Raw genomic sequence first — 140,662 nt, forward strand, 5'->3', positions numbered from 1 at the left:
ATACGATAATGACAATTGAGGGTATCGGTATTAATATCAAAGAGACAAGAGTCGATACGAAAATGTGTAGAATTAAGAAACGAAAATTCACGTATCGGTATGTTATTCTTATTTTTTTTCTATTAATATCTTGTCTTGGATAACTCTTGTTAAAAAAAAAAATTACGTCTTGCGAAACTATGTCTACATTTTGTACACTATCATAAGTTGAATTATGCTAGTATGACCTTTCTTGAATAGCAATAATAGGAAGCGCAAAAAAGCATAGGCGAACACGATAGAAGAAACGTTCTTTCATTTCACTCCCGAAAGAATAACGTTATGCCTTTAAATCGAGAAAATCGTATAAACATAGAACGATATACAACGTGTATATCACAAATCTTGTGGTTTATATATTCATTCCTTGTCTTTTAATGCGTTAATAAATCGTTTGAATTATACTTTGTCCGTAATGATTTCAAATTTAATGTTGAATCATGTATACCAATATTGATCGAATTGAAATTTTGTATGCTAAAATGTAAAAATTAGATGCACGGTAGTTTAGTAGATTATTAATAAATTTAATCACTGGAAAATATTGTTTTTCATTCTCTCTCTCTCTTTCTCTCTCTTTCTTGCTCTCACTCTCTCTCTCTCTCTCTCCCGCTCTCTCACTCTCTCGATTGTTTTTATAGGAATGATCTTATTTTTCATACGATCGCCTGCATAAAAAATTGCTGTTGACTACTTTAAGAAATGTTTGCTCCACATGTTGCCTTTCGAGAGTCGAGTTAGAAAAGTCCTTTCTTCTTGTTCTTCTTATCCTTACCATCGACGGCCCTGAAAACAATGAAAAAACTTGTAGAAAGAAATAATTACAGTACAATTACTAAATAGCAGCATAACTTACAGTATTAAAGAATTACAAGTTGCAATTATTTACTGCCCTAGGTTGTATCCTATTTTAATAAAAGGTATTGACGATTTCCTATATACTATTACCATTTGGGTTACTCCAAATATGAAAATATCTAAATTAAATATAAGTTTGTCATCAAATTCAATTGATATTTGCTTTGGAGGTAAATTTAAAAATCGATGCAAATATCGTATGATGTTACGGAGAGTTTAACTTTTCACGAATTTTCTTGTTTAACAAAACGTTATAATTTCGAGAAAACATGGAGTAATGTACATTTTCATCCGTACTTGTGTAAATACAGCGATGTAAAATGTAATCATGCCAAAATCATGCTTCCAAAAATATAGACTTTCATGGCCATGACCATTAAGCCGCATGCTGTTTACAAAAGTGTTATAATTTTACTCTTTGTTATCTGAATGTTAATATGATGCTTATTATACTTTAAAAATATTTCAACATTTTTTAAAAAAAATACAATTCTTATATTTAAGATAGTTATTTGCTATGGTAAAACCTATCGGTTAATAACGATTAACGAGTCATTAAAGTGTTGTAACGTATTTTTAAAACCGAGATAAGTTTACATGACGATTCTTACACAGAACTGCAATAAACCAAAAGTCCCAAGTATAAACATACAAAATTATTGATTTTTCCAGCAATTTATAAAATTAAACGTAATAACATATGATACAGAAAGCATAACATTGAAAGGTGTCAGTGAAAAATGACGTTCGCATTGCGTTTTGTATATTCATAATCACAGTTATAGTAAACGATCAACGCGTTTCTCCGGCCTCTTCCATGTCATTTATATTTACTCACAGAAAGGCTAAAAATAAGGACGACGAAAATGGTTAGTAAATGTTTTAGTAAATCAGTACGTTTATTTGCGAAACAAATTTAATGATGAAATTAACAATGTATAATAATTGTTCGTAAGTAATGACTATTGGTCGTGTGTGGCATTACCCTTTATCAAGCTGTCTCTCGATTGAATTCAAATTTCTCAGAATAATCGTATCAGGAAAGAAATATTAATTTATGTGTAACGGGAATGTCGAGACATGCAAACTGGAATGTACAAATGAAATCATAAAGTAGACAGCTTGTTCAGAGTTTACAATAGCTTTTCATACTCTATAAAATGTAGGCGTTATTGAGTATATACAGACAATAATGTTTGAGTGTTGCGCACGTTGCAATGTATATAAAACTGTGCCATTCATAGGAATATAACGATCTTTTTTCATCTCTTACATGAAAGTTTATCAAACTGTGCCAAAAATATGCCCTTCTAAATATATCTACAGGGCTAACACAAAAATTGGTATTAAGATTCTTTTCAATACAAACCTTTCCTTCAAACTCTTTGATCTAAAATTTAATTTTTTTCGCAACATAAAATCTACTCCTCTTATTCTTTATTAGTATTATAATTAAATGTCATTAACTATCAAATATTAGTCAATGTGGTGTAAAACTTGTCATCCGTATTAAATTCTTTGACAATTAGAAAAGCATCGGTGTTGATAATTGTAAATATCAATTCGTCAGTTCGATCGATGAGTGAACTAACAACGGTGGTTCTCTTATCACCGTTTATACGTTCGTACTTTTGCGTTTAAGAAAAAAAAAGAAAAAAAAAAAAAAAGCCTGCTACATATATCGAAACTAAAAATGTCTGATATATTTTGTAGTGATCGTAACTAGCATACGTTAGCTTTTATGGTAACGTATATGCAATTGTTGAACAAAACTAATCGTGAAATGCGAATCGTAAGAGTATACAAACATGTGTGATGTGTAGTCAGTTTTTAGAATCACGCGTACGCATATTGACATATACAACCACAGTGATGTAAGTCGCGCATGAAATGTATAAAATGTGAGATCGACGTTATTTGGATTAAAAGAATTAGTCCTTAAACACAGCGTCGTTAATTTTTTTTTTTATAACTAGATGCTCGGGATGTTGTATGACAAGCTGTATCTGTGTAGGGCTGTCTTGAGGTGATTTGAAACTGGTGTGACGGCGTAGGAGACTTCCTATCCCTCGGGAACCCTTCAATGTACCCCCGCCACCGCCAGATCCCTCGGAGGACATTGATCCCGTCCTAAATTAGGGACACCCCGATATGGTATACACACAACAAACAAACAAGCGCAAGCATGACAATAACATTCGTCCGTAAAGCATTCTTAAATATGTATACTATCTATGTACTTGTTACATCGCATGAGACATTCAGAGCTAACTTTTAAAGAAGCGTTACAAAGAGGAAAATAATGTAATTTTCCATGTCTGTTTTTTTTTTCGGTTTTGCTTTACACAAACATGTTGTATATATCAATATATCAATATATATGTATATAGATAATATATACAGGGTGTTCGGCCACCCCTGGGAAAAATTTTAATGGGGGATTCTAGAGGCCAAAATAACACGAAAATCAAGAATATCAGTTTCTTGACTGAGGCTTCGTTAAAAAGTTATTAACAATTAAATTAAAAAATTTCGAATCAATCTGAAAAAATTATTTTCGGTTGCGGGGGTCAATTACAATAATTTTTTATGAATAGACCTACCCCCGAAATTCTACCCACTTTCTAGAAAAAAATTCAGTACGGGCGGAACTTTAAACGTTAATAACTTTTTAACGAAATTTCCATCAACAAATTAGTATTCTTGATTTTCGTCTTATTTTGCCCTCTAGAATCCCCCATTAAAATTTTTCCCAGGGGTGGCCGAACACCCTGTATATTGAACAGACGTAACATACAACCTAGAACATATAGAAATTGCACTTTTTCCAAGTATTCAAAAACGATATTTGAAAAAATGTAACACCAATGATTTTTTTTCTATGTAACATTTAAGAGTGATGAGAAAATACATTCGTTGTAGGAAAAAAAGAAATGTAGAAAAGCAAAAGCACTTTGTAATATAACGTTTTTGTGCAGACTTAAATGGCATTAGTATATTATAACGAAAATTGATTAATTAGCTCATTTCCTCAAAATGAAGCAACATTCATTGTACGAGAATATTCACTGAATTGACTTGAATTCAATCAAGTTTAAAAAGACGGTCACAATGTACATTCTTATTAATAATTATTAGTGATTTCCTGCTATTAAACTAGACTATGCTATAGGCTAGCTTCTGCGGAATTTTCATTCGTTTCTAAAAAGCTTTTGAATATTTTAAATTTGTCAGAAAATACGAATAGATTGTAACCAATATTATTGAGATTAGTAGCAGTAAATTATAATAAAGTACTCTTCGTAAAATATTTAATAATATATTCTTTATAAAATACCTTTCAATTCGCGCAAAAAGTGATTTATTTTTGCTTTTAATATTCTTCACGCGGAAAGATACGCGTAACACGATGATTATAAAAATATAAACAATCGAAAGCAGATCTGTTACAGTCAAACGATACTTACTCTTTTGAATTCGCCTCCAGACTGCGTCTACGTAATTCTTCGATACTCTGGCCAGTTTGTTGTTCCCATGTTAATTTCTCAGCCTCGAACGCGCGTCTTTTCTCTTCCAGTTCGCGCACTTGTTGCTCCAAAGAGCGTCGCATCTGTTCGTGTCTTCTTTGCAACTGTGAACAGATTTTTCTCTCGTTAAAGCAACTTTTATGTTGGTTATAATTGCAGAAATTTGCTTATTAAATGAATGTTTACACTTACGTCTGCTTCCGAATCCTTTAGTTTTTGTTTCTTCTCCCGAACTTTCATTTCAAACACTTGCTCCATGTCTATTTCCATCTTTTTCATTTTATTCTCGTGTTCTCTCTTCTCCTCTTCCAACTGAGCCAGGGGATTCCTAAAAAATACGTGAAAATTGTATAAGTGCAAAGTATAAGTAGATACAGAAACAAATGCTGTATATAAACGTTTTTTTTATCTTGCTAACCGTATAGTTTGTAATTTTTTTTTGTTAATATACTATCTACATATATAGTTAACTGCAAAATGAAAATGTAAATTCTGTTTAGACGCAGGACTTGGAATCACGTGACAAGAAAACAAAGTACTAGAGTTGTATCATTCGGGCCAACATCAGAGATAAGTATTCGTTAAAAAATACTAAAATGAACTAAAAAGCAAGCAAATTCGTACGGTATACCTAATAATACTAAATATAGCATATTTTTCTGTTAAAATAAAAAGTACAAATGACATAAAAATTATTTTATACTGCAAACTACTCACAAAAACTAAATGTTTAATTAGAGGGTTCACTACCGATTAAAATGTATTCATCTATCCATCCTAATAACAAATTTTTATGACGAATATTGACAGTTCTTCCTTGAGAAGTTGATACACGGTAATTTCATCTGTTTTTTTTTTGTATATTAACAAATTTGGATAATATGGAGTGAACCCCCATGACTAAATAAATGCATCAAAAACTAATGAGCAGTAAATAGAAACTTGACAAGGCTTGTGCACACAAAACTATATTACACGACCCTGGGCTTATTAGAAGACTTACCACACTGTCATGAAACTGTTCATCACTCCTGGGGGGCACAAACTAACCAATAAGAAATCAGCATTAAAATTCAAGTAGAGGATGTACTATTAAAAAATGTATTTTCAGGATCACTTTCCGTCTCTAGCTTAAACTATAATACGTCGTAACGAGATTTTCTAACATTATTTGACTTTAAAATATGATTTACAAAGGTAATCTTCATCCTTCGATAGTTTGCATGCACAAGCTTTTTTTTTTTACATTCTCGTGGTAAAAACAAAACCAGAATGCTACTAGCTTTTATAATTATTTGCGTTTAAAAAAAAGAAAAAAAAAAGAAAGAAAAGGAAGTCGATAGAATTAACTTATTACAGGATTTTTATTGTTTACGTGTTCATTGTATCTTTTTTTTTCTGTACTTATCGATTACCTAAATGCACATTTTAAATTCTACTTTGAATTCGTTAAATCCTTATTTATTTTTTAATAGTTTCATATTGTAATTACACCGTACAGTGGCCCACGAAAATGTTCGTACACGGTTTCAAACCGGTTAGAATCGAAAATTATAAAATCTAAATAGAAATGCACAAGTTACTAAATTGCTTAGAACTTTTTATAATCGAAGCAGCGACGATTACAAGCTGCAATTTAAGCAAATGGTTATCCGACGAAATATTAATAGTCTTTAAATTGGTATTGCTATTAAGTGTACGAGGAGTTTTGTGTTGAATGTTGTCTTATTCGTTTTTATTTGCTCGTATGCTGCTTACAAGATTAAGAATTGTATTTAAATTATATGTAATTACATTTCGAAAAAATTAATTCTCGTGTACAAACGCGTTTGCGGGCCACTGTATACGGTGGTTTTGTGTCTGGTGAACAACGCGAATAAATTATAGATTCACAACGGTAGTTACACTTACCTATTCAAGACTTTTGTTGGCTTTCCATCCACTCCGACACCCGCTAACGTGCGACATCGGAAATTCTCATAATGCACGTTATTTGTCACGTCTTTCAAATCTTGCAAGTGCGTTCTGATCACCATGTTTCGAAGGGCAATGAAATCGCAATGTTCCAAATTCTCCACTGTTGAAAGAAAAAGAAAAACAAATGACACGCTATTTAAAAATTTTGAAAGTTTTAAACAGAATTACACTTTTAGCGTGTCTGAATTCGTATAATTACGCACCTTCCGCGATTCCCCAAGGGTACTTTCTACCACGAACTTTCCTACCGTCGTGTTCGACAACAGTATTTGCGCCCACTACCGCAAACGGCACTCTGTCTCTAAGAACTTTATGCAGTTTACTTTCCTCCTCTTCCTCTACTTCCGGGAACTCGTAGATTTTTATTTTGTGTTGCGCTATCTCGTTCAATATCTATACAATTCAAAATGAAAATGGTGACACTTTTGATATTAAAGGGTTGGGAAAATCCTATGAAATTAAACGGTGCATGTTCCGTAAATAGAGATGTTGCTATCGCCGCGTAAACGCGTACCTGTTTTTTGAAGTGAGCACATTCGTCTGGTGTCATGGTGTCTGCTTTCGCAATTACAGGTATGATATTAACTTTATCGTGAAGACGTTGCATGAATTCAACGTCCAGCGGTTTTAGTCCATGGCCAGAGGGTGCAACAAAGTAAAGACAACAATGTACTCGACTGTCTGGTATCTGCCTTCTCACTACACGAGATTCGGCATTTAGGAACTCCTCGTATTTTGATTCGATATACTCAATTACTGGTACCCAACTAAAATGAGAATATACATTTTATCGAATATACGTTTTTGCTCTTGATCACGAGTGAATAGACGTATAAATAAATAATTACCAATTGCTGTTGTCGACCGCATCGCCAAAACCAGGCGTATCAACGACAGTCAAGGTAAGATTTACACCGTTCTCCTTTAACAACACTTTGCTAGTTTCTACGGCTACAGTTTTCTTAACCCTAAGGCTAGGTCCAGGGTACTCTGCACTGTATATATCAGCGAGAAACATTGAATTGATCAATGTCGATTTGCCTAGTCCCGATTCCCCTAAACAAACATATCAAAGAGACGAAAATTAAAATAGCGATGCACACACAATAACAGTTACAGAAGACGTGAATTGGTTTTTATCCAGAAATTATTTCAAAGATATATTTTTAAGTAACAAAGAGTACTTTGACCTTTTGGTCATGTACTTTGAACTGGTCAAAGTACCGCGTCTTCTCTTTCAAGGATAAACGTTTCAATTGCTCTATTTACGGAGAAATGGCTATTTATACCGGTACTAATATTAGCGACACTCGGGCTGTATTCTGAAATTTCAAACTTTCGTCTCGACGAACGTTTTTCGCGATGACTCTCACGCCACAGAGCTTACAGACTAACACGGAAACTTTGAAATAAAACAAATACGATGTGAGATACGTTAAGAACAATAAAAAGAGAAGAAAATCTTGAATTTATCTGCGAGATATTCGTAATATTTAGTAATTATAAACTGAACGATAAGGTTCATTTAAGATGGTCGCTGAAAGTACAATTGAGAACCCCTACTGCACCATGGCGGTTTTAATCCAGTCGGGTGGAAAAAATTTACAGCACGTGTTAAGCAGATGCAAGTTTATATTAAGCAATATCCCCTCTAAAATTCAAGTAGCAATCGGAGAGAAACGGATCTCTTTGTTTTTTGAAATGAAAAAGTCTGCGAGAATAAAAGAAATGCAGAGTGCATGTCCATTCGCACAATTAACGCGTTTTCCATATCTGTAAATGTCCTCGACATTTATTAAAATTACAATTATTCCTGCTTAAAGTCTCGTTATTTATTTAGAATTGTGCGAGTATTAGGGTTCTTCTATCGTAAACAATACTGCTGGTAGGAATAGAAAACGAAATGGATTCGTCGTTTCGTAAAAGAAGCGGACTAACCGACAACCATGAGAGTGAAATCGAAACCCTTCTTCACGGCTTTTCTGTAAACTTGGTTGGGTAGGTTCGCGAACCCGACGTATCCGTCGAGTTCTTTGGGTTTGGTCGGCGGCGTTGGCCACGGATAATGCAGCACAGTGGCCTCTTTGTTGGTGTCGTTGGTCCTGCTGGACTCTCGTTTATTGCTATCTTCCGACGCATCGTTTTGGTTCAAGATCACCGTAGACGGAGGTAATCGTGACTTGGAGGTAGGCGCCGAAGACGTGACGCTAGTGTAGGCGGTCGAGGAAGCTGGTGGCGCTGTGTTCGGCGAGGCGAGGGTCGTGGTTGTCGTAGTCGTCGTCGTCGTCGATGGCGTCGTGCTCACCGACGACGGTGCCTGTGACGGCGGCTGAGGTGGCGGTACCGACGGCACAGACGGCGACGATATTATTCCAGGGTTGTCGCCTTTGAAGAACAGCTCACGCTTCGCCTGTATCTGAAAATAAACAGAGACGCACATATGTCCTATTAATAGCGGTTTTAAGCTATTTCCTGATGTTTCTTTTATTTGTACAATTAAGTGGTAATAATTGGGGACGCGGTCTATCGATACGGACGAGGCCTAATCTCGCCATGGTTTACTCTTTGTTCTCGTATTATGTCACTGACTTGGACGAGACAGAAATATTCATCCGTGCCAATAACCGTGGCTGACACGCAGTCTGTACTCCGGATATGTAAATTACCTACTCGATCCCCTGCGTTTCGATTCCGGTTTTATTTCATACCGAATAAAGAGAGCCGTTCGTTTGCGCCCAAGCCTGTACAATTGTTCTAGACCGCTGTGTAACTTTAAACTAGTTTCACAGCGATCATTGATCCAACCGCGGGGAATTTGATCGACCGATTAGTAACACGAGGGGGAGGGGAGGGGTAGGAGGGGATTTATCTGAAAAGTTTATTCTATATTTTTTTTAATTTTCGCTGCTTCGTGTACGTGACTTCACCGTTTCTCAAAAGCTTTATCTCTACATTTATAATTCCTGATAACACTGTTCCTAGTATCTGATATTTAAGGCGATACCGACCTGCTATATCAATTAATGAAATTTATATGGGTTTGGATACAGTTAAAAAGAGTTCTCGATCGAAAAGCAGTTAGGGAATTTTTATCGAGTCGAAACTGTTAGGAAAATTACTGGCAGCAAGCCGCCACAGTGTTCGCGTGAAACGTGCAGCCATCAAAGTGTTCGGTGTAACGGTATCGCCCGAAAAGATCAACAAACGTGCAGAAAAACACAAACAGGGAAAAGATACTCGGTTGTTCGGCTGCGATCGATACGCTTTGCATATAGCATACAACCTGCTATGGTTAGGTTCGAGTACTGCAGTGTCTTAATGAACTTCCGGTCGGAAGTGGCCACTGTTTAAAGTACCAAGTACAGGTTAGAATCGCATGCTCGATAAATCGAGGTATGCACATAACTTGCGCGAAACGCAACGTTAGGTACGAGAAAATTAATTTTATAAAGAGTAGGAAATTGGATTGCAACTCGACGAGATTGACAAAAGACTGAAAATAACGCGTTCGCAAAAGCATGTCGCGTGAAGCGCGCGCGGCCGAACCTTCAGCGAGATCTCGTTGCATTATGGGACGTGAAAGAGAGCCAGGCGGCGGCGGTCTGATCTTGCAGCTACGCGAGAGCGAAACAAAAGCAGCGAACAATTTTGCTACGCCGTTGTTTAATGCCGAAGCGTAGAGAAAGAACGCGCCCAGAGAATCGTAATATGTTGCGCGTGCGTTCCGTTACCATTCGATCCGAACACTGCTCGGAATATAAACTGTATAGCTGGTTCAGGCTCGTTAAGGCGCGGCGGAACGTGCGTAAGGTCAAGGCGGAAACGAATAACGTGCCAGATTTTCTATATGCTCGCTTCGCGGCTTTCTTCGATGCTCGATGCTCAAGAAGCGATTAAATCACGGCTATTCGTAAATAAATCGAAATTAAAAAAATTTAATGGGAGATTCTGGAGGCCAAAATAAAACGAAAATCAAGAATACCAATTTCTTGATGGAGGCTTCGTTAAGAAGTTATTAACGTTTAAAGTTTCCGTTCGTACTGAATTTTTTTCTCGAAAATGCGTAGGAATTCGGGGGTATGTTTAATGACAAAAAATGATCGTAATTGACCCCCGCAACTAAATATAATTTTTTGAGAATGATTCGAAATTTTTTAGTTTAATTTTTTAATAACTTTTTAACGAGGCCTTCATCAACAAATTGATATTCTTGATTTTCGTCTTATTTTGGCCTCTAGAATCCCCCATTAAAATTTTTCCCAGGTGTGGTCGAACACCCTGTATAGAGGGTCTATCTGATCAGCGAGACGATCTCGAGACGATCCTTTGCGGAATCCACACAAGTTTCAAATATCCGTTCACGTCCATTTTTAGCGGTCGTTGTGGTTGCATCGTATTTTTTTCATCTCGTAATTTGTAATACAGATCACATATACACGGAGGCGACTGTGATGCACATAACACCGAGGGGAAATACAATTGGTGCTTCTATCTTATAGTAAAATATTCGTCGTGTAAGGCTGTACTTTCTAATTTGATTTTAAATTCGATCCTAAAATTTTTGCCGCTTATTTTAGAAACGTTGTACCTTGAATTTACGAGAAAAAGTAATTTCCCTATCGCAATTCCATTCGAACGTAGTTTCGTGGACCGATATCGTAGACACGATAGAACTATAAACACCATCTCGGTAAAGTGCAGGTGGTTTCCGTGACCGTGGAACACCTGTCCTCTTTCTTCTCTTCAGGCACTGATAATGCACAGATAAGGACACGAACGCGCGATTCTCTTCACGACAGATGTTTACCGTGTTAAGACAGATGTTAACTAAGCTTTCTCGAATTAAAGTAAATGATAGGCCAGCGTGTACAGTTTCGTGGCATATTTACAAACATCGATCGTTATTAATAACAGCTACTTAAGTAAAATTGGATTTGATAACTGATAGGTCGCGCGCTCACTAGGTCAGACGTTGGACCGACTCGTTATTTTTATAAATTGATTTTATTCAATATTCGAGATCATTTTTGCCCAACGCTGCTACCCATGTTCTATTAAACGGTACACGGACACAGTAACTACACGTTTACGCTTCTAGGGGAGTCTCGAAAGAAAATATTTTCAGTATCCTGTTGATTTCCAAACGGAAATTCCGACGTTATTCTCTTGTGCTATATTTGTAAAGTTGTGATCGTCTGCTAGGAATGGGTGGATGATTTGTTGATAAGAACGGTTTCTGTGTCAAGTACAGTTTCCAGGCGCAGCGAAGATATACATATAAACGATTGGTGTTGAACAGAACCCTTGACAACAACTTGTCGAAGGAAATTTCGATCGATCTTCGACGCGCCAAAGAATAAACAAGTTACGAGAAACAGAAAACAGAAAAATTCAAATAGATAGACAAATTTTTCGACGAAATTAAAGAATCTGAAATCGTTTTGGAAGCATTATTCGACCGTCTTCGAAACTGTTGACGATACTAAATAACCAAAGACTCGATAAATTCTGAAATAAAGTTCGGAATAAACTTTAATAGAGCGATAGACGCTTTGAGCGGTTGTCGTTTTACTCTATCAAGCATGTGTTTTTTCGTGGCTTGTTAGCAAAGCTGGGCTTGGCTTTAAAATAGATCAAAGCTACCTTTTTTGTTCGGAACAGCAACGTCTCGTATACTTATCATCTTATTTACTTATTATTATTATTTTCCCGACCATATAATACATACATTAGAAATTAATGTTCTCGGTACTCTATCATCCAGTATGGTATCTTCTTTTTAAATAAAATGCCATAGAACAAGTGCACAGACAAAAATGTGGCGCTGCTTCGTTGAGGTTAGGAACTCGTGAGAATCGTAGTACAGAAAAGGAAAGGAGAGGGCGCGTTTCGTCGGGGCCTGCTAGTGGACTCATCAGAAAAGTCTTTCTAGCAGAGTCCTGTCTTAAACGACTGGGATATTGGGAAGTCGGTCGAGCGCTTGTGAGAGCGCGATCCCTCTGGTGGCGAGCATAGGAAGCGACGCCACAAAAAATAAAAAAATATTAATGGTAGTTAGAAAAGCGAGATGTTGACAAGCGTGTACGTTTCGCTCGAGTGTCTAATCTGCATTATCTGGACACGTAATTTGCGTTACAGCGTCACGCTTTTGCATACCAATGATGGCAATGGAATCGTAAAACCGATTACAAGACCTGGATTTTTTCATACTGGCACTGGTCGACCGCGTTCTACATCGAGCTTTTTGTCGGAGTGTCTTCTTCCGTACTTGTGAACGCGTGGCATGCTTTTCAAAATACAATACCGCAACCGTACAAGAGAAATATTTCTCCCTTTTCGAGCCGACTGCGCCGCATCGTCCGTACTTACATTACAAGTCTGTGAAAACGGACAGATTCGCGTTTCAATGTATTTCCCACCATCTGAATTACTCCACGCGGCCTTGGATCATAAACTGTTAAATTATAGAAACGATAAACAAGGATTTATCGCTACCGAGCACGAGAAAACATAAAACAGTGCACTATTGCAATATTTATTACTTTTTACTTGAAAAAGAAATATTCAATACTATACCGATAGTATATCTCTAGCACTGTTATGTAAATAAATTTTTATTTTGTAAATTTCAAAACTAGGGATCGTTTTAAAAAACTGCCCTCACTTCCTGAGGCTTCCTTTATAAAATGTGTAATTTCTAGCGTGGCCGTATCGTGTTTAACGTATCAAGTAGCTATTAAAGGTCGCCGAGCAACCAGTTTCAGGTAACTCATCCATGTGTTCACGGATGTTACGCTGCCGTCCTTAGTTAAAATGTCCTATCTCGCATTTTGTCATTCTTCAAGATTTCAAAACTTAAGAAACAAACTAACCATTTAAAATTTATTACGCTGTCTTGTTTTTCCAAGTACAATACATACTATCGAATCTCGTGAACGTGAAGATGTGGCGATTTTAATATACGAAACTTCATTACGACGAGGAGAAAAAGAAAAAAAAAAGTTGACATTTTGAACATCGAACCTACTCGTAACCTATTTCGCGTAAAATTTGTTCGTTAAAGGCAGCATCTTCCAACATGGCATCCACGTGTCCTCGACCCGTACGAATCTCCTTAATTAATGCTCTGTCGTAAGGGCGGGAACGGCTTCGTGAAATTCAACCGTCGAGAGGTTGCGTCTCGCACGTGCCATCACAACGTTCTAGCTGATTTCGTTCAATTAACGTTGATTACCTAGGAGCTCACCATTCCAAACGAGCCACGGTGGGCAAGATTAAGCATCGAGGCACTTTGAAATCAAATTGTTAATCCCTGATATCAACCAGCAGCAGTTCACCGATACCGACTCGAAACGATACGCACGCAAGCAAGCATTCTTCATTTTCAATCTACCTAAAAAATTAAATTAAAAAATTTCAAATCATTCTGAAAAAATTATTTTTGGTTGCGAGGCTCAATTATAAGCATTTTTGGTGAATAGGCATACCCCCGAAATCCTACTCACTTTCGAGAAAAAAATTCGGAAAGGTGTGAAATTTTTCGGCGAAAAAAAAATTTTTAATTAATTCTGAAAAAATTATTTTCGGTTGCGGGGGTCAATTATAATCATTTTTGGTGAATAGACATAACCCCGAAATCCTGTGCATTTTCGAGAAAAAAATTCAATCCTGTTGAAACTTTAAATGTTAATAACTTTTTAACGAAGCCTCCATCAACAAATTGATATTCTTGATTTTCGTCTTATTTTGGTCTCTAGAATCCTTCATTAAAATTTTTCCCGAGGTTGATCGAACACCCTGTATATTTGAGATAACCTAAAAAGCATTCGGCATCTATTCCTCGACTATTTTTCTCACTCTTTATTTTGTTTAAATTAAATTCAGTCGCTATTTGTATAAAATGTTACGCGAAGGGTTGAAAATGTCCACGGAAGGAACAAGGAACACGGACGTTGTTTGGGATAAAAAAAAATGGGGTGAAAAACTGGGACGCGCCCTGCTTTTCTGAAAGGGTACTTTGTATGTCGGACGTGTGTGCAGATGGTGGGTTTCCCCTTCGTGTTCCACGGAATCTGACTAGGGTCGTTTCGATATACATTTATACCATGGCAGAGGTACAATCTTGTGTTTGTTAATAACCAAACAAACTTGGAAAAGTACCTTAAAAAATATGTCAAATTATAGGTTAAAATGGAACCTTCTATATATTCGAAATTACCCACAAAAGACACTAACCCAGACCTAACTTAACCTAACCTAACCTAGAATCCACAAAAGTTTTGTAACATTATCAGTAATAAAATAAATAGATTAAAAGATACTACAACCAATATGAGAGCTGATGTAAGAACTTAAATAGTTAAATATAGCCCAAAATTTAGTCACTTTATAATAATTATTCAAAATAAAAATGTTTGGTAATTCTTTAGAAAACCTAAACCTATATTATAACAATTTCCAAGGGGCCGATTTCAAAACAAGATTCTACTAGCAATCAAATTATTGTTACAATTTTTTCTGCATCTGCGTTAAACATTTGTTGGACAATGAACGTCAAGCGTTCGATTCGTTTGAACTCTGCCCGAATTGTATCTCTTTCTTGGTTCTGAGTCACGAATTACAGTATATTTTCTTATTGTATATGACGCACGAGGGTGGGACCCTCGACTAAGCCGCCCCCGTGGTTACACGAGCCTAGGCCCTCTTTCAAAATACATGTACGAGGGGTGACCATGTGCGCTTCCACAGTGATTCTCAAATTTTCAGATATCTCGACTAACCAGAGTCGGTAAAACAAATCCACTACGTACACGAACATTTTGTGTGGTTCGATTATTCGAATAATTCACGAGTTTAAATTACTAGACAGCTGTAATTGCATACGTCGTTACTCGTAATTAATGTTACCAATAAGTTCCACGGAATTTGGTCGTTAAAGGGAGGGTTAAAAATAACGCGTTGATGGGACGTGGCATAAAGAATTGAAAGCACATGCTTGACGCAAAAGAGCATTAAAGAGGAATTAAAAGCAAAGTCCCTCTCGCGAAAGCCCATGAAAATGGAGATAAGAACGCTGCCACGCCGCCATATGTATCACCCTCGCAATGTTATTACTCCACGCGCCCTCGTGCGCATCCTAATAGCAAATCTCTCTTTATTCCCCATCGTACTCTTTTCTGCACCAATAGCATACTACACCAGATCAAATAGAGCGAACTAGATCCTTGAACAAAACTTTACCAATTCGAGTATTAATCTTTCAAGATATAAGAATTTCAGAAAACGTACAATTCACTTTTTATATTTATCTATTTACTGGGCATATATACTTTAATGGAAGATTCTAGAGAGAGAGGCTTCGTTAAAAAGTTATTAACGTTTAAAGTTCCACTCGTTCTGAATTTTTTTTCTCGAAAATGCGTAGGATTTCGAGGGTATGTCTATTCACCAAAAATGGTTGTAATTGACCCCTTCAACTAAAAATAATTTTTTTAGGACGATTTGAAATTTTTGAATTTATTTGTTAATAACTTTTTAATGAAGCTTCAGTCAAGAAATTGATATTCTTGATTTTCGTCTTATTTTGGCCTCTAGTATCTTCCATTAAAATTTTTCCCTGGGGTGGCCGAACATCCTGTATACTGTGTGCATCGTCGAGATTCGACTTGGCTGTACTCTGCGAGTCAACCAGTTTTCTCACAGTCGCACAGAAAAGAGAATAAATGGAACGATCACGTGGTCCTTTAAGCGGAGTCTCCGTGTGGGAAGAGACGAGCGACCTCCACTGTGTCAGAGGTATAAAATTTGATTCTTTGAGAAACGAGATTGAGTTACGCAGTCATCAGGTACGTGACAGACCTCCATCCGCCATCTGGAAGTTGTAACGACATCCATGGGAAACCGTGATCTCGCACGACTAAATCTACGCGTCAAACAGGCAGTTAAAACGATTGAAAATCACAATTGATAAGCCAATTGTGTCTACTTCGTGTGTCCCCCGTTGTCCCGACGTGTTAACGAAATTTTATCCCATGAACCTTAATTTACGCATTTTACGTTTCGAAAATGGGGATTATTATAATAATCTCAAGGTGCTTAGAATTTTGTCTACCGGCGTAGGCAAATATACCGGTATTCCTGAATTTCAAGTATCTGTAAGGATATACAATAATTTTTGGTATTTTATATTTCGATAAAAGTCCCTCGTGAAAAGAAAAGATGTAGCTCGGGCTTACCGACGTGGTGTCGCCGTTCGCCTTTTCCCCGTCTAGTATCCTCTGCCTGAGGGCAAGCCTGTCGAGACTCGCCAGCCTGTAACTACCACCGACTTCGCGATCTCTGTTCAATCGTTCGGCCGTGCCGCTGCCGTTGGAACCGGCGTTGAAGCTGGACGTGTATTTTGGCAACGTTGGTGGAGGCACTTGACGCGGTTTATCACGATTCAGCATCGAATTGCTGCTGCACAAAAACGACGAATTGTTCGACGCAGATCGCGTAGACGACGACATGCTGATCGAAGTCTTTATGCCATTGCTCTGAGCGCCGGCGGCAGAACCGTTTTGATTTTCGGTCGACATTTCTACGAGAGTTTCACGCGATTTACTGGTCAACGCGATCCTCTCTGTCTTTCTCCTTGGTCCGTCTATACCGACGATGCAGCTTTTATATTGGTCTTTTTCTATCGCCAGACAAACCGACAATGGAGGTTTAAGTCATATTTTCAGACCTTTTTCTCTTTTATCTGAGAATACATAAGGGGGATCGTGAATTAATACGATCAAGTTCGGGCAAAAAAAAAAAAAAAGAAGAAAAAGAGAAACGGGCGTGCCTACCACAAAAGGTGTATACTTTCGTAACGGGCGAAAATATGTCGTGCTTCTTTTGCTTCTCTGACTTGATATTGGTTTCTGCGATCCAAGAGACTGTTGCTTAACGCGTTCGAGCCGTGGATTCAAAAGGAATGGTTACGAAGCATGTATCAGTAAACGACACAAAATTTTCAGTATTTCTACAAATAAACTTTTTCCCAATTTCGTCAGAGAATTCAAACAGTTGATTAAACGAATAAAGATCTCTTGGACAAAATGATCGTGAATAGGAAAGGCAGTACGAAAATGATGGATTTCGAATGGAAGTTTTAAAATGCGTTCAACGACGATATTTCAATTCGTAGACCAAACCATGATTTACCCACGGGAACGCCTTCGTTACACAGAATCAGCAGAAACCATATCTCACGGTCATAGACATTACTGATAATATTACCAACGCACATTATGAACGTGCAGACGCATATAGATCTACGACCAACGTCGGGGGTTAATTACTTGGAAGAAAACAACGAGTACTCACTGTACGCGCTTTACACGCCAGATCTGTCAGGCTCGAAGGAAAAATTCGTGTACGCGTGTTACAACAGCACTCTCGTGCAACAAAGATACGTACACAACGCGACGCGACGCGAGGCGAGGCGAGGCAAGGCAAACAGAGAGGATGCGAAAAATAGCATAAACGGAATAAAGAGAGAAATTGTGCATCGGTAGCGCTGCGTGGGCTCATGAACGCCGGTGCTGCTGGTGATTCACGCTGTCGGCGAACCGGCCGAACGTGGCCACGTTCACTCTCACTTTTCTGTGCATTGTTTCATCGTCGACAAACTCTTTCCGTGCACGAAAACTTAAACGACGTTATTCTTCGTTCCGCCGATCGCGAGGCAAAACAAAAACAACGAAGGGGGGGAAAAAGTTAAACGACCTTTGCCAACACACACACACTCTCACACACGCACTGTACACACCCGTCGCGCGCGTACACGCACACAACTCGGCCAACGAAAGTTGACAGCCAACGGCGACCGACACACACGACGCGCCCGACTCGAATACACTGCGATGCCTAACGAACGACCACGCCTGACGCAGCCACCGCCGGTAGTGGGGGTAAATCCACTACATCGCCGCTTGTGCACCTCGGATAACCAACGTGGCTGCCTTTCTTCTCTGCGCATGTATTCCACGGTATAACGACGACCAATCGCGACCAACCGCACGAACATCCTGCCAGATGAGCGAATATATTGTTCTCGGTACGCGTTTTCGTTTAGCGTTTCGACGAATTGCGTTATTACGAATCGCTTTTCTCCGCTCGAAACCGAAAATCCATCTTATGCCAACCGTATCTAAGCAATAGCAACATTTATGTTCTCAACATTCGAACCAGACGTATCGATTCCTTTTACCAAAGATTTGGCGAAAATGTTTATTTAACACCTCGAGTACGACGCAACTTTCAATCTCTAACGATACGATAAAGCTTGTCACAAATTTTAATGATTTTTAAAGGAGTTACGTCACAGAAACCATGTTGAACAAGTGGTAGATATGACATCTGTACGGTCTTTAGATGATTATGGATTGGTACAAATGTAGTACGAATGTCGTATTTGAAGGGTTTTAGAAATTATTATTCCAGCATCGCCGTAGTATTGTCAAATATAGTATATTTGAGCAGTAATTATAGTAAAAATAAGCGTATAGAAGCGTTGGTCTCATTTATCGGCAGTTTTCGCGAATGTTACCACAGACGAGGTATACGAGCAAACGTTGCATCGAATGGATTTTTTCGGCCCATTTCTCTAGGGCTCTAGAGCCCCATTACCACATTCGTGTCACTCGCAACGTTACCAACCGGCTATAGAAACAAACACAGGAAGAAATGACAGAAATTCTTTTGTTCTTTAACGGAATAAAAACTGTATGGTTCACAGTTTGAACAATTCATAACAATATATGGCATACGAATAATGAAAGGGATCGATGCTTTCTTTTTTAAATATATGTATATACCTGTGCGAATAATTTTTCAACTCACTGTATGCAGCTTAATAGTTCGATGCTCTTATTAGTTCGTAGTCCAATTAAGGTCACAATGATACTTGAAGCATTCTGCCGCGTACTTCCTAGTGTCGTGTTAGAATACCAAGCATGACAGCCGGGTTAAGTCGACGCCGCGATCATTGACACCGTAAAAAAATGAAGTTGCGCGAGAAGATGCGTAGATCACTGTTGTTACATTGCAACCGTGATATAAGCTCTTTGAGAGAACAATCATATTTCGAGATAACGAAACGTTACCAGACTCTGTTTTCTCATTTTATTTTAAATCAATGAATCCGCCGGGACATAACATTAACCTACTTCCATCGTTCACCATTTTATTCTTCGACCTAATATTCGTTCGTGTAACGTAACACGAACACAGATAAGGGCGCCGAAAGACCGTTGATCGTTACTACATCGAACTTTGCATACGTTGTATCCGAATACCGATATGTCGATAAAGAATCGGTACCGTCACGATAATTAAATAAACGTGCAGTCGGTGCACATAAGCGTTCATCCACCTACCACCCTCGACGTACGTATACAAACTATATACAGGGTGTTCGGCCAACCCTAGGAAAAATTTTAATGGGGGATTCTAGAGGACAAAATAGGACGAAAATCAAGAATACCAATTTGTTGATGGAGGCTTCGTTAAGAAGTTATTATCGTTTAAAATTCCGGCAGTACTGAATTTTTTTCTCGAAAGTGGGTAGAATTTCGAGGGTATGTCTGTTGACCAAAAATGATCGCAATTGACCCCTGCATCAGAAAATAATTTTTCCAGAACGATTTGAAATATTTGAATTTAATTGTTAATAACTCTTTAACGAAGCCTCCATTAAGAAATTAGTATTCTTGATTTTCCTCTTATTTTGGCCTCTAGAACCCCCCATTAAAATTTTTCCCAAGGTTGGCCGAACACTCTGTATGTATAGGGTGCGTTCGACTAGATATCGGTTTGAAAAATTTGTTATTAGTGCCAATGAGAGTATAAAAAACGAAGGTGATGTTGAATTTCTTAAAGAGAGCTAGAAATTGGCTTTTTAGACCAAAATGCTCCGGATAAGAGGTTACAAACACACTAGAAAAATAATTCGAGTAACATAACTACCTGTTGAGAAGAATCGGCCTGTCGGCTATTGTATCTGGCAAGAATTGCCGGGTTCAGACGTTGTCTCGGCGCCGTCGGTGCAAACATTTTAACGATCCAAATGACCGAGCCCGTTTCTTTTATTAATTTCCAGTTTCACCAGGATCGTCTTTCTCTCTCTCGACGATGAAAACAGTCGATCAGGTTTCACAGATCTTCCAACGTCCGTAACATTTTTGGCAATCGTGTCGGTAACGATAACGCGATGATCTAATCGGAAATTGCGGCGCAAATACAGGTACGAACGCCTCCAAGTATACCTTCGTTCGATCGGAATTGTAGGTTCAACAGCCAAACACCCGTATGGCCCCGTAATCAAATTCTGACTGCTCCTCCGCTATTACTTTCTTCTGCTTAAACACTCGCGTACAGCTACATCTCACCGTTCTTTATCGCGCTAAAGATGCGATAATCCCTCGTTATCGCAATTACGTTACAAGAATCGTCACATCGATAAAACGAAAAAGAAATACACCTTGCATCTTTTACGCGTTACTCAGTGATTTCGATTACGCATCGATGCCGAATGAATCATACGTGCCATCGAATGTAACTGTTAAATGTGAGTCGCGTATGTAAACAGGAACAAAATGTCACGCTCAAGAGTCGAAAACTGGTAGTGATTCCGACAGGGACCGGATGTACCAGAAACCGCGTTTCAAATTCAAACCAACATCGAGTAAACAACACCTGTCCGTTCTACGTAAAAGTATGACATAAACTACGATGGGGGAGAAAAATAATAAAAAGTTAATTAGATAAATTAATAGAATAGGCGGTTAATTTTGCCCCTGACTGTAGGGGAACGATGAAAACGAATTCGGTTCGAAATCGGTTGCGCGATCCGAATACTCGTAGCCTCGACGGAACGTACTATAGATCCGTGATTTTAGTATGGCGAACACGATGCGCGTTTCCATGCGTGTTGCTCGACAATCGGAATGCGACTAGCCTTATCAGAAACTTACCGCTGCCGTGATGCCCGAAGTGACCGTTGTGGATGTGACGTTGTCATCGATGCCGCGATCATCGTCGTCATTGTAGAAGCGTTTATCGTGAAGAATGCGGTCGTCCAACATCCGCACGAAACCGGAAACAGAATGAGGAAAAGGAGGAAGGAGGAGCACGATAAAGGGAACAAGGATAAGAGAAATAGGAACGGTGATGCACGGAAGAAAGGAATAAAAAGACCAATTTAAGTTAGTCCATCGTCAACATTAAGTTCCTGTTAATAAGTGCCTACTTAAATATTATTTCTTTCACGCGCCATTGCCTAACCCGTACGGTTGCGCAGTAACCATGTGCTTTTAAGATTTAAACCGAAGTTAATTGCCAAAATCCGCACCAACTTTTTTACGAACCGATCATATAATCGATCCCAGAGGCGAACAACTGATTATTTTAAGCAGCGTGAAAGTACATCGTGTGCAGTCTTGCAATGCCCTCGTTCGCAAACCGATCGATAATGCTCAGGTGGCAAAAAAAGGAACAATATTTCGTCAATTTGCCTCGAAAGAGGACACGTCGCTACTGGCACCGAGTTAACTCGATTATTATTATTATTATTACGGTGAGATGATGATCTCGATCAATTGCGGCGCAGGTACGGTATTCATATACAGGGTGTTCCGACAACCCTGGGAAAAATTTTAATAGGGGATTCTAGAGGCCAAAATAAGACGAAAATCAAGAATACCAATTTGTTAATGGAGGCTTCGTTAAAAAGTTATTAACAATTAAATTAACAAATTTCAAATCGTTCTGGAAAAATTATTTTCGGTTGCGGGGGTCAATTACAATCATTTTTGGTGGATATACATACTCCCGAAATCCTGCGCATTTTCGAGAAAAAAATTCAGTACGACCGGAATTTTAAACGTTAATAACTTTTTAACGAAGCCCCAATCAACAAATTGGTATCCTTGATTTTCATTTTATTTTGGCCTCTAGAATCCCCCATTAAAATTTTTCCCAGGGGTGAATGAAAAAATTAACTTGTATTTTCAATCTTTCAGTTCCTCGTTCCATTCGACTGTAATGTAACGATCCAATTAAATAGTTGGTTTGAAACGCTACTGTGAATGACCAATAATGACCCACCTAATCGCACTTTGTCCATTTCAACGGGAAACAAACTTCTTTAAAGTGTATTCGTCATATTAACATTTCGCCTAGGATAATTACAATAACGTTAACATCCTCATTATATCCAAACGACCGCAAGGTTCGTTTGCATAAAACATTTACAAGAAACATGTTTTTCTTTCATACGAACACGAGTAACCGTATTTCCGTTTATTCCTTATTACTATCGAATCGATTACGATTTCCCTTACAAATTAAGGATCGATTATGTAGACTCGACCCGAGAGAATAACTAATCACCGAGTAATTAACGAAATCAGAAGCAGGCGCTTACGTGTATTCTGCGAGATAAACAGCACGGTAGAAGTTTCCATTTCGATCATCGAAAACGATCCCCCTATATCGCCGCTATCGAACTTTTTCTTCGGGCGTGCTGAAATCACGGGGAACACCGCGCGAAGACCCGTTGCGAACCGAAAATAGATACCGCAAAAAGCAGAGGAGCGCGAAAATTCCGTGGTCGGATATCTCAAGTATCGTTGGATTCCCCCTGCATTTGTCGGGACATCGGTTGAACGACAAAAACGTATTTAAAAGATTCTAGCGTCAGAAAATTTACGATCGTGAATACCGATGGAACAACAAAAAATTCCAATTCTAATTCACCGAATAATCGGGAAAACTCGATACGTTCCAGGGATACATATTCCTAATATATTCGCAGCGCTACAAAAGTAGGGGAAAACTTGAGATTTTATTACGAACGAAGCAACGATTGTGACGTTAGGTCTGGTGCATTCGCGTAGAAGGAGAAGAAGAAGAACAAGCTGGAAATCTCACGGACTGTATCGATACGAAACGATTAGGTGGGTGAAGGATCAGCGGCTGGGCCCGGTGCATCTGTTTTCGGTATGCACTTTATCTTTCGGCGAACCCTTTGTCCGCCTCGGACTGTAAACGCGACGCGAACGCAGGGGATTCGTTTCCACCGGCGGCAACTGTGCACATGACCATTTCGCGACGAACAAACGATGGGCAAGACCGATGGAGTATGGTGATTTTTACAGCGCGGAGATCGGTTAAACCGCGATGGCCCCTTAAAACACAATCCACACGAGTAGAGCCGCGTAGAAACTGAACGGCGAGAGGTAGATCGCGAGGAAAGAGTGCGTTCGACGGATCGATCCGACTGCTCTTGGCGTGTTTACAAGTCGAATACAGAAAGTGTACTAAAATCTTGATGAGGCTCTCGCGGTTCACAATCAGGCTTCTCGAGCCTCTCCGCGTGTTTCACGTGCCGACCAAGTGCCCGACTGTTCCGAGCGCAAGACAATTATAATGTTAAATGTACGGCTTGCTGCCTCCCTCTTTCTTTTTTCCCTTCTTTCTATTTTACGGCCAGAGCACCGTGCACCGCGTCTTCTAAGGTACAGTCAATAGCTCTTGTCCACTGCTATCGATACGATAAACCACTTAAAATTCCTTCCAATTTGTATACACGAAACTATACAAACGTTTACATTTGTAACATTCGACCAACGAAATATGTATGTTAAACTGGACTATTTTATATATGCAGGGTGTTCGGGCAACCCTGGGAAAAATTTTAATAGGGGATTCTAGAGGCCAAAATAAGACGATAATCAAGAATATCAATTTGTTGATGGAAGCTTCGTTAAAAAATTATTAACGTTTAAAGTTCCGCTCGTACTGAATTTTTTTTCTCGAAAATGCGCAAGATTTCGGGGGTATGCCTAATGACCAAAAATGATTGTAATTGACCCCCGCAACTAAAAATAATTTTTCCAAGACGATTCGAAAGTCTTTTTTTTCACCCAAAACTTTCAGCACTTACACGAATTTTTTTCTCGAAACTGAGTAGGATTTCGGGGGTATGTGTAATGACCAAAAATGATTGTAATTGACTCCCGCAACCGAAAATAATTTTTTCAGAATGATTCGAAATTTTTTAGCTTCGAGATCAGACGAATGTACAATAAATCATATTTAGAGTGCATCACGAATAAACAAAACTAATTAAAACCGTTCTCAAATCTGTTTATCGTCATCGTACAACAATAGAAAAAGTAGCTGCAACTTTCTTCCGCTACTAAACGAACGAGTGCGGGTTTTGAAAAGAAAAGAACAAGAGGGTCAGTCAAGATGTCATATGTACTATTACCACGGTACTTCACAGTCCGGTATACATGCATATATATGTGACAGATATGATTTCACCGACCTGTGTAAAATAATAGTTTAATATTACACGTATCAAAGAAAACAAGATACCGCATAACGCAACTAGCAAAATGTGAAACAGAAGGAATCTACCAATATACTACGACACTATATTGTTAATATTTATCGTTAGGATATTCACTCTAACAATTTCTAAATAACTAAATAAATAAATGGGAAGACTACAGAGATCGTCTCTCGGAAAAGGTTTCTTTTCATTTCCCTCTTGTTTAACTTGAACTAACAATCTACATCGCGCTATTTAGATTAATTGTCTGCGGCCGAATATATGGCTGTGATAAATGAGAGCAAGTTACTTCCAAGTATACGTATATATTGCAAAACTTGTTCAAATTCACAGTATTTTACGGTGAAAATAAAAACAATATCATAAGAAACCTTGTAATCTTCACGAGAAACGAATATTTCTAAATTTCTGGTTTTCGACGAACAATACATTTAAGTTATCTCCGATTATACATGAGCAAACGTGATGTTTCCAATCGAAATTTAACCGATGGTATAATATTCTTGTCAAGTACTCGTGACAACTGGAAATCATTTATTATCATCTATGTTTCATGTGTCATCGAAATATTACGGCTACATAAACGTCGTACAATGTTGCGTGAAATTATATATCATAGACAGGCTTCGCAAGAAAAGAAACCGACACGACATATAAGAGAAAAATAATTCTAAAAAAAAAATATGATACTGACTGACGGTTAATAACGTAAATCTGAATTTCAAGGGCGTATTAGTCCTGCGGTAAAGCGAAGAAAAAAACCAGTAACACGGTTCAAGTGGCTAAATTAAACCAGTTGAGACCATTTCGCGAAATAGTTGGTAGGTTAGGTCGGCTGCCGTATTGACCGGGCAGTCACGGCGCTGTGTATTGACGCAAAAATTTGGCGCCCTCAAAATGGTCGTCCTCACGACTCATCGAAATTTCCATGTTTACTGCGTATCGAAATAAACTTTCCATTACTTACCACTTCTCTGCATCGTTCCGGCGAATCGTTACTACGACTCATTAAACATAACTCTGCCGATTGAACAACGTGAGATAAGTTTTAGCGGACAACCACCGACGTATCCATCGACGCGACACCAATAGCCTATCACGCACCCGTGCACTCGTACCTTAACTCAGTCGGACAGTCTGTCTGGCATGTGTTTTCAAACGATCTCCAAGAGACTCGAATGGAAATCGAGACATGCGTGCGCAGAAATATGGTTATGAAAACCGTTCACCGACGTTTCACGGCGCAATGACATTCCATGAACAACGGATCGTCAGAGCAACCGCCTTTACACGAAATTTCTTTGTTACAGAAATTCGAATCCCCGATTCAAACTTGGCGATCGGATGCACGACGAATTATTTATCGTTTAAATATCGTAATCTCACGGTTTCAACCAATATTTCAATTAACGCAATTTTCGTATCGTTGAATCGAAATAAGTATAATAATAGACACGAACATTGTCTCTGAAACTTTAGTACTACGTATTATTGATTGTCAATGGAACATTCGAAATAGACCATATCGACTTTGCATATTGTTCGCTGAACGTTCTATGTTTATTTGAATGATATGTACTAGTAATTAAGAATTGTATTTTGAAAACCAGAATGCGCGCTTTAAACGTGAGGACCACCTTAAAGGATAGGAATAATTGGCTATGTTCAGTTAGGAATACTATACTACAGACATTGAACATCGTGTTCTATAAGAATCTAAAACACTATACTAATAAACAACGTGATAATTCCACTATTAATTTTTAGTTTTCGATTGCTTTTATACAACAATGGATAAAAAATTGCGATAGAAATTACCAAGATTTCTATTGTAAATGCTACCCACATAACGTTTGTGTTACTTATCCTTGTATGCTTGCTAACCTTGTACTCCCAAGTATGGAAGAATAGTAATGCAGCAATATTGTATACGTGACATTATTTATAAAATGGAATTCATGTAAAATAATTTTTATTTCGCCTTAACTGTTAATGTTTCTGAAGAGATAAAATCTATACACATTCAATGCATAAAAATATATTGAAATTGATCAATGTACAGGTTTCTAATAGGTATTCCAATGGTTTCTAAAGGAAATAAACCATCTCTAACTGGATACTTTATTTTATCCAGCTTTTTTAACAGAGATTCATCGATATACAGAATGTATACGAGATAAACCTTTTTATCAGTTACAATATGGTTCTTATCGCAACCAATAAAAGTGACTTCAGAGATAAAGAGGATTTAATGGGAAAAGAAACTCATTATGACCTATGAGAACATGGGATTAATAGATAATTTACACAATTAAATAATATAGTTCATGAATTGACTAAACTTACAATAGAATTATTCTGAAGATTAGTGTTAGACATTTTATTATATAATTTTAAATACTGTGCTTTTATATGGAAGATATTACCATAAATATCTTGATTGATCAAATAAATTTTACTTGTTTCCTGATGGAAATTGACAAGCTTTTATACGTTGCAAAATATTTCAATGCTAGTAATAGGCAAGTGGCCATAGAAATAAAAATTCAGTAAATTTAAATCTGATTAATGATTGGGACTCTATAACTTATCCATCTAATAGAAAGTTCATCCAAGAACTCTCAGATTACTCGATTAAAATATGATGGAACGTTGGATGCTAATAATTTGGTAGAATCAGTTCTTCTACCAAAGTTTGCAATTAAGAATTACCAGAGTATAAAAATGGCTGTAACTTGGGAACAAAATTAAATAAGGGGTCATATTTGTATAAACTATTACATTGCTTTTATTTTCTCTGTCATTCTGTTTAAAATAAAAATTTGCCTGACTCTAGAAAGTGCTGCATATTGTGGAACACCCCGTATATTTAACCAAAATTCCAAAGAAATTTGTATTTGTGAATAAAATTTCGAAATATTTCTCGAATAAGGTGCATTAAATCAACTTTCTTTAATTCTACAACGATTCTAACTACTAAAATAACGAAGCGTGACGAAGAAAGAGGTTGGAGAAGCATGTACAGTGAGGGTCGTTTCCATTCTATGCATAGGGGTGGGAAAATAAAACAAGCGCCACCGAGGAGACCACCGACAAATCATTGGCCAGTGTCTCGAGGGGCTGTGAAGATGTTGCTGCGTCCCACAAAGTGCGGAGAATTTCGAGGGTAGTAGTACATTCGACAAACAGGCCTCGCATATTTCGTGTAACCTACATATTAACGAACGTACAACGAAAACACGTCAAGATTTGTTGCGACCATCGTTCTTAAGAAAAAGAAAATACAAACGTCGAACAAAAAGTTAGGGTCAAAGTTATCAGTGGACTATTTATAAATCAATATTTGTAAATCGTGAACGTACGAAGATACGGTTCATACTAACCGCAATGAACATAAAACCTACCCCTCGCCCTCGATATAAATACGTGTTACACGCATCGATGTGACTTTACTCCCGTAACTGACGGTAATGCGATCGTAATCATATGCAACGTATTATTCGATCATTACGTTCAGAATGAGAATGGATTGTTTCGATGTTGTGATTAATCAATTTTAATCTTTGACAAGTTCCTGGCCAATTACCTGTACCGATAAACATTAAATGAATTTTCTAAAATGACAGTAACATGCCAGAACGTCGCGGAACAGAAAAACAGTTCGAAGACACATCGCGTGAATGCACAATGCATCGATAGTAAATAATATGGCGCGGTTTCATCTGCAGTCCGTGACGTCAGAGTCACGAAATGAAGGGGATGTCAGTGATTCGATTTAAGACCCGAACGGGATGCGTGAAATCCTAACGCAACGTGAGTAAAGTTTCTGTTGAAAGATCAGTGAAAGAAAGTGTACGTTACCCGTTGTTACAGCAAACAAAATTGCAGCCTACGTTAAGGAATTACGTTTAGCGGTAATTAATACGTTGAGTAGTTGAGAAATATTTATGACGTTATCGAATGTTTCATAAAGTTTATCGCGTGACGAGTAAATGTTATTCTATTCTAACGATTGAAGGACGAGAGTCATTATTAACCCCATGATTATATAAACACCGCACCAGCATCGATCGTCGAATCGTCCTTTCTAAAATTCGGTTTTATTACAACGGTAGAGACGAACATCCTTGATCGGTATAAAATAGTAAAAACAAGTTTATCGAACTAGAACGAAGAAAGACAAGGATGAGTGTACGATAAATAGAAAAAAGGAAAATGTAGCAGAATTATTATTGCGTCGATGCAAAGCAACTGACGTAACGGTACAAGTTGAAGATGAGCCAAGAAACCTACCCTCGTGAAAAGGGAGATCGCTAAAGGGACAAGAAGAGAAATATACCGAGTCAGCAAATGAGGAGGTTCCCGATTACGAGATAGATATCGAAGGCAAAAAACAGCAGGTTGATGTTAAGTGGGGAGATATTTAAATGGGTCAAACGTATCTTTGCGATGACAGTATCCGTTGTTCGACTTCATGTTCGACGTCTCCGTGAAGAGATCCTCCAACGAATTCGTCGCGAGTATCGTTAAAGCCACAGTAGACGCCGTTGTTCCCGTAAACACCATCGTTCTTTTGCAATGTCGTTGTTCATACGACGGATACGAAACTTGTAGAGTTTCGATTAATCACGGGAGAGTAACGTCGTGGGAAAAGGAGAGGAAATTTCTGAAACATAGTATTTTAAAAAATGACTATATCGTTGCCCCGACGGACGTCCCATATTTAATTCGGTTACATTTCTTCGCCGTTTGTTCAGTTGTAAACTCGAATAATACTGCACGATTCGACTGGCAATGTGATTACGTTAAATTTGGAAATTATCGAAGAAAATAAGAATATTTATTTAAAAGGTACAAGAAAATATTTTCATGGTTTACCAACCTCGTAAGATAACGGAAGCAACAACCACCACGGGGACCACTTGGCTGTACAATATTACCACTCAAGGTAAACTGAACATTATTATTTTATACGTTCTTTTCTCGAAGATTGATTTTCATCTAATATTGTTTTAGTATATAATTAATTTATTGCGGGTATTTTTGCTAGTTCGTCAAAAACTACGAATATATGTGTGTACAAACTTTTTACGCGAAACGAGTAATCTGCGATTCGTACAATATTGAAATAACTTATGACGCGATAGGGTTACCTTCTGCTTTCACTTTGCCTTTCTTCTGGACGGAGAATGACATTCATTCTATTAACATAAGAGAGAGCGTTTGCCCAAAATTACGTTCACTTTCCTGTGAAGATAAAAGTAAGTTTAAAGTTTATAGCTATGTAACTTTTTTAAATACAGGTTGTTCGGCCAACTCTGGGGAAAATTTTAATGGGGGATTCTAGAGGCCAAAATAAGACGAAAATCAAGGATACCAATTTATTGATGGAGGCTTCGTTAAAAAGTTATTAACGTTTAAAGTTTCGCTCGTACTGAATTTTTTTTCTCGAAAATGCGCAAGATTTCGGGGTTATGTCTATTCACCAAAAATGGTTGTAATTGACCCCTGCAACCGAAAATAATTTTTTTAGAACGATTTAAAAAATTTTTTTTTCGCCGAAAAATTTCACACCTTCTCGAATTTTTTTCTAGAAAGTGGGTAGGATTTCGAGGGTATGTGTAATGACCAAAAATGATTGTAATTGACCCCTGCAACCGAAAATAATTTTTCCAGAACGATTTAAAATTTTTGAATTTAATTGTTAATAACTTTTTAACGAAGCCTCCATCAACAAATTAGTATTCTTGATTTTCCTCTTATTTTGGCCTCTGGAATCCCCCATTAAACTATTTCCCAGGGTTGGCGGAACACCCTGTATAATCTCTTGTAATCACACGTTGGTTGCAAGACCAAATTCGTTGAACTTTTTACGAGATCAACATTTTACCCAATATGCTTGACGTAGCGACCGTGTTAAAACGCACGTTAATTCGTCACAAAAGTAAATATTCCAGCGTGACAAATAACGTAGATATTATTACAATTCAATTAATAACGTTGAGATGAAACTTATAAAAATTAATCGTACAAGACTGGACAATTGCCAGCAATATAGCGTCGCTATGAACCCCGCACTGCGGATTGCAATAAATTTATCGCATAAAGAGAACGTTTACGTGCAATAAACGAATAAACAAGTGTAAATTACTCATGGAGGAAAAGAGTACTCTCCGATCGACTGTATAAAAACTAAAATTAAATGTTGGATCGTTTACACTGCCGATTCATAAACTGAATGTAATATTAGATTCAGTTTTATGCATGAAGATATGCTTCAGAAAAAAGAAAAGGTACCATTACAAGAAGCAGTTATAATAGGTGTAAGCGCAATAGAGAAAACGTGTAACGTTTCAGGAGAGATGAGTAGCAGCGGAGGGTTAGGATTCGGCGTCGGCGTTGGTGTCGGTGTCGCCGGTGGTCCAACCCTCGCAGCCGCTCAACAGGGTCAAGGGGTAGCTGCTCTGTTGGTGATGCTCGCTGTCCTCTGCTTCATCTTCGCGTATTGTTGCTGGGGCGCGCCGTTCTGCAGGTCCCTATGCAGACGACATTGCTGTTGTCGGCTAGAGGATCCCGAGCCAGACTCGCGATTCGGTAACAGCGATCAGGCGATGGTAGCAACACCGACGATTATCCTGTTGCCACACGGTAGGATGCTCGTTGTGGATGGTACAATCTTCACGCAGTTCCAACCCGATCCGACTGGTGAGATCGCAAAACTGGATAACTAGCTTTTCAGTGCTTTCATTAGCCAAATGATCGTCGATAGACGCGCGATAGACCAAGTCTGGGTTTCGGGCTTCCTAGCGTGCGCTGTTTAAGACTTTTCACAATGTATGTAGAAACGTAGTGTAGCGTTCGATCGCGACTTTAAACGCGCTGGAAAAAGATGAAAGAAACGTTAAAATTGATGGAATGCTCGGTAATTTTCGTTTAAACTGTGGAAAGTCTACTTAGCTTCGCACGAAGAGAGCACGCGAACAGTCGTAGTCGGATCGAATCGAGTTGGCTGCCTCAGGTGTGTGTTGCATCGTTTGGCCAGGTTTGGATCTGGTGGAACTCGGCGATAGCGTCCTACGCGCGCAGAGGAATCCGCGGAGCATAAATCGCCATCAGCTTCAGAACAGCCAGGGTAGTATACTCGAGATGGACGCAGAAACGCCTAGCAAGGATAGTCTGGGATCCGTGGGGTGTTTCCCACCGCCGACGTACGAAAGTATTTACGGGAAGGAAGAGTCGGACATGCCGCCATCGTATTCGGATATCTTACTGCACAGGTAAACTTATTTTAAAAGTTACATCATTTTGTTTCCGTTTACTGGTGTTTTTGTTATCTTCTAGATTCGCCAATCTGCCCCACGAGATAGACATACACAGTTATTGTCACGACGGTAAAGAGGAGATCGAGATGCAAAGCCTGGATGGTTGTCCGCACATACTAGGGAATCCGATGAACGCGTTGGCGTACCCTTACGCAACAACGGTGGCGAACTTCTCGAGCCAGAGTTTTCCACGGAGGAACGTTTCAAGGAATCCGTCGATCATCAGCAATCCACTCGACAGTTACTACGTAGACAACGAATTAGAATTGTATCGAATGAGCCAGGATCTGATACCGCGAGTGTTCAGCAACGCAAATTTCGAAGCCCTTAGAACTTATCAAGACGGGGCTTTGTTCCACGTAGCGAATGAAAACGAGAGCCAACGGCAGGGCGAACCGCTGTCTGTCAATGGGAATCATTGTACGTTCGACAACTCTGTTCGAAACAACGAAAGAATACATATGAACAGTACCGAGGAAATATCTAGAGACGTAGTTACGGGAAACGAGCTGATGAACATAAGAAATCTTGCTCGAAGCATGTCGAGGATCAGCCAAGAGAGCAGGAACAATACAGAGAATTCGCAGAGAGATAGTCACGAGAACGAAGCTGTTTACGTTCGATTATCTCGTTCTGAAGACCGTAACAACGACCAGTCCCTGCTGAATAGGTGCTCTATCGCGAACGAAATTAACAGGTCAAGAACGCAAGAGGATCAGTCCAGTCTTAGAAATGTACATTTTGAGAATGCTCAAACAACCGACGAATCTAATCGCAACAACGAATCTAATCCAACGGAATATTACCTTAGAAATCGAAACAATGACGATGCTGTTAGTAGATCGCAAAGATTAGAAACTGAGTCTAATTATTCTGACGAAGAGACCAGGAATTTTGGAGCACTTGCGGATATCCGTGAGAGTCGTGTATAACGACAAGTCTAAGGATCTATAAACTACACCAGAGAAATTCTCTTACCATGTGTATGTTGCTAATCGTGCCACATGGTAAAATGTATATTTAAGATAGAAGTATATGTATATTGTCTCTATGTGGCTCTCAGTACTATGGTGCTTACTTTTACTAATCTTTTTAATTATAAATATCGATTGTAGATACAAAAGTAAAGACTAGGCTTTTAATTTTTGTTTAACGATGAAATAAAAATGTAGAAAAATTGAAAATGAATTTAATAAATTGAAAAATTTTTAAAATACTCGTCGGTTTTACGTTACACGAAAATAAAAACATTATATGATAATTATAATGTTTGAAAAAGCCCACCAGAATGTGTACAAACGATTGAACTAATCTAGTTAGCTGTTATCCAAGACAAGCAGGAAGAATCATCAAATATTATATGATTCAAGTTTTAAAAATAATTTTATATGTGACAAGTGTACAATCAATTTAATTATGGCACAATAATTGAGAGGAAACAATGAGATAAATTAGTTCAGTCCGTCCAAGGGTTAATCTATGTGCTAAGTTCGATAAATTTTAAGAGAAGTAACCATCATAAATCAAGTTAAATATTTTGTACACGTTATTAGTAATCCAAGCTAGAAACTATTTATTCTACATTTGCTTTTTATATTATTTTACTGCAAAATGCAATAAACTCTATGTCTGACATATAAGCTTTCTTCAAAATTCTCATTATTTTTATTTATACATGCCCATAAAATCATTAACGCGTTAATTGCCATTGTAAAAAAAATGATAAACAGAAAGTATATATAAATAAGCTGTGTATAGAATAACTGTTGGTTACGTTGTCCTATGTACAGATCACGTATATGGAAGTATGCCCCTAAATTAAATTTAAATTCATTACTCTAAAACAACTGTAACTTAAATACACAAACAAGTATGTCGTATCGTTTCACAACAAAATGTTATGGCACTATTCTTAAACCATGTTCATGTGGCATAAATAAAATACTAATAATGATTAATTTTAAATAAAATCGTGTATGCGTATAAACGTATAATAAATTATGCATTGTACACATTATTATTACCGTTGTTGCGTAGTTCAAAAATATTTCAAATATAAATTATTGATAAAATAAAATATTTAATAAGAATGTACTATTTCGTTCTTCCGTGTTTACACACCATACAAATATTCTAAAAGAGCAAGAACAAATTTCAACAAATCTCAATACAAAGGTAAAGATTGGATTAAAGTACCAAGTACATAAAATGTATTAAAAATGATTTTTAATTACTTTTACTGACACACTCAGTAATAATAACTTTGCGCCATCGCGAGTTCAGATATAATGGTAGCATATTTTCAAATCAATTTTGTACATACAATTTGTTGACGCGTGCACAAACATTCTATATTTTTATAGAACTTAATTATCGCTATCCATATCTTCTGGCGCAGAAGAATCTTCGTTTTCGCTTCTACGATCCCAATCTTTCAACTTTGTTCCCATAACAAAATCATCCCTCAACACGCTCCATACTCCCGTTTCCTTTCAATAAAATCGTTTTTTCTTTATTACCGTTACTTTTTGCAAACTAGAATAACGTTTATTTAAAATCTAATATATTTACCTTTTCCTTATCTTTATCGTTTTCTTGGGATTCGTTTTTAACATTGTTATCTACCCTAATACTTTTACTCCCACCCATAAGAATATCCAAAAATGAATTCTTATCGATATTTTTAAGTACTTGTTCGCGTTTTCTTTCCAATGGACCAGCTTCTGATAATTTTTCACTAATATCCCCTTGTTGTTGTCTTACCGCATTAAACAATTGTACCACGCCTCTGTAAAGAATTCAACTGCTGTTAATCGTTTCGAACAAACAAGTAAAATAATATACTTACTTCGTAGCAATTTTTTGTAATATTCTTTCACGATCTCTGTCTGTTATTCTCGGTTTTATTCTGATACCTAAATTAGTTTTTTTTCTTTCTGTCAATTGTGTAAGCGGTTTTTGTACTTGGTTTTTAATTTCGTCTGACTGTTCTCCTTTAACTTCCGTTTTTATCGTTTCAATTTCAAACGATACATCTTCGCTTTTTTCTTTCTTCGCGTCGCATAACTTTTTTGCTTTGGATAAAACTATCATTTTTTTACGCTTGGGCTTTTTTGTCCACAGAATTTTTTGCATAGCATCTGCCCAGCCTGGATTTCCTTCGGTTTTTTCATCGTTAAATTCATCTTCTTCAAATTCTATTTCTTTAAATCCTTTATCCGCGCTTTCCAATTCCTGTGCTTCGGATTCCATAGTGTCCTCATCACTATCTTGTTCGTTATCATCGCTGTCTTCCCTGATTTCTACTACAATAATATTTTATTGTCAAAACCTCGGTACGTACATTGCATAAAATCAAATAAAACAAATACTCTTTTGTAGAATTTCTTCTAATAACGACTCTTCGGAGATCAAAATATTAAAAAGGTTAAGTAAACAAGGTAAACTTTTCTTACAGAAACATTTATAATACCAAAATAGATTTTTTATTCTAACCTTGGGGTTTCTTCGGCGATTTTCCAATTTTTGCAGTAATGTCTAATGCAATCATGATTATAATTAAAATATGAAAAATATAAATTCTATCAAAGTACACGCACTTTCCGTCTCTTGCTTTCACGTGCTACCTATTTTGATTACGATAATTACCAAAATATACTAATACGTATTTTAATTGCATGAAATACTGACCAAAGATATTCAATCGTATAACAAAATTTTAATAAAGCAACTATTAATGAAATAATTTCTTTAGAAAGCTATTAATTATGAAAAATAACGGGAAATCGTATGCATAATGTGAACTACTCTTTATTAACCATAAATGGTTAGTTTGTTACGATATTACCTTAAAATAAAGTTTATATTTTTGAAAATAATCAACTTTTTATCAAACAATAACTAGATTACAATGCAATATAATAATATAGATATATTTAATGGTAAACAATGGAAGGTGTAAAATAGACAATGAATAAGTATTTTTTTTTTATAAATATTTGCTTCTTTGTATACAATAATTAGAACACCATTTATATACCATGAAAAATATATACATAGGTTGTATAAAATAATGCATAAATGCAGCTTGGAAATAATGTGTACCGTATAAAAAATATACTACTCTAATATAAAATATCCCAGCCAAGTGAACAGTGTGTTTACGTTTAACGATGATAATTAATCAGACGCGTGTAATTTATAACTTCGAATGCAAGCAGAAAAATAAACGTATTAAAAAAATTTATCGAGTCAATGTACTACATTTATATGCAACTTTTTAATAATAGTAATATTGTATAGTACATTATAACAATAATAATGGAGTAAATTATACTATGTATTTTCAACTTTTATTGGTATTGTTCTTCCACGTTCGTTGAAACCCATATCCTGTTCGAAAATTATACTATTCCAAGTTTTCTAATACCAATGAAAAACAGAAAAAATGAACACTTCATGCATGAATAGAAAATTAATGAATTTTGTTTCTCCTCGTACAGCTACGAACTTGATGTGTATTCTTTTGAAAGTTCTAAAACGTGTAGAATAACATCGTCCACAGTCTTCGTTGTTAAGAGAGCTTTTACTGCATCGTCTTCTATAACAACAGTAAACAAAAGTTGAATATTCTTTCTTAATCGTTCGGTAAAATGTAAGTCAGTTTTTGGCGTTAACGGTGTATGACCACATCTTCTGATTACTGCTTCTAAAATATCTTGAATGGGAGCATCAGGCCAACCAAACAGCTAGAGAATATAAGCTAAATTAAAAACACCATTTCATAATATATTATTATTATACTTTATAATAATTTATACCTGAAGGGTTTCATCATCAATTAAGATTTTTAAAAGATCCGAAATAGCTGTTAGTAATTCGTCGGTGGACAGTCTACTGGATTCTCCATTTTTTGTTTTCTCAGCAGCAATTGTAGCGATATAATACATTTGCGTCTGCAAATGTTTTCTTTCCACTTCGTTCATGACATCTTCCAATAATTCACGGTGTTTTGCTTTGATGTGCCTCATTAAACAATCTTGTCGTATGAACACTCTATTGCATTCGACGCACGATTGCGGTGGTTCTCGTCTATGAGTATTCAAATGAGCTTGCAAAGAAGACTTCGTAGAGAAAGCTTTCTCACATTTGTCGCATTTAAATGCTAGAATAAAGAAAATATTTTCAATCAGCGTAACTATTTTCCTTTTATAACTCGTACAATTACTAAAATCATAATATAAAAATTAGAATGTTTATATTGTACGTTTAATTCCTGTATGGAGTAACGAATGTTTGACAAGATCTTCTCTTCTTATGAACCTCTTTTCGCAAGCTTTGCACGTGAATGGAGTTGCTCCTTCGTGGACAAATTTTTTATGGACATTCAAACGAGCTTTCCGATTAAATGCTTTACCGCACACGTCGCAATAAAAGCCATTTTCACCGGTATGGTGAAATATGTGCGCTCTTAATTGAGCTGCCTGGATAAACGATTTGCCACAATACTGGCAAGTGTGTGGCTTTTCACCAGTATGGGTTCTCTGATGACGATTTAAAGTTTCTCTCGCAGCAAACTTCTTTTGGCACTAAAATAATTAAGAATTCGTATGCCATCGTTAAACTAGTAAAATTCTTGCCCAATACAGGACATTCCAGAACTTTTAAAAATATGGTTGTTTTACACGATATTAAATGGTCTTCCAATTAAAAATTTAATGGGTTCAGGAGACCATACATGACCATTTTGTTGCTTTTAATCGATGTTATTGTTAGTAAACATCGCATAAGGGCTAGATATACAAAGGCGAACATTTTCATTAATAATTCACAACTCGAAAACTACGGACTATTGGACATATGTTCATATAACGTTTTTTACTTCTTTTAGTGTGTTGATTCAACCCCCTATGTATTTATATGTATCGTAATAACCATAAAAGAAAACATTTTATTTATAACGGCAGAAACTTACACTACTTTCCCTGTCCATAACGCTTGCTTGTAATAAAATTATACAAAATAATTATTATAAAATTCTATTTAACAAATCGATTTATTTATTAATTTATTCAAATTATATCTCTGATGGAAGAAATTAACTATTTAAAAATCGATACTTACATATTTGCATCCAAATGGCTTTTCTCCCGTATGCACGCGCCTATGCTTCTTTAACGCGAGAGATGATAAAAATGTCTTTGGACATAAGTCACATTGAACCGGCCTTTCTCCCGTGTGTATACGTTCGTGAATTAACAATTGTTGGCTAGTAAGGAATTCCTTAGGGCAATATTTACACGGCTTCTTTTGTCTATCAACGTTTCCCGAATGCGTACGTAAATGTTCACGTAAATTGTCCTTACGCGTAAAAACTTTCTCACAAACCTATGAAGATACGTGTTTAATTAATAGAAACTTAATTTATCATGTTATATGTCGTCTAGATAATCCGTTTAATACAGAAATACTCACTTGACAGTTAAATGTATTAAGAATGTTGCCATGACAACCAGACTGCATTATGTGACGATTCAAATGATAGCTTCGGGAAAAATAAGTATCACAGGGTTCACACCTTAAATTTATTAAATTATACTGTATCATTGATCGTTTTTTCACAACGTTTTCATATGATAAATAAGCGAGATAAATGATACTTTTGTAACATAATTAAATACACTTACTTGTAAATTTTTTGATCAGCATGAGTGGTATAACGATGTTTATTCAGTGATTTCTTATCATTAAATGTTTCTCCACATTCTTTACAAAAACAAGAATGACACTGCCAATGAATTACAACAATGTGTCTTTCTAAAGATGACTTTTTCTTGAACGAAAGTTCACAATTTGAACACTTATATTTACCGCCACTGTGTGCAGTACTTAAATGTTCATTGCAACAATGGCATCGGGTATCAGACACAGGCAAAATTATTGGTTTGTAATCATGATCTTTCTGATGACTCGAACTAGAATCTATGGTTATTATTTTCTGTTTAGGACAACAACAGTAGCTAAATGCATTTAAGAAACAAATTATACATAGGTTTTAACATATACCTTCAGTATTAGGATCAACAGTGGAATCTGAATTGTCATCTTTTTCATCTTCATCCATTTGATAATTCTCTAGATGATTCAGTTGTAAAAGACTAATAGAGTTATCGTCTCTACACACATCTAAATGTTCCCTTAACATCTATTAAAATAATCAATAGTTCCATCAAAAATACATTACCAAATACATTGATTTGTTTTGAATATTTAAAACAACATATAAAATAATATGAAATAAACTAGTTAAAGCCTTACATCTTGAGATTGAAAGACACGATGGCATGTTACACACTCATAATCTGTTACAATTTGTATAATTTGATCACCTTGAGCAATAACTGTAAAAACATAATATATTAAAATCAATTTTGCAAAATCATTTTTCTTTGCATATTATTTAATAAAAAGATATGCCCATTACGTATACCTTTCATATCACTGGATTCTGGTTCAGTGGACATTATAATAGCATCTTGAACATTATGTGGATCTGTAATAATCATATATCAATAAAAGCTATTACCAAAGATGCGTGTACATTGTAACTATGTACGGAAATTACCAAATAAATTTTCTAACGTTGTACTTGTCATTAACACTGTGTCCTCGACTTTCACAATGTCTATAACAAAAATGATACACATTATATGCTGCATAATGACCGATATACAAAGTATAATATTTTCAACAGGAAAGAAACACGTGTACCCATTATTTCCTCCATCGATTCAGTTCCTTGTGATCGAGGACGACGAAAGTTTGTTTTTAGATATTTTGAAAATTACATACACTCGTGGTGATCGTCGTTCACGACCAAGATGTACGTACATACGTAAATTGTAGTATTCTAGTAACGTTTCTATCTGCACTTCGATAATTACGTTTCCAAGAAAAGAAGAATTATTATTTTCAAAGAGGGCAAGAGTGAAGCCAAAGTTTCGGCTAATCCTATGATAATATTACACTACGGATCGAAGCTTCTTTCAATCATTTCTATCTGCCCCTGGAGCAGTGTTACCAGACGGCAGACCGGTACCCAAAGGAAACTGCCCCTCTACATACGCACCTTAATGCACAGACGCACGTACGTGAGCTCCGCGCTTCGGGTAGCTTCGGATAACTTCGGAAATTTAAAGAAGATGGCGACTGTGAGCCTTTTCTTCTCGCCCTCGGAACAGCTGAAACTTGATTTGCGTCAACCGGCTCACGATTACGAGTTTAATAGTTCACATTCGCCTTCTTTCTCAAATCCTCGAAGCTGTCCGAAGAATCGGGGCTCGCGTGCATTAGTGTGTGTAAGTAGAGGGGCTGTTTCCTCTGGTCACCGGTCTACCGTCTGGTAACACTGAACGCACAATAAAATGGCCTACGTCAAGGGGCACGCCTTCTATATTTCCACCAAAGGATAAATATTTTTTAATTTAAAAACACTCCAATGTGCGAACATTATTTCGTTCTATTCGAATAAACTTTTATCGTTAGTTTTATTAATAAATTAGAAAAAATAATATTTGAATGCAAATATATATAATTACATTTTGTTTACAATATATACAAAAGTTTAAGAAGGTATTTGCATTGGTATTATTTACATAAAATGTAATTTATTCTTAGTATCGCATTATACATTAAAAGAACTGTATTTCACATTATACAAAAGTTTTAATAATAACATATTACAGATAAATGTTAACTTATATTACTATGTCAATGGACTTTAGGCTTTGCAGATTTTATTTTCTTTAATTTCTTAAGACCATTGATGTTCGATTTCAATAGATTCCAATACGCTTGCTGAAATTTATTTACATCCTTGGAATGAATCTGAAATACCAAATATATACGATTTATGCTTCATTCTTCTTTGATTGTGCAAAGAACAAAGTACGAATTCGTAGAATGATACGTACAATGGTAGAAATTTTTTTGGACCTTAAAGAAGCCCTTACTAAACAGAGAAATTCGTTTGGTGTTGGTAAGGGAGGCTTGCCTTCTCTAGGTGTCGGTTTATTGTGTCCATTAACTAAAAAGGTCAATCATAATATTTTGATAGTATTTTCAATTTTAATAATCACACGAATACTTACATCTTTTGATAGTGAGCACTACAGAACCAGAAATACGAGATTTATCAAAAAGACGTGTCAGCTCCACTAGAAACTAAAACTACAATTCATATAAAACTCTCAAAACAATAAGCATTCTAGATATTAAAAATTACCAAATCGTTTTCCAGCAGAACCATTTTGCTAAATCCAACATATGCCTTTGCAGTCTGTCAAGTATTGTTTGTTACTTTATAGGTTGAGAAGCGCATTCGTACAGTCACGCCGTGTGTTCGATAGTGTTCGATACACCACTATAGCTAACCTCAAATATTTAGTTCCAACAAATGACAAGCGTGACTATGTGACGCATTAGTATAATGGCGAGTCTATATGTGGACGACGAAACGCATGCATTCTCTATGCTCAAAGTTATAAACATTTCATTAAAATTCTATCGCACTCTAAACTTCTATCGATAACGTTGAAAATTGTTTAAATAGCATGTATTTTACAATGAATTTATAATATATAGTTTCTTTTTCGAAAAATTATATAGCATTAAGAGATCCTGTTAAAAAATAAGATGAATACCTAGCGCGCTTTGCAAATTGTAGAAACTTTTGCGGGTATTGACCGATATAAAACTTACATACTTGCGAAAGAAATTATTTCATAATGCCAATGAAACACTAATTGAAAATACAAAATTACGATGAACAGCACGATCATGCGTGTAAAAATTTGTGAAAATAATGAGTGCATTTATGAAAATAACAATAGTGTAGAGCTGAGTGAAAATAATTTGACCGACGTGATTTCTTGTTTGAAAGACATGCAAATTAAAATTAACGATTTTATAACGAGCCTCGTACAAAAACAAGATGGTTCGCTCAACGACGAAAGTAAATAACGGAAAAAAAAAAATAAAGAAAAATGTTAAAGATAATTGCACGAATTGTACGATCGAAAACTTGTGGGAACTAATCAATTTTTATCAATTTTAGATCGGCTAACGTCGGAGAGCGATTCGGATTTTGAAGGAGAGATCGAAGTTAACCCTAAGAAATGCAAATTAATCGATTAATTGTGTGGAATAATATTTTATCACTATAGAACGTTTGTATACTGTTTTGAAATAAAGTATTCACACGTATCATCGTTATATGATATGATGTATTTGTCATTTCATCTTTGTCGTTGAGTATTGTCTCTCAGAATGTTTTGTCATGATTGAAAGCAATAAATCGAAAATCAGCGAAAGAAAGTTACATCGCCAATAAAGTAAAACGCGACAGGTAAAGATGAATTTCTTGTATTGTATAAATTATATATTTAGATTAATGTGTTATATTTATTGGATTATTTATTAATTATCGGCACACTATCGTATATCTATAACATTTTAACAGTATTTTATGATTTATTAACTATCTTATTGCCTCTTAAGTTTCATATTGAAATTTTAAAAAGTTGTTTTTAACTTCTAATTTTCATTATGTTTGTAAATTATTATTTTTATAACTTTTTGCCGTGTTAATTGGGAATGTCATTTTTCTTTTTAAAGATAAAACATGTCTACTGTGCTATCGAACGAAGCCCAACTGCGTTATGTGATAGAATGGTTTCAAGAATGGTCAGAAATGCAAAGGAATGACTTCTTGAGCGTACTTTTGGAACAGTGCGAGCCCTCGGGTCTTGTTAATGGACTAGTATCCAGAATGGAGAATTTGGGGCACGCAGAAGGATCTGACAGGCCTCCAAGTCTGTTTCAATGTCGAGTAAAGCTCTTTCAAGAGTGGAGCCATAATTGGTCTCAACAAGAAAAGGATTCTTTGCTTTTGTCGATTAAAAATACTGATCCTGCATTTGCAGAAAAATATGAAGAGAAACTGTCAGCTTAAGTGAGTTAAAAAAAAATATCACAAATAAACATCTTAGAATAATTAATATTTCATAGTGTTGTGGAAAATGTAAACTTCTTTTATTTATTTAATTAGAAGTAAAAGAAAATTACATTTTAAATGAAAAGGCAAATGATCAAAGTATAATAGATTTTGTTACTTTTATTTATATATTTAATATTATTGAATTTGGAAGTAGAATAATGTAAAAGATAATTTATACTATTGAAACACTTTATAACAATTTTAACAATAATGTAGAATTTGTAACATGTATACATACATTTCAACACTGTTCAATAATATTCATTTTTTATAGCATTCGTTTCATTCTTACATTTTTCTAAGTAAGGAAAGAGGTATTAGTACTATGTTTGGATTTAAGTATAATAATTACAAATGATTAATAAAGATGTATTATTTTACTTATGAAAATAGACATATTTTATGAAGTGTTTAAATGTTATTTATTATTATACATATATTCGTAATTTGAATAAACTTTTCCAAATGCTGCAATTATTGCACTTTTTAATCTTATAACTATGTTATGCATACTTCATTTAATTTTGCAATTGTACTATTTAATTAAGGTACAAATTAGTTCTAAATTATAATATTTAATTAGACAAATAGTTATGGAATGCAATAAGAAAGTCAACGTTTTTAGTTTATACTTAGAGTCATTTTAAGAGCTTGTATAAAATTTCTAAAATTACAGTTTTCCCGACTACAGTTTTAAAATTATAGTACAAATATTTCGTAATAGTAATGAATAAAAACGGAGGAACTTATTGCCTCTTACGTACTTCTATAATACATCTTAAAATTATGACTTTGGTTCTTGTTGAAGCCATTTTATACATATTGCTTTAATAGCATTTTGACCGAGCCTATCAGATTCTTTTAAAATTTTTCTTATATCTTGTGCTCGTGAATGCTTAACAGCTAATAGGTATGCAGCTTTCAGATGCTTGCATTCGATATATGCATTTATCTAGAAATAAAAAGAATAAGAAAATATATCGAAAAAATTAACGAATTAGTATGTATAGTATAATTTTACTTTGAGTTCTATGTCAGTTATTAATCTGACAAGGTTCTGGACATCATTTTTTAAACTTGATTCTGGCTTACTGTGCAAATTATTCAATAACAATTTCACACAATGGGTCAAAACGTAATCCGATATGATATACGAATTTGGAATACCAGATGTATGACAACATTTAATTAATTGCTCTATTGCAGAAACGTTGTTCCCAAGTGTCAAGATATGACCAGTTAAAGAATACACTTTTTGCTGCGGTAGATTATAATCTGAAATAATACAAATTATTTACATGATCTACAAGGTAGTTAAATTACGTTTAAATCACTGAAAAAGACCTTGCATTATTCTAAACGCTATTCCGAATCCTTCTTCAACATTACGTCCACAGAGTATGGCTAGAACAGTTAAATCAATTTTCTGCTGTTGATTGCCAAATAAAGTTGGCAATTCTATCGCGTGACCATTATCACAATCCTTGCCTGGAAATAAATTAAAAAACTGAATGGGAGACCTTCCTTCTTTTTCACAAGTTGCTAAATACTTTGCAATTTCCATTTGTCTGCAGATCGTATTAATGTGTTTATCTATTTCCGAAGGTTCCATTTCCATTGTTAAAATTCCTTGATTGCTATGCATAGAACTTGTGCTCTTTTTTCTTCTTCGATTTAACGTTTCGACTTGCAGTTCAGATTCCAAGTGCTTCTGGGCGTCGAGTAAGAAATTTTTTCTGATACAGAAATCTGTATAATTGCTTACTTCGTTGCAGTAAAAACGAATACATGTCATTGCAGCTCGAATAGAGTCTTTCATAAATAACTGCAACTGATACAGAATGTTCAAGTATTGTCTCCTTTCTAGACTGTGGCACACGCATATCAAATACTTCTTCCAAATTAGCAAATTTTGATCCCTGTTTTTCATAGCTTCGTGAAGTTTTCCAGTAGTTCCGTTTTTCAAACAATATAAATAGATCGCATTGAAGAATAAATCGGGTTCTAAATCATTTTCTAAAGTGAAAGTGAGGCATTCGTTAAATTGTTCATGTTTCAGAAAGAATTCTAAAATTGAATTGTAACTTCCATAAGTTAATAAATAATAAAGACTTTCGTAGTAGTAAACGTCCTGCATGACCGAAGATGCATTTTTAACAATGAATTGCCTTTGATTCGTCATTTTCAGGTTTCCAAAATTACTTAATACATCTTGTAAAGCCATAGACTTATATTGATGAAAATGTTGTACATGTTGTTTGTATGTACTCAAGTTATTTAACATTTGTAAAATCTCTGAAAGCAATGGTGGATCTTTTAACGGGCGACTTTTTGAAAATTCTCCTCTTCTTATGCATAGTTCGTCCATTGTAAATTCATTGTCCTCGTCAATTTTATTCTCACTTGTCAATTTTCGATTTTCTCTTTTGTCCGACGTAGTCGAGTCTTTGGAATATGATAAAAGTACCCAATCGTCGATATCTTCGAATTGAATTTTGTCAAGGCAATGGCAAAATTTGTCTCGTGCTTGATCAAAGTATCCCATTTTCAAACATGCTTTACCCCAAGTTACCCAGACACCTTGTGTATCCAATCCCGCTTTAGTACTTACATCTAGGGCAAGGATCCATTGTTCTTTTTCAATTAGAAGATCCCTAAACTGTCTGAAGGTACGTTCTTTCAAATCGTCGGAGGGCAGAAGGTATAAACAATCGGACTGGATAAAACTGGCAATAAGATCTACTTGCGATAAAAAACGATCACAGTGTGCTAATCCAGTACTAAGGCCAAGTTTTGCACATTTCACTTTTGCGGCAATTAATAGGGAACGTATCATTTTAATTATTACAGTATGGTCTACTTCTGGATTTACTTTTCCCCCGCTTACAGGTTGCAAGAGATGTTTTATCTCATCGCAACGATCTAATAAAAAGCTGAAACAATAAATTTTCTATTGAAAAAATTTAGAGAATTTCTATATAAATATATGTATAAATATTTATTACCTAGTGTATGTTTTATGGTCAGAGTATAAGTTGAGGATAGCCAAGCACAAAGAAATGTTTGGTGCGTACTCGAACGAAAACTCTTCTCTAATAGTTTGATTATGCTTTTGATCTTTCGTTAATTGCCAATAATCAAACATTTCGCTACTCGAAGTAGACTGTGCTCCGTGATGGGCTTGCATTTGTAACACTGTCTGTTGTTTGCAATCATTGCATACACGCACAAGTACAGAGGGCGGATATCCAGAAACGTGCATGCGATGTTGAGAACACTGAGCACAGATAACACGACCACATCTACGACAATGGTGTCGTCTGTTAAACATCGAAAATATAACGATTTTGCAACAGCTGCACTCTGTGGCCTGTTAAACAGCGAAAAGTTAAACAAGTTTAAATACCAAGCTACACAAAAAAGCTTGCACATCGTTTTTGTGTTGTACCTTATCATTAGGTATCCATTCTTCTTTAGTGGGAACTAGAATAGGCATTACAAATTTAATATTTTCCGTTTTCGAAACAGAATGTTGTACATTCTTTGATTTGCTTTCAATGTTATCGCATTGTAAAGATACACGACAATCCAACGACTTTTGAGCATAGAATTTTATAATTTCGTCAAAGCTACTTCTTGAAATGTCCACTTGTTGCAATTTATCTTGAATTTTATTCAATATTTTTTGGATACTTTCAAACTTACAATTCATCAACAACTGTTCTAACATTAACAATGGTTCTTTTATAAGGTGAATATATAATGATCTTTCTTGAGACTTTAACATGTGTAAGATATCGATTCCTATTATGGTTCTTCTATATTTTATGGTTTCTGTTGCTTTACAATACTCTAATAAATAATTGCAAATAAATTGAAGAGAGTCAATAGATTCTAATTTTTTTAACACAGTTTTGCATAGCTTGACCGACTGATTCAAAGGTAATGCATGAAGAAACTGAAATAAAAAACCGCATTAGTTAAAGTAATCGGATCGTGCAATTTGTAATATACTCATTTTTTAAATATCCTTCAAAGTACCTTTAATGTCTGTTTAAAGTTTGGAGATTCATTTTTTAAAAGACCTATCAAGAAATCTTGCATCACAGAGGGGTGTATTTCTAAAGAGAATGCTTGACACTCTAACCACTCTAAACATAGTTCAAATTTATCTGCGTTTATTAATATCTTCATAATTTCAAATGCATCAACTTTTTCTGTGCAGTAAGCAACGTCATACCAATTACCGTTGGATTTCATCACGCAATACGGAAACATTTTATGAAAAACAAATACTCTGTGCAGGATTTCATTTAACTGTGATCTACAGTGCGTAGGTAATTTGTACCTGTCCGCGTGATGTACTGCGTAAAGTAAAGCACCTTCGCAAACATTTATATGCCATTTATTGATATTGTATAGTACTGTTTGACACAAAACATACACATCTTTAATTTGATACACGTATTGCAATATCTCTTCATCCAATTCAATATCTTTCTTTGAAACTATGTAACTGAGAACTTTGTCTTTAAAACATTCAAGTTCTGTACTTTTAATTAGATTATCTGGCAAGGCGTTTATAAGCTTCAAGCAATTATACCATTCATTTTCTTCTAATGCGTTTTCAAAATGAAACCACATTTTTTGTATCGGTATCGTTTCGAGTATAGCCGCAAGAGTTTGATTATTTTCAAACAATGATTTCATTTCAATGATCCACGACGAACTTAAAAGATTTTCAAGACAAGCAGTACGTTTCAGATTATCACAGTTATTTTCTAGAATAGTTGGATTCTCATTGTATATTCTTTGTAAAAGATAAGAAACAACCCAACAATGTCCTTCCAAGTATTGTAATAAACTCGATCTTACGATACGAGTTTCCCATACATCATTCTGTCGATTGATCTGCTTTTGGCGACATACGTTCGAACAATTTGTATACTTCAATATTACATCATACAAATAGAAAGGCGCGATATATTGTATAACTATGTCTCTTTTAGAGAGCTTAAAGTAATCGTCTACTGAGAATATATTATCGCCGTTATCAATGTCATTCGAATTACAGTTGTATTTTTGAGATACGAAATTTTGATATTGTTTCGTGATATCGGGTAAAAAAATTACTTTTTGATTTTCTGTGTTCTCTGAAGGTTTTTCAAGTTTCGATGAATAATAATCAAGATATTCGTGAAAAGCATTGCTTAGATCTTCGTTTAACGATTTCGCATTACAGACCTAGGAAAACAAGTATTTTAATAAATTAATTACAAGACATAATTACGAAACGAACGACAACTTACTCGAATACAAGGTGTTCCATATAATTCATTAGCCATCATAAAGATCACTCTTGGGTCATGAGTAATGTCTAAATCTTGCCATACAGGTTCATTGAGTTCTTCGAGTTGGAGAAAGAATTTATCGTTTAGCATAATATTATTTAGCAATTTTGATCTAAGCGCAGCAAGCGTTACTAGACCTAAATCGCCGATCAAATAACCAATCGACATCAATGAGATTGCATGTTGTAAATTATTAAAAGGAGGATGATGTGCCCAGATAGTCAAAGTAGTATGTAAAAACATGAGGTTCCACATATTCAGAAGAAAAGTTAATGTTTCATCGCCCATAGATAATTCGCTCAAATCTAGGTTTATAAGACGGGTCGTTTTACTCAGTACATCTTGAATATCAGAATGCTTGGAAATAGTTTTGCAAATGTCGTGGCTTAAATAAAATTGATCCAAATTTAAATTTTGTAAAATTTCCAGCAATTCCGTTAATATCTCTGAAACGCATCGATTTGGTCCTTCTGTTTTATAATTTAAATCCTGCAATAGCAATAATTATTTTGTGTTCCTTATAACTTTCTCAAAATATAGTAAAATCGTTAAAAAAAATTGATACATACCGATTTATACGATGCTTTATTTAAAATGATGCAACCATTTTCTTTATTATCGATAGTGTACTTCGTACTTTTTTCATAAACCAGTCTAGGACAAGCATTTGTAAGAATGCTGTATACTAAATTAAATTGTAAATTGTGTGCAACCGTTTCAAGCTTATTTGGCTCAATTTTAAGTTCAAATAATTGATAACCAAAGTAATAAGGCAATGAAATTTTTAACAAATCAGAAACTGTAAGTATTGATTGGTCGGTTGGAATAATTGTATGCAGAAGTTGTAAATGGGAGAAGATATTTTGCATATATTTCTCTGTTCCATTGGAAATAACAGCCATTTTGCCAATTATTTTTAAACCCGGTAAATAATTACTGTGTTTCAATATTTTATTGATTGTATTTTTATTTGCCTGAGTCTCTTTAAATTCGTGGTATTTAATCGCAATATCAGTCCAAAAGTCATCTTTCTCTTTATATTCATGTATGGCCAGTGAAATCTTTGCATCGCAAAGTATATTTTCTACCGAGAACTTTTCTTTTGTTTCATATAACAATTGATATATCTTGGAAAAGAAATGTGCATATTCAGTATTGTCAAACGTTTTACACAATTTCAAATACTTCATTGCAACTTCGAAAAACTGATTTGAACTAGAGTAAATTTGGCTCATAGTTAAAGCCAGATCCAATACACATATTGTTAACATTTCATTGCCACTAACAATGTCTGTGTTCAACATTCGCAAATTAATTTCTTGAGATGCCAAAAATGTTTCAAGTTGACTGGTTTGTTTAGAAGAGTGTACACCTTTCTGTGCAATTAATCTTATATTCTGTGAAAATATGATAATTTTAGTATCAAATATTTTGCTTATAGATAAAATTAACTAATCTGTAGACTATACCTCCAATGTAGAAAATTGTGCATTTTCTTTCGATTGATTTTTATCTTTTAATGTATTTGTTTGTTTATAAATGTTTTCTCTGAACGCGTGTAGTGCTTTTGAAAATTGCATTTCTCCATTTAGTTGAGAATCCTTTATGCGAGATTTCTACAACATAAGAAGAAACCAATTGAATATGTTATTTCAGAAAATATCAATTATCTTGATGTTATTAAATGTTTCTATTTTTTCATTACCATTATATAAAGTTGCGTATTAACGACTAATAATGTTTTATCAACTGTTATTATTTACAAGTTTATTACCATATCTTGTATTTTGTATAGATTAATTTACAAGATAAAAAAGTGTTTGAGATTGCATCTGATAATAAAGACTATGATGAACAAAGTGAAAATGAAATGATTCAGCCTGCTAATCTTGCAACCATGGGACTTTACATGAAAGATGATAGCAGATACAAACCGCTACATTCTTTGGTCGAAAATTACAATAAACGTGAAATTGTGAATAAAATACAATTTGCAAATGTATTTACTCAATTGGAACCAATCATATGGGAATCCCCTAACATGGTAGAAAGAAATGATGAACCATTTATTGCTGGTTTTAAAGAAGATTTAGACAAAGTGCTTCATAATTAAGTGATAAGCTTGGTACAATAATAAAATTCTAGTTCTAATCAATACCTATTTCTAGATCATAAAAGAACAATAATCGAAATTTGTATAAAAAAATATTCCTGACGAAACGCGAGAATGATCAACGCCTGTACCAAATACCACTGAAAGAAAATAAAGAAATCGATTCTTCGATGTGGGATACTATTGAGAATATTCCCAATACTGATAATTATAAAGAAGAATTAACATCCAAGCTTCGGAAACGCGCAACTCTTAATACGAAAGTTTTTACCGCGTATAATGAAGAAACAGAATCGGGCGAAGAAATTTATGATTACGAAAAGTTTAAAAGAGAATACGAAGAAGAAATATCACAACATATAATCGTAGACAAAATGGTAAATTATACCAATGAGAATAAATCGAAAGAAACACAGAAAAGTGAATATCCCAAAGGAACACTGCAAAAGTTACTTGATTTCAAAAATTGTACGAAAACATCAAAAAAATTTGGTATTAAAGTTATCGATTGTTTAATATACAACTATGAATATGAAGATCAAACCGTGAAAAAGTCTGTACAGAAAGCATGGTTGATCATTAGAATATGGTTCCTAATTTATGTATGTCTTGCAATTCCTTGTTGGTGTCATAAAGGTAGTGCGCACGATTGAATGATTTTATCTAACAAAGGCCGTTTTAGTAATAATTTACAATAGTAACAGTGTACCATTCCATAGGTTGGTGTTGCTGTTGTTTCCGTTGCGAGTTTTGTTTTCCCAGAAGAAGGATTTTATTTGCAAAACAATATTATGCAATTAATCCTCCTGGAACATTAGCTAAAGAAGTTGAAAAGAACGAAGAGACACAGGAATTTATTACATACGAACCTACTGAATTTGAAGAAAATGCATTCGAACAATTTGAAGCCACAATAAGAAATATATAAATCCATATACATCGATCAAATTACCTCAATAATATCCTGTGCTGTTGTATAATCATTTTTCCACAAACATTGTATAACTAGGCTTTCTTTAGTTGCTAACATAAAGTTAACAAATAATGGTTTATATACGGTATCTTTGGTTGATGTGGTATTTGCTGTAAATGTTATATTCTTAGGATATTTTTGCCATTTAGTGTTATTATGTATCAATTCTGATTCAGAGCTACTATCAGATCTAACTTTCGTTTCATCTAAAGTGTTACCCTCTTGGTAAAAAAGTATATTTTCTTTGAAACGATTCAAAATCGATTTTCCATCTAATAGAACATTAGGCTTAGTTACATTTTTATTTGCAACTTTAGATATATTATCCTCTTCTGTAAACTGTGGGTTTGTATAAATTTCTAATCTCCATTTAGCATCTGTTATTATCGCATCGATAGAAGAGATGCCCCTTTGAATTTGCTCTTCTTCTTCTGTAGATACATCTTTATTTTTCATTTTCATGAATTCGATTTCTGTGACTGAGATAATCTCTTTTAAATGAAATAACATATCCTTTATGGCATATTTATTACAAATGAAACCTTTTAAGCTCTGTTCGACTCGTTTCTTTTCAAATCTTAATTGTTTATTCAAAGTACTCGTATTATTCTTGTCATAATTTTTTTTAGTATGATCAAAGTCTTCGTATCGCAAGAAAAGTAACGAAAATATATCTTTTACAACTTGTACACGCAAACTGAGAGGATACAAAATTTGTAGATAATATTTCATATCAGAGAAATGACTTGTAATAATGTTTTGATTTACAGTGTAAGTATCATATAATAAAATAGCTTTCAGAGCATTTAGCATGCTATAGTATGCATAGAAGATATTTTTAGATTCGCAAAGGTCTTCTAATAAATTTTCTATTTTATCATACTCTTGTTCGTGTATATCTGTCGTCATTTTCAATACCGAAAAACTATTAAAATCTAGTAAAAAATTAAATATCTGTTTTATAGATATTTCTTGTTCAAATGTGTCAATGGATTTAATTGTCTCATCAATTTCAGTGTCATTATCTCTCGTAAAATTTTCTTTTGTCCAATTCAAGATGTATTCCACAATTTTAACATATTTCTTTAACGTAATGTCGAGTTCTTGTAGCGTACGCTCATAAGACATATTAAAATCACATTTAGACATTAAAAATTTAATCGAATCACATATAAAGTATCCATTTTCTTGAATTTTATCAGGAAATACGAAATTCTGAACGGAATCGTTTAAAATTTTAAACAATAAAGCTGCCCAAAAAGTCTTTGTCAGTTTATAGGATAATATCGATGAAATATTATCATACTTTTTATTCATCATTAAAACATAACACATGTCCTGGAAGAAAGATAATATTAGATAAAAATAATATTATGATTTCCATTATAATATTAACTAAATACTTATTATGCTATCACCTACCAAAATATCTATAACCCAGTGTTGTTTTGTGTTAGTTATCCTTTTCATAAGATTATTCTTATTTATAAATGGTGTAGAGTTAGAACCACAATTAAATAATCCTTCTTGAATTTTTAATACATCGTTCAGATTATTAACAATTTTAGAATGCCCATAAATTTCATTGAGAAAGATGCACCACTCATTAAAAAGCTTTATCTCTGGTTTTGAATACAATACAAGGTCAATATCTTGAATGTTACATGTTTTTAAAAGCATAGGAAAATACCATCTTGACAATTCGATTGTATTAGATTCAAGTATGTTCATTTTTGAAATAACACATAATACACATCCAACAGAATTGTCATTTATTAATTTCGATTCTAACATTTCTTTTACAAGAAACAAATATAAATCTTGTAGACTGGAAACAATAGTAATTGACTTATTAATATATGCAAATAATAATTCATTAATGATCCAACATACAACAGTCGAATTGTTATAAATATTTTGTCGTAGAAATGCAAAACACTCTTCGTGCATTTTCTCAAAGATTTCTGAATTTGTTTGTTCTGAACTACTTTGGTAAATCGATAATAATCCCTATAAAACACATGAAATGAAACATGTTATACATGTAACAGAAATACGATTAACAATTAAAATAAATGAATCAATTTTTAAAATACCTGTTGTACATGCATTGTCATATTTTTGCATAATTGTAAAGCATACATCATTTCTACATAACTGTGTTGTTTCTTTATATTTTCGACGTCTGTAAAATCTACATTGTTGACAAGCTTCTGCAATAATATTTGAGTAATCCATTTATGGTGACTTTTACTTTGCAGATGACTGAAAAATATTTAACAAATAAAATGGATATCTTATATTGTACTTATTATTATACTTACATTAAGTTTCTAAACAAAGTCTGAGATTCAACAAAATCTACAACGTCACTTTGAGAAGAGAGAGATTTATCATTAGCATTTCCTTCATAAACAACAAGAGATGTATACCATAATTTCGACAGTATACATTCATTTATTTTCAGCGTTACTTCTTGATTTGTCATGTTTTCCAAAATTAGTTTACATAGCGTGAAGTAAGAAACGAAATACGCATTCTTTCAGCAAAACATTCATCAACTGTTGATGATCAACATCGTACGGGACGTCGTGTCATACGACTCGTATGTTTACCAGATTACAGCCCTAACTTTTACGAAATCTTTCACCAGATATGTCAGATTCACTGATCTCTGCAGGCTGACCCATTTAATCGAACCAAATTTTGATATCAAAAAATGTTTCACATAAAAATTGAATGGTTCTGAGAGCCGCATAATCTAATGTGTCATTATATATTTATCATAAAACAATATTGTAACGAAGAAAACAAAAAATCACTAGCCCATATTGTCGCGTTTATTCCGTTTATACGCATGAAAATCGTTTAATCATCGCTCTCACTTGCAGTACTTGTACACCAATGAACATCACAATCGACAATGGAGTGCATGTACGTATCTCTCTGAATTGAGGTTTTCTAAGCTTGGTTTGTACTGAAATTGGCGATCATCGGTGATTTTCCTTTTAAACGGTAATAATTACTATGCAGTGAACATCGATGCATTGACAGTTGCGATCGTTCATTCATATTCTAGTTCCATGTGCGACTGCGGATATATGTACCAACAGATTTTCTTTGGACCTTTCAGAATTAATGTATCAAATATGGCCACTGGAATGCAAAACATGACTCGTTAAAAATGAAGAAAAATCAGCAAGTTGTTACTGACTCGACAATGTACATGATTTTGCATTACATCGTGTGCTCTTCTGTGGGATACATGTGTCTAACCTATATCATATCCTTGTGATAATACGTTTAAATAATTATGAACGAGGACAGTGAAAATATTTTTAATTACAAAAATTTTAAGAGTAAAAGAACCATGGATTCGTCAACTGGGCATGTCAAAATTGAATTTCAAAGGAAACCCAAGTACAATAAGTTGTTACCTTATGTAAATGATTTAGAGGCGGAATCGCAGGTTTTATTAGCCGAGATTAAAGCAAATTTAGGACGAGCTGTTATTCTTCGTGAAATGCAGCCAGGCTGTGTTCTTTGGGTTACCAGATTACGCGAGTAAGTACATATTTTAAAAATTACTTAATTATTTGAAAAGAAATATTTAATCTATTATTAAAAAGAAAAAATTTTTTTATTGAAAAGATTCAATAAGAACATTATCTAATACGATTATAAAACATTATATAAATATGAATTCTGCGTGTATTTATTATAGGTACATAAAGATATATGGAATGGAATTTAGTAAAGAAGATCATATTTTATTTGTAAAATTAATGTATGAACTGGTTACAATTCCAGAACTTGAACCATTTTTAGTGAGTCGATTTAGTTTTACATTAATTTTATTATTAAAGTAAGTTTGATTGGATTTTTACGTATAATCTTGTCACTGGTTTCAATGCTTAAATTTACCATTGTTATTATATTTTTAGGAAGAAAAGATTAATATCTCCCGATGAGTTAGAACTTCCATGGAGACCTCTGTACGAATTAGTCGACCATGTGAGAAAGAACGAAGAAAGTTTCATCAGAATGTATCGTTCTTTTGCTTGTTTGTCAGATAAATTAAACATACTTGTACATGCTGTGAAAATTTATTTTCCTGTAAGTTATTATTTGTTTTCTAATAAGTCAGTGAAAGAACAGAGATTAATGTTTTTATAATAGTTGAGCGCAACACAGGAAATATTAGATGAATTGAGACCAACTTTCTACCCTCTCAATTCCATAACGATGTCTATCAGTTTGGAAACATTAAAGAAGTTCTTACCAGTTCAGTTACCTCCCAAATATCATTCGATTGGACACGAACTATGGTTTGACGAAATTATGTCATTATGGGAAGTTTGTCATAATGCACCAATTTGGGAAAATGATATGATGTGGTTAATGGCAAGGCTGGCTTCTCATAACATTGGATATATAAATTGGGAACCGCATATTCCATTAATGTTCACTAGGTTCGTGCGATGCTTAAGGCTTCCAGTGTCGTACAATCAAGTACAAAGATGTAAACATCACAAAATAGATACTTCTTCTATGGCCATATGGATAACAGCAGTTCTGGTAGGACTTTATCTAGCATCGATTCTAACTAGATTTAAACGAATTAAATCTAATTTTGTGTATCGTGTCATATTTTTAGGGGCATGGTTCGTCTACGCAAATGTATCTTGACAAATTTTTAAAAACTATAGAAACATATTTTCATCCAGCCAACACTGGTCGTTGGTTGGGAAAATTAAAGGAGATCCTTGTAGAGCTTCCATATCACTTTGTCAAACGTTTGCACATGTAAGGATCGTTGTACTTTTTAAAATATACTTTTTACAATGTTTTTCCAGAAATTAACACGTATCTTACTAACACTATAGGGAACGACACGCAAAACAAACATGGGAAACGCCCGTTCCCGACGAGTACAAATTAACGGACAGCGATATTGATGCATTTGTCAAAAGCATGATGCCAATAACTATGACGGCTATGTTTAGCAAGTTATGTGTTAACAGTGCCTCTCAAGCATTGCAACATCTTGCCACTATGAGGCCCAGTTTAGTTATCCCAGATGTTTTAGAGAGAGTATCTTCTACATTGGACTCTCTTACAGCAGAACCATATAAATTGAATGCTACATTGAGTTACATGGCAGCTATAGCTAGACCAATGGCAGAAGGGTCTAGTAATATAAACGAAGGTACGGATTGTACTTTTGTTGTATGCTATTTGAATTTACTAATCGTTCTTCTGCTTCGTTTAGGTTATACGTATCCAGAAGGACCAACGCATATTCTACCATTACTATTTTTACTTTTACCTAGCATTGATCCAAACGATATGGAAAAATGCTTTGTTGCTTTTCGACTTATTAAAATTTATGCTACTTACATACCTATCGTGGACCCTTCTAAACTAAGTACAATAACAGACGAGGAAGAAAGGATCTTTTACGAGACAGTAGCATCGAGATTTGAAGACTTTCTTTTACAATTTATGGACAGAGTATTCTCTTTGGTAGATTCCTTTTCTTTGGAAAATGTTAGGCTGGAAACTCGTGCCGGTAACGAGAAAAGTAAATTGGAGAAAGTTACAGAATTTGTGCTGAAAGAAGTATTCGCGGTACTATTAATTCAGATTAACGACAAGATTTTTGAGTGTGCTTTGCACAAATTACGCACGTTCATAACTGAACGTATTCTTGAAACTAAAGTTGCCGGGCAACTTGTCGCCGTAGTGTGTCGAATATTTGCCTACGTTAACGGGGAGAAAACGTTACATTCGTTGTTACCTGTACTTTCGCAAACGATTTTAGACATTATTGGTGAAAGTAATGATATCGTGAAGGAAGAAAATTTAGACGGCCGCCTTTTGTACGCAATGCTGCTATTGTCTGCGATCACTTGTACATCAGGAAAGAATTTGTTACCACACGTGGATACGTTAGAAATTGTTCTTGAACGAGTGTTGGTCTTAAAATCAAGAGAAGGAAACAATTTAGCTTGCACGTTACTTAGATCTATTCTTTCTTCGTTATCTAATATGGTGCCGTATCAGTTTGAATCTACCGAAGTCATACACTGGGGTCAAACTCTGGATATTAATAGTTTGACTGTTAAATGGTACATCCCCGGTAAAGATGAAATGACCTCGTTAAATCGAATATTTTTTAAATATTTGTTGCCCGAGATAAATAAATTAGAAAAATATTGCGAAGACTGGAATACACTGACGAGGTTTGCTATTACTAAATATGATCTTTCCCTCCTTTTTAATGCACGAAATAAAACTGTCATCATGTGACGCGTGAATATATAATTGTAGAGAAGAGTTGCTGACTAGTTTGAGTATTGTAAACAGCATTATTCAAGCTTGCGAATCTGTTCTACCACTATGGGAAGAAGAACTATTACTTCCAGTAAAATCGTCTTTAAAGTGGGTGCCTTTTACACCAATGCTTGGTACGAAGGAAGAAATATCGATGCCTGATGGTAGTAATGTGAGACGTTCTATCGCAACACTTATGAGTAATGTGCAAAAAGTAATACTGAAAAATGCAGAAGACGACACAAAAAGTTTATTTGTTTTAATAAAGGTATTTATTTTAATTTACTGCTCTAGAGTAACGATTATTAAAAGAATTTAAGAAAATTTAAACGTTTAATTTTAGATTTGGAGCAGTCTTTTATTAGGAAAGATTCGTTTATCCGATACACATGAAACGAGACGCAAAAACTTTTATACTATAATGGAGATGATGAAGGATCGTCTAAAAGGGAACAAAGGACTAATAGGACCTTTTGTATTACAATCTGCAGAAATTCAACATGAAACGCGCGTCCATTCGCATACTTTTAACTTAACGAAAACACATAAAGAAATCATATTCGAATTGTTTGTATTGGCTATCAGCAGATATGCCGATGTGCGATCGCAGGCTCAATCCATTCTCTCTCGCGCCTTTCAACATTTATTGTACTCTTATAAGTTTATCGTTCCACGATTACTCGATGTATTGAAAAACGACACGGAAGAAAATCATGATGCGTATAAGGTAATAATAGTAATAATAATAGCAATAAAAATTAAGTAAATTTTTGTTAGAATTTACGTTAACATTTTTTTCTTTTTAACAGGGTGTTTTATATATTTTGTTTGATTCAAAAAATGATCCCATCATTATGAAACGCGACTGGAACATGCTGAGATCTTTGTGGCCAGCTGTAGTCCTTTCTAAAACGTCTGAGAAACTGTCCGTGATCCGTTTAAAGGAACATTTAGTGGAAATTATAAATAAACATTTCCCAACGATTACTATTAAACTTAAGCTACCAGAAACGTGTGCAACGCTTGCGGTTGATTTATGGGCAACTTATCCACAACCTAATCTACCTCAGCCTACTGAAGACGAAATTGAGAAAGCTTTAGGAATATTACGAGAAACCGAAGAATCGAATCTTATATCGTATAATGGTTTGGTGGATGATCTGTTCCGTGCTCTTTCGGAAAAAAATTTACATTGGCGACATCGCTTGATGACGATGAATTTTATTCGAGATCTGATTCATCCAGATCAAATGCATCCTCCAAAGGTGGTACGTTATTTCCTCGAAGCGTTAATACACGATTCATTGCAGGAAAGAAAAATTGCTATTAAAGTGGTCGCGTACATGTTGAAACAACAAAAACGAAAACATCCAAAGGTAACTATCGATTCGCCAATGTTGTCGGGCAAAAGTTCACAGCAAGAAAATCAATCTCAGATGTTAATACCAGGACGAAGATCAGACAATGTTTGGCTTCAATATAATTATGAAACGCGTCCTTTAACTGCGGAACAATGGGATGAACCTAGATTTGTACATAAGACGCATATCGGGTATTATACATGGGCAAAGAAAATAGAGATTTATGCACCCTCGTCCGAGCAACCGTGTCTAGATCCAAATATACGAAATTTAACAGACCACGAAAAAGAAATCGTTCGCTTTTTCAACGATGCGCAGAATATCGAGAAACTTATAAGATATTTCAGTCTTGAAGAGAAGAAAGGCAAAGACAAATTTAACTGTTACAAATTTCTTCTTTTCAAAGGTGTCTTTCGTAATCACGGAATATTATTTTTGAAACATTTTTTGCCACATTTACGTAAATTAGTCACGGATAAACAAGAAAGTAGTCAGAGGTGTGCTGCAGAAATTATTGCTGGAATTATTAACGGCTCAAAACACTGGCCATATAACATGGTTTGTGAAATGTGGGATTCTTTGTTACCAATTATTAAGCTTGCCCTAGCTAATTTGACGGTAGATTCTGTGATAGATTGGGGCGCGTGTTTTGCTTCGGCTCAGCAAGACAGAGATCCAAACAAGCATTATTGGTTGTTAGAATGTCTGATGGAAGAACTTCGTTTTGGTGAATCAGAGTCATCTTTCATCGAATGTGGACGTTTGTTTGTTTTGCAAATGACTCTGAACGAACAATCGTGGCGGGTTTCGGAATTATTGCACCGTCTCTTGAAACGTACAGAAGATAGATTGCTAGCAAGTCCGCTCGAAAATGTCAGAGAACGATTAGGTTCCGTTTTAGTCACAGTGTTTGCTGCAGATTTAAAGTTTCCAGAAACTCCAAACAATCAGATTACACCACGAATTGAAGATTTAATCGATAAAATAGTACCAAGATTGCAATGTCTTGTGAATGAAAGCGCAATGATTGCTGACGAAAAAGAAGAATCTCTAGCTTCGCAGGTGGTTAATGTTAAATGTAACAATTCTTTAAAGGACTCAAAGATAAATACGGAAGATCGCGAGATAGCAATTCGATTACTTAAGACAGTTTGCAAATGGATTACAAACACTGTGATTCGTTCGCAGAACGGTCTGCAGCCAGAATTTTACAGGGTATTTCCGATTATATGTCAACTGGAAAATTGCGAAGCGGACGAAGAATTAATGAAGTTATGTAAATGTACGTTGGCAATACTTGCAGAGGCATTTACATTGTCACATAATATGCAAATAGCTTTGGATGCAGTGATAAAAATGTCAAAACATATATCTTGGTGGACACGATTCACTTGCTTGCAATTTCTTCAAGTATTGGTATTTTATAATATGAGTATATTGCTAAGCAATCCAACGTGGGTCGCTTCCGTTAAAGACATAGTTCTACGTTTATTAGAAGATGAACGATTGGAAGTAAGAAAAAGCGCTGGTCAAGTTCTTAGTGGATTGTTGCATTGTACATTTATATCGGAACAAGAAACGTTGTTGGTAAGTATTTTCAAAATATTTCCAAGGCATTTTAAGAAAAAAGAATAGTTTGTACGAAGGTTTGTAATGTTTCAGGACGAATTTAAGAAACAAGCAAAAATCAAATTATGGAAGAAAGGACGTTCAAATTACGGGAATTCAGAGACTACAAGGAAAAATTTAAAAATTGACGCTATACGTATACGTCATGCAGCTATCCTAGGAATGTGTGCATTCATTCAAGCCCATCCATATGATATACCAAAATACGTCCCCTCAATTTTTGAACACCTTAGTCCTCATATGAATGATCCACAACCTATACCGGTTAGTATACAAATTTCAATTGCATCCGTATCATTTACTAGTACAAGTCTATTCATTTGCAGACGACGATTCGAGAAACTCTTGGTGATTTTAAAAGAACGCATTATAATGGATGGAAAGGCATGAACGGGTATGCTCAACATTTTACGGAAGAACAGTTAACCGTGTTACAAGATTTGACGATGCCACCATCTCATTACGCTTGATAGAACGCTTAAACTTGTATTATACGTTTCCTATGGTTGTAATAAATTTTATATGCGGAAATCGCATTGACGATCATGAACAATGTTACAGTCATGATGGACATAATTATGAAAAGAGTTACGATAACAAGAAATTTTGTAGTGATAATAATATAATAATTAGTCGTATAATGTTTAGAATATTTTCTAATTCTAACTACTGGAAATTACCCATACTTTTGAGTTTAATTTAAGACAACCGTTCAAATTCGCCGTATACTTTTTTCAACGCAAAACTTTCGTTACCATTTAATAATTCCGAATGCGTTTGTAATTCATTATGATAATGGGTGATAGTTATTATTTATTGTTATTACTGATGTAAGAATTATCATTCAAGTTTTTTTTTTATGTACTCTATAATGATTGTTGATTTTTCAAACGTTATAACATTTTTTATCTAAATAGAAACAATTTAGTGTATAGCTTAGCAGTGGTATATTCTCCAAAATCATATAGTTGTAGTTTTACTTTTTGTTTCTGAACAAAGTACCTAGTATTTTTTTTTAATGCCACCTTTAATCGTGTTATTTCGGCTATAGTAGTCGCAGCAGGAGATAGTGTCAAAATTAGTGACGTCACACATTTGTAATACGTAGTATGTAAGCAGATAGGTACTTACTTTCGCAGTGACTACTGTACACATCGAAAGTATTCGGAAGCGGAAATTTAGAACGCCATTAGCAGCACTGCAGTAGCCGAATACTAGTGTACGCGTGTGTATTGCCAGCAGAAACGTAAATTATGTAAATAATTTCATTGGAATGTCTTTTTGAGGTTATACGATCAGTGGATACTGTATACATAGTTTTTCATAGATCGTAAAAATGATCTGTTTCTATCAGTAAAAAATACACTTACATTTTACACGATACTATTGTAAATAATTTATTTTTTATTTGCAGAAATTGTGTCGTGTAAACAATATTAAATAAGATATTTGATCTTTGAAAGCATCAAATAAAAAAGTCAAAATGGGTAAACGTCAACATCAAAAAGATAAAATGTAAGATACAAAAATGGCACTTAGGTTATAACGCAAAAGTTGTTTTTAAAATTGATCGTAAACAAAAAAATGTATTGTCCTTGCAGGTATTTAACATACACAGAATGGACAACATTATATGGTGGAAGGAGGACTGGAACTAATGAATCAAGCGAAGATACAACGTTCCGTCGTTTGCCTTACGATCATTGTTGTTTAACTTTGCAACCCTTCGAGCATCCCTATTGCGATACGGAGGGAAATATTTTCGAATTAGAAGCAATATTAGAATACATAAAAAGATACAAACATAATCCTGTTACAGGAAAGTCATTAGATCCAAAGACTTTGATAAAACTTAAATTTTTTAAGAATATGGAAGGACAGTACCACTGTCCAGTATTATTTAAACTATTTACTAAACATTCTCATATCGTTGCTATTAAAACAACCGGAAATGTATTTTCATACGAGGTGCATAAATATGATTTCTAATTTTTTGCAAATAATTATTGGTAACTAGTCAATGTTTCATTTCTTTTAGGCAGTAGAACAATTAAATATAAAAACACGTAATTGGAAAGATTTAGTGAACGATGAACCTTTTACGAGGAAGGATATTATTGTAATTCAAGATCCAAACTATGCTACAAAATTTAATTTGTCTACTTTCCATCATATTAAAAATAATATAAGAGTAGAAGATGAAGGTAACATTTTATATTTAAAACGCTAGCAATATTCCATATGTCAGAATTAAAAATAATGTTTCAGAAACTATAAAGGAACGAAGTAACCCAAATGCAAAATTAAAAACTGTATCTATGGAAACTAAAGAAATATTAGCAGAGTTGGATAGAGATTATAAACAAGCTGAAATCAAGCATGAAAATTCTAAACCAAAAGCAGATAAATTTAATGCTGTTTGTATATTAATTGGAATATATTCTGTTTCATTAACGAGTATGATTCATAATACGAGGATATTTATTCATAGGCACATTATTCTACCGGTGCTGTAGCAGCTGGTTTTACATCAACGGTAATGCCGACAGAAACCATGCATCAAGCAGCAGTTATCGCGGAAGATTTAGTACGATACGAAAGAGTTAAAAAGAAAGGTAAACAATTAATGTTTTGTATTTCATTATGTTCAATTGAATTATGTGATACTTTTTGTTCAGGATACGTTAGGATAGTCACGAATTATGGTGCTTTAAATTTGGAACTACATTGCGATCTCGTTCCAAAAACTTGCGAAAATTTTATAAAACACTGTCAGAATGGATATTACGATGGTACAAAATTTCATAGATCCATACGAAATTTCATGGCATGTACATTAATTCTATTTCTGTAAAAATTGTAAGCAATATCAGAATATATAATATCAGTTCATTTAGATACAAGGAGGTGATCCCACAAACACTGGCAATGGAGGAATATCTATTTGGGGTAAAAAATTTGAAGATGAATTCAAGCCAAATTTGATTCATCAAGGAAGGGGTATCCTATCTATGGCGAATTCTGGACCGAACACAAATGGATCACAATTGTACGTATATATGTATATATAATTACAGCTATAATAGTGTCTAATTGTATTTTATTTTATTCCAGTTTTATTACGTTTCGATCGTGTAGACATCTAGATCGCAAACACACTGTTTTTGGAAAAATAGTAGGCGGACTAGAAACGTTAAATGCCATTGAAAAGGTCGAAGTAGATAACAAGGATAGACCGATAGAAGACATAACGATACAGAAAGCTCAAGTTTTTGTGGATCCGTTTCAAGAAGCTGACGAGCAGTTGATCGCTGAACGTGCAGCTGAAGCGGAGCGATTGTTACAGGAAGAAATAAAAAATAAATCTTTCGATAACTCGGAGAAAAATGAGTTAAAAGTGTATCGATCGGGTGTAGGAAAATACATCAGAATGGCCCAAGGAGAAGATAAGTAATGTCGAATCGCGCTTAGAGTTACTGGTTTAAAGAATTTTACGATATTAATTATTTAAATTTTCTTGCAGAACGGGCAAAGGAGAGAGCAATAACGAGCCTGTGATAAAAAAGAAAAAGTTTATGGCAAACTCATTTGGTAATTTTTCTTCTTGGTAGAATAGTTGTATGAATTTTAATTGTAATTTTTTGTCATGTAAAATGTTTTGACAATTATGTATTACAAATTGTACAAGAAATAAACTACCGATTACATTTATTACTGCTGTCACCGTCACGACAAAAAACAAAAAGTATGTATATGTACAAGTACATGTACATAAATGTAAATAAATTAAATACTGTTCTCCAATATTATTAATTGTTATGATAATTGTTTTATTCATAATGGCTTCGTTATTATAAGTTATATATTTTTCAGATCGACCGGAAATGTATGTTGCATTCTGTAAAGGTTAGACAAGAATTACTAAGAGTTGGTTACTGATTGCTGAAGACTGGTTCTCCATATTTGATAGCTAGTTTGCCCAACCCCAGGACAAGTTGGACATTGAATTTTCAACCGTTTTGTCGTCATTTGGAATCGAAATCATTAAAATTCGTATAGAATTTGTGCAACAGTGCTTGTATGGTTAATATATATTCAGCATGGATGATTTAGGTGAGTAAGTTTGAAATTAATCGCAAAATTTACGAATTAACCTCAAATTTAAATCGTTCGGTCGGTCAAAATTATCGCGATACTTGATTTACAGAAATAATTTATTACATTGACATACGTTTCGTTCAAATTTGTCATTATCGTCTATATTTATAAAGCCAGTGCAAAAATTCTGAATAATATTTATGCGATATGTCGTTGTTTTCAAGTTGAAATTTCATTGTCATCGATGAATTAATTTTGTGTATATATATTGACAGCATGATATTCAATTAAATGTAAAATGAAAGAGAATTATTCCAGGATATTGAAAATACGAATAATGCATTAGTTGTAAAAGCGTTCGGTAAATATTGCCCTAAACTACGTAGCTGTGAAGGATTTCATTTAAAATTAGTTAGCGTTGAGTTTAACTACGAAATCTAGATGGCAGATTACGAAGTTATAAAAAAAAAACAGGCAAGTGCAAACGCGTAACTATCGGATCTAAATTCTCATGGTGACATCGTCTTAGCCTCGTCGTTACGCGCGTTGCAAGTTAAGTTCGGTTTCTGTTGCACTTTAATTGCTTAGTATTCGTTTCATTCGAACGAAATTGAATTTTATTTAATTGTCAATGCTCGATTCAAGCTATTCCGATATTTCAATTACTCAATTGTCGCGTAAACAGTCGATCGTCGTCGAATGTGCTGCGTATTCGTCACAGTCGTACATATTTACAGTGCATTTATAACGAATAAAAATTCGGTCTTGATAAATATTATCAATTTATTCGATCGATCGTTATTCTAAGACGAATCGACTACAGTGTCGAAACAGTAGATATCTTCTTTCGAATTTTGATTGAAATGTATCGATGTATCGTGCTATGTTTTTAAAATTTCTATTGTGCCTGTTATTTACAAATGATTCGTTGGTAAAGAATGTTTTGAAGATTAAAGAAACGCGTACGTTGCGGTTGATGCACTATACCGGAAGAAACTGCCCCCAAGGCATGCGTAATATAGCGAAGCGTGCCCTGCCAACTATTCTACGTATTTTTAGTGTATCTCATGGCGGCGTTGTCCTCGTGTTTTTGAAGATGCGAGAAGAGAATCGACGGGCCGTGGAAGCAGACGAGCGCCTAAAATACACTTGCATGCTTTGAACTTGTCATTTTCCTTTGGTCGAGCACGGTCAGTCACGGACGCGATTAACGAAAATAAATATAATCGATGCGAGAATAAAATCTAAATTGTTCGAAAGTGCGTACAATCGATAGAACATCCCGGTAGAATAACGGTCGATCGAATGTAACCACTGTTCGTCGCGTAACATGTACTTTTCTTTTACAAACAAATAGACTAGAGACCAACGTACTTGCTTACGCGTATACGTGAAAAATTCGCAGACAGCATTCAACAAGTGGCCGTTCGGTGTGTGTATCATCCCTCCCTCCCACTATCGATCGTCTCTGCAGCTCTGTCGCGAGCCATAGCCGCGATAAAAGTGCTGCCTAGTAGTGTACGTAGTGCATACTTGCGCACGCACGCACGAATTCGCGATTCCCGCGCATGTGAAACAAGTTAATGGATATCAGTGGTAATTTATAAGTGGTGCGTTAACGGGAATAATTATGGCAATGGATCGAACGATGTATGGAAAAGTCGATCCGGGCGCTATATACCAACCCTACAAAATCACAGTAAAAAAAGGTTCGCCGCCTGGATGTGAGTTGGAGATTATTTATTTTCGTTTAATGATTTTACTGAATTTTAACATGTTTTTTAACGCAGTCTCGAAAGAGAACGGACGTGGGTTGATTGTTCTTAACTGTTGCAGATGCATGATTACACATACGCGATCTCTTTGCATACATAATAAGAATACCGGTATAGTAACGCGATACCTTTTGATTCAGCGTCAACTACGATTCTTTGAACGACTATGCAATTTTATTCGCTGCGAGAGAAATTCTAAATGTTGAACCTTTCGTCGGAATTATATTTCTGGCATATTTTCAAAGGTTATCGGCAGAGTTGCATTCCAATTTATGCGTTCTCGCGATTTATAAGACTTGCAAGTTTTATAGTAGGATGCGTATTTTTATCGACATAGGAGAATCGTGCAAATTATTTATCTTTTGATTATTTTTAAGCTGCACGTTTAATCCTCTTCGAAAGGATGACTCACGATGCAACAGTTTGCGAGATTTTTTTTGGAATACCTTTCACCTACAACGTGGGTTGCCTTGACACTAAACCTTCTGAAATAATTCAAGTCATTATTTACGGCGATCTTTTTATGGAAATGTATACTTGGACGAATGCGGTAATCAGTTTGGTCTCTCTATGTATCGAATGATGTTTATACATATATGTAGAAGGATCCATTAAATCTTGCCATATGCAAAGAAAGCCACTAATTCCGATACTAATCGCACGACAAAAATTAATGGACCAGCGTGTATCAGTTCTCGGAGTTGTGTCATCTGTTAAATTAATATACCAATATCGATTCTAGGGCAGAGTGCTACTTTATCGATGCGAAAATTCAACATTATCGACGGTAATCATTTTTTTTTTTTTTTTTATTAAACCATGGACGAGGTTATACGAGTAGACCTTACACCACAGACGAGGTATACGAGCAGACCTTTCATCCTAATGGACTTTCGTGGCCCAATCTGACTGCCATACCGACCTGAAAATTCGGAGGTGATCTTAGCGTCCTCTTCTCATGGGTGGCGGTCAGTTGAGAAACTATTCACTGAAGTGAATTGACTATAGTAGGAATTGAAATTGATTTTTAAATCTGTTGGTAAAAAATACATTGGGTGAAAGATCCACTCGTATACCTCGTCTGACAATACTCTAGAATCTTTGATGAATCAATGAGAATCAAAACTAACGTAAGAAGCTCTATATTCATGATGACTTATGTAAGGCGGATCGTAGCCAATTTGTTAATATTATTTAGTTCTCACCACGAGGAGGTTGCTGCAAGTGAAGACCCACCCTAACCGATTCTCAACCACCCTCTATTAATAAAGATCCTCTGTGACCAACGATCGTTGGTCAAAGAAGAAACAAACGAAAGTGCAACCAATGAAAGATGCACAACCAACGAAGAGAGTTAAAAGAATTTGTCTCCAAATAAAAATAACTTGCCTAACATAATGGTTAACCAAACACCTGCCTAACTATAAATCTAAATTCGTTTATTATATCAAGAAACAATTCTAAATTCGCAGCCATTAGCTCGGTGTCACCCACGAAGAATAACTTTTCTATCGTGGGTGACACCGATTACCAGGTCTCACCACGTGGAGGTTGCTGCGAGTGGAGACCCGAAGGGAGATAGATGGAATCAAAGTTCCATCGATCTCCCTTTTACATTCTTACAAGCTAGATTACTAAACTAGAGAGATAGAAGGAAGCAATGTTCCTTCGATCTTCTAGTTTAGTTGTACCAAGTAATTACTTTATTGAAAAAGGAGTGAAGCTAAATTGTGGGATACGCGACGCGACGCGATACGACGCGATGCACCATGCAATAGTGCAAGGAACGAGATACGCGACACGCGAACCGAGTAACTGGTCAAAAGGGTCAGCTCCGTTGCCTCTCGGCAAGTCCAATCGAAGGGGAAGGGAATCGACGCACCCGACACAGAGGTTCCCCATTTCTCCCAAGCGTCCTGTTGGGAGCCAACTGGACCCAACTCGGGACGTCTAACAGAGAGAGGGATCTTGAGTCGGGGCTACCGCAGACAGGAACAGTCCCTGATCCCCTCTGCGGCCGAAATACCCTTTCCCTTGGATCGTCTCGCCAGAGGACGGCAACTGACCCTTCGGACGAGCTAAACGGCCGATCACTTGCTTTCTACATCAAAGCAGTGGTGATCGGAACGAGAAACGAGGGAACGGGTGAACGAGAGAAGCTAGTTGGTAAAGAATTACTTGGCGTATACGCAGACGCATACATGGGAGTAAATGTACCAAGCAATTATTTTGTTTAAAAAGGGGTGAAGCTAAATTATGGGAGACGCGACGCGACGCGACGCGACGCGACGCGATGCTGTACCGTACAGCAGATCTTCGGATTTAATCATGTTTCAAGAAACGAGAGATCGAGAGAACGAGAAGCTAAGTTAATAATTGCTCGGTATCGCGGCCTTAAAACTAAATTTATCCTAAGGGACTTAGAGATAAAAATCCCTCGATGTCCTTGCGTTGTCGTCCCACGATGTCCAACGATGGCCTGTAAGTAAGCTGAAACAAACTAAAACAGGCGGCATTTACGATTAGTTACATATAATAAATTGGCAAACACGAAGCCCTGAAATAAAATAAATGGACCGATCGATGTCCCACGATGTCCCGCGATGGCCTGTAAGTAAGCTGAAAGAAAAAAAGTTTGCATTTGCGATTAGTTAACACAACATGTACAATAAGCAACGTTTAAGCAAGAATGAAATAGAGGAACAAACCCCTTTCACAAACAAGGAGTCCGAAGTAAAATATGTAAGATGACCAGACAAATGAAAGCGAGGCAAAATGATAGATTCAAGCCCAGCAGACATTTGAATGTCGAAAAAGAAGTAAGAAATTGGAGATTGAGATATCACTCGCCACTGTGTCGATAGTGGTCAGTGAAACAGATTTTACATCGGACAAATCAAACAAGGAACCAGTAGTAAAATATGGAACGGGACCAGAAAAGTAAAAACAAGATGTAACCCCACATTCAAGCCCAACAGACGCTTGAAGGTCGAAAAAGAAATTGGACAAGGGAGATTCAGAACTCACTCTCTACTGGTCACTGCTGGTCACTAATGGTCAGTATTGGTCACTGGAGTTGTCCAGTGCTCGACCAGTGGTCAGCAGTGGTGAGTAAAGGTGGAGCGCTGACCCACGGAGGTTCCGTCACGTCCGCCAGCCTAGAAAAGAAAGAGCGAGAGAGAGAGTTCGTCACCGGCAGCGCAACTTAGCCTCAGGCGGAAGAGTTGGAGGGGTGGGGAAGACCGTCCTTGGCGAGTTCACCAATCAATTAACGGTTAACCGTGCCTTTGACCGAAAAATTAATATTCTACGCAAAATGATATTAAAAATAATTATTTATACAACCCATGCTATCGAGCATTATTTCAACTATTGTCTGATGTTAATTAATAATTATTGCAAACAATAGGTATGAAAATATGGACAAATTCGAAGAGACTGAAAGTTTCTTTGAATTTCTGTCGAGAACCAAGGTCGTACATCACGTATTCATTTCTTCGACCTTCTGTCCTGTATACGATACTTTCTTTTGCATAAGTATTTATCTATCATTTCTTATCAGTAAATTATACAGGATTTTAATAACGATACGTAAACTACGTGACTAAAATCGCAAAATAATATGTTGCAACACCCAACAAAATACACATTAATACACACGAAGAGAAGTTGTGTATTTTGGATCGTAAATTTGGAAAATATTCAAGCATCGATGGGTTTAATCTCGAAACATGCGAGAACAACTCTCTTATTATCTCTCTTTTATCTCTATTATCTGTCTTATTAAAAAAATATTAAAATGATTGTAAATATCATATTGAAAAATTTCAAATCGTTCTGGAATAATTATTTTCGTTTACGGGGGTCAATTAGAATCGTTTTTCGATTTTCGTTTCGAATTTCGTTCGGACGTGCACGGAAACATTACTTGTTTACCGTTCGTATCATTATGTTGAAGATCATTCAATGATTCAAGGTGAACACGCGTAGGTATCCCTTCTTTCTTGATCGAACGTCGGCCGATCTACACACATGTCCATATCGGGCACGAGTACATATTGCGCAATTTTACTTCCTACATATTGCAATATTGTGCGAGCAGAGTCAACTTGACTCGTTGCATTCGTATAAATTGCAATGTCTAATTGGAATCAGCTGTTCCTCTGGATTCATAATTTTTGTTCAAGGTTGAATAATTAGCGATTAAGAGGTTCGAAAGCGATAGATTTTGTGGAGTCGCCTCCCATGCTCGCCACCAAAGGGGTCGCGCTCCCACAAACGCTCGACCATCCCCTCGGTTGCTATAATTCAATCCTCGATCGTCTTCCCAACATCCTAGTCGTCTAAGCCAGTGCTAGAAAGCCTCACTGTCGAGTCCACTAGCAGGACTTTTTCTGTCCTCCTACGATTCTCACGAGTTCCTACTCGCAGCAAAATAGCGCCACAATTTTGAGAAAATTGAACGAAATGAAAACGATGACGAAACAAATTAGAGAGACACAGCTGCGAGGAGGTGTAGTGTCTCGACCGTCGAGGTTATTTTCGATAAGTTTGTCGTCATTATGAATATCTAGGTGAAAATGCAAACTATACATATAACCATTGCGTGTAAACGAAGGCAGACGACGCGACAGGGATGGATTGCTGAGGTGGGTGATGAGGAGAAGAGTGAGAGGGAGGGAAAGAGAGAAGACACTAACAGCGAGAAAGGGAAGGGAGAAGATGCATTCACGTAACACAGATTCTCGAACACTGGCAGCTGAAGGAACAACACGTGCTGCCAGTGTCCATCCGATCTCGCAACACATATCTTACGTGGCTACTCGCGAGCTCAATTAATCTCGATACCCTTGATAATCGCACGCAACAAAATAACTATTGTAACCTTGTAAGTTCCAGTTGTCGATACAGAGTCGAGTAATTTACGCAGCTATTAATTTCGTAACTGTACTTACATATATTTACAAACGGGACAAAAGATCCTTTTTTAAGAATATAGAGTTTTGGAAGAAAATATTAATATTGATAATATCTGGTGAGCGTCGCGAAAATACGCGTTGTCGTGATTTTTCGATTATTACGCAAAGTCCACGGTAAACGTAATTGGCAACGAACGAGATTTATTTTTAACGTTTTCCCTGTCCGAATCGCGATCTCGTAATCGCCGTTAACCTTCCTCCGTGTTTATATCTCCGGGTCGTAAGATCCACGGAAATCAGTGTCCGGTGGTTCGAAAAGTTTAGCAGTCGAAAGTGATCGTTTGGAATTATTTATCGTTTAATTGTTCCGCGGGTAATTCGGATTCGTAGCTTGAGCGAATAAGATTCGCAGTGTTTTTCGGGTAAAGTTTGTTGCTGGGCCGGGTCGATACAATAGTAACATGACCGACGTCATGAGACCTGCGTCGCCGATCGCACCGGTTCGTTTGGCGACTATTCAAAAACACGCACGCTGGGAGCAATACATCAGTAAGTAACTGTAGAGTGCGTGTTAATACTTGTCGATTACACGATTACGATACTAATTATGTATGACTGTTTGGGAAGATGTAGATCGATGAACTCTGATTCTGTATGTACCGATCGAATTAACGATATCACGAATCCTCAGTCTACCAGAATGACAAAACTGTTTTTATTTTAATATCATTTAACAGTTGTAAGAATACTAACGATAATTGTGCCAACCGAGGTTAATTACGTCGAAAACGTGTGTTACGAGTAACGCCGCGCAATATTAATGTCCGAATTGACCGCGTATGATTCATAAGTAAAAAATAGGCTTGAGGAAACTCGTCAGGATTCCTGCTAGCATCGCGTCTCATTCAAGCTTCTCACGGAACCTATCTACCGTGTTATAGGAGGGTTACCAGTAATACAATCGAAAAGTACGAGCGTTCTTTAAGAAAATTATTTCTCGTGGATGAATCAATTATGGTGTTGCGGCTAATGGTCTTTCTCTATCCTTAATTTTCCTTAATCGTATAAAAAATGAATCGTATTATTAAAATTAGTGGAAATAATCAATGTTCGATATATTTTTTAAACGATGTATGCGAAAAAGAGGATAGATTTTAGGATGCAGAAAAATTGTAGACTCGTATACAGGATGTTCGACCAACCCTGGGAAAAATTATAATGGGGGATTCTAGAGGGCAAAATAAGACGAAAATCAAGAATACCAATTTGTTGATGGAGGCTTCGTTAAAAAGTTATTAACGTTTACAGTTTCAACAGTATTGAATTTTTTTCTCGAAAATGCGCAGGATTTCGAGGGTATGTCTGTTCACCAAAAATAATTATAATTGACTCCTGCAATTGAAAATAATTTTTTTAGAACGATTTGAAATTTTTTAATTTTGTCGAAAAATTTCACTTCCTGAATTTTTTTCTCAAAAGTGGGTAGGATTTCGAGGGTATGCCTAATGACCAAAAATGATCGTAATTGACCCCCGCAACCGAAAATAATTTTTCCAGAACGATTTGAAATTGTTGAATTCAATTGTTAAAAACTTTTTAACGAAGCCTCTGTATAGTAGGTACTGTTGAACACCCTGTATAGTAGGTACTGTTGATCCTAGCTTCTCGTTTCGGATTTCATAAATTAATCGATTCTACGAAAAGCAAGCAAGCAAGCCAGCCATCTGTTGCTCGATTTGAGGTTACCGTGCTGCACACAGGTTTCGATACTATGCGTTTCTTCGTATCGAAGCCTAACTGCATATGTAGGTAGATGACGGTACGTTGCTTTGCCGTCACCCGCCGTTTCTACTCCCTCCATTTTCTGTTCCTTCTCCTTCTCCAGGCCCAAGTTGCCTTCTCCAGGCTTCTATCCTCCGGCCACGAAGCCGGCTAGCCGGCCGGTCACTTCGCCGAGGACTTTATTGACAGTCAGTGTCGTTTTGCCGATCGCAGCTGACGTGCGCGAATCTTTTCGGTATTCTAGTCGACACGTGACAACCTTATCCAGTCTATTCGGGGAGTTTTCATCGGTACATAAACGTATTAAAGAAACCATGATGGTTTGGTCGTTCAACGCTGACCTCCATCGAATGTTTGGTTGCGTGAATCGCTAAAGTTTTGTAGGTTACGCGAGTGTTCCTATCGTCGATTCAGTGTCGTCGTCCTCGCTATTCGGTTCATTTTTGCGTATCACAAGTTATTCTCAATCGGTTATCGTACAGTGGCATCTCTACGTTTCGTTTTCGTAAATTCGTGTCAGAGTTGTACGTTCTCGGAATACCTAGTGGGTGTGTCGTGTGGTTTGCCTCGCGATGGAAGCGGAATACGAATCTCGGATGGAAATCGAGAATTTGTACCAAGTGTACAACACTGAGAAAACAGAAAGGAATCTTCTGAGCCTCGGTAAATGTTGATTTGATCGTTGGCTTTCTAGGAAATCTTGAAAGTCTCGTCAGGGCTACCTTCTATGTTTATCTCGAAGCTTTGCTTGCTAAATAATGCTTGCGTCATCGTTTTTTCCCCCCCGTTGCGCTGTCGCAAGGTATCCGGAAATGTTTACGAATGCATGCAAGAGCATATTCTGTTTGAAAATTAAAAAAGAAACGTATTTATTCGCTATTTAGAAATACAGGGCGTTCGGTCAACCATGGGAAAAATTTTAATGAGGGATTCTAGAGGGCAAAATAAGACGAAAATCAAGAATAACAATTTCTTCACTGAGACCTCGTTTAAAAGTTATTAACAATTAAATTTTTTAATTTCAAATCGTTTTAAAAAAATTATTTTCGGTTGTGGGGGTCAATTACAATCATTTTCTGTCATTACACGTACCCCCGAAATCCTGCGCATATTCGAGAAAAAAAATCGAGAAGGTGTGAAATTTTTCAGAGGAAAAAAAATTTTCCAAATGGTTTTAAAAAAATTATTTTCAGTTGCGGGGGTCAATTACAATCATTTTTGGTCATTACACATACCCTCGAATTCCTACGCACTTTCGAGAAAAAAATTCTTTACCGAAAATCTAATTTGGCGCCAAAATTGTTCGACGAAAAAAAAATTCAAATCGTTGTGAAAAAATTATTTTCAGTTGCGGGGGTTAATTACAATCATTTTTGGTCATTACACATACCCTCGAAATCCTACCCACTTTCGAGAAAAAAATTCTTTACCGAAAATCTAATTTGGCGCCTAAATTTTTCGCCGAAAAAACAACATTTCAAATTGTTGTGAAAAAATTATTTTCAGTTGCGGGGGTCAATTGCAATCATTTTTGGTGAATAGACATAACCCCGAAATCCTGCGCATTTTCGAGAAAAAAATTCAATACTGTTGAAACTGTAAACGTTAATAACCTTTTAACCAAGCCTCAATCAACAAATTGGTATTCTTGATTTTCGTCTTATTTTGGCTTCTAGAGTCCTCTATTAAAATTGTTCCCTGTATATCGCGATGTGAGAATCGATAAATTTAGAAATAATTGCGAAATTGCGGGACACCTGTTACGAGAACACGACGTTATCGTATAAATGAATCGTACGCGCTTTCATTTCTCGTTCTCGCACAGATTGCCAACCGCATACTTATCGCGAACTGCATAATATACGATTTGACTAAAATTTGTACTACTCTCGCGATTAATAACATGATACGATAGTTTCGATGGAGTCCGATTATGATCGAAAATATTTGCCAGTGTTGTTTGCAGCGATGAATTTATTGATTTCAGATGCCCTGCTGGCAGACCTGCAAAATACAGTGTCCTCGGAGGGAAATCATGTTGGCAGTAACGCGACTCCTGGTTATGGATCATTAAATGGCGCACGAACGACTCCATACAGGTCGTACGATAATCGAACTTCGCCTCTGCCGCCTCAATCGGTACGTAGATTTTGTTTTTCATGTTTGCCAACACCATTTACACAAATACTTTCGTCAACAAAAAAATATACACTTGTACGTTCGATGGAAAACTTGGGCTATTAATCAAGATTGGTTGTATAAACGATGGAATTAAATAAGCCAGATATAATAGTGTCGAGTAACACTTTATCGACAGAAGTTTCATTTTTCATTTATATTTTAAGACGAATGCAAGGCGATGCAGTGATATTTTTGTCATTGGAAAGGGTAGTTCTTATTCTAAATTTAAACTCGTCGAGGGAAGCGTCGGTAAAAACGATTCGCGTTCGAATATCACGACGATACATTTCTTTTCGTCGAATCGATCGCGGGAATTGCCGTATATCCGACGTCGCGTCTTTTATCGACGGATATTCGGGAGTTTTGCTTATCGAAAGTGTAACGTCTCAGGATAGATGGCGAGAATGACACGTAGTTCGCGTGCGCTCTGCTATATTCACGGGACCGTTTTAAATCCCGCGTTGACCTTGGTGCGATTTTCCATAATGTCTCGAAATAGTGCGATTGGTCGCGAAACGCGCGCTGAGAATACATCCGCGGAAATCAGATGCATCGCGCGTAAACACACGTTGACGATTCCCTCGATTTGGTAAAACAACGTGTTCCATATTAATTGAACGTTATTTTTCTATTAGCGTTTGCCCTTATTTCGTTTCGATCCTGTAAAAATAGTCGCGAATTGTTTCTACTCCTACACGTTCGAAAATACAATCCATCCTATTCTTCCGATTTCACAGGAAATTAAGACGCGCTCGAACCGTGCAAAATAGATATATGTTTATTCCAGACTAAGCACAGATGACGCAAAGGATAAACTAAAATTAGAATCGATACTTTTTGTCGCTGAGAGCAGAGAAACTCGGGGCTCGTAAAAGAAATCGGATATTCTGGAGAGGTAGGCTCAGGTTACGCGTGTCCAATTCGTGTTCCTCGCAATCGCAGATACTAGGGATTTTCGTGTTTCGTGAAACATTCCATGCAAAGTTGTCCTTGACCAGCTTTTCCAGGATGAAAACGAAAGATACCTCTAAATTAATTTAACAATCATAGGAAAAGTGAAAAAGTCGATCGAGGAAAATATTTGATACGTTGGGCGAAAAAAGTGTTAAATTGTGTCCCGGGTAACGGATTGAAATAGCAAAGTGCAGCAATACTTGCGATCGGTAGTGTACGTAAACTAAATTTTGGCTCGTTTAAAAGGATCCGAGCGTTAAAAATACCTGGTAAAGTTAATTTTTAAACGAGAGAAAAATTGACTTTCGTTTTCGATGGAAATTGTAAACACGGGAGATACGTAGAAACGTTTTGCGGAAAAGCGATTTCTCGCGGCGGATTTAAACTATAATCGATCGTTTCCCGTGGAACACATGTTACGTTCCCCGCCATGCTATCGATTCTTCCACCTAGAAGCAACCGACGTTTATCAATTATTCAGGTTTTCGATGATCGACTATGGCCATACAAATTTTCCTATTCGCGTGAAACGCGGACTCTCGCGAGCCAACTGCACAGTTGGAAACTGCCAAAACCGATACATTACTAGAAAATACAACTTCATCCGAAACTTAATTGCCCCGTTCTCACTGCGTCCAATGTCTCGTTCGATCGTTTTAAACGGTCCTTGGTTGCGTAATATGTCTGCTTCGCCGATGATTATGAAAGTGGCTCAAGTCAAGGAACCAACAAAAAAAATTCGAGGCGTGGTATACAGAGTGTTCTCTGGTCTGGGAAAAATTTTAAAAAGAGATTCTAGGGACCAAAATAAGACGAAAATCAAGAATACCAATTTCTTGACTGAGGCTTCGTTAAAAGGCTATTAAAAAATTAAATTAAAAAATTTCAAATCATTCTGAAAAAATTATTTTCGGTTGTAGGAATCAATTACAGTCATTTTTGGTCATTAGACATAACCTTGAATTCTTATCCACTTTAGAGAAAAAAATTCGAGAAGGTCGTGCTATTTTTTGACGAAATAAAAAAATTTCAAATCCTTCTGGAAAAATTATTTTCGGTTGCAGGGGTCAATTACAATCATTTTTTATGAATAGACATACCCTCGAAATCCTACCCAGTTTCTAGAAAAAAATTCGAGAAGTGAAATTTTTCGACAAAATAAAAAAATTTCAAATCGTTCTAAAAAAATTATTTTCTGTTGCGGGGGTCAATGACGATCATTTTTGGTCATTAGACATACCTCCGAAATCCTACCCAGTTTCTAGAAAAAAATTCAGTATCGAAACTTTAAACGTTAATAACCTTTTAAGCAAGCCTCTAGAATCTTCCATTACAATTTTTCCCAGGGGTGGCCGAACACCTTGTATATAAAAGAAGCGAAAGGCCAGAGTTTTCGTGAAATATTTCGCGGTTTCCGCGAGAAATCATTGCAATAATGGACGTCGTCTAGGACCGCGACGAGGTTCGTAATTTATGCGTGTCGTCTGTCGTCCGGCAGGATAATTGCTTTCACGGTTTGACGAACGTTCTTGGCGTAAATCATAACATGCGACGTTTGTGTCGCGTTACTGTTCTTGGAACGATTCACGGTATCGTGGAACGTTTCTTCACCAAACGTTAAGAATGTCACGCCGAGAGTTGGACATACATATATTTTTTTGTTTTGTCCGTTACTGCGAGCGTTAGTGAAACTCGAGTCCATCAGATATTTCCCTCGACTCGAATTTAGCACGAAGCGAAAACGATTACGTGCTAGTGCGAACGGTTGTTACGATACGTTTCCGTGGACGTCGTATTAACTTTGCACAATGCATCGATTTTCTCGTACCATACGCGCTCGTTCGCTCGTGGAAAGTTGCTCTATTCTGTGACTTTTCGTATAATATCCACCCTTACGATACACTTTCGTATTTACAGCCAGTCTCGTGCATAAGTAAGCTCTATAAAAGACCCAAGACTTGGACGTTTAAATCGCGGACGAAAGGCTGTAGAATTTTTCTAGTGTAATTTTCGAACCATATTTGCCCTCTTTAGGTATCAATTTTAAAAGAAGGTTGAAACACTTTATTGGGTCGAATCGAAATAATACGCCTTTACACTACCTTTTATATATCGTGTAATTTTGTGAGGTGTAACAAGCGTGTTATTATTCGTCCGTCGATCAATTCGTTGAACGAAACAAGCACAAAGTGCGATTTTTGACTTCAGAAAGCTTTGAAAGCGTTTCGCCTCTCCGGCGAACCCATGGTTTATCGCGTTTCGCGGTTACAGGAGCTACGTGTTTATTTTTCGATCCAGCAACCTTGAAGCACCGAGCTTGCGTAGCTTCGAGATTCCAGATTCGAGGAACGAGATCGTGCAAGAGATTTTAAACAGGATGTTTGCAGGATTCGATGTATCGCGACATATTCTCCGGAGATATGTTTCGGCTTTGGATATTTTTGGACCAACGGAACTCCCCGAGCAACCTAGTTTCGCTTAAAGAATGTGTCGTTGTAACGCGTTTATCGCGAGATCGTTGTATTTCCAATCTCTGTCGATTGCTGCTCAAAACCGAGTACAGTCTTCTATTATGTATATCGCGCGGAAGAACCCCATCGAAATTATCGAGATTCGAGGCGATTCTAGGTGATTCGAGGCAAGGATTTTGCAACGAAACTCGAAAATCTCGCGATGTCTGTCTGGCGGATAGGTTTCTATTAAAAGTGTATGACGCTCTGTCCTTCGCGCACGTCCACCTGATCGATAATGTATTTACAAAAGCCGTGTGGCATTTAGTGACATCATGTTTTGAAATAATATGCTTTCGCGGTAACTTGGCAGGGCGTTCAAAGCGTTTTTTCTCGAATGGAGGAAGCCAACGGCGCTCGCTCGAGGAGCCCACCGGCCGGCGACCGCCGCCATTCTTTTCTTTTCCTCTCTTCGTGCGCGATTCGAACAGACTTGGATGAATCTAAATTTACGCGTCACGCTCGGCAACGGATCATTTGTCTGTCCTTCGAACATGTATTATCATTAATTCGAAACGAGCCCTGTCGAACGTGTATATTAACGATACAATAGGCGGATGGAGGAATCGTTCGAACGGCCTCGGTGAAAAATGTATTTGTTACCTACAAGTTGGGTAAGCATTTGTTACTATTAGACAAATGGACTAGCATTCTTCTCAGGCACTGGATAGATGTCCAGTCATCGTCTGCTGAGAAGCAGTAATTGTTTGCATCGTTACATGTGAAACAGAACAGTTCTGTGCAGCCATATTTACTTTTATATAGATTTCCATTTTGTTCGTTTATCGTGTCTAAGTTTATTATTTCGTATCGCGAATCAACAGTTACTATTCTGTTACTTTACTGTGCTGGTTCATTTTAACAGTTATCGACGGTAAGATTCTTTTAATCCGTTGATAATTGTCGGCACGATAACGTTGGACGTTGTGGTAAAACGGTCACTGTCGACGGACTGTTGCAGCCGACTTACCAGAATCGCGAAGCTATCGAGGAGACCATTGCTAAAAGCAGCAGCAGCGGCGGCGGTGGGAAAATGCCTTCGTTGAACAACAACCTATCGGAATTGGACACCTTATTGCAAGATCTGAGCAACGCGCGCTACAATGCGGATTATCAGGAAAGGGGTTAGCATTCTAAACTCTAGTAGCCAGATTTTCTTAGCACGCGTGTGCTGTCGTTCAGAGTCTTCGGGGTTCATAGAAAAAGAATCGCCCCAAATGGAATATAAACGTTACCCCTTGCAATATAATATAAATAGTATACAGGGTGTCCCGTAAATGGTGTAAGAACCGGAAATGTGGGGTAGCTGAGATGATTCTGAACAATTTCCTTTGCAAAAATGTCGGATGGGGCTTCGTTTTTGAATTATTAACGATTGCACCATTCGTCGAGAATTCTTTACTTATACAGGGTGTTCGGACAACCATGGGAAAAATTTTAATGGAAGATTCTTGAGGGCAAAATAAGACGAAAATCAAGAATACTAATTTGTTGGTGGAGGCTTCGTTAAAAAGTTATTAACAATTAAATTCAACAATTTCAAATCGTTCTGCAAAAATTATTTTCGGTTGCGGGGGTCAATTGCAATCATTTTTGGTCATTACACATACCCCCGAAATCCTACCCACTTTTGAGAAAAAAATTCGAGAAGATTGAAATTTTTCGACGGAAAAAAAAAATTTCAAATCGTTCTGAAAAAAATATTGTTAGCTGTGGGTGTCAATTACAATCATTTTTGGTCATTACACATACCCTCGAAATCCTATCCGCTTTCGAGAAAAAAATTCGAGAAGATTAAAATTTTTCGACGGAAAAAAAAAATTTCAAATCGTTCTGAAAAAAATATTGTTAGCTGTGGGGGTCAATTACAATCATTTTTGGTGAATAGACATACCCCAGAAATCCTACCCACTTTCGAGAAAAAAATTCGAGAAGATTAAAATTTTGCGACGGAAAAAAAAAATTTCAAATCGTTCTGAAAAAAATATTGTTAGCTGTGGGGGTCAATTACAATCATTTTTGGTCATTACACATACTCCCAAAATCCTACCCACTTTTGAGAAAAAAATTCGAGAAGATTGAAATTTTTCGACGGAAAAAAAAATTTCAAATCGTTCTGAAAAAAATATTGTTAGCTGTGGGGATCAATTACAATCATTTTTTATCATTACACATACCCCCGAAATCTTGCGCATTTTCGAGAAAAAAATTCAGTACGGACGGAACTTTAAACGTTAATAACTTTTTAACGAAGCCTCCATCAACAAATTGGTATTCTTGATTTTCGTCTTATTTCGGCCTCTAGAATCCCCCATTAAAATTTTTCCCACGGGTGACCGAACGCCCTGTATATGAGAACCTCTAATAATAACGCGCGCATGCTAGGAATTTGATATCTAATTTGACGATGAAATAATCGATCATCTTAGAGAATCGCGTGTCCTCGGGAGGAATGAATGGAGACTCGAATCCGATGCTTCGTTCTCCGAGTAGCATGTCAACCTCGAGGCCCACCGTCGACTCGTTGCTCGAAGAGTTGAGTACTGCGGTGCCAAACGGGTGAGCTTTTTCTCTATCGGAGGAATTATAGTTTCGGATTCCTAGCGGATATCGCTTATGAAAATTCGTGGTAGCCCTTGACCGAATCGAACGTAACCGTGAATTTCTTGATATAGAGATTACCCTCTCGATGGAAGAGTTAAGGTTACGATTCAGGAAACGTCTACGGAGATCCAACCGGTATACGATGGCTATCCTACGAGACAGCACGGATCGTTGAATCGCAGCGATACGCAGAAAGGCTACACCAACGGTCACACGGCGAGCAACGCTACCAAGGAGCTTGACGACCTGATGGCTTCTTTGTCCGAGTTTAAGGTACGATTCGAATCTAATCGGTGGTACACCACCCACCCGATTAATGGACACGGGTGCAATAAGCTTTTCTAATGTTTGCTTACTATTAAAGCCGATGTAGAATGAGAAAACAGCGCCGTTAAAACTACTTCTGCCCATTCTTGGCTCCCTAGGTTACCAAAATAACTTTCATTCCGCCATCTCACTACCCAGACCGTCGGTCTGCTCCTCCTTCTCTCCTTCGGTGTTTCCTTTTCCACGTCTCCTCCGATTTTTCGTGCCACCAGGGTGGGAAAATATAGAAGGTGGGGATTAATAGTGATCCAGAAAATCTCTCAAAGCTTTCAGCCAGTCTGCAAGCTCGCTTGTGCCAATCGACATCAGTCAACTCTCGCGGGTCCTTAAAGTTTCTTCGGTTAACGGTACCTTGACATTCTGGGGCTGAACGTTCTCGATACTTTAACCGATCCCATCGTGTCGGTTTTCCACAGCCTCTCTGCCTCTTTTACTACCGCAACGCTAACACTCATTTACGCTTGTTCTTTCGAAAATCGGTTACTCTGGTTGAATATAATATTTGTTTCTTTTAGATCAATAGCGGTTCCCATCAACATCAAACGGTAACCGACTCGCCATACGCGAAGCCCAACAAGGCTACCAAGAGCTCGCAGAGTCCGCTACCTCCCGAGGGCACGCAGACGCGAATTCACATTACAGAAACTCACACCACCCACCATTATCAACAGCAACTCGGAGAGCCTTATCCACCGCCGCCAGCAGCCACTCAAACCAAACAGAATCAATTGGATTCTATGCTAGGGAACCTCCAGGCAGACATGAGTCGTCAAGGTGTAAACACCACTCAGAAGGGATGCTGCAGCGCCTGCGAGAAACCTATCGTGGGACAAGTAAATAGATCCCGATGATCCAACTTTCAAACCTTGTTTCTCGTTCGCAGTGTCTCCCCTTACCTTGTCATTCTTACACCACACGAGTTCAGTGTACCAGGTATTAAAAGTCTATCGTTCAAAGTTGCTAATAAAATGCATTTAAAAAATAACGCACGACACGTGCTTTTAGCAGTTGGGGAACGACATTGAGGAACCTTCGAGACATGTGTGCACGTACGCTATCAGTGAAATGCGTTACACGTCCCTTTCTCGTTTCAGGTGATCACCGCTTTGGGGAAAACATGGCACCCCGAGCACTTTACCTGCACCCACTGCAACCAGGAGTTGGGAACGCGGAACTTCTTCGAGAGGGAGGGCCAACCTTACTGCGAGTCCGACTATCACAATCTGTTCTCGCCGCGTTGCGCTTACTGCAACGGCCCCATTCTGGACGTAAGACCGGCCGCCCGCGCGACGACGATCGGTCCGGTTTCGCTCGAATAACGTTACGCGTATCATTGTTATTTTCAGAAATGCGTCACCGCTCTGGAGAAAACTTGGCACACGGAGCACTTCTTCTGCGCCCAGTGCGGCAAACAATTCGGCGAGGAAGGGTTCCACGAACGGGACGGGAAGCCGTACTGCAGGGAAGACTATTTCGATATGTTTGCCCCGAAGTGCGGCGGCTGTGAGCGCGCCATCATGGAAAATTATATATCCGCCTTGAACAGCCAATGGCACCCCGACTGTTTCGTCTGCAGGGTAGGTTTCGGCGCTTGGGAACGTTGATCGTCTAATTACTTTTAATTTGCAGCCACGCTCTCGAGGATTATCACACCCCCCTATCCTCCCGCCGGTTTAAATGATATGTTTAACCAGCTTTAAATCCTACGAAACTTGCAGGATTGCAAGAAGCCCGTGTCCGGAAAGTCGTTTTACGCCATGGAGGGCAAACCCGTTTGTCCGAAATGCGTTGGCGTCGACGACGACGAGGAAGAAGAAGAGGAGGAAGCATAAACAACGCGCGACGGTCGCGCGTTGCGTTGTTTCACTTTCTTATGTAAAAAGCCCTATTGTTCCCACTGTGTATGCTATCCAGGCTCCATGAATGCGGAGCCTGCAACCCCGTTCTTTTTTCTTTTTTTTTCTCTTCTTCTTTTCGACAGGTGATTTAGGTGATCCGACGGAGGAATAAATCGACGAGACTTCGTTGTCGTGTTTACATATTCCGCTTCGAAATTCTTCTCGATTGCGTACGCAACACATGCGTTTGCGTGCGCACGTACACACACACACACACATAGGCCTACAGTACACACGCGTAACAGTTAGGGCATTATTGAGAGTCATTAGTATACTATCGCAAAATTTGTTCGAATATTGGAATTAATTTCAGATTCAGATCAAATTTCTTTAGTCTAGGAAATCGATGGCGATTAACGACCGACCGTCCAAGCTTTCGTAACAGTTGCTACTAGTATTGTATGACAAATAAAAATAAACTGAAAAAAAGAAAGAAAAAAAAAATCAAAACAAAAACAGACACGACACACAGGAGTTGGCCTTCACTGACTCTGATACCGTTCTTGTCACGTGTCTTTGTCGAGAACGGTTCTGGCCGGACGCCATCGTTCTATGCAATGCGGCACGCGATTACAGGTTTTGCACTTCGAGTTAACCCTTCCGTAGATCAAATTTATTATTTCATAATAGACTTTATTTTCATTACGATAACTTTATGAGAAATTATGACCCGCGAGGCGGTTAATTTTAAGCGAAGGAAGGTTTATTTGAAAAGCAAAACCTGTTAACTATACCGCGTTAATATATGTCATATAGATTTTGCATACACGCGACACGCACATACGCATATACGCACTGTACGTAACTCTAGCTCGTACAGACTATGACTTGCTTCTGTGCTGGGAATATTCCGTTGCAGAGTCATTCATAATTTAATATAAAGGGATCGATGGATAATGATCATGCTTTTGTGTTTTGTACTCGCGTCCAGCGAGTTCAAGCATTTTTTAAACAAACATTTTTATCGGACGTATGCACTGTTTTCAAATTACAGGATTGTAGACAAAAGTTCCAAGGTGGCTCGTTCTTCGACCATGAAGGCCTACCCTACTGCGAAACCCATTATCATGCTAAGAGGGGATCCCTGTGCGCTGGATGTCATAAGCCAATTACAGGTTTTTATATCAATTAAAATATTAATATTACTATGTTAATGTTAAATATTAATAACAGTTTATCGTATTGATAAACTTCGTTCTTTCAGGTCGTTGTATAACCGCGATGTTCCGAAAGTTCCATCCAGAGCATTTTGTTTGCGCATTCTGTTTGAAACAATTGAACAAGGGTACTTTTAAGGAACAAAACGACAAACCGTATTGTCACGGATGTTTTGACAAGCTGTTTGGTTAAGATTTACCGGAAAGTATTCGTATTTGTAATATAATAATAAATAACAAGCTGTTTCGATCGGTACCGTTTACAATATCTATAGGCTGGTCGCGCGCGTCCACACGAACAGGGCACGTGTAATGGATTTAGTCGTACGAAACCATATGTACTTCACGATATACACTTGTCGTTGACGTTTAAAAGTGGTGCGACGTTCAATTAATATGTCTACGTATTGTTATGTATTCTTATCGTATGGATAGGTAATAGGATATTCGCAGTCATAGGTATCATCTTCCCTCGTCTTTAATGAGAGCTTGCTAATATTTTCACGAGTATTTTATATCGCGTTCAGTGGCTAACGAAGCTTGATGCATAAAACTGTAATAATATTCGTGTCGTATTAATATTTTTATTCCCCATTTATGATAAGTATTCGTAATAAATTTATACCAAGTACAATATACATGGTTAAATTATCTTCTGATTTTACTAATACGATCGTGGAACTTACCCCTTACTGTATGTATAGACATACTGTTTTAAACACTTTGATTTAACGTGCATGGTCGATGTACTAAAAATCATAATGCGTCTTAATACTTTCGTTAGCCACTGTGTATTTTATATCGACCGTTTCATCTCCAACAGTTGATAAAAGGTGCTATTTAGTAGATCGTTTACTAATAATGTGTCCGTTAAGGATAAGGCTCGAACGAAACAGCTGCCATTTGGAATCATAATGATAATAAATAACCGCAGTTCTTACGTTACATTTGATACGTGTTTATAGAATATTTATATTTCCAACTACAACACGTTGAAAAGTTCAACACTCCATGTTTATCTGTATATCGAATTCAAATTATTACTTACCGAGTCTACATTAAACGCGCGAATAAAATAATCAGAAACAAAGTATTTCACAAGTACGTAACGTAGAAGCAGTAAAAATATTAAAGAATCCGTAATATTGGTAAATGTCTCCCGAGTTCCCCCAACGTGGTATATAAATGAAAAACAAACAAATGAAATTTAGCTTTTAGTTTTATTCGGCATACTGTTGCACAGCAATACTCCAGTTGTTACTAATAAACATTTAATAAATATTATGTACATGAACATTCGATCGTTTGCGGATATACGTATCTATAAAATTTCTATGACGAAGTAAAAAAAAAAAACAATGGGTGTTATTTTTTTTTTTTAAATAAACTTAATATTACGAGTACATATGTAAAAATACATATAAATTGTACGTTTAACTGTACGCGCGTGCTATTAGTGTTATAATTTGTGGTGTATCGGTCTCCTCCGAGGACACGTAAAGGAAATACGTCTCGAGTGAGTAATAATTAATCGAAAGTAAGAATTTGTCCTCGAACTAGGTTTAAATGTATCACAGACACAGCAGAGACAATTCTTATTTTCTCTTAACGCAACTGTCAGGCTAATGTTGGAAATAATTCGGAAAAGCTTTCGTGCCAAAGGTCAGACAGGGCCACTGTCGTTTTTTCGTTACGGATATCGGGCGTCGGAGAATTGTGCGACTCGTATCCGCAGTCGGACGCGTTAGAATCTAATTTCGTGTGTGTAAAACCAGTATCCGTGTCTGCGGAATATATGCTTGACGGTGACATAGAATCCGTGCATGTGTAGGACGGTGAAAATTTATGGGAATAATAGCAATTGGACGTGACGTACGACGAGTCCTCGGTCAAGCAAGCACCGTCTGTGCTTACTTCCTGAACGCACTCTTGAATACCCACGTTGCTCTCGTCCCCCGGATAAATGATCGTTATGGAATTGGTAGTTTCGTCGTAAGTGCCGTAAACGGTGTCCAAATCGTGCGTGTCGACTTCTTGTTTCACTTCGACTTCCGACTTTATTGATACTGGAGGTGCACTTGCGTTGATGGTACAAGGTGTAGCGACTGTGCTGGAAACAGGATGCCACAGTTCGTCGTACGAGCTCATGCTTCTAGAGGTTCTATCGGCTTCCACATTTTTTGATGCCTGCCCCACCACTCCTTTCGTATGGTCACGTTTCTCAATGGTATTTTTCTTGACTGACACCTACGTAAGACACGATCAGCACATCGTTAATGAAGGGAAGACTGAGTTGTAAACAAACAATATTACGTTAGAAACAAATGAAACGTTCGCGACAGTTAAAAGATGTACTTTTAACGTGTAATATTCGAGGACTATAAATAAGCATAATATACATGTAATAAATCCTTTTCCTCTTTCAAACAATTCATTCGTTTCTGTAATATAGAGTTATCAAAATATTGTTTTGGAATATACAACAATATTGAAATACTCACTTGTTCATTTGTTCTACAAGGATTTGCTTCCACTTCTGCGGTAACCTCTCGCAAAAGGCTTTCTGCAAGTTCTTCAAGTCGTTCGATGTAATCGTCTCCTTGGAGGTCACCAAACAGTTCTTCAAGAGGAGGTAACTGGTCAATATTTTCAGAAGAATTGCTGCACCTGGGGTTAGCGTCAGAGACGGTGCCAGCTGTGTTGTTCCACCCTGCTGCAGAGGGTATACGGGGGACACTGTAGATCCCAGCGGCGATACAGCACAACCGACACGACTCTGGCACATCGAACAGATAGATACTTCTGCGCTCTTCGTGTCCTTCTCCTTCCTCAATCTTTTCGTTTCCGTGACCAACAACTCGTTCTGTGACCTTAACATAGTACACTCTTGCATCAGCAACTCGTTTTGTTCCCTTAAAGTCCTAACAGTTTCTTCCAATTCGTCTAGTTTAGCCTTCTTGCGATCCCTAGAAGTCTGAGCTGCTACTCTATTTTTCAGTTTCCTGTACAATTAAATTAACGACTTAAATATTATACTTGACGATTAAGTGTTTATCGAATAGGGTATCCTGCATTTTTCTGAATAAATTTTTTATGATAATTAAAAAAAGAAATTGAATAAAACTTGTTTCGAAAAAGGCGAACACTTTGGAACGGAAGCATAATGTTCGTGAGAGTACGTTAGAAACGTAAGATTTTGCAATTGTTACGAATGAAAAATGCAGGACAGCCCGAGAATGAACTATTTCCAATTTAATCTAATTATCAACATACTTTCGTTGCAGTTTTTCCTCCCACGTTAAGTGATCCAATCGACGTTTCTTCCCACGGACGCACACATCTGTTTTGAATAGCACGCCTTCATCCTGAACCTCTTCATGTTTGGTCATCCTCTTCGTGTCCATGTTCGACTTGTCCGTCAATATAGAGGTAGTAAAATTAAATTTCGTCAATGATTTCGATAGTTGGTTGTTGGAAACGAGAGTAGGGGTCTTGGACAGGCCCTTGGGCAATGTGATGACGACGCTCTTCAATACATTCATAATATGCCATGCAATACGGAAATGACTTGCTTCTTTTGTCACTGATTTCAGATGTACGTTGCGGCGATGTCTTCCCTCGAATCTCTCATTCCTTGGACCGTCTGGTGACGATTAATCCGACACATAACACCCGTTGAAGAAATTTCACGTTGCGCACTTTCTAGCTGATGTAATCAAACTGACGGAGTGCAGCATTCGACCGGTCGAAGAACATCGTGGAAAAACGGTTTGTACTAGGCTTAAACGTGACTGGTCAACGGGAAGTACGTTATATGTGGTGTACCGTTATTGGTTGCCACGTTGCGCTTCTCCGCGTGATCCTCACTATTGCACTGATTGAGGAATTGTACGCTGGTGACGTCATCCCGTACGTTACTATTGCATCATTTTTATTTGTTTTGCACATATTGGTTCCGCCTCGGTTCACGATACTATTTAATTCATCGCGATTGTAAACAAGCTTCTTACCGAGGAATCGTAACATCTTTCCGAATACTGGTTAGATCGACAAGGAACGAACCCCTAGTTGTAAATTAAAGAATTCTGAATCTAGATACAGGGCACATGTATGTAGATAGGGTAAATAATTCGTTTGTTGCTACTTATAGAAAAAAGATTAAAGATCAAGAGGCTAGAAAACGATTAAAGGAAATTTTTAAGTAGGAAATAATTATGTCGGAAAAGCAAGATGTTATTGGAGGCAGTTGAAGTGGCCCGTCAAGCTTAGGTTAGATTTTTTAAATGTATATTCATTTTATTAACAAATGTCGATTGTAAATCGAATCCTCGGTTTGGTAGGACCGTGTGTTGTGTGTGTGTGTGATGTGGGGGAAAAGTTTCCAGTGCATTGTGCACCGAGGGCTCAGTCTGCCATCACCACCCGTGAATCTAGCGCTAAGGTGCTCTTTCGATCCATTATTCCCCAAGAGCCCGTTTCCAAGCGAAAAATAAAACAGGGACTTTAACGAAATGGTAACTAGATGTCTCGACAAGGTTGGCTGCCCTGACGTTGCTTGTATCGAACATTGCGTTTCATAGATACCGGCCTCTAACCTGCACGATCGACCATCATGCTGTAGACGAGGAAGCATCGAGGGTGTGAGGAAGAGGGCGTTGCAAAATGTCGGGGCCCGACACGAGGGTTCGAGAGGAAGTCAGCTTTCAGTCGCGGCTCGGCAGTCTGTACGGGACGATCGAGTTACGTTATAGTTAAGTACGGTGTGTGCTCGGGGTACATGTACACGCGTAGAGCGTATGTATTAGTGATCATAGGCGCAGCCTCGCGTGTGCACGCGTAACCGATACGCCGGACGAGTTGACACACGCGCAGCAATGGCGTACCCCCCCGAAGAAGCCTGAACGTGTTCTCGGTCGAATATTCTTTTGTGTGGTTTATGTGGTGTGCGTAAGGGGGACAGATAATCCGAGTAAAAAGAAAAAAGGTATGCACGTAAGCCAACGATATCAGCGTGAGACGTTACGTTAGCGTAACACGGTCCCTGTACGGTTGACAGGAACGAAGGAAGGAAACGACGTTACGCCCAGCTAGAAACGTACGAGACCACTATTCGTAATAGAATATAGGCCAAGTCTCTAGGTTTCTACGATCGTCGGTTAGACCATTCGTGTAAAAGTTTCGCTAAACGGATATTTCGAAGCGGCGTAATCGCAAACGCGAGATATACTCGAGCCGTCGGAGGGATTCTCGTGCGAAGGGCTGATGACAGAGCAAAGTGTCGGTTAGGCGCAAGAGAGATATTCGAGCGAAGGGAGAGGCAAAGAAAAATACTCGATCGTGTCGATATCGAGGGGCTAGGAACGACGGAAAGAGACACGGAAGATAGAACGGTTAGAAGAAAATCAAGTCTGTCCCAGATCTCAGTAATCATTGTAAGCGCTTTACCAACATTGTTTTCTTTTCGTCTCTCGAAATATGCGGTAAAAAATTTCGTTGGTCGTGTACAATCGAGGGCTTCCTCGGTGTTGGATATACTCGATTGGTCCAACCCTTGGTTAAGGCGATCCCTCTCGGCAGCAATGAGTCGTATCTATTCCTCTCCGCCTTGTTCGAAGCTGCACCCGTAACACCGGAGAGAAGTACACGGGCAATCGTTGAGACGCTCGATCGCCAGTGACCGCTCCTAGGGGTAGAAAGCGATCTTGAAAGGAGGAAAGGAAGGAAGGAAGGAAAGAAGGAAGGAAGAAAGGAGGGAGGGAGGTTAGCGGTGCGGTCGTTTAGAAGAAAGAATATATCGGCGAAAGATCGCGATCGCGTGTCTCGAGCCGATCTGTAAATCATCGGTGGTTTCAACGCTGGGCGAGACGGAGAAGAACAGATTGTCATCATCGGGGAGAATAATCGCGAGGATCTGACGAAATGAGAGCCTAGCGTTCGAGGTGGATCGTTGGTCAGCGGGCGCGCAAGAAGCGACGGTTCGCTGGCGGAAGCCTGGATAGTAGGAGGTTTCCAACATGGCCGCCGCCTGCTACGAGAAGGAAGTGGTGGTAGGTGCCGCTATGCATGGACACGGTCATCATCATCACCACCACCACCATCATCACCATCACCATCACCATCATGGCGCGACGGGGCAGGCTAACCAGCAGCAAACCGTCCTACCGGCAGCTACGACTATCCTCGACGCCACCACTGCCGTTGGTTCGGGCTCGAGTACGACCGCGAACACGACCGCCACCGCGACCGCCGCAGCAGTGGCGGCCGCGGCCGCAGCCGCCGCGGTCGCCGTCACCTCCTACAAGGACTACAAGGATTACTCGCAACCTCTCCACGTGGACTGTAGCGTCGAATACGAGCTGCCCAGCCAGGCAAAGCCACCACCCGGCGGCGGCGAGCCGCTTCTCATGATACATCCCTGTTACTATCGCCGTGCCGAGCGCGAAAGGAGAAGTCCGTTCGTCAACAATCTACCGCCGCCGGCGAACGCTCCTATATCCTCCTCTCGAAGGAGCAGCAGAAGAAGCACAGCAGCGGCCGCCGCCGTCGTCGTTGCCACCGCCGCTGTGTCCTCGACCTCGTCCGTGGCACCCTCCTCCACGGTCGTATCCTCGATTTCTACCTCGACCGTATCCTCGTCGACTTCCGCTACGGCCGTCTTATCAGCAACTGCGGCAGTGGTGGCGACCACCACCGATTCCGGCTCGAGTCTCGTATCGACTACCGGTCAGATGTCTGCGGCCATGGCAGCCTCTTATCGAGCTGCTCTTAACGCTGCAGCGACTCTGTCTCAGCAACAAAGACGACAACATCATCCGCAGCAGCAACAACAGCAACAGCAGCAGCAACAACAACAGCAACAACAGCAGCAACAACATCACCTTCATCGAGCATCTCACGTTCAGCATCCTCATCACGGCCAACCGCAACAACAGCAAAGTTCGGTGACTCCGACCACTTCCGGCACCGATCTCATTTCTGCCGACGAGAAAGCAGTCATATCAGGTATTTATCAGCACTACTTCCGAGCGATGCGCTCTCACAATCATCAGCAGCAACAGCAACAGCCTCAACAACAACAGCAACAGCAGCAGCAGCAACAACAACAGCAGCAGCAGCAGCAGCAGCAGCAGCATCGGACTCATCAACTTCATCATCAACCTCACCAAAGCGACAGAAGTTCCTCCTCCTCGTCGGTGACGCCGACGGCCACGTCGATCTCTGGCATTTTGCGGCAGAGTTATCAACAGACGTACAACGCGACAAGTTCGAGTTCGAGTTCGTCGAGTCATCTCCGGGTTGCGACGGCCTCCGCGGTTGTAGCTCATCATCCGTACAGACGGCCGTCGGCGACGTTGTTATCGCGAGCGGCATCGCACTTGGGGCATCAGACTTCCTCCTCATCTTCCTCTTCTTCCTCCTCTACGTCCATCGGTGCTTCCAGCGGTATTTCCTCCGGCAGCGTTTCCAGTTTATACGCGAGTACGATACACAGGCATCACGCGACCTCGCTGCACGCCCTTCAGGCGGCCGGTTTTTACGAAACGCCGGGTTATCATGCTCTCTTGCCGCAGAGTTAGGTGACCACTAACCCGCTCGAGACCGACCTGGTTGCCAGCGTTCATTTATTCACGTAATCCGGGTGCAGAGCCGTGCTCCTCTTCCCTATTGTGCGACTTGTCTGTTCCACTCGTTAAAGAGTATACGGGTTGGTCTAGTATACATGACACGGATACATCTATCTCTGCGTTCATACCTACCTACCTACCTACCTACCTACCTACCTACGTATGTATTATACATATATGCATATACGTATACGTGTACGTATCGTTACACGGAAAGATCGTACGTGCCGTGTTCGCGTTCGTTATTTGGTAGTGTGCGGGTGGCCGGACGGACGGACGGACGGACTGGCAGGCAGAAAGCCGCAGAATAAACACGGGAACGTATACACGCAACTCACACACCCACACACGCGCGCGTACACCTCAACCCAGGGACAGATGGAGGGATCGAGACAACAGAAATGGTCGTCCGTACGCATCGAGCGAATTCCATCCACCTGCGATACTAGTGCTGTTCAGGTATAAAAATCCATTTGCTTAGGTCCGTAATAATACGAGTTAGTTTCTTAGTCCAAGTTTTTAGTCGGTCAAGATTTTCCGCGCGTAAAAGTCTTTGAGACCGGGGATGCCTTGTATCGACAGAGGCCCAACCGTTATCGTATATAAGTTCTCTTCACCTCTCGATACACCAGCAGCAGGCTTTACGGTCTTTTCCTATCCGCTCGAATGCCAACGGATCGCGAACCTCGCTCGACAATAGTATTTTTAGGTCGTTCGATCGATGCACGAGAACCTAACGAAACACACTACCGATATAGTATTAGACGCGTTTTGTCCAACGACTAAGCCCGCAGAGTCGCATTAGTCAGTCAGTCAGTCAGCAGCATATCAATATCATTCCGACAGCGAGTTTGCTTAAACGTTTTTCGATACTTGCTCCAACAGAGTTATCGCGATTCATACAAGCTCCGATCGACAATCATCGTAAAATCGCAAGTGCCAAAATCGACGAATTCAACGAACAGCAGAGACACGTTGTTCGACGTCGTTGAACAAAGGGAGGAGGAAACGCTAATATTTTTTTTCCCCCTGTTTTCCTGTACCGTTTTTTTAGGTTTCGCGAACGTATACAGGAAATGACAGTATTGCTGGTAGTTATCTCGCTCTAATGGTACGTCCTCTCCACCCTACCCCCCCTCAACCCGACGGTCGTTTCTCCGTCCCTCGGGTGCGCGTTCGTTTCTCTCTCGCGGCGGTGCATCTCTAGAAACCCGAGGTCCGAGGGAGCTTGGTCAGGATTTCTTCTTTTTTGTCCTGCGCCCTTTTCAAAGAGCGCGCTCAAGGAGAAACGGACGAGGACCGTATTTCGTTACACGGTAACGATCGATCAACGTGACCGCACGACCGCACCGGCGGTACGGGCGAGCCGTGGCGAAGCGAGACGAAGCGAGGCGAAACGAGACGGGACGGGACGGGACAGGATGGATCTGGGTGGTTACGGGCCGGGAGGGACGGGAGACGCGAACGACCAGACCCAGACGAGAAGGGGGCGCGGTCAAGATGGGGGATCGGCAGAGACGAAATCGAGAGACGACGTGCTCGCGTAGGGCAGAGGAAGCAGGATGCATCTACTTGTATTCCAAAAACACTGACGACTATGTTGAACGCATGGCGGACGTTGGGCTACGCAGTCCTTAAACGCGAACCCCTCTATGTTATTTCACCCGTCTCGCTCGCGGAATCTTCGAGAAACGTGGATGAAGGGCGGTTGGGCCAGGGGGGGGGGCAGGGGGACGAGGAAGGGAGAAGTTAAGGGAAACAAAGCAGTCGTTCTTTTTTGCGTCTTTTATTCGTAACAAGGTATACACGCATATGCTTAGGAGAGCGTAAGTCACGGATTTACGCGCAAATGTAGAAATATCGTTAGTTTGTGCCCTATCGATGAAAACCATCGAGCGTTTGCTCTGCCACATTTTCGGGAACAGAAGACTTGCGTTTTCCTTCTTAAATTTCTTTCGATCAAACTAAATAGGATCTGTAATTTTCCTACGCTTTTACGAACTTCGCTAAGCTCGATTTCTCGGAGGATGAGAGCGAGCGCCGTGCCAAGGCGATTACTCGCGGCAGAACATTTATTTTTGTAGAAAAAGCTCGTCTATTTTTCTGATGCCTTGGAGGATTCGTGTTCGTCGAAACAGTGTGAGAAAATACACAATTTCACGGTAATCGTGAGAGAATGAGAGCGCTACTGTACGGGGTGTTCCAAAGTAGCGATTCGACTGGAAAGAAGAGTAGGGTGACTTTGTCGCGGAATAGAATTTGCATTCGCTGCTGCTCGCGTTTGAAATTGATATTTTTCGGTAGGAAGGTGTGTGTCTTTTCGCCAAAGTGTACACCGTCACCGTGTATTTCGAGACACCCTGTATTTCTAACGCACACTGCGTTTGACACGGCACGCATCGACGCCTGACGCACACGAGGCGCAATCGTGCACCTTCCAGCCGGTCGATAGCAAATACATTTACTGGTTATAGATTGGCTGTACGGTATAGGGTTAAACCTCATCCACTGATAGATATTTATACGACGTGGAAGGAAGGAGGGCATTATTATTGTGCCTCGTTGAAACCCCCGGCAAACTTGTTATATAATATGACGTCGACGTTAGGTAATTAGGAAACGTCGTGAACAGAAACGTTGTCTCCGCTGTCTTCGAAAAAGACGCTTGGTGTCTTGGACAAACCGGAAGGAACATTTCGATTCAACTTTTCGTAATCGGTATCATAACGACGAAAAAGGTACTTTCGGGAACGCGAGACACCCTTTGAACGTGGTCCGTGTTTTCAAATGAAAATTTTGCATATTGTCGCGCGTGAAAATTTGCGAAGCCGGTTGATAAATTCGTGCCGGTGTACAGAGTCGCTCGAGTAGCGGCGGTTCGTTCCCGGCACTTACCCTTCGTCGTCCATCTCGACCGAGCATTTCCGCCCCGCTGTTTTTGCTCGTTCAAAGGGAACGGATCTCTTAACGCCAAAGCAGAGGGAAGGAAAACGGATACAGGGCCTAAATACAGTTACTTAGAGCGTAGATATATCGTCAACGGTGGGCAACGTTTCGATAAAAGACAAACGTTTGCGTTAGTTTGCTTCGTTATGTCACTGCCGCGTAAAATAAAAGAAAATAGTGGTATTTCAGTTAATTTTTTAAAACCTTCTCTTACATTCCAACGTACGTGATTTATAATTGAAAAAAGAAGAAATCAATGCAACGTAGAAGCTTGGCTGGCTTAAAACGTTCATTTTTATTTATAACTTGCCGTGTGAATAGTTTGTTTTTTTTTATAATTGTGGGACACCCCGTACATTCTAGCGTAGATCGTTCAACCGTTTACTATGCAAAGGGGTACGCTCGTAGAATTCGATTGTAATGTGTGTCGAAAGAAAGGGGGCTCGCGAGCTCACGAAACTCCTTTGCTCGGCGAGACGGTCGAATGTCAAGCAGCACCGATAGGATCGAGCAACGCCTTAACATTTTTTTCGTCGAACAGTGTCGCCCCGTCGCGTCGCGTCGGTGTGTTACGTCATGGAAAATGCACGGTCGAAATTCGAGCGCCGGCATTCGCGCCGCGAGCGAGCGACACTTTGTTGTACGTGCCAAACCGCGGGACGGTGCACTACCGAACGTGCCCGGCTTTACGGTCTCTTCCAGTGTTTTCCTTTACTCGGAGGAACGTTTACGGACGTTATCGATGGACTTTCCTTTACGTGTCAGTATTACTTCTTGCATTTAGATTACGCGGTCCGCGTAACACCGTTTCGTTCGACCAGTCGCGCTCGCGCGCGCTTATCGTCGTTAATAGTTGTTCTTAATGAAAAAACCCCCGGGAAAGATTATGTAAAGGAACGTTGAGTGACATCCTGTAGGGTAGATAAGACGACGCGAGCACTCGTCGCGGTTGCTAGCGGTGTTGGATGCATAAACTTTTTTTCACGATCTTTGGTCTTTCAATCCCGCTTCGTCTCCGTTCACACACACCCACACATACATATAGGGCGTATAATAATACATTCAGGCTGTTCGGACAACCATGGGAAAAATTTTAATGGGAGATTCTAGAGGCCAAAATAAGACGAAAATCAAGAATATCAATTTCTTCACTGAGGCTTCCTTAAAAAGTTATTAACAATTAAATTCAGAAATTTCAAATCGTCCTGGAAAAATTATTTCCGGTTGCGGGGGTTAATTATAATCATTTTTGGTCATTACATGTACCCTCGAAATCCTACCCACTTTCGAGAAAAAAATTCGAGGTGTGAATTTTTTCGACGAAAAAAAAAAATTTCAAATCCTTCTGAAAAAATTATTTTTGGCTGCGGGGGTTAATTACAATCATTTTTGGTCAATAGTCATACCCCCGAAATCCTGCGCATTTTCGAGAAAAAAATTCAGTATTAACGGAACTTTAAACGTTAATAACTTCTTAACCAAGCCTCAATGAAGAAAGTGATATTCTTGATTTTCGTCTTATTTTGGCCTCCAGAATCCCCCATTGAAATTTTTCCCAGGGTTGCCCGAACACCCTGTATATGGAGCGATCGGAGAAGAAGAGATTCTATAGAGAATAAATCGTGAGCGTGGAATAAAAGTTTTTTTATACGAGCGTTTCTATTTGTCGAGACGATCGATGTGAAAATTACGAGCCCGAGTATCGCGTGACTCGGAATCCTTTTTTCCTCAAAGTAAAACGGTGGTACGAAGGAATTTTATTTCACGTTGTTGACTTATTTTTTCCACGATCTTCCGTCCCGAGTCGTGTCCCCGTACGAGACGCGTCGGACAGGCAGGAAATAAAAATGGAAATACGCGCGGCATGTGCGGTCGGTTTCGGTAAAGTCTTTACGTTACGTTGCGATTTCGGTAAATGCATATATATATATATATATACATATATATCCGTACGTCGTAAGCAATTATTGTTTTCTCTTTCCTCGAGTCTCTATCCTTTTACTGTTTTCTTTCGGCCCCACCGTCCGCAAAAGTCTGTTGTTTGATCGTCGTAGCCGGCGAGAGTAATAAGGCGGTATATTTACTCTGTAACAAAAACGTGCTTCCTCCGTAAGCGGGTACGAGAAAAGTCTGGCATGAAATATTTTGTCCTATGTCGTGCGTAATAACGAACTATAAATATAAATATACGGTCAAAGCTTCTTCTTAATTCACGGAGATGCGTGTGCGCGCGTTGTGTTTAACGGGGGAGAAAAGAAAAAGAAAAGACAGAAAGCGTCTGTGTGCTTGAACGTGCCTCGCCCTCCACTATACTTACGAATTGTACTTTTGTACGTTACGCGAAAGTTTGATTCGCGTTTGGCGGGCAACCGAGCGATACGATTAAAACGAACGGTTAAGATAACAGAGCTACAAAGTATGTATATCATTTTTTTCGACCAGAGAGAGGGAGAGATAGAGGGAGGGAGAGACGCAGGACGGCCGTTGGCCCTCCCTGGTCCTCGATTAAAATTAAACCAAATTTACGAGGATTTCGCGCGTCGAAAGTTTACCGGTTGCCCGTTCGCGCCCATTTGCCGTGAATCAACCTCCGAGAATCAGCGGCGCTTATACACGCGCGCGTGCACACCTTTATAGTTCACTACTGTTAACTCGGCCTTAAACAAAATGACGTAAACTGCCTCAAATTATTTAATATATTAACGAGCTAGCGCCCTCGCTACTTTGACTGAATACAAAGCCTAATCTCCTGTATAATTATACATACATATTATTATTATTAACGATCGCACGGGGTGAAGAAAAGCAAATGGAGAGAAGAAAAAAAACAATTGGGATGCGTGTGTGTAGATAATGATCGATTGAAGAAAGAAAGCGTGTACGGTGTGCGTACGTGCACGCGTGTGTAATGAACACGTAGCGTGTGTAGCGTATTTGTAAATGAAAATTGTTCGCGAGCGCCGCTGCTGGATTAGAGAAGGACGCGTAGAGAGCGTATATCGATCCTAACCCGGTAACGTTAACTCCTCGTTTATCGCGATATAGAATTTATCGGTTGGAAAGAAGAAACGTTCTTTCCACTGGTCGGAAGAAGAGGATGGGTGTGGAGGGTTGAATGACAGAGCGAGCGAGCGAGCGAGCGAGAGGGAAGCAGAGAAGAGCGACGGGGGTCGAGGACGCCGCGACGTACCAAACGACGAGATCTCGTTGCTCTCGCGAGACATACACACACACACGCGCGCGCGCGCCAGAGAGAGAGAGAGAGAGAGAGTGAGAGATGCTTCGGATAAGCGAGGAGGAACGCTCAAAGGTACCGTAGACACATGGCAAAGCACACGAAAGAGAAAGAGAGAGAGAGAGAGAGATTTAGTTTTGCCATACTCGGACAGAGACAGAGAGAGAGTGTGTGCGTGAGAAAGAGGGCAACGAGCCGAGACGAGGGATGACAATTGGACAACTGGGCGATACCTGGACCCGGAGGATAAAAAGTCCCCGGTGGTGTCGTGTCCCGTGTCTCGAAATCGTCAACGTTCCTCCCGGCTCGAGCTTTTAGGAGACGCGACTGGGTGGATAGCGTTCGTTCGTTCTTGTATTATACGGGCACGAGGAATATACACGACAATAAGGATCGTAGACGGTCGAACACGATCCATGCACCCCACCAGAAGAGAGTTAATCGAGAAACGGACGAACTCCTACGGCTTTTATGGCTCTGCTCGTAAAGATATACCCAAGGCTTTTTCTGTGGAACTCGGGGGTCCCCTCTGAACACCCGGTCCAGAAACACTGGGGCAGAAACGCCGACCAAGTAGATAGAAAGGCACGGCGAGAGGGCGGCAAGGGCAGGTACGTGGTTAAAGGTAAAGCTCCTCTTGCAAAGGGACTGCCGAACGAGCTAAGCGAGCCGTCCGCCAGGCCCGATGACTAGCAGGTAGTTGCGCCGGAAACCATCGCCGGAGCATAAAGCGACCCGAGACCATTTTTGATCCACGCCGATTCTTTCCTGCTCGCAACCGTGTACCCGAATTACAGTCTACTTCACCTCCATGTCTCCCTGTACGGGTTCGATGCGAACTTTTCTCAAATCGCCTCCTCGATCTTCCAACCAACGATCCGTCGATCCCTCGGCCTTGCGGGTTGCCAACAGAGAGAGAGAGAGAGAGCCCCCGTTAGCTCCGATTGAAAAGCTAAGCTTAAATCGTACCTAACAATGACACGGTTCCTCTGACGCGCCGAATTGTTCGTGTACCGAAAGTACACCTGCCGATTCGACGTATACATACAACGGTACGCTATATCACGCTATTCTTTGTACACGCATGCTCCCGGCCCGGTAATTCTTTATCCCTGTAATTCGCTTCGAGTTACCGAGTCTTTTTCAACGCCGCTTCTACCAGAGTTATTCCTTCTTTTTTTCTACATGCTTCGTACTCGAGAGCTTTTCAAACTTACTTTCTACGGAGGGCATCTGCGCGTATTTCTCCGAACCGCGTACATCCAGCCGTTTCGCAAGTAATTTTCGTTCCCATTGACAATACGCGGTTCACCGACGGTCGACTAACTTGTCTAATTTTCCTGGAATCCTATTCGCCAAGTTCGGACGCATTCCTCTGCTTCTTTCTACGGATACCTTCGACCGTTGTACGCGGCTCTGCGTCAACCGAAGCCTTAAGTGCTTCGTCATTGAAACCCACTGACCGTCTTGGTCTCTTGCTTTTCGTGATTTAGAAACATCCTCGATTTGTTTCACGTCTTCGACGTCCCTGAAGTCTCTCCATTATTTTATAAAAGTTAATTTCTCAACGTTATACAGGGTGTTCGACCACCCCTGGGGAAAACTTTAATGGGAGATTCTAGAGGCCAAAATAAGACGAAAATCAAGAATACCAATTTATTGATGGAGGCTTCGTTAAAAAGTTGTTAACGTTTAAAGTTCAGCCAGTTCTGAATTTTTTTCTCAAAAATGCGTAGGATTTCGGGGGTATGTGTAATGACCAAAAATAATTGTAATTGACCCCCGCAACCGAACATAATTTTTTTAGAACGATTTGAACAATTTTTTTTTCGCCGACGATTTCAAATTTCAGCACCTACCCGATTTTTTTTCTCGAAAGTGGATAGGATTTCGAAGATACGTGTAATGACTAAAAATGATTGTAATCGACTCCCGCAACCGAAAATATTTTTTCCAGAACGATTTGAAACTTTCGAATTTAATTGTCAATAACTATTTAACGAAGCCTCCATCATCAAATTGGTAGTCTTGATTTTCGTCTTATTTTGGCACCTAGAATCCCCTATTAAAATTTTTCCCAGGGGTGGTCGAACACCCTGTATCTTCATTGAACTTTCATCCTCGTGGCGGGAGTCTTAACGGATGGAATCGATTGTTTAGATAAAGAATAGATACTGTCCAACACTCGAGGGTAGATAGCATGAGCAAGAAGTTCAGAGGGACGAGTCTCGATTCTGAAAAGCGCCGCGCACCCGGCCATAAAGAGGAAAGACGTTCACGTGTCACGAACGTCACGAGATTACGGGTTACTGTCTATGGACAGTCTCAGCGATTTCAAACGATGGACCACGCCCAAAATGCCTACCATTTCCGCTTCGACAAACTTTTTCTTTCCTCTCTCTCTCTTTCTGTGTGCTTGTGCATGTGTGCGTGCACGCGCGCGCGCGCGCTTGTCTCTTTCTCGTTTTTCCACGACGATCGATCCTCTTTCCTCGCAACAGAAGCTGGCAAAAATTTACCACCGGTAAAAGTCGAACCACGAAACGGGACAGCCGAATACGCCCCTGGCTGGAGCGACCCGAGGCCTGCCTCTCCGGCCAATCGATAACCACCTCCTGGTGCCTCTACCGTTTGATAGCCTTCGCGACATTTCTCTCTGTGGGTTATTTCTCTCTTCCTCTCCTATTTTTACGTCCACCGTTCGCCTATCGTCCTCCGTCGCTTCTCCTTTCTTCTCTCGCCTTTGTTTTTACTCGTTCTCTCGATCCGTGACTCGGTCGTGACGTTTCTCCTGCCCCCGTCAGGCAAAAGACCACGATGCTCGAGCGTTTTAAGCGTGGACGGGAAAGCTATAGAATTTTTTTTAACGTACAAGCCAAATTCTATTAGATTTCCTAAAAAGTACTTTCATTTTATTTTTCGCTATATTTTTCTTAAATAACCGTGAAACTAAATAAAATGGCGATCAGCATTATTCAGGGTGTTCGGGCAACCATGGGAAAAATTTTAATGGGAGATTCTAGGGGCCAAAATAAGACGAAAATCAAGAGTACCAATTTGTTGATGGAAGCTTCGTTAAAAAGTTATTAACAATTAAATACAACAATCTCAAATCCTTCTGAAAAAAATATTGTTAGCTGTGGGGGTCAATTATAATCATTTTTGGTCATCACACATACCCACGAAATCCTACCCAGTTTGTAGAAAAAAATTCGAGATGTGAAATTTTTCGACGGAAAAAAAAAATTTCAAATCGTCCTGAAAAAAATATTGTTAGCTGTGGGGGTCAATTACAATCATTTTTGGTCATCACACATACCCCCGAAATCCTACGCACTTACGAGAAAAAAATTTAATACTGACGGAACTTTAAACGTTAATAACTTTTTAACGAAGCCTCAATCGACAAATCAGTATTCTTGATTTTCGTCTTATTTTGGCCTCTAGAATCCCCCATTAAAATATTTCCCAGGGTTGACCGAACACCCTGTACAAACCAGTGCTCGAGGGACCTGTTCAAGCGTTAAATCATTCTTGAAGAAAAGAAAATGAAGAGTTTTTCACTCGAGGCATGCAACATTCGACGGGAAGAGCAAGACCCGAATGATTTTCGCGTACACGGTCGCTGCCACGTGCTCTCGCTTCCTCTTCGATCGATAGAGTTACGTGTCTGAAATTTTGTTCGTCAGCAAACGAATCGCTTTACGAATCCCATCGTTTCGCGCCTTTGCAATGTCGAATTTACGACGAGCCACGCTAGGTACAGTTCAGGTACTCGCGTGGTACTTTCAATTTCTTAAGAACGATGGCAATTATCAGGCGCGAGCGATGGGAGCGGACGAAAAACCAAGGAACGATTCTTGTAACGTTTTCGTGATCGAGCAAGGTTCCCCGCAAACTTGTTAAAAGTATCGTCGTTGGGAAGATTTTTAACAAGCAGCTGTGCTTCGTCGCAGCGAACGCAGCATACACGGAAACGCGGTTTTACGTTCGATCGAGTATACACGTATCTATTATCTGTTCTTTGGCGAAGCATTTACTTTGCTCGATCGTTCAAGTTGGAGCCAATGTTGTCTCTTTGCTCGGAGCTTAAAGGAACCATGTTTTCCATTGGAAAGACGGAGACTACAATTTGTCTACGATTTTTCTTTTTTTTTTATATATATATATATATTTATTTTTTTCTCTCTCCTCCCCCTTTATGAAATGCGCTGCATGTCGCCTCGTTTTCACCGTCTCGACGCTCGGTGACCATCTTCCTCGGTTTCTTAACCCCCTAACGTTCATGCTCGAGTTTAACAGCTTTGAAAAACGATATTTGTTTAATCTAACGGTTTAAGGGATGATGATATTTGTTTTCTTTCAAATTATACGTTAGATACAACATTGTAAGTAACAAAAACCGCATTTTTAGAAAGAAATCTAAGAAAACTGATCATTCTTGGTTAACCCGAAAAATATGAGCGTTAAGGGGTTAAACGGTCACGGACAGCTTGGTCGACGCGTAGGGGAAGGGGCTTTGGGGATGCGAGGCTAGCTAACCAACTACTACACTACTGTATTATCGAAAAGGAAAAAGAAAAAAAAGAACATACCTATGCATTTAAGATAATGTACAAGTCTCTAGTGTGATACATTTCTACGCTTATTCTCTAACTAGTAGTCATGAAGTCTAAAGTAAACGATACCTCGTTATGGTTTGTAACGCGGATAAATGAAAAATGTAGTTCTGTAATAGGATAAATAAAGAGGGGGAAAAGGGGCGAGCAAAAGTAAGGGGGGAAAAACGCTAAAAGAAGTTTAAGTAAGTAATTACGAGGATAAAGTAAGAGTTTACGATCGAGGTCCGCTTCGATCGATGTTGCAGGAAGAGAAACTATAAAAGGGAAGTTACGGAAAGGCGCCATTATAACCGTAGAATGGAATTGTCCGGCGACTGACGTCCTAATTAATCGCAACAACAGTAAAAGAATTAGGTAAGCGAGCGCCAAATACCGTTCGACTCGATTTAAAAAAAAAAATGAACAAAACTACACTGGATAATAAGAGAACCAGAGTGCACCGTGAGAAAATGGATTCACGGATCCAGGGATCGGATGGATGGATGCGTAGATCCGTATGAATGGACGATTATTATTTCCAAAACACGTGTGTGGATCGATCGAGATTTCGTCAAATGTGTATGCATGTGTGAGTTTACGCGCAGAGTATTTCGAGGATACATATAGTGTTCGGCATGTACATAAATCTGTATATACGAACGAATCACTGACTGTACAATACCACCCAAATATATTTATATTTCATGTTAAAATAATCTTTGATACGCTTCATTTCCGACTAGGGGGGGGGAAATGTCGAGTCCGTCTCGACGTACGACTGCAAAGGGCTCGATTTACAAACGACAAATCCGAATCTGAGCAGTCCACTGTCCGAATACGTATCGTTGGTCCCCCGTATCGGTAAAAAGTTGGAAAGAATGACGCGTTTGTGCCTCCCCCTACCCGAGACTCCTATCGCAAAACTGGAAGACGCGAAAGTGGGGGCCGTAACAGTGATTTCCTGCTAACTGAATCGACAGATTTTACTAACGGCAATATGACGCGTGCGTATCGTCAAGGAGAACCAGTTCACCGGCTCGTGTACGGAATTTAATGATCACCGGGAGGACTCTTCTTATTTCCGTTGCATCGTTGTGTTGTCTCTTCCGTTTTCCTTATTCCATCGGATTGCGTAAAGGTGGCCCCTACACACACACGCAATGGGTACAACTTACCACTCGAATTACGGACATTTATTTTATCCCTTGGGTTTCCGTACTCCGTTCGAAAATAAAATTCATATAGAGTGCAACGTGGTCGTAACTTTAATCCACCGATGGCCCCATTGTGTCTGTGGGGTCTATTTAACACTAGGTTTACGGTACGCGTCAATTTGACGCATTCAGATTCTAAACTTAACGTTATATAGGATTCATAAATATTATTTGTTAGCAATTTATGTTGAATTGAATTGATGTAGCGATATGGATGTATACTCTAATTAAAAGAAAACATTGCATTTCAATGCAGCTGTCAACGTAGCGAATTATAATAAAAATATACGTAACGAGTGTCCGTAAACCTAGTGTTAACGCACGCGTCAAATAAATCATACGCAACAATCGTGCTGGCGCCACTCTCAAAATTACATTTTACAAATTTATTTTCCTTTAACGTTTCAATTTGGGAATTAATTGTTTTAGTTCCACTGTTAAAAGTTCTGTCACCCATATACCGGGTGTTCGGCCACCCCTGGGAAAAATTTTAATGGGGGATTCTAGAGGCCAAAATAAGACGAAAATCAAGAATACCAATTTCTTGATGGAGGCTTAGTTAAAAAGTTAATAATTGAATTAAAAAATTTCAAATCGTTCTGGAAAAATTATTTTTGATTGCAGTGATCAATTATAATAATTTTTGGTCAATAGACATACTCTCGAAATCCTACCCAGTTTCGAGAAAAAAAATTGAAAATGTGTGAAATTTTTCGACAAAATTAAAAAATTCCAAATCGTTTTGAAAAAATTATTTTCGGTTGCGGGGGTCAATTACAATAATTTTTGGTGAACAGACATACCCCCGAAATCTTGCGCATTTTCGAGAAAAAAATTCAGTACGGGCAGAACTTTAAACGTTAATAACATTTTAACGAAGCCTCCATCAAGAAATTGATATTCTTGTTTTTCGTTTTATTTTGGCCTCTAGAATCTCTCGTTAAAATTTTTCCCAGGGTTGCCCGAACACCCTCTATAAATACAAATATGGCTGTACAGAAGTGTTCTATTTGACATGTAACGACATAATGCGACGGTCTCTCGTCGCGACGTGCCCGTACATTCTCAGCAGGCGATGACTGGACATCTATCCAGTGCCTGAGAAGTAAGCTCGTCTATTTTTCTAACAATTATTTTACTATTCACGATATCCTAGTGAATACGCCACTTTCCATATTATAGTTGCCGCGACGTCGTTAGTTTTCCATTGTACTCGATGACACGTTTCTAATCGAACTTCTATATGGAATTATAGTTGCCTTGGGAATTGTGGGCCACTCCGTCCACGTAATGTATCGTGGACGTGCGTGTAAAACTTGGTGAAACCAGGGACTTGATACCAGTATGATATCGATACCCCGGTATCACGCCAGCGAAGCTATAACGAAAACTGAAACAAATACCGACTGTGGGAATTGCCAGTTTAACGAGTAAAATAGACTCTGTCCTTAAGCTCGCGGATAGTAAAAGTAAAATGAATGTTTTGAACGATTGATATCGCACGTCTCTGGAACATCGGGAGCTTTGAGTTTCCGGCGACATTGACGCGTGCATTTCAAGCATCAGCGTCCATCGATCGTCTCCTTAAATGATACAAGTCTGGTTCGATCGTATCACCGAGTGCAACGCGCGAGATACGCTGTTCGCAACCGTACGAAGCACCAACGTGCGTATCGGTGTTTTTGAGCTGCAAATTTTCGCACGGTCCCGCGATTTCCTTTTAGCGTACTGCGAGTTACTACGCCACACTCCCGGACGACGCCGGTACGTATATACATTCCGTTGTTAACTCGCGCAGGTTCTCGAGCGAAAGTTTTCTTTTCCATTAGGCAAATTTTTACTCGAAACTTCGTCTACTTAAGACGTGCGACTGGAATTTTTCTCACCGAGCTGTACGGTAATGCGGTTATCGGCAAACCCTCGCCGCGTCTGCTACGCCAATGCGCTAAGTCTTGTGCGTGTGGGGGGAATAAAAAATACCGCGATCGAATCGATGCGAACATCGAGACCGCGGGTCCGTTGCGATAAAAGGGTTATTTCCGGGTCCCATAAATTCGGAACGATTTTTCGGGTGTTCGAAACCGAGCTGCACGTCGGTATTTTCGACGCGTTACGCCAATGCACAGGCCTTGTATACAGGACCCATGGAACAGTGAAAAGGATAAGGGTCTCGGGTAGCTGCTCGGTTGCTGAGTTCGCAGACCACCGAACGAACGCACCGAGTAACCCAAGTGTCGATTCTTTCGCGGATCGTGCTTTCGAATGTGCATATACGTATATCCTCGACCTATCAAAATCGGAGAAAAGGAGCCCAGATGTTCCGAATGCCGAACGAAAAGCATCTGGGTGTTACGATTATCCCTTGCCTCGCGTCGTCGATCGACGTTCGAAAGTTCAGGGCACGATGCACGATCGTATTTTTCTCTTTTGACGATAAAAGTAGAATTTCGGGGTTAAACGAATAAAAATTAACGGGACGAATACAGTTTTGAATTTTCTGTTTTGCCGTCGATGTAACTTTAACAACGATCAGTCTTCCGGTGCGACTTGCAAGTTTTCTTTACAATGGCTTTTAACTTTCTGTATTGACATTGGCATTGACCTTGCGCGGAGAGGTTGCGCTTTCGTGACTATGCGTAATAATATTCCAAACCCGATGAAATTTACTTCAACGAGATCTCTTTATTTCTGCTTGCATCGATTACTACGATATGGACGCATTATTCGTGTAAAAGCAGTACTAATTCGGAAAATACGCGTAATAGGAAGTCGTTTCATGGAAGGCAGTCGCGCAGATGCATTTACAGGTGTGCTTGAAACTATGTTGGACTTTAAACATTCGAAATATTCGATCGTCAGCGTTGTTAAGAATAACTAAAGTCGATTATCCTCTAACGTGTATTAATTTTCGGTATTACGTCGATAAGTTCATAGTCCACCTTAGGCCTTTGCAGGATTTAGCAAGATAAAGGCTGGTTTCTTGCATCCGTTTGTAACTAGCTTTAGCGTTTAAATATTTCCTAGAGTTCTAGCAATCGTATTGGAGGACGCATAGAAGAAAGAGACTCGGTCGTTAAATACTTTAGAGACAATAATTTCAAAGATACTTTCCATTGTTATAGAAATTCAATTCGAATGTTTCTTTTAATTCAAAAAGTACAATTTAGTAACCATAGTGTATTTCGCGATCTGGATATAGGCGATCGAAGCGCCATCTGGTCTCCGTATAAGGTGTCGGCTTTTCATATTGTAAAAGCATGCGAAGGCATGAATGAAATGCTGCGAAGAGCTTCGTTCAAAGTATCGAGAAGTGCTGTATTGAATTTCCGAACATTCAATGTGAGTCGCGAGTTAGTGTTCTGTGTACTATGTATTACTTAGACGTTTCTCTGTTAGTATATTTAATCACTCTTCAAATTATTGTCCGCACTCGTATAACCTAACCTATATTCCAAGAATGATCAATACACGTTACGTTGAAAGCGAAAAGTTCCTCGGTATATGCTTGTGTCTTTGAAATACCATCGTTTTTTTGTTATTCATTTTATCTTACGTCGTATGCCGCCTTCTGGAATATTAACGATATTTACATTTATATAATACATTATTACTGCATAGAATGTGCATTCTGTCGCGAAAATCTAAACAAGATTTATATTGAATCATTGAATCGGTGTGTTATATAAGCTTTACGATTCCTATTTCTTTTAAAAACTTTTTTTTGCACGATGCAACGTAAAAAGTTTTTCAAGTTTTTCCTGGGATGAGCTTCTTTCTTGTTTCTTCGTATTTTTGACGTTTTGTTAAAATGTGATCCATCTATTGCAAAGGTTTTGTTTATATTGTCTATATATATTAGGAAAATATTTGTGCTATCGATCGGTCGTATTATTATATGTTTACGTGTTATTACAACAGCAAAATATTATGTAGCTGAAATACATGTATCTTTATGTTTAGAGAACTTCCTCATCATCCAAACCTTCAAGTTTCGCAGGTCTATTTGAAGAAAAATATCCTTGGATCTGTAAGACAATTGTTCGGCGAAGAAGGAACCAAATGTACCATTGATATCCTAAAGTATATTCCAAACGAGCACAGATTCATTTTGCGGTGCACGGATGATTGTTACGTACGTCTGAGAGCAGCTTTAACTCTGGCAGTAAAGTACGAAGGAGAATCGTGCTCTTACATAGTCCATCGTGCCTCGCCTAATTTATTATCGTTTGTCGCTGATAGTAGAAACTATCGACATTAGAAAATAAATAGAACAATTTGCGGTGGGAGAATATCTAGGGTAACTCGCTTGTGCCTTTGTTTTAAGGGACAGGTCGTACACTTTTTTTGTATGTTCGTATCGATCGATCAAATATGCCGTTAATTCGTAAGGAGGGTAAAGATACTATAATATTTGCATCGAAGGAAGATCATGCAACGCCTAGTAAAATAGATCTTCCAGAACCGGAACCGAGTCCGGGTCTCCTGTTACCCAATGGAGAGATTAACTGGAATTGCCCTTGTCTCGGTGGCATGGCAACGGGTCCATGTGGTTTGGAATTTCGAGAAGCCTTTTCTTGTTTCCATTACTCCACCGCAGACCCGAAAGGCTCGGACTGCTACGAAACATTTAAAACGATGCAGACTTGCATGACTGAGTATCCTGCATTGTACGGAAGTAAGGACACCAATTTAGACGACTTGGACGAAGAAATGGACGATCCGACCGAAGACCGTAATAAAAATTTGGAGACTGACAATAATACTTCCGGTACGCACGATAAGCTAGAATCGAAAAAGGAAGAAAGACCGTCGGGTGCTCCTAGTACTAAAAAAGAAATAGAACGGACTAACGTTAATTGAACCATCCTTGCCTTGCCAGTGAACAAACAATGCAATACGATTGCGTTGTAAGGCATCTAGAAAAAATTTTTACTGGGACTTAATAAAAACAGGATCTCTGCTAGTCCTTACAAGTAATAGGTTGTATGGAAAAGCATGTTAAAAAGGAATAAAGTATTCATAAATATTGTTATTCTGCTATGTACGTTCTTGACCTTCTGCAAAATCATCCAAGATGATTCTCGCGCCATCACGATGAAAAATAGTAGTCTCTTGTACGATCGATTTTATTTCTCATTTTATTTCAGTTTTACAAAAAACATATCTTTCCGTACGTCATTTATAATTTTTTAATACGATAACAGCGATAACTGTTTTACTATCGATTCTACTTTGGTTTCACTTCGATAGTAGATGCAGTTACAGTAGTATTCTATCGGTGTTATTTTAATTCTGCATACAGGGTGTTCGGCCACCTGGGAAAAATTTTAATAGGGGATTCTAGAGGTCAAAATAAGACGAAAATCAAGAATATCAGTTTCTTGACTGAGGCCTCGTTAAAAAGTTATTAACAATTAAATTCAAAAATTTCAAATCGTTCTGGAAAAATTATTTTCGGTTGCGGGGGTCAATTGCAGTCATTTTTTGTCATTACACATACCCCCGAAATCCTACGCACTTTCGAGAAAAAAATTCCTTACAGAAAATCTAATTTGGCGCCTAAATTTTTCGACGAAAAAAAAAAATTTCAAATCGTTCTGAAAAAATTATTTTCGGTTGCGGGGGTCAATGACGATCATTTTTTGTCATTACACATACCCCCGAAATCCTACGCACTTTCGAGAAAAAAAATTCAGTACTATCGGAACTTTAAACGTTAATAACTTTGTAACGAAGCCTGCATCAAAAAATTGGTATTCTTGATTTTCGTCTTATTTTTGTCTCTAGAATCCCCCATTAAAATGTTTCCCAGGAGTGGCCGTACACCCTGTATAATGAAACCGAAACAGAACCGATATTACATCAGAGACTATTTTGAGTACTGAAATCAATATTATAACGGTTTATTAATTCTTGCATTCGACACAATTCAGTTCGAGATGTGTCCTTTGTTCCTTTTTGTTCCTAATCGGCTCTTTTGATGGTTCAAATCCGAATTTCGGATTACATATCCGCGCACGTCTGATTTAACTTGTTCAAGTTGATTGATTTTTCTGCCGTTAGATGGAGGTATCTATGAAGACGGAACGAAAGCTCCGTGACGTCAGCTACCGCGGTTTCCCTTCCCGTTTCAACCATTTGGACAGTCGGTGCCTTGTGTATACAACCTCTATACCACGCCGCGGTCATTTACTACCACTAGCTTCGCTATCGTCATCATCGCCATCGCATCGTGAGTTTGGCGTTCGTCGGGCGTTTCGTACGAGCCATGGAAGAATTTGTTTTCGTCCCGATACGCTAACGGAACGAGACGAGCCGTGGGGCGACGCGTACTGTGCGGTTCGTGTATATCGGTGCATCGATTTTGATAACAAGCAGAGAACACGAGAACGGGTTCGCGCGAACAAAGTACAGCGGAGAAGAATTGTGAACGAGAAGAATTACGAGAATTTCGTGGTGGACGTACACGCTGGATACGTTCCTTGGCAGTGACCGAGAGTGTCTCGACAGTGTACCGTCTAAAGAATTTTCCACCGTGCCATGGAGCCATTGAGAAAAGAGAAGAAACACAAGGAGAAAAGAAGGTGAGCGAATCGTACCCAGTAGTGCAAGCTCGGCACATCCGTATGGACGTTGTGGCACTGCACACATCGCGTTTACACGATATTTACCGATAACTCTAAACGTTTCGTCGCGTACGACGTTGCATTCTGTTTCGTTGCATCGTCGTTCGTGGGACAAGTGTCCCCGGGAACTTGGAATCGTCCAACACCAAGGAACAAATTCTGCGACTCGCGCGCGCACGTTGCGTTACGTGCGTGAGTGAGCGAGTAAGTGAGTAAGTGAGTGCGTATTTGACGCAATCGCGTTTCCTCCGAGTTGGACGGCCCTCTCTTCGTCCTTCTTTTTCTTACGTTCCTTCTGTTCATATTCGACAGTGTTTTCTTCCCCCTCTTTCGTTGCACGGTCGTTTATGCCTCCTCCGTAATAATTCAATTTCTTTTTATTTGTTTCACCCAACCACGGGTGCGCATGCGATACACGTATAAAACAAACAAGCAGAATGCTGTGCAAAATTTTTGTACGTAGCGTGGAACGATAATACGTCGGATTGGTTTAAACTCCAAGTATTTTCTCTGCTCGGCGCGTTATTACTCCAGCAAAAGATGTGGCGCCTGAAAACGGTGGAATCATTTGGGTGGGGACTCGACGACGATTTCTCTTTTCTTCCTTTTAAACGGACCACCGCGCCGTTCGAACAGAGATAAATGCATGCTAGACTTCTCATTGCATTCGACATAGATGTCCTTGCGATACCCGAATTTCTTTGGGACAATTCCATCCCAAGGCCAAAGAGCAAGCTTCGCTTGTCTCGCGTGCCTTAATAAAAACGAACAAGGCGCGTCAAATACTCTGTATTTGTTGTTTTTTTAGTTTCTTCCATTTAATTCCACCCATCGATTCTAACACAATTGCAAGCAGTTCGTTAAAACGATGCTGGTAGTATTCGTGGCGTTAACATTGCGAAAGAATTGTGCCATAACCTAAAAATGTTTCTCTTTCCAAAAACCGTTACTGTTAAAACAATTTACGATAGATAAGTACTACAATTTGCGTAAGTTTTGAGTTTCTCCTTGTTTCTTCGTCGAACGTAAAAATAGTTGCGTCGTTTTCTGAGAACTATTGAAATTTAGATAAATCGGGAGCGCTAGTGTCACGCGTACCGTGTATGTTGATTCGAAACCGTCGTGTAATCAAAGAAACCACCGAGATAAAGCACATTAGTATCGTTTACTATGTATCAAAGTTTGTTATATGTTTTCGTGCTAGATAGACTATTAAGCACGCGTCGTTAAATTTTTTTTTGTATCTACCGAAATTTTGAAACGCTCGGTTGACCCATTTGCGTCGTTAGTGTACGCATTCAGCAAAATTTTCATTTGTAAGGACCGCTGCATAGGAACCAATTCATATTTTTCCTTTTTCAAGTGTAATAACAACACTTGTTTCAGAGAAGACCGATGAATATTTATTAACTTGTATATGGTAACTTGTATCTCAAAAAATGCATATCAAATAACTTCAGGTGCATTAAAACTATAGCCATTGGTTCTTTTAGAAGGCAAAAGATACATTTAAAGCATAATAATTAGTAAAGCTGTGAAGTCCTAAAACTGTAAGAATTTGTGGTTAACCACAAAATTGGCCTTATTGCAGAGGTATTTCCTTGTAAAATTAAACTATGGTACTTGTAGCGAGACTCCACGAGCAGTAGTATGTGTAGATCTTGCAAGTCGTCGGTTCATCGCAATTGGAAACATGTCCTTACGTGTCGTATGCATTCGCTCCGCACGTTGTCGTAGAAATTATTTCAAGGATGCAACTGAGACATTTCCAACTATCATTTCGTAAACAATAGTCCGTGTTCGGTTTATTTAGGAGATGATTTGAGTCAGTTTTCGTTTCCGCGTTTACTTACGTGGGATAGTTGAGTCGATCAAGGTCGTTCATCGAACGATCGATAGGCAAGCCTAAAGCGTTCTATCCCTGTTTAATCATTCTAAAAAAATTATACCTAGCTGCGAGGGTCAATTATAATCATTTTCCGTGATTAGACATACCCTCGAAATCCTACGCATTTTCGAGAAAAAAATTCAAAATAGGTGACGAATTTTTCGGCGAAATTGAAATATTTCAAATCATTCGGAAAAAATTATTTTCGGATGCGGGGGTTAATTACAATAATTTTTAGTTATTACACATACCCCCGAAATCTTATCCATTTTCGAAAAAAAAATTCCAGAAGGTGTGAAATTTTTCGGCGGAAAAAAAAAATTTCGAATCGTTCTGAAAAAAATATTTTCGGATGCGGGGGCCAATTACAATCATTTTTGGTCGATAGACATACCCCCAAAATCCTACCCACTTTCGAGAAAAAAATTCGAGTAGGTGAAGAAATTTTTCGGCAAAATTAAGAAATCTGAAATCGTTTTGGAAAAATTATTTTCAGTCGCGGGTTTTAGTAACAATCATTTTTGGTGAATAGATATACCCCGTAAATCTTACGCACTTTTGAGAAAAAAATTCTTTTCCGGAAATATAATGTGAGGTTAGAAATGATTCCAGTTTGTTTGATTCATGCGTTTGTTTAAAACATCATAACTTCTGAACGGATAGGAGGATTTTAATGTTTCAAAATGCAAAGAACGCGTATTTTGGGCGAAGAATATGTAAAAATTCTGAGAATGTTGAAAAAGTTGTTTCTTAAATGAATCACGGCGAGTGTCTGAGAAAAAGAGTTAAGGCTAAACGGTTGGAAGATTAAATTTGATTTGTCCAGCAATCGATAGCGTAAAAAAGCTATCGCTGTATCGGATGATAGGTAATATCGTTATCGTTAAAAGATAGTTATCATACGAAGCGGCTCGGACAAAAAAAAATACTTTGCGTTCAGAGTGTCAGTAGTATCGCGTTACTTATCGGAACCAACAAAGCTTCTATTACGTCGAAGAAGGGTAGGGAAGCGTGAAACATCTTTTTCGAGGGAACCATGGGGTCCTCTAGAGAAAGTCTATTCATGGAATCGATTTCTTTCGCGAAGCCGGATCTGTCTCGTTGATTGCTGATCGTAAATACGAGAGGCCCCCTATGCGTGTGGAAGAATCGTGCGCAGTCGAACGCGTTTGATCTCCGTTACGACGCAAGAAGTGTCTTTGGTTTGGCTGGACAAAGTGTATCTCCGTGCGGAGAGAATTCCTAACCTAGAAAAAAGCAAGAAAGAGAAGAGGTAAAAGACAGACGCGCGTGGCTCCGTAGGACGTGGCGGGCGAGGAGTGGTAGTCGGCGAAAGGAAAAGAAAGAAGTCCGCGGTGGGGCAAGTAAAATCGGGCCAAAGTTTTACTCGTGGTGGGGTGCAACTAACGGGTAACGGGAAGTGGGGTGGCGGCGTGGCGCGAGAGGACGTAAAATCGCGGGGAACGTAGAGGATCCATCGCGTCGTAGGAGGCCGGAAAAAGCATCGAGACGATGACCGTGCCACGTGTACAACCGATCGATAGATTATCCGAGGATGAGTCCGGTCGTTGGCCCGATAGTGTCGTCAGACGGTCGGGTTATGCTGACATGTACGAGGACCATCGGGGCACCCTGACACCCTGTCGGTTCGGTTCCATCGACTACGACGACGGCCATGCATCGTTAAACTTGGCAGGATTGTTTAGCGGGGCAAATAAGAATCCGTCGTTCGGTCAGTTCGCGAGCCCCAGTATCGGTCACTACGACGTGTCTGTTTGTTGCGCGGAGCCACCCTCCGTTCCCATCTTCTCCGCTTGGTGCAGTCAATTTCCAGATTGCACGGTAAACGACGTCCCGACCACCTCCAGGAATTGCCAGCTAGGCCCAATCGACGTCGAGGACTTGGCTCTCTACCTCGATCAAGATAAATCGCAAACAAACAGATTGCCGCGAGCGTATCGACCGGTCCAACATTTCCGTCGGGCTAGATCAAAGTGCGGCCATTGCTCGACGACCGTGCCGCCTAAAGAGGTGCCATCTTTCCCTCCGAACGACGTGTTTCGAGAGAAGGTCGATTTAGGTCGTGTCGGGTGGCTCGGCGAACAGATTCGCGACGACTGTCCGCAGAATTTCGCTCTCTGCACCGAGGAACGATGGCTGCAGTGTCCCGCCAGCGATCGTTGCTCCTTGTACGATCAAAGCGGCGTTCTGCCGCCTTGCGCGTACGAGAATCTGCAGAACGATTACTGGCGTTACAAGTACGACCAGGACGAGCAACTCCTCGAGGATTACTTGTAAGTGGGTAGCTGTTAGGAAGTCAGCGTGCGTTTCATCTAAAGTTTAGACTGTATCTGGACTGTACGTACAAGTTTAGTAAAAGAAGAACTTTTTTTATTGTACGATTAACGTTTCCTTCGATTTGAGGAAAAGTTTCCGGCCCCCCCGGCGGTCGTTTTACCAACATTGTTCTATCTTAATGCGAAACGTAAATAGTGGTTTTAGATTGGATCGTTTCCGCGAGAGCAACGGAGTATACTTCCGTAGAGTCGAATTGTTTTCGAGAAAAAGAGAAACAGTATCGTCCGAAGGTTGTTTTGTAGAGCAGATAACGACCGTTCGAGATAATCGAGACGTGACGAGGCGCAAACGATGTAAATCTCTTAGCTACGAGGCGATATTTACGTCGTTTTATCTCGACGATGTCCACAATTGCCGACAATTTGCTATTGTAATCTTGTGTGCGTTGGACGATGACCATAGATACGCGTGACGCAAATTACACTCGATGATGAATCGACCCTTCGATACGATTTGCTACCTCGATTTTCCATCAGTCATATTTTTCTGTTCGATGATCGTTCCTTCGTTTGAAAGATGCATTCACTGTTAATGCGATTTGTTAGAAACGGTACGAAGTATTTGGACAGTCGAGTATGTTTTCGGAAGATAATGGCGATATTATTTATTGCAGGTGTAATGAAAAGAGGAAGGAAAAATCTCGCGACGCGGCGCGATACCGTCGAAGCAAGGAGACGGACATTTTTACCGAGCTTGCTGCCGCGCTTCCTTTATCACCGGAACAGGCGGCTCATCTGGACAAGGCTAGCGTTATGAGGCTCGCCATTGCATACCTTAGAGTCCGATCAGTCGTCGATACGAGTAAGTATTTTTATTCGTACCTTATTTTATAAAATTATTTCTATGGTTCACTAACTTCGTTAGAGCTTTTATAATTCCCGAAATACATGGACCAATAGGATTAAATTATAATTTGTTGGATTTCCTAACCGTCTTACTATGTTACAAAAATCATCTCCAGTGACGATTGTATACAGGGTGTTCAGCTTTTGAGAAAAAAATTCGAGGAGATGTGAAATTTTTCAAGGGAAAAAAAAGTTTCAAATCGTTCTGAAAAAAATATTGTTAGCTATGGGGGTCAGTTACGATCATTTTTGGTCATTAGGCATACCCTCGAAATCCTACCCACTTTCTAGAAAAAAATTCGAGAAGGTGTGAAATTTTTCGACGGAAAAAAAAAATTTCAAATCGTTCCGAGATGGAGAAAAATAGAAACTGGTTTTGTTGTTCTAGTGTCAGCGCCATTGCCAAAGTCTGAGACGTCCAGCAAAATGGACGAGCTGTTCTCCAAAGCCCTGAACGGATTCATGCTGGTGCTTTCGAGCGACGGAAGCATGGTCTATCTTTCGGAGAACGTGAGCGATTATCTTGGCGTTTGTCAGGTGTGTTTCCATCAGGGAATATGTACGCGTCGGTAACGATTAACGAACTGATCGGTTCTATATTATTAACATTATTCGTGCGTTTCAGTTGGACATGATGGGCCAAAGCGTATACGAGTATAGTCATCCTTGCGATCACGAAGAGTTACGAGAATGTCTCTCCTCTAAACCAACCGAGAACAAAGACAACGATTCTTGCAGCTTCTTTCTGCGTCTCAAATGCACCCTGACCAACAAGGGACGGAAGGTCAACTTGAAGAGTGCTTCGTACAAGGTTGGTAAACCCGTATTATTAAAAGCTCCGTAATTTGACTCGGTTGCAAATCGCCTGACACGATGGAAAAGAACAAAAATGTACTCTTTCGCTGTAGGTGATCCACTGTATCGGCAGATTAACGTATATTAGTAACCCTGTGTCGAGTTGCATGGATAGCGACGACGAGGAGTGTAAAAACGAGGACGATGATATCAGCGAATCTAATACGGGTGCTTGTTTGATACTAGTGGGATGTCCCATACCGCATCCTAGCAACATAGAGATTCCTTTGGGACGTCACACTTTCCTTTCCAAGCATAATCTCAGCATGAAGTTCACCTATGCCGACGAGAAGTAAGTAAACTGTAAAGAACTAATGAATATATACTCTATCGTATCTGAACGTTAGTTGCCTCTTAGGGGACCTCTTTTGTTTGGTTTCATCGGATGTTAGACATCGACAACGCGTATCGATAACACCTAGGACACGGAGAACTTGACGATTGTCAGTTATTAATTATGCGTGTACGTTTTGTTCGTTAGGTTGGCCGAGTATCTGGGTTGGAACAGCGAGGATCTAATGGGGCAATCGGTTTTCGAGTTCTATCACGCCCTCGACAATCTGGCGCTGGGCAAGTCTTTTAAATCACGTAAGTAGGAGTAAATTGCTCGACATTTAAATAAACGCCATTGCTGGAACAACCCACTCTCTAATTTACAAGACTCGCGCGTATCTCTTTGTCAAATGATATTTTTAATATTCGTAATAAATGAGTTTTGTATTTTTTAACGACGCCGCGTTCCATTATTATCTTTAATAGTCTGGAAAATATTCGAGCAAATTGAATTAAAAAATGATCGAATCGCATCGTAATTGTCACTTTAGACTAAACTGTTAGAAGAACTGCATCGAATGGAAGTCTCGAACGATGTTGCATTAGAAGTTGATCATTTTCTCGGGGAAATTTCGTCATTCGAAATGCGTTGCGTGCGCAGTATCGATAGTATACAGGGTGTTGGGTCACCCTAGGAAAAATTTTAATGGGGGATTCTAGAGGCCAAAATAAAACGAAAATCAAGAATATTAATTTCTTGACTGAGGCTTTGTTAAAAAGTTATTAACAATTAAATTCAAAAATTTCGAATCGCTTTAGAAAAATTATTTTCGGTTGCGGGGGTCAATTACAACCATTTTTGGTCATTATACATACCCTCGAAATCTTACGCAGTTTCGAGAAAAAAATTCAGTATGAACGGAACTTTAAACGTTAACAACTTTTTAACGAAGCCTCCATCAACAAATTGGTATTCTTGATTTTCGTCTTATTTTGGCCTCTAGAATCCCCCATTAAAATTTTTCCCGGGGTTGGCCAGGATCCACCATGAGTCCTCACTGGATCACTAACCGATTCCTCTTCCGTATCGTTTCAGTATTCAGCAAGGGTCAATGCGAGACGGTTGCGTACAGATTCTTGGGGAAACGTGGAGGATACGCGTGGGTGGTGACACAGGCCACCCTTATTCACTGCTTGAAGCAACAGAAGCCATTGTCCGTCGTTTGCGTCAACTACATTTTAAGGTAGGACCACATTCTTGTTGAGATTTTCTGTGCATCGCTTCCGTTACGGAGTATCCTTTCGCTCTGCTTTTTTCTTCGCGTTGCATGTTACTTATTCGCGGCCTTTGTTGGCCAGCGAGGAACTTTTCGACGATATTTGAAAACGAAACTCGACATCGTGGTTTCTCTATAGGTGTTTCGACGCGAACCATAACTCTATACATACGAGACCCACGTAAACGCACACAGTGGGTAAAATATTTTATCGTCTTATCGACTTATTGTTTAATCGTTATCGTAAAATAACAAATAAACCGATTTTTAAGAACGCGATTTAATTGCATAATGGAATTCGCAACGAAATCTCGTTAATTCGATGATGTAATATGTTCGTATTGAAGCTCGGATATTTTTAGTATATTAGTATTATTAGTTCGACGAGTCTTTTACAAAGCGTTGAAAGAACATATTTTCGTACGATATTTGCCCAGAATTTTCTGCATGTGACAAACTCCTCGGCGAAAACCACATCGATCGCTCAAGGTAAGTGTCCCTCGAGTTTTTCTTCAAGCGACTTTCACTGTTTTTTTTATCGCTCGTTTGCGGAAGATGCTTCCGATTGTCACGGTTTACGATCGGGGTATTTATCGCTAGAAATTGCAAGGGTCTCGCGTCGGGACCCCGTTCCCTTTGGCGTTTTATCCCCCTTCGCGGGAGAGAAGGGCGCAAAGGTGGGGGGAGAATCGATTTACTGACGCAACGTGGTCGATTCGCCGCAAAAGCTTGCGTCGTCGGTTTCTAGATCTCCGTTGCGTCACGATCGCGCGATGACTTGCGATTAGCGTACGCTTAGCACTGTCGACGCCGCCGTGGCTTGCATATATTGTCGTCATTAAGCGTAACACATTGATAGAAATATTTTACGAAATCGTGCAGCTAGCGAAAACGTTTGTTTACAGAAAACAGACTTCCCATTCGCTTTGTCTACGCGGAAGAATATTTTGCCGTTGCAAAACCCGAATATTTTCGTACATTTTTTTATCGGTGTATTGCGATTGGAAACTTTTTGTCAGAGCTCGTATAAATGGTTTTTTAACCGACGAATAAACAGACGCACTGGTATCCCCCAGTAAACAGCGTTGATTCGTCGACAAGCAAATAAAATTGGTATCGTATCTTGGATCTTGGCGTTCCACCCCTAGGGTAATTTAAAGAATCTACCCATCTCTCCGTTCCCTTTATCTCCGTTCGCTTCTCCGAGACCACAGGTCGCGTACGCTTGGACCCTCCGAAAGTAAGAGGATAGTCGACCAAGCGGAATTGCTTGGCCCATATAAAGAGGTCCCTGACACCCTTCGTTGCCCGTGGCTACCCTCCGCGAGCGCCTCTTTAGTTTGGTCGATCCAGCAGGCTGGATACGTTTCGACGTACACTCGCGACCAGAGAGCAGCTTCGAACGTTTTTCCAATTGAAATATATGGAAAATATCGGATATTTGTATACGATACAGGCCAATTAACGAGTACCTTGACATTTCGTGATTCATGGTACTTTGAAACCTTTTATTACGAACAGAATACAAATTAGTCGAATACTTTTGGAAATATAGGGTGTTCAATTTTAATGGAGGATTCTAGAGGCCAAAATAAGACGAAAATCAAGAATATCAATTTCTTGACGGAGCCTTCGTTAAAAAGTTATTAACGTTTAAAGTTCCAGCCGTACTGAATTTTTTTCTCGAAAATGCAAAGGATTTCGGGGGTATGTCTATTCACCAAAAATGATTGTAATTGACCCCTGCGACCGAAAATAATTTTTCCAGGACGATTTGAAATTTTTGAATTTAATTGTTAATAACTTTCTAACGAAGGCTCAGTCAAGAAATTGATATTCTTTATTTTCGTCTTATTTTGGCCTCTAGAATCTCTCATTAAAATTTTTCCCATGGTTGACCGAATACCCTGTATATTTTGCTCATCCGTGCTTGGGATTCTGCTTCGTTTACTGCCGTATTTCTCGTGCTTTTTTCCCGGAACGGACTCGGGGATTTTGCCGCCCTCTTGGGATAGTTTGCTGGCTGGTCTATCGTCTCGTTCCTCCTGACGCAGATTCGGGAGCCTCGCCTCTGGAAAGTAGATAATCGCCAGAATGAAATCGCGTCGCCCTTATTGCCAACGGTTGTATTGGTGTTTGCGGAGGAGCCAGAAGGTTGCGCGTGTTGCGTCACATACCGAACTTTTTTAAACCCGGCAATTTGTTGCGTAACGCTTACTATCGTAATCGACGTATCGTAATTATGAAACGAGAAGTACGTTTTTCGACTATACTTATTGTAAATACGTTTTTCTAAACGAGTGTTTAGTCGATTAAGCGTCGAAGTTTGGACATAAAATTGGCAACAGCGGTCAAAAATTCGATTTAATTTCTGTCTAAATGGAGGACTCGGGACTAGTACTATCCAGTGATAACTTGATGGCTAGGCACGCTGATTGGCCGTAGCGTAATGACGCATTGTCATTATTGGCTGAGCCTCTCACAACTACAATTCCATCGCGTGACAAAGGACGTGGACGAAACATATAGGGACAAAGTAGGCTAGGACAAGATAGAGCCATTGGTGTAACCGTACACCCAAAATACTAGCCATGAATAGGAGAAAAAAGTATCCCTCGTGGTTATGGAGGCCCTACTACTATGCAGCGTGACTTCAGAGCGAGACCTTCTCTCCTTGCCCTTGCCCCGTTTAGTTTGTAGCTGCCTAGCCAACAAGTCATCCCTGGTACGATAATATTGCTGTTTGCAATCGCGTAAAAATGAATTGCTCATCTCGTAGAAACATTAACGGGGTATTGGTCTAGCAGTGAAAGTGTCGAATAATGCGTCGAGTCGAAAGCCTTGAGCAACCTAAAATTCAGAACCCTGGCCCACTGCGAGTCGAGAGGGAGCATAGATCGATGAGAAACGGAAGGCCACGCTTCTGCTATCTCATTGGTTTTTCGGAGAAACTGTGGGCGTTCGAGACAGGATAACGAGCGAACCACCCCCACCACCCCCGAGCAGCCTGACTAGCTATCACCCCCGAAAAACAGGGTTACTCGTCGGAGGCAGTCGAGAGTGAAAGGTTTTCCGCAAAGGGCGGCGCGCGGGTTTGCGCATGCGCGTTCGCGCGTTATCTCTGTCGGTCCGTAGCCGCGTTTCTCGCGGTCGTCGATACTCGTTCGTCGCGTCGCGTCGGACACGCGCGACCTCGAACGAAAGCGAGAGCGCCGAATGGGAGAAAGTCGAGTGGCGCGCAAACTCGGTCGCGCGATTCTCTCTTTCGACGACGGGCACGAAATCCTAGAAATTCGATTCACCGGAGCGCGCCGCGACGCCGAGGACGCTCGTCGTGCGCGTTCCACCCTCGTACGCGAAACAGTGGCCAGTAAGTAGCACCGCGACTTGTGGGGGATCTCGAATCGAGGAATATCGATAGATCGATCGCTGGATCTCGCGCTAGACACCATTAAACACCGATTTCGATGACGCCTTTTCTCGCTATAGTACATAGAGGGTGATTTGAAAGTGGTGTCGTAAGCTTACTCAACCGTCATAACGTGTGACGTAAACATTACAACGAATGAAATTAATATTCGGACACTGTACCGTTTCTAATCGTCTTTAAATTTTATCGACATTTTATACTTTTGTTAACTATATTGATCGTTACGAGAAAACTTTCACCGCGGTTAAGTAGAAATTGTATACTTTCTGAATATTAATTTCACTCGCTGTGGGATCGTTATTTTTATTCGACGACGATTAAAAACGCGAATAAAATTTCCTGGCTGAAACGTAAATAGACGTTTGTGTGGAAGTGTGAATCGCGAGTTTAAAGTTGAAGGGTGCGTAAGGTACGTCAATGAACTCGACGATCGAAGGATCGAGAGGGCGATCCAACGTTCGCGGAGAAGCGGATGGGAAACAGGCCGGAAGCGATCATTCTCGAGCGGATACACGATGCTCGAGCACTCGTGTGCGTGCGTGTGGATATATAGTGTCCGCTGGAACAATATAAGAGGCTAGATTCTTGTTCTCCGAGGGTATCGTTAACCTCGAGGACGCTCAAGTTTCTCACCCAGTCTGCGCGAATCTGCGACAAATGGCAGGAAGGACCGAGTATTTACGCATTGTTTCACGAGAGACGATCAAGTATTTCTCGAACGTCAGAAACGTGACGACCGCGTGCCTACTCTGAAAATAATCAACGCCCCGAACGTCACCGACGCGTCTTTAGAACGGAGCTGTTTTGATCTCGACCCGATTACGCGGACGACCTCGCGACTCGGCCTAATCGCGGATCGATCGCCCCGTTCCGATAGCGGGCAGCGTCTTCTGTTTTTTCTTATCGATTTTCAGCTTTCGCGCGACGTTATAGGCGAAACTCGAACAAGTCTCTCGGAGAAATCGGTCACGGAAATTATTGGGAAGCTTCGTCGTCATGGTTGACGCGTTTTCACATGCTAGTTTTTTCGATTCTGCAACAGCTTGGATCGCCAGTAAAGTATAGTTCAAGTGTGATCGAAGCAATGGTTCCGAATGCAATTATGTGGTAAAGTGTAGTACTCGTGGATGAACACGATGGAAATAATTCCACGACGGACTCGCGTGACAAGATCATGTTTCGCGTCGATGATCATGCGCGGATCGTCATAGACTTGCCGTGTTCCGTTGGATGAAATCGTCGTGTTTCTTTGGGCACTCGAGTATTTTTAAATTTCATTCCGCGATATACGAGACAACGGCGGTGCGCCTCGTTCCGTTCACCGCTATAAAGTTTTTTTCCAACGAACGGACCGGTTAGAATCGCAAAGTGGGCTAATGGCCTCGCGCCGCGTAAAAGTTTCTACACGGTTATATTTTTAACTCTGCCTCCCCGGAGACGAGCAACTCTGAAATTATTGTCGAGAGAGAAATAATAATAATAATAATAATAATAAAGGAGATCGTCGTTTGCAGTTGTCGGAACGAGTCGCACGAGACCTCGAGTAACTACGGTATTGGACCGACAGAGCTGCGTTGTAACGAGAATATGTATCTTTATTACGTGTTTCCTGGGAAAAATATTAATGGGGAATTCTAGAGGCCAAAATAAGACGAAAATCAAGAATACCGATTTGTTGATGGAGGCTTCGTTAAAAAGTTATTAACGTTTACAGTTCCGACCGTACTGAATTTTTTTCTCGAAAATGCGCAGAATTTCGGGGGTATGTCTGTTGACCAAAAATGCTTGCAATTGACCCCTGCAACTAAAAATAATTTTTCCAAAACGATTTGGAATTTTTTTTTTCCGTCGAAAAATTTCACACCTTCTCGAATTTTTTTCTGGAAAGTGGGTAGGATTTCGGGGGTATGTCTATTCACCAAAAATGCTTGCAATTGACCCCTGCAACTAAAAATAATTTTTCCAAAACGATTTGGAATTTTTGAATTTAATTGTTAATGACTTTGTAACGAAGCCTCGTTTAAAGATGAATAAATGTATCTACAAAATCTCAGAACAAAATAGCCTATCTATCATTAAAAAAAAAATTACAAAAAGGGCCGTGAAATTGACAGTCTAGATCAGCAATACCTCCTTAAATTGACGGTGTCTTCCGTTCGATCCTGGGTTCGGTTTTGACTCGTGATTGGCCAACAATACCGGGGCTGATAGCGTCGGCTCGATCGTTCGGTGGTCATCTATCGAACTCCTCCGCGTGTGTTGCGTGCGTTCGTGTTTGTTTCTCTCTCGCGTTACGTTCGATTTCGTAACGAGAAGTTTATCTACGACTCGCAGATAATCCGCGGCTCGCAGCAACGACGCCCGTATCAGTGTATCGCGGTCCGCGCCAACAACCGCTTCGCATTCGATCCAATCTCGTTTGCTGCTTTCGAAGTTTCACGAAATTTTTTTATTCTCGAATTTCCTTAGCACGCATCCCGTGCAAACGTTTTATCCATCGTGGCTGTTGGTTGCCCGGGCGACCAAGTGCCAGAGAGCCCTGAGAGGCTGCTAAACGTCCACGGCGAACCATTGCTTACCCGTCTCGTGAGTTACTTATCGCAATGCAATCTTGTCCGCACTCGAATGGATTACATCGAAACAACCAACCAACAAGCGTTCAACACTAGGTTTACGGACACTCGTTGCGCATAGTCTTATTATAATTCGCTACGTTGACGTTCTTTTAATTAGAGGATACATCCATATCATTACATCAATTCACATAAATTGCTAACAAATAATATTTATGAGTCCCATAATGTTAAGTTTAGAATCTGAATGCGTCAAATTGACGCGTACCGTGAATCTAGTGTTAAGCGTTTGAGCATTGTTGCGTGATGCGGCTGTTATCTTTGCAAGTTGAAATGAAATGTAGCTATCGCGACAGGTTAACGAGACTTTCCTCGATAGGAAATGATTCGAGATCGATTAGTAAGTGTGTACACAAGTGTCGAAACGTGTGCGACGTCGTTCCAAGTTAAATGTACGGTTAAAAAGGGCGTTAGGAACTTGTACATAGTGACGCGAATTTTGCTCGAGAATCTTTAAACGCTCGTTGTATCTACGCAAAATCTTTTAACCAGTTAGCTGTGGCGCCCCCGTTTGAGAGTGCACCTATATGTGTCTTGAAAATCGAGCGATGACGAGTATACTCGATCACCAAGTGTCGATGTTAAAATTTTGGATCGAAAAGATGGGTTTATTTTATAAAATTGACAATTTTATTACTAATATTTCTATCATAAATCAGTTTTCCGACTTTTATTTGCGACATAAATAAATTCGTTGTGCGAACTGATAAGCTGCTTCAGCCAGTGCATACGGGAATGCATGAGTTCATTTCAAATTATTCATATTTTTTATTTGTTTGTTTTATTCTGGCTTGGCCTCTAAATACTCTCAACATCTTGAAATTGAAGAATAGGTTTTATTTTTCACAAAAATTGCAATTTAAATAGCCAATGGTCACTATTTTTTTACGCATGACGAGTATACTCGTCAATCACAGCTGACTGATTGAAACAGCCAGATTCCATGGTTGTAGGTTGAAAAGTAGGTAGCAAAATTTTAATGGGAGATTCTAGAGGCCAAAATAAAACGAAAATCAAGAATACCAATTTGTTGATTGAGGCTTCGTTAACAAATTATTTAACATTTAAAGTTCCGCCAGTACTGAATTTTTTTCTCGAAAGTGCGTAGGATTTCGGGGGTATGTATAATGACCAAAAATGATTGTAATTGACCCCTGCAAATGAAAATAATTTTTTTAGAAGGATTTGAAATTTTTTTTTTCGTCGAAAAATTTCACACCTTCTCGAATTTTTTTCTCGAAAATGCGCAGGATTTCGGGAGTATGTCTACTAATAAAAAGTGATTGTAATTGACCCCTGCAATTGAAAATAATTTTTTCAGAACGATTTGAAATTTTTTTTTTTCGTCGAAAAATTTCACATCTCGAATTTTTTTCTCGAAAGTGCGCAGGATTTCGTGGGTATGTCTATTCACCAAAAATGATTGTAACTGACCCCCGCAACCGAAAATAATTTTTCCAGAACGATTTGACATTTCTGAATTTAATAGTTAACTTTTTAACGAAGCCTCGATCGACAAATCGGTATTCTTGATTTTCGTCTTATTTTGACCTCTAGAATCTCCTATTCCCAGGGGTGATCGATCACGTAGAATCCATCGTAACGGTGAACGATGCATTGATATCGATTTTCGATCCAAGTAAGGGTCTTTTTCTCGGAAGAGTTTCGCGTGCCGTCTGAAAAATTCGTGCCAACATGCGCCGATTATCGTGCGGTTGTACGTGAACGCGATGCTGTTACCGCATCACGCGAACGGCATTCATTAAGCTGAAATTTTATGCGCGTCAATGGTCGGAACTCGTGACAGCCGCTCCCTCCCGCAAAACCGAACTCTGGAGCGTCGTTCGCTCGCGCGTGTTCGACCACTGTCAAAGAAACTCATCGTCGGCGTTGCTGTTTTCTTAAACATTACCATTGATCTATTGAATTTCTGAAATGCCCTTTTTTCAACGCGTTTTTCTCCAGTTTTTTATCACACCTATCACCCTTGATCATTATTCTAACGACTCGAATAATACATACACTCATATATAGTATTTCTTCTCGGTCCAAAGCTTAACTAAACTATTCTGAAATTATTTGGTATTCCTACGACGATTATGATGTTGTCTATCGCGTCCTTCGAACAGCTAAAACTCGAGTATTTTTAGGAATCCTAGCATAAGCTCGTGCAACTATATTTTCGAGAGTGCGTTATTTAAGAAAATTAAAAAAAAAAAAAATATGTAATTGAGTTTTTGGAACGTTGACGGTAGAATAGCCCGTTGCGTTGAAATTGTCTATTGAAATAGACGATTTGCAAATCGAATGTCCGAATGACGAGAGCGCTCCTCTGTCGGTGTGACGCTCGCTCTGTCTGTCGTTTGGTCCGATACTCGCGCGAGCGCGTTCGTTACAGCGCATGTAGCGAGTGCGCTCCCGCGACTACGAGTGTTGCCAGTTCTCGCGCAACGTTTGCGGTGTTAGTGCAAGTGCCAGTGCCAGTGCTGATCGTGTGTCGTTGAAACTCTTGCCGGGGAAGGTACGCCGAAAACTCACAACCCATTCGTATTTTTTTTTTTTTTTTTTTGTTACGATCAGTTTACCCGCGACTTTTTTCGATGGAGATCGGGGAACGCGACGTGGACGACAGGTTCGAAGATCGAGCATCTCGGTACAGAGACCGCGTAGAGCTGTTTACAATGTGTGTTCTCGATACGATTCGGATATTTCTTGGACGCATCCTGACGATCGCTGCAACGTTAACCGTGTTCGATAAAGTACAATGCGCGCGGTTGTTGAATTTTGTACGACGTCGTGTGCTCTTCCGTTTGCACGATCGGTACGAAATACGACGGGAACGCGTAGTCGCTCGGCCAATGAATTTTTCTCCCTTCGAACATCCGACGGATGACGTTCGATCGCACTCTGAATCGCGCGATCGATTAATTCGCCACGAAAGTAGTTCTAGACCGCTGCTCGTTGACGTTCCTTTCGTTACATAACGATGAGATCAGCCGAATCAGAGCAGCGGCGAGAAGGGACATATTTTTATTTTCGTTTCTTTTTTGTTTTTTTTTTTTGTTTTCTGTTCCTATCGACGACGAAAATAAGCGCGAAACGGTCGTTGCCCGTTGTCGATCGCGAGAGCAGAGCATCCAACAGTTGCCATTGCGTATTTTGTTTCGATTAAACTATAAAAACCGACGACAGGATGAATCGTGCGTTCGCGATACAAGCGTAGCAACGAGAACGTAATCGAGGCGACTCCGCCCAATGTTCGAAGACGCGTTGTTGAGAATATACAGGGTGTTTGGCCACCCCTGGGAAAAATTGTAATGGGAGATTCTAGAGGCCAAAATAATACGAAAATCAAGAATACCAATTCGTTGATAGAGGCTTCGTTAAAAAGTTATTAACAATTAAAATCAAAAACTTCAAATCGTTCTGGAAAAATTATTTTCGGTTGTGGGGGTCAGTTACAATCATTTTTGGTCATTACACATACCCCCGAAATCCTACCCACTTTCGAGAAAAAAATTCGAGAAGGTGTGAAATTTTTGGACGAAATTAAAATATTTCAGATCGTTCTGAAAAAAATATTGTTAGCTGTGGGGGTCAATTACAATCATTTTTGGTCATTACACCCCCGAAATCCTACCCACTTTCGAGAAAAAAATTCGAGAAGGTGTGAAATTTTTGGACGAAATTAAAATATTTCAGATCGTTCTGAAAAAAATATTGTTAGCTGTGGGGGTCAATTACAATCATTTTTGGTCATTACACATACCCCCGAAATCCTACCCACTTTCGAGAAAAAAATTCGAGAAGGTGTGAAATTTTTGGACGAAATTAAAATATTTCAAATCGTTCTGAAAAAAATATTGTTAGCTGTGGGGGTCAATTACAATCATTTTTGGTCATTACACATACCCCCGAAATCCTACCCACTTTCGAGAAAAAAATTCGAGAAGGTGTGAAATTTTTGGACGAAATTAAAATATTTCAGATCGTTCTGAAAAAAATATTGTTAGCTGTGGGGGTCAATTACAATCATTTTTGGTCATTACACATACCCCCAAATTCCTATCCACTTTTGAGAAAAAAATTCGAGAAGGTGTGAAATTTTTGGACGAAATTAAAATATTTCAGATCGTTCTGAAAAAAATATTGTTAGCTGTGGGGGTCAATTACAATCATTTTTGGTCATTACACATACCCCCGAAATCCTACCCACTTTCGAGAAAAAAATTCGAGGTCTAAAATTTTTCGACGAAATTAAAATATTTCAAATCGTTCTGAAAAAAATATTGTTAGCTGTGGGGGTCAATTACCGTCATTTTTGGTCATTACACATACCCCCGAAATCCTACCCACTTTCGAGAAAAAAATTCGAGGTCTAAAATTTTTCGACGAAATTAAAATATTTCAAATCGTTCTGAAAAAAATATTGTTAGCTGTGGGGGTCAATTACAGTCATTTTTGGTCATTATACATACCCCCGAAATCCTGCGCATTTTCGAGAAAAAAATTCAGTAAGGGCGGAACTTTAAATGTCAACAACTTTTTAACGAAGCCTCCATCAACAGATTGATATTCTTGATTTTCGTCGTATTTTGGCCTCTAGAATCCTCCATTAAAATTTTCCCCAGGGTTGACCGAACACTCTGTATATTTGAGAAGTGGTCGGCGGATCTGATCGCGGCCAGACCTTTGGTCCAACGCGTGTGAAGTTTATCGCGCGGACGAATGTTATTTTCGCGCGGTACACGGAAGCGCGTGTCGTTTCTTCGCGGAGGGCAACCGTGGCGAACGTTCGAAATACGCGCGAGTATAATACGATTCGAAGCTTAGAACTCTCGTCAAAGTCTTGATCGTCTTGATAGATATGGGAGTGTTAAGAGAGAAAGAGATTCGATCTCGGTTACCTAATTTCCTCGTCGAACTTGATCGAGCGTTCGATATTTTTCGATATTTATCCAATCGTGCCGTACTGTTGGTCTGCAATATAGCATAGTAGACTGTGATAGAAGAAGAATCGAACAATGAAGAAACAAAGTTTGTGAAAAAAATAGATTTATTACCGTAACGTAATAATACTTATCGTGAAAGAAGATATTTTTACTTTAATTTTATATAACATTGTATATTATATCTGCATAGTGTAATATGTATACTTGTATCGTTTGACAATAAAACTTTTGTTCGATATAGCGTCTTTTAATTTATTTATTTTATTGCTGATAACGGTTCCTACTTTTGACGAGATTCTACCGTACGACAACTGCTATTCAAACTTAATGCTCGTACGTCTGTCAAGACCTTGAAGATTCGAGATATTTAAGATTTTCAAGAATGATTAGTATTCAAGGAGACTCGTCGAGAATTCTAAACTCCGAACGATATTCCAAACGATTCGAGTCGGTTCGTAGTCGAACAAGTTTTTAGTCGTTTCGAAGCTGATATTCGAACAGCTGCTCGATATTTGCTGGTCGATCGGTTGCAGATTATCATCGATCGTTTGGGTTGTTTTGGTAACCGTACTCGCTCGATGCCAAAGTGACGACGACATAACGCGCGCAAGATTCCCTTCTTCTCAGGGCTTCGGAGCCGCAAACGAGGCAAAGGCCGCGAAAGAGAACGCGTGTCGACGACGATTCGTGCCAAAATCCTTGCCAGAGAGATCTCGATGTTGCCGTTCTCTTCGGCAACTGACAGACCAACCAGCCAAAGAGGAAACAGAGACAACGATCCAACAGGGAGGGGGGTGTCAACATTTTTAATAGTAAACGCATATCGACTACATTAAAGTTTTCAAAGTTAAAGTTAAATATTGTTAAAGTTCATTTTCCATTCCTATCGTATTTTTCTGAAACAACTGTCTCGCGTGACCGCTTAAATAAAAGTCTGGAGGCGGTACTTGTAAACAACGATCGAGAATTCTAATACGTATACGATTCTGTGCAACGAATTGCAACAGATATTTCCCCCGTAGATTCCAACGTTTCTACTTTTTCGATAAAGCATTTTCGAACGTAAGTTTATACGAATTTTGGGGATTTGTATGGCCTCGGTAACACGTGTTCGGCCACACCTGGGGGAAATTTTAATGGGGGATTCTAGAGGCCAAAATAGGACGAAAATCGAGAATACCAATTTGTCGATGGAGGCTTCGTTAAAAAGTTATTAACAATTAAATTCAGAAATTTCGAATCGTTCTGGAAAAATTATTTTCGGTTGCGGAGGTCAATTACAATCATTTTTGGTCATTACATATACCCCTGAAATCCTATCCACTTTCGAAAAAAAAATTCGAGAAGGTGTGAAATTTTTGGACGAAATTAAAATATTTCAAATCGCTCTGCAAAAAATATTGTTAGCTGTGGGGGTCAATTGCAATCATTTTTGGTGAACACACATATCCCCGAAATCCTATCCATTTTCGAGAAAAAAATTCGAAAAGGTGTGAAATTTTTCGATGAAAAAAAAAATTTCAAATCGTTCTAAAAAAATTATTTTCAATTGCAGGGGTCGATTACAATCATTTTTTATAAATAGACATATTCACGAAATCCTGCACATTTTCGAGAAAAAAATTCGCGAAGGCGTGAAATTTTTCGACGAAAAAAAAAAATTTCAAATCCTTCTGGAAAAATTATGTTCGGTTGCGGGGGTCGATTACAATCATTTTCGGTCATTACACATACCCCCGAAATCCTGCGCATTTTCGAGAAAAAAATTCAGAACGAGCAGAACTTTAAACGTTAATAACTTTTTAACAAACCCTCCATCGACAAATCGGTATTCTTGATTTTCGTCTTATTTTGGCCCCTAGAATCTCCCATTAAAATTTTTCCCATGGTTGCCTGAACACCCTGTGTAAGAACATGCAGAATATGTAGTCTCGCGAATGTTATGTCAACCGATTTCGTCATAAAACTATAGTTCGAAACTATAAAATAAATAAATAGATGAGGGATAGGAGGAGGAGGTGGTCGATGGTACGATGGGGAAGAGGGTACTGGTCCCACGTGCTCGATATTGCACAAGTAACCCGGCGGTCGGCCGTCACTCTATTTTTAACGATACCGGCCGCATATTTAACTTGCACCTAACTCAACCTAATCTCTTTTCCTCTTTGTCTCCGTTGATCTGTCCGTTTCTCTCTCGATCGGTCATCACCGCGCGCGTCGCGTTTCCTCCATCAGAGAATCCACCGAGTATCGGCTATCGTCGTTTTCGAATTGGCAATGTGAAACGCAACTCTTGCCCCGAACTCGCGTACCGATTGCTTCCAGAATAGCTTTCGTAAACATCGTAGTCGACCAACGGATAGATTTTCCATTCTTTGGTAAAAACACTGAATCCCTACTTTTTCTGCATCGTTTTTACACAATGCAAACCAATACGTTCTACGATGTTTATTTCAACGTATATTTTAAAAGCTTCGATTTAGCCATCGCTTGTTATATGTATAAAACGACGAGGTGATCACCGATCGTTTTTTAGAAACTCGAGTAGAATAAACGCAAGTTAAGCCACGACTGTATTAGATATTCGAATCTTTCGGAACGCGACTGAAATCATCGTCGCTGGTTAAATACACACTCTCCTTATCGAGTTTGAAAATACATAGGAAGATTTATATTGCTTCTCGGAGAATTTTGATAAAATTGTAAAAACAGCGTGTCGGGTAGATAAAAACGATGAGAAATAATCTGTCATTCTATATTTACGGTGAGATTCTCGTACGCTCGTTTGTCTATGCGAGCGACGTCGTTCGAAGAAACCTATATCGAATTATCTACAACCGTCGCTAATTTATCAACCGAGGTCATCCTGAATTATCTATTACCTTATGCTGTTAATCGGTAAAAAGGCTGCTGCGTTAGCGATAATCGGGACGATATAAAAAGAAAGAACGTTGGAAGTTGTCGTTGCTATCGTTGCTGTTCGATGCTCGCAAGTTGAACTTTCTCGCGCAAAAGTTGGACGATCGAGCTAATCTGGAAAAATGAAAACGCGAGACCGTCGTGGAAAGAATTTCGTTATTCGCGTGATTCGAAGTGAACCGTTATGCAACCGGTCGCAGGCAGGCTGTTCGATGTTTCAGCACTCGCCAACGTTTATGACTCGCTGCAGCTTATTTGACCGTTTCGTCGACTCGATTCATTTCGCTCGCCAAACTCGAAACACTCTCCAAGACGAAACAGCCTTTAGTTAGACAACTAAAAATAACCCCCCACTCGAACGCCGCATTTTTTTTATCGCGGTAGCACGTTATGCAAGCCAATTCGCCCGCGAACATTCAAATCTAGACGGAGATCGGTTATAACGCACGATCGGCGAAGCTGCAGATTGATTTCAGGGATCAGCGAGTAAACGAGAGAATTGATATTAAATTCATGCAATCTTGTAGTAAGAAAAATTGATAACTTCCTGGAAAGAAGTGTTTTTCTCTAGTGTAACGATTCGAAAGATTTTTTAAGCTTTTCAAGCCTCGAACGAAATGGAAACGTGCTCACTCGCGTCTTCGAGATCCTCGTACGTGATTTCCACACGACCACGCGAGCATTTGGGGTCCCGCTGGTCAATTTGCGACAATTACTGAGCCACTGCGACTGGTTAAAGTCGGTTAGACCTCGGTCGAGCTGTGCATAGCGAGCAGCAGGTTCTCCGCGAACGGAACAACAATTACTTTGGTACGTTTATTCTTTCAAAAGTTTCCAACGGTTCCACGAAAACTTGAACGTAACGGTGCGGTCCGAATGTTTGTCTAGGGCCTCTCCACTTGCTATTCAAAGATACACATAATTATACCATGTTGTTATGTATTTGAATAATTACAAATTCGAATTATGATAAACAAACACATGGAGATGGAATTATGGTAAACAAACACGCGACAGAGTAACTGAGGATTAAAAAGCGTACTGTTTGAAAGATCAGCCAACTCATCGCTAAGAAACTTTAAACCGCGCGTACTTTATCGACAGGCATATTTATTTTGTTATGTATTTGAATAATTATAAATTCTAATTATGATAAACAAACACATGGAGATGGAATTATGATAAACAAACACGCAACAGAGTAACAAAGTATTAAAGAGTGTACTGTTTGAAAGATCAGCCAGCTCATCGCTAAGAAACTTTAAACCGCGCGTACTTTATCGTCGAGTACATTTATTTTGTTATGTATTTGAATAATTATAAATTCGAATTATGATAAACAAACACATGGAGATGGAATTATGGTAAACAAACACGCGACAGAGTAACTGAGGGTTAAAAAGCGTACTGTTTGAAAGATCAGCCAGCTCAACGCTAACTTTAAACCGCGCGTACTTTATTGTCAGATATATTTATTTTGTTATGTATTTGAATAATTATAAATCCGAATTATGATAAAGAAACACATGGAGATGGAATTATGGTAAACAAACACGCGACAGAGTAACAAAGGGTTAAAAAGCGTACTGTTTGGAGGATCAGCAGAAGGATCAGCCAGCTAAACGCTAAGAAACTTTAAACCGCGCGTACTTTATCGTGGGGCATATTTATTTTCCATGACGCGTTCTCTCGCTAGAATAATTATCTTGTTAAGAAGCAGAGGCAGGCTCGTTTTCCCCGCGTTCGTGAAAATACTTGGTCGTTCATCCTTTTCCCCCAGCGAGATTAAACGTTGCGTCGTTTCTCGTCGATCGGACCGAGCGTGAACGTAATGGGAACAGCCTTCACCTTTGCGATAACCTATCTCGAACCATGCGTAGAGAAAGCCGCTGTGCGTACAGCCATTATTTTTCGCTTTTCTCTCGAAATTATTTGCTGCATCAGGGGAATATTTCCGTCTAGAAAACCTATTTATTCCCAACTCGTAAAAATTATAGATAAACAGCTGGACAGATTCGAATAACTGAACGAACGCTCTGTACGATCTTCCTACCTGAATTAACACTTTGACTGCCACGTCACCTGGGCTCTGTCACGCCACGTGGGTGACAGAACTTTTAACAATGGAATTAAATTGATTCTCAAGTTGAAATGTTAAAGAGAATAAATTTTAATAGGCTTCATATTTTTTAATGAGGTTACGAAAGTAACTACTAGCAGAACTTGTAAATTGTGTAGCTTACAATTGACTGAGATCAAAGTTTTGGTCTTCTAAACAATTTTAGGATTTTAGACTTTTAACAGTGGAACCAAATTAATTCTCAAGTTGAAATGGTAAAGAGAATAAATTTTAATGAGGTTACGAAAGTAACTACTTTTAAGTTGTGTAGCTTACAATTGACTGAGATCAAAGTTTTGGTCTTCTAAACAATTTTAGGATTTTAGACTTTTAACAGTGGAACCAAATTAATTCTCAAGTTGAAATGTTAAAGAGACTAAATTTTAATGAGGTCACGAAAGTAACTACTTTTAAATTGTGTAGCTTACAATTGACTGAGATCAAAGTTTTGGTCTTCTAAACAATTTTAGGATTTTAGACTTTTAACAGTGGAACCAAATTAATTCTCAAGTTGAAATGGTAAAGAGACTAAATTTTAATGAGGTCACGAAAGTAACTACTTTTAAGTTGTGTAGCTTACAATTGACTGAGATCAAAGTTTTGGTCTTGTAAACAATTTTAGGATTTTAGACTGTCAGACAACGTGTTGAAAGACTTGTACTATTATTGAGATTTTAAATGACGATCGTTGGAATAATTTCGCGAGCCACTACGTACGTAGTGGGAGAGTTTATCTGTACGTGTATCGCGAATACCGTGTTCTTAGGTTGCCGATCGACTAAGCGTGTAATCGTTACGTAAGAGTATCGTCGCGGGCTTAGAAGCCGCGGGCGGCGGTTCATGTGGTTCGGTGTCTCGTACGAGGGTCAGGACCCGAACAGAATGCACGGGGGGAACGCAATCAGTGCGCCCGTTACCACTCAACTAGGCCGTGGAAGATCTTCGCTCTATCCAAGCCGAGTCTTGATCGAACGTCAAGAACAACCGAATCAACCACTATCCTTGTCTACGTTCCACTTATTCTTCGTCGTGTTTACAACACTGTTCGCGATTAGCTTCTTTCGGTTAGCTAAATCGCCGAAGGAGGGACGGATAGAAATCTTATAGGGAGACTGCATTATACCGATAGTCCTGTGTTTCGTTTTCTCTAAGGGGTCGGAAAGGTGTTTTTTTAGAAAAGTCCCTGGTCCGAACTAGCCTCGCTAGTTGGGCGGTTGTGAAAAATTGGTTTGCATCAGGTAGGGTTTTTGATTGCAGCGGCGTAGAGCACGAAGATGAGGTGTATAGCGTGCGTCAGCTGGCAGCTCGTGACACCGAGCGGAACCTCGTGAAGGAGAAGCCGGTGGCTTCGAAGAACATCAGCAGGAATACCGGTCGACCGTCCAAGCTCCACCTCCGCGTGCAGGTCAGGAGCAAGAAGCTGGTAGAGGTCGGGTTGGATTCCAGCGAGAACGAGTACTCGTCGAGCACCGCGGTAGAGGATAAATCGACCGGTTCGACGTTCGATCGAGCGAAACCGTTGACCGTGACGACCTCGACGTTTCGCGCAACGGGCCAGAAGGCCGAGAAGGAGTCGGCTCGGGTTCAGGACGGCTCGCGGAAGGATAACACCTTCCCGAGACCGGTCCACGATACAGAGAAATTCTTCGTCGGTGTTGAAGGTGCCAAGGACTCGGTCCAAGAGTCGGTCAAAGAGAACGAAGAACCGAAACGGAAGCAGCAGAATCGCAGTCGAGCTGCTGGCCGTGCTCCGTTTATCTTCCAGGTACGTTGGGCGAGCCTCTGGCTGCAACTCAGACCCAACCCGTCAACGGTCCGTCGTCTTTTCAGGGTAAACCCGCGTTGGAATACGATCCGAAGGCCACGGCTCGTCGCAACCGGCCGCAGGCGGTTACCAGACACCTGTTTGCGCCGATCTCTGACAAGCAACAGCAGCAGCAGCAGCAACTGCAACAACAACCGCAACAGCAACAGCAACAGCAGCAGGAACAGATCACCGCTGCTTGCAGACCACCGCCACAGACCACAACAGCGAGCACCTTCGCGCCTCGTACCAAGGACATGAACAAGGGCTTCTTGACTTTCAGCGAGGATCATCCAGGCCTTACGAGTCGGTATTTTATTCGTTTCGCGTGTTCGGTAATCGCGCGAGTACATGTTGTAACAACGATAACGGTGAATAAGGGGAATAAGGGGAAAGGGCGAAGGGAGGGGGCATCGTTCGCAGCAGACACGATGGAATCGTTTGGTCGGATTCGCGGCGGTAATAAATCTTGGCTGCCGCGGTTCGTACGAGCAACACTGACGCGCGTTATTTATCGCCCCGGAAGCAAAAACCGGTCTACGGCACTCGATCGAATTTCCTAACGATGCGTGTTACAGTGTTGAAGGACGAACCGGAGGACTTGACGCATCTGGCGCCTACGCCTGGCGACGTCTGCGTTCCCCTCGAAGACACGCCATTCCTCACCGATATGCTCGACGAGTTCATTCTCAGCAACGACAACTATTGCCCGTTGCTAAGCCCCGGCGGCGCTCTGGCGCCCGAATTACGCTCCTCGGATTTCGGTGATCCTCTGAAAGACACCGATCTCGGCGACAGCTCGAGAGACAAGAGCCTCGGGGAGTCGCTGCCCGACAGCGATCCCTTCATATACGGAGACTCGCCGGAGAGTCCTTGCAGCATCGATCCAACCTCGGTTTCGCCTTCTTTCGCCAAATACCGTCAAGTATGTCGGGACAAGCCTCGAAACTATGACGGCGTTCGACGCTCTGCCAACGCGTTACGCGATCGTCGATCTAACCTTTTATGAAATACGTATCGGTTGGCAATGCGTCGAACCACTTGTATCTCTAATCTTACGGTAAAAGAATATATTTCACGGTTACAGAGCCCAGAACGAAGCGTAGATTCGCTCGGTAGCCCGACGGGTGGCAGCGGCACCGAAGGGCTATCGGAGGACGAAATGTTGATGTTGGGTCTTAGCGACAGCATCGCCGACGACGAGTTAGCGTTGAGAGCACCGTATATCCCAATGTCGGACCAGGACGAAGCCCTAGGTTTATTGATCAGCAACGACATGGTGATGTGGAGTCCGCCACAGACCACGGACAAAACTTGTTCCAAATGGTACGTGCACGCGCTTCGTCGCCTCCTCCTCGAAAGTTCGCGGGAACCTTTGTCTCCTATTTTACTGTCCTTTGCAGGATGCAGGAAGAGAAAGAACACCGACCGTCCGACTCGAACACGGTGCAGCTCTTAAAGACAGATCATCAGGTACTCTCCAGAAAGTACAACGACCACGGAGGTGGTCTGGTAAATCCGGTTCAAGTTCTCGGTCAAATTCCTAGGAAAAGTAAGTCTAAATAGATGCAGTTTCGTTTTTTCTTTTTTTTTAACGAGAACCACGAAGTAACGCAATGTCGTCGATAGGTGAAAAGCGTGGTTAATGCGAGAACGCGGTGATTAAAGAACGTTATCATTCTCCCCAGATACCAGCCTAGACACCGGTCATTGGTCCTCCAAGTTGGACAGTCCGACCAAGCGTATACACGCTGCCTCGATAGACACAGTGCGTGAGAATAAACGCATCAAGTGCGACGAGTCGACGAGACACGGTGCACCGTTGATACTGGAGGATCATCTGCTGCGGAAACAACAGCTTGCCTCGAGGAAGTCGACGAGCATCGGTGGCAGCCAGTTGCTCCGTCGTCTGGTGTCCGAGCAAACGGTTCAACGTACCAACGGTTACCCCAGCGAGTCCATGGAAAGTCCCATGGAGAACCGTGGACGGAGCAACGATAATCGGATGCCGACCGAGTTAGACGCCGTGGACGAAGGGGAATGGGATAGCGGCGGAGGCGGTGGCGGTGGAAACGAGGGCGGCAGACCCGACGACAGCCACCGTCGCCAGACCCACGACGCTACTCGAAACTCCCTCCGTCAGACTGCGGCGCCGGGCTGCAACAGCGTGCTAATGAATCTCCTGGTGTCTGGCTGCGACGTGAGTGCGGGATACGTTTGCTTCGCGAAACCAAAGCCCTCCAGGAGTATCGCGAGCACGTGAACGAACGTGGCTGTTTCACTTTCGCGTTTGCTCCATTCTCTTCTACTGCCCAGACACGCGTTATCGTCGGTTGGCTCTTCGATGGTCGATCCCCTCGATCCTCCAAAATTCAGATCAAATTTATTGTAAATCTTTGGTGTTTTTTTTTTGTTTTTTTTTTTATTTCTTAATTGTATATTAATACAGAGTCGTCGAATAGCGTTGGACGGTTGCAGGTGACTTATCCGTCGCGAGAGAACAATTTATTCCGATGGATTTCGAAGGGTCACTCGATCCGAAGAAGACGATAGATCACGAATGTTTTAGGAGTACGAATTGCGAAAATACCGGGTAGTCCGAAGTACGATCGCCGATAGAAACTCGATACAGAGGACGATCAGAGTATCCAAAGATCGCGGGAGTCTGTTTGTGCCCGAATAGAAGGGATACAGAGAACACGAGCGTGTGCGATAAGCGAGATCGTAGTTCGTTCGACTGTGTTGCTCTTTAAAGTCACGTTATGTATTCTACTTGCAAAGTATATGGAATTGTTGACCGAAGATTGTCAGAAAAGAAATACATTGAACATTGAACATCGAATCATCTGAACTGCTGCGTTTCGTTTCCTCCTTTCTCATCCTTCCTGCTCCGACGATTGCATTCCGTCGAGTCTCATCGATCGGGATTAAGAAGTCCGGCTCTATACGTTTGATCGTTTTGATAATTCTTTTAGCTCGCAATCTATACTTGGTACCATTGGATAATGCGATAGCTACTAATCGGTGCTTTATCGGTGGCTAAATAGAATATCGCGACTAATAAAGAGAACGATCGTTTCAGTATTTTATATTTCTCGTTTATGATCCGATTACACTACGTTACAAGATACCGTATCAAACCGACATTTTTCTACTCGCGAATAATACAAAGATAAAAATCCAAAGTTTATTGTATTATTTTTGCACTAGAATCGAACGTGTCGTGTGTCGTTTCCTCGAGATAAGTTACCATCTCCGCGTTACATTCTACTATTGCTATATTGGAAAATATCGTTTACGATTCTCTAATAAAATAATTCCAATCAACTAACGGAGATTACGATCGATTCTCTCTGAAACGGGCAAACGTACTCTGTACGAAGACGAGAAACGGGAAAAATGAACGGTAACAGCTTCTAACTAACATTATTTGCATTTGCAAATGCCTCCCATCTCCCTGATCTTTCACACGAAACGCAGCAGCATCTTGGCGGAAAGGATAATGCGCTAGTTGCAAATATAGGACGATCAAACGAGAATTCCAATAAAAAAAAAGCCTGGAGGGCTAGGGATTCGAGTAAAATATTTCTCATGTTCGTACGTTATTAACTCTTTTACTGCGACACACTCTGATCGATCGCATAGCATGTAGGAACAAATTTAAACAAATTTAAACAAAAAAACAACGGGTGTTCGGCCACACCTGGGAAAAATTTTAATGGGGGATTCTAAATGCCAATATAAGACGAAAATAAAGAATACCAATTTGTTGATGGAGGCTTTGTTAAAAAGTTATCAACGTTTAAAGTTCCGCCCGTACTGAATTTTTTTCTCGAAAATGGTTAGGATTTCGGGGGTATGTATAATGACCAAAAATGATCGTAATTGCCCCTTGTAACTAAATATAATCTTTTTAGTATGATTTGA

The 140,662-nt window shown here is 39.2% G+C and overlaps 15 protein-coding genes across 29 annotated transcripts in view; 9 read left to right on the top strand and 6 right to left on the bottom strand.

Annotated features, from left to right (window-relative positions):
• Positions 1-612: 612 nt before the first annotated feature.
• Positions 613-26,022, bottom strand: Pnut (septin 7-like protein pnut). Of its 10 annotated transcripts, none has more exons than XM_076781515.1 (11): positions 17,754-17,867; positions 16,637-17,142; positions 8,340-8,817; positions 7,250-7,457; positions 6,916-7,168; positions 6,605-6,794; positions 6,336-6,501; positions 5,428-5,469; positions 4,617-4,752; positions 4,365-4,528; positions 613-825 (listed from the first exon to the last, which is right to left on the bottom strand). In XM_076781515.1, exons 2-11 carry the CDS (start codon positions 16,976-16,978, stop codon positions 777-779), a joined length of 2,028 nt encoding a protein of 675 aa, XP_076637630.1. In that variant the 5' UTR covers positions 16,979-17,142; positions 17,754-17,867; the 3' UTR covers positions 613-776. The 10 variants fall into 10 exon arrangements, with proteins under 10 accessions (XP_076637630.1, XP_076637631.1, XP_076637629.1 ...); XM_076781517.1 differs by lacking the exons at positions 613-825; positions 16,637-17,142; positions 17,754-17,867 and adding exons at positions 1,391-3,027; positions 20,397-20,761; positions 20,873-21,068; XM_076781513.1 differs by lacking the exons at positions 613-825; positions 17,754-17,867 and adding exons at positions 1,391-3,027; positions 20,397-20,437 and having other exon boundaries at positions 16,637-16,859.
• Positions 26,023-27,888: 1,866 nt separating this feature from the next.
• LOC143349929 (uncharacterized) lies at positions 27,889-34,139 on the top strand. The gene is made up of 4 exons (XM_076781588.1): positions 27,889-29,737; positions 31,147-31,494; positions 31,832-32,066; positions 32,131-34,139. The coding sequence occupies exons 1-4, from the start codon at positions 29,659-29,661 to the stop codon at positions 33,041-33,043; spliced, it is 1,575 nt and encodes a 524-aa protein (XP_076637703.1). The 5' UTR covers positions 27,889-29,658; the 3' UTR covers positions 33,044-34,139.
• Positions 34,140-34,171: 32 nt separating this feature from the next.
• Positions 34,172-35,923, bottom strand: LOC143349930 (RRP15-like protein). The gene is made up of 4 exons (XM_076781589.1): positions 35,607-35,923; positions 34,960-35,416; positions 34,683-34,899; positions 34,172-34,600 (listed from the first exon to the last, which is right to left on the bottom strand). The coding sequence occupies exons 1-4, from the start codon at positions 35,659-35,661 to the stop codon at positions 34,478-34,480; spliced, it is 852 nt and encodes a 283-aa protein (XP_076637704.1). The 5' UTR covers positions 35,662-35,923; the 3' UTR covers positions 34,172-34,477.
• A 188-nt stretch (positions 35,924-36,111) lies between these two features.
• Positions 36,112-40,210, bottom strand: LOC143350070 (uncharacterized). The gene is made up of 11 exons (XM_076781864.1): positions 39,882-40,210; positions 39,736-39,795; positions 39,601-39,663; positions 39,429-39,511; positions 39,177-39,315; positions 38,798-39,092; positions 38,586-38,688; positions 38,235-38,498; positions 37,378-37,699; positions 36,932-37,275; positions 36,112-36,859 (listed from the first exon to the last, which is right to left on the bottom strand). Exons 1-11 carry the CDS (start codon positions 39,895-39,897, stop codon positions 36,614-36,616), a joined length of 1,935 nt encoding a protein of 644 aa, XP_076637979.1. The 5' UTR covers positions 39,898-40,210; the 3' UTR covers positions 36,112-36,613.
• Positions 40,211-40,329: 119 nt separating this feature from the next.
• Positions 40,330-43,583, top strand: LOC143350075 (uncharacterized protein C14orf119). The gene is made up of 3 exons (XM_076781873.1): positions 40,330-40,468; positions 42,226-42,516; positions 42,786-43,583. The coding sequence occupies exon 3, from the start codon at positions 42,793-42,795 to the stop codon at positions 43,120-43,122; it is 330 nt and encodes a 109-aa protein (XP_076637988.1). The 5' UTR covers positions 40,330-40,468; positions 42,226-42,516; positions 42,786-42,792; the 3' UTR covers positions 43,123-43,583.
• On the bottom strand, positions 40,758-41,544 carry Srp14 (signal recognition particle 14). Its single transcript, XM_076781874.1, has 4 exons — positions 41,395-41,544; positions 41,261-41,333; positions 41,084-41,196; positions 40,758-40,997 (listed from the first exon to the last, which is right to left on the bottom strand). The coding sequence occupies exons 1-4, from the start codon at positions 41,416-41,418 to the stop codon at positions 40,881-40,883; spliced, it is 327 nt and encodes a 108-aa protein (XP_076637989.1). The 5' UTR covers positions 41,419-41,544; the 3' UTR covers positions 40,758-40,880.
• Positions 43,584-43,633: 50 nt separating the features above from the next.
• Positions 43,634-54,515, bottom strand: Sptz (zinc finger FYVE-type containing 26 spastizin). The gene is made up of 13 exons (XM_076781862.1): positions 53,929-54,515; positions 53,701-53,869; positions 53,027-53,614; positions 51,584-52,942; positions 49,988-50,134; positions 49,088-49,915; positions 48,477-49,007; positions 47,209-48,411; positions 46,616-47,125; positions 46,173-46,537; positions 44,512-46,100; positions 44,189-44,442; positions 43,634-44,119 (listed from the first exon to the last, which is right to left on the bottom strand). Exons 1-13 carry the CDS (start codon positions 54,090-54,092, stop codon positions 43,952-43,954), a joined length of 7,875 nt encoding a protein of 2,624 aa, XP_076637977.1. The 5' UTR covers positions 54,093-54,515; the 3' UTR covers positions 43,634-43,951.
• LOC143350074 (uncharacterized) lies at positions 50,130-51,619 on the top strand. Its single transcript, XM_076781872.1, has 2 exons — positions 50,130-51,267; positions 51,351-51,619. Exons 1-2 carry the CDS (start codon positions 50,802-50,804, stop codon positions 51,557-51,559), a joined length of 675 nt encoding a protein of 224 aa, XP_076637987.1. The 5' UTR covers positions 50,130-50,801; the 3' UTR covers positions 51,560-51,619.
• A 22-nt stretch (positions 54,516-54,537) lies between the features above and the next one.
• On the top strand, positions 54,538-61,571 carry LOC143350069 (proteasome activator complex subunit 4A). Its single transcript, XM_076781863.1, has 13 exons — positions 54,538-54,619; positions 54,738-55,168; positions 55,329-55,469; positions 55,549-55,720; positions 55,784-56,182; positions 56,262-56,410; positions 56,491-56,813; positions 56,877-57,849; positions 57,938-58,208; positions 58,284-58,667; positions 58,750-60,888; positions 60,964-61,194; positions 61,257-61,571. The coding sequence occupies exons 2-13, from the start codon at positions 54,918-54,920 to the stop codon at positions 61,398-61,400; spliced, it is 5,577 nt and encodes a 1,858-aa protein (XP_076637978.1). The 5' UTR covers positions 54,538-54,619; positions 54,738-54,917; the 3' UTR covers positions 61,401-61,571.
• A 475-nt stretch (positions 61,572-62,046) lies between these two features.
• On the top strand, positions 62,047-66,551 carry LOC143350072 (RING-type E3 ubiquitin-protein ligase PPIL2). Of its 3 annotated transcripts, none has more exons than XR_013081052.1 (12): positions 62,047-62,185; positions 62,345-62,445; positions 62,532-62,898; positions 62,969-63,134; positions 63,199-63,347; positions 63,422-63,545; positions 63,609-63,757; positions 63,828-63,979; positions 64,045-64,380; positions 64,454-64,675; positions 64,804-65,043; positions 66,434-66,551. XR_013081052.1 is itself a non-coding variant. In XM_076781870.1 (10 exons), the coding sequence occupies exons 2-10, from the start codon at positions 62,414-62,416 to the stop codon at positions 64,539-64,541; spliced, it is 1,563 nt and encodes a 520-aa protein (XP_076637985.1). In that variant the 5' UTR covers positions 62,047-62,185; positions 62,345-62,413; the 3' UTR covers positions 64,542-64,711. The 3 variants fall into 3 exon arrangements, 1 of the variants encoding a protein (XP_076637985.1); XR_013081053.1 differs by lacking the exon at positions 62,047-62,185 and adding an exon at positions 62,198-62,216; XM_076781870.1 differs by lacking the exons at positions 64,804-65,043; positions 66,434-66,551 and having other exon boundaries at positions 64,454-64,711.
• Positions 66,515-85,388, top strand: Pax (paxillin). Of its 4 annotated transcripts, none has more exons than XM_076781865.1 (10): positions 66,515-66,752; positions 75,492-75,643; positions 80,111-80,273; positions 81,579-81,708; positions 81,825-82,026; positions 82,596-82,913; positions 83,175-83,348; positions 83,427-83,657; positions 84,973-85,093; positions 85,183-85,388. In XM_076781865.1, exons 1-10 carry the CDS (start codon positions 66,659-66,661, stop codon positions 85,326-85,328), a joined length of 1,731 nt encoding a protein of 576 aa, XP_076637980.1. In that variant the 5' UTR covers positions 66,515-66,658; the 3' UTR covers positions 85,329-85,388. The 4 variants fall into 4 exon arrangements, with proteins under 4 accessions (XP_076637980.1, XP_076637983.1, XP_076637982.1 ...); XM_076781867.1 differs by lacking the exon at positions 66,515-66,752 and adding an exon at positions 71,808-72,271; XM_076781866.1 differs by lacking the exon at positions 66,515-66,752 and adding an exon at positions 73,922-74,167.
• A 1,740-nt stretch (positions 85,389-87,128) lies between these two features.
• On the bottom strand, positions 87,129-89,019 carry Xbp1 (X box binding protein 1). Its single transcript, XM_076781871.1, has 3 exons — positions 88,409-89,019; positions 87,637-88,137; positions 87,129-87,382 (listed from the first exon to the last, which is right to left on the bottom strand). Exons 1-3 carry the CDS (start codon positions 88,675-88,677, stop codon positions 87,280-87,282), a joined length of 873 nt encoding a protein of 290 aa, XP_076637986.1. The 5' UTR covers positions 88,678-89,019; the 3' UTR covers positions 87,129-87,279.
• Positions 89,020-89,657: 638 nt separating this feature from the next.
• LOC143350053 (uncharacterized) lies at positions 89,658-94,390 on the top strand. The gene has a single exon (XM_076781842.1). It carries the CDS (start codon positions 91,150-91,152, stop codon positions 92,710-92,712), a length of 1,563 nt encoding a protein of 520 aa, XP_076637957.1. The 5' UTR covers positions 89,658-91,149; the 3' UTR covers positions 92,713-94,390.
• Positions 94,391-108,978: 14,588 nt separating this feature from the next.
• On the top strand, positions 108,979-109,788 carry LOC143349793 (mitochondrial intermembrane space import and assembly protein 40-B). The gene has a single exon (XM_076781323.1). It carries the CDS (start codon positions 109,128-109,130, stop codon positions 109,614-109,616), a length of 489 nt encoding a protein of 162 aa, XP_076637438.1. The 5' UTR covers positions 108,979-109,127; the 3' UTR covers positions 109,617-109,788.
• A 1,088-nt stretch (positions 109,789-110,876) lies between these two features.
• The window catches only part of Sima (HIF-1 transcription factor component sima), a 32,485-nt gene continuing 2,699 nt past the window's right edge, over positions 110,877-140,662 (top strand). The window contains exons 1-13 of the mRNA XM_076781099.1: positions 110,877-111,340; positions 116,242-116,429; positions 116,862-117,010; positions 117,099-117,284; positions 117,382-117,620; positions 117,810-117,916; positions 118,698-118,845; positions 136,189-136,696; positions 136,762-137,041; positions 137,314-137,660; positions 137,823-138,061; positions 138,139-138,287; positions 138,424-138,935. Coding sequence (XP_076637214.1) covers positions 111,297-111,340; positions 116,242-116,429; positions 116,862-117,010; positions 117,099-117,284; positions 117,382-117,620; positions 117,810-117,916; positions 118,698-118,845; positions 136,189-136,696; positions 136,762-137,041; positions 137,314-137,660; positions 137,823-138,061; positions 138,139-138,287; positions 138,424-138,935 — 3,096 coding nt within the window. The 5' untranslated portion in view covers positions 110,877-111,296. The remainder of the gene's footprint in view (positions 111,341-116,241; positions 116,430-116,861; positions 117,011-117,098; positions 117,285-117,381; positions 117,621-117,809; positions 117,917-118,697; positions 118,846-136,188; positions 136,697-136,761; positions 137,042-137,313; positions 137,661-137,822; positions 138,062-138,138; positions 138,288-138,423; positions 138,936-140,662) is intronic.

The sequence above is a fragment of the Colletes latitarsis genome, chromosome 14, assembly GCF_051014445.1.
Source record: "Colletes latitarsis isolate SP2378_abdomen chromosome 14, iyColLati1, whole genome shotgun sequence".
NCBI lineage: Eukaryota > Metazoa > Arthropoda > Insecta > Hymenoptera > Colletidae > Colletes > Colletes latitarsis.

What these genes read in the sequence shown, in the direction of transcription:
- Pnut (XM_076781510.1), bottom strand. Translation starts at nt 16,978, where the DNA reads ATGTCGACCGAAAATCAAAACGGTTCTGCCGCCGGCGCTCAGAGCAAT. An exon ending in CCCTTGGGGAATCGCGGAAG is followed by an intron (nt 6,502 to 6,604) that starts GTGCGTAATTAT and finishes TTCTTTCAACAG; the next exon opens with TGGAGAATTTGGAACATTGC. An exon ending in CCAACAAAAGTCTTGAATAG is followed by an intron (nt 5,470 to 6,335) that starts GTAAGTGTAACT and finishes CTTATTGGTTAG; the next exon opens with TTTGTGCCCCCCAGGAGTGA.
- LOC143349929 (XM_076781588.1), top strand. Translation starts at nt 29,659, where the DNA reads ATGGTTTACCAACCTCGTAAGATAACGGAAGCAACAACCACCACGGGG. An exon ending in GTACAATATTACCACTCAAG is followed by an intron (nt 29,738 to 31,146) that starts GTAAACTGAACA and finishes GTAACGTTTCAG; the next exon opens with GAGAGATGAGTAGCAGCGGA. An exon ending in GTTCCAACCCGATCCGACTG is followed by an intron (nt 31,495 to 31,831) that starts GTGAGATCGCAA and finishes TCGTTTGGCCAG; the next exon opens with GTTTGGATCTGGTGGAACTC.
- LOC143349930 (XM_076781589.1), bottom strand. Translation starts at nt 35,661, where the DNA reads ATGATTGCATTAGACATTACTGCAAAAATTGGAAAATCGCCGAAGAAA. An exon ending in TTACAAAAAATTGCTACGAA is followed by an intron (nt 34,900 to 34,959) that starts GTAAGTATATTA and finishes AATTCTTTACAG; the next exon opens with AGGCGTGGTACAATTGTTTA. An exon ending in ACGATAAAGATAAGGAAAAG is followed by an intron (nt 34,601 to 34,682) that starts GTAAATATATTA and finishes TTTTATTGAAAG; the next exon opens with GAAACGGGAGTATGGAGCGT.
- LOC143350070 (XM_076781864.1), bottom strand. An exon ending in TGTTGATCCTAATACTGAAG is followed by an intron (nt 39,093 to 39,176) that starts GTATATGTTAAA and finishes TAATAACCATAG; the next exon opens with ATTCTAGTTCGAGTCATCAG. An exon ending in TTAATACATTTAACTGTCAA is followed by an intron (nt 38,499 to 38,585) that starts GTGAGTATTTCT and finishes GTATCTTCATAG; the next exon opens with GTTTGTGAGAAAGTTTTTAC.
- Srp14 (XM_076781874.1), bottom strand. Translation starts at nt 41,418, where the DNA reads ATGGTTCTGCTGGAAAACGATTTG. An exon ending in AGTGCTCACTATCAAAAGAT is followed by an intron (nt 41,197 to 41,260) that starts GTAAGTATTCGT and finishes TGACCTTTTTAG; the next exon opens with TTAATGGACACAATAAACCG. An exon ending in CCAAAAAAATTTCTACCATT is followed by an intron (nt 40,998 to 41,083) that starts GTACGTATCATT and finishes TTGGTATTTCAG; the next exon opens with ATTCATTCCAAGGATGTAAA.
- LOC143350075 (XM_076781873.1), top strand. Translation starts at nt 42,793, where the DNA reads ATGTCTACTGTGCTATCGAACGAAGCCCAACTGCGTTATGTGATAGAA.
- LOC143350074 (XM_076781872.1), top strand. Translation starts at nt 50,802, where the DNA reads ATGTGGGATACTATTGAGAATATTCCCAATACTGATAATTATAAAGAA. An exon ending in TCCTTGTTGGTGTCATAAAG is followed by an intron (nt 51,268 to 51,350) that starts GTAGTGCGCACG and finishes ACCATTCCATAG; the next exon opens with GTTGGTGTTGCTGTTGTTTC.
- Sptz (XM_076781862.1), bottom strand. Translation starts at nt 54,092, where the DNA reads ATGACAAATCAAGAAGTAACGCTGAAAATAAATGAATGTATACTGTCG. An exon ending in CACAATTTTCTACATTGGAG is followed by an intron (nt 49,916 to 49,987) that starts GTATAGTCTACA and finishes ATATTTTCACAG; the next exon opens with AATATAAGATTAATTGCACA. An exon ending in TAACTGACATAGAACTCAAA is followed by an intron (nt 44,120 to 44,188) that starts GTAAAATTATAC and finishes TTTTATTTCTAG; the next exon opens with ATAAATGCATATATCGAATG.
- LOC143350069 (XM_076781863.1), top strand. Translation starts at nt 54,918, where the DNA reads ATGAACGAGGACAGTGAAAATATTTTTAATTACAAAAATTTTAAGAGT. An exon ending in TTTGTCAAACGTTTGCACAT is followed by an intron (nt 56,411 to 56,490) that starts GTAAGGATCGTT and finishes CTAACACTATAG; the next exon opens with GGAACGACACGCAAAACAAA. An exon ending in GACTGGAATACACTGACGAG is followed by an intron (nt 57,850 to 57,937) that starts GTTTGCTATTAC and finishes ATATAATTGTAG; the next exon opens with AGAAGAGTTGCTGACTAGTT.
- LOC143350072 (XM_076781870.1), top strand. Translation starts at nt 62,414, where the DNA reads ATGGGTAAACGTCAACATCAAAAAGATAAAAT. An exon ending in GAAATGTATTTTCATACGAG is followed by an intron (nt 62,899 to 62,968) that starts GTGCATAAATAT and finishes CATTTCTTTTAG; the next exon opens with GCAGTAGAACAATTAAATAT. An exon ending in AAGCAGATAAATTTAATGCT is followed by an intron (nt 63,348 to 63,421) that starts GTTTGTATATTA and finishes ATTTATTCATAG; the next exon opens with GCACATTATTCTACCGGTGC.
- Pax (XM_076781865.1), top strand. Translation starts at nt 66,659, where the DNA reads ATGGCAATGGATCGAACGATGTATGGAAAAGTCGATCCGGGCGCTATA. An exon ending in AGAAACCTATCGTGGGACAA is followed by an intron (nt 82,914 to 83,174) that starts GTAAATAGATCC and finishes TTCTCGTTTCAG; the next exon opens with GTGATCACCGCTTTGGGGAA. An exon ending in GCAACGGCCCCATTCTGGAC is followed by an intron (nt 83,349 to 83,426) that starts GTAAGACCGGCC and finishes TGTTATTTTCAG; the next exon opens with AAATGCGTCACCGCTCTGGA.
- Xbp1 (XM_076781871.1), bottom strand. Translation starts at nt 88,677, where the DNA reads ATGAATGTATTGAAGAGCGTCGTCATCACATTGCCCAAGGGCCTGTCC. An exon ending in GAGGAAAAACTGCAACGAAA is followed by an intron (nt 88,138 to 88,408) that starts GTATGTTGATAA and finishes TTAATTGTACAG; the next exon opens with GAAACTGAAAAATAGAGTAG. An exon ending in CTTGTAGAACAAATGAACAA is followed by an intron (nt 87,383 to 87,636) that starts GTGAGTATTTCA and finishes TGTCTTACGTAG; the next exon opens with GTGTCAGTCAAGAAAAATAC.
- LOC143350053 (XM_076781842.1), top strand. Translation starts at nt 91,150, where the DNA reads ATGGCCGCCGCCTGCTACGAGAAGGAAGTGGTGGTAGGTGCCGCTATG.
- LOC143349793 (XM_076781323.1), top strand. Translation starts at nt 109,128, where the DNA reads ATGCCGTTAATTCGTAAGGAGGGTAAAGATACTATAATATTTGCATCG.